The 122,369-nt window shown below is 44.5% G+C and overlaps 8 protein-coding genes across 26 annotated transcripts in view; 5 read left to right on the forward strand and 3 right to left on the reverse strand.

Moving 5' to 3' along the window:
- The window catches only part of MED12L (mediator complex subunit 12L), a gene marked incomplete at its 3' end in the record, with an annotated part of 159,930 nt that extends 123,008 nt beyond the window's left edge, over positions 1–36,922 (reverse strand). Inside the window, exons 1-12 of the mRNA XM_080622527.1 lie at positions 36,706–36,922; positions 29,477–29,581; positions 27,419–27,610; positions 25,350–25,509; positions 21,999–22,168; positions 21,199–21,309; positions 20,513–20,782; positions 18,832–18,981; positions 18,179–18,278; positions 17,868–18,004; positions 1,569–1,700; positions 38–164 (exon numbers count right to left, since the gene is read on the reverse strand). Of these exons, the coding sequence (XP_080478653.1) occupies positions 38–164; positions 1,569–1,700; positions 17,868–18,004; positions 18,179–18,278; positions 18,832–18,981; positions 20,513–20,782; positions 21,199–21,309; positions 21,999–22,168; positions 25,350–25,509; positions 27,419–27,610; positions 29,477–29,581; positions 36,706–36,804 (1,753 nt within the window). The 5' untranslated portion in view covers positions 36,805–36,922. The remainder of the gene's footprint in view (positions 1–37; positions 165–1,568; positions 1,701–17,867; positions 18,005–18,178; positions 18,279–18,831; positions 18,982–20,512; positions 20,783–21,198; positions 21,310–21,998; positions 22,169–25,349; positions 25,510–27,418; positions 27,611–29,476; positions 29,582–36,705) is intronic.
- A 2,933-nt stretch (positions 36,923–39,855) lies between these two features.
- Positions 39,856–101,977, reverse strand: SELENOT (selenoprotein T). 16 transcript variants are annotated; one of them, XR_013957315.1, is made up of 18 exons: positions 101,775–101,977; positions 100,673–100,783; positions 99,386–99,512; positions 97,891–97,978; positions 94,242–94,404; positions 77,418–77,583; positions 74,976–75,038; positions 73,603–73,685; positions 72,176–72,473; positions 71,435–71,572; positions 67,440–67,676; positions 66,960–67,145; positions 65,313–65,414; positions 61,296–61,382; positions 61,006–61,137; positions 58,490–58,644; positions 57,712–57,825; positions 51,254–51,331 (listed from the first exon to the last, which is right to left on the reverse strand). XR_013957315.1 is itself a non-coding variant. In XM_080622537.1 (6 exons), the coding sequence occupies exons 1-5, from the start codon at positions 101,906–101,908 to the stop codon at positions 96,325–96,327; spliced, it is 585 nt and encodes a 194-aa protein (XP_080478663.1). In that variant the 5' UTR covers positions 101,909–101,977; the 3' UTR covers positions 94,265–94,404; positions 96,298–96,324. The 16 variants fall into 16 exon arrangements, 2 of the variants coding, with proteins under 2 accessions (XP_080478664.1, XP_080478663.1); XR_013957316.1 differs by having other exon boundaries at positions 74,933–75,038; XR_013957318.1 differs by having other exon boundaries at positions 74,904–75,038.
- Positions 41,142–48,493, forward strand: CLRN1 (clarin 1; the record flags this gene model as incomplete). Its single annotated transcript, XM_080623392.1, has 3 exons — positions 41,142–41,394; positions 47,048–47,227; positions 48,228–48,493. The coding sequence occupies 3 exons, from the start codon at positions 41,142–41,144 to the stop codon at positions 48,491–48,493; spliced, it is 699 nt and encodes a 232-aa protein (XP_080479518.1).
- Positions 51,198–61,165, forward strand: MINDY4B (MINDY family member 4B; the record flags this gene model as incomplete). Of its 4 annotated transcripts, XM_080622528.1 has the most annotated exons (12): positions 51,198–51,366; positions 51,643–51,670; positions 52,449–52,601; positions 53,415–53,534; positions 54,865–54,956; positions 55,633–55,798; positions 56,257–56,322; positions 56,848–56,918; positions 57,763–57,835; positions 58,981–59,133; positions 59,243–59,423; positions 61,023–61,165. In XM_080622528.1, exons 1-12 carry the CDS (start codon positions 51,260–51,262, stop codon positions 61,163–61,165), a joined length of 1,353 nt encoding a protein of 450 aa, XP_080478654.1. In that variant the 5' UTR covers positions 51,198–51,259. The 4 variants fall into 4 exon arrangements, with proteins under 4 accessions (XP_080478654.1, XP_080478656.1, XP_080478655.1 ...); XM_080622530.1 differs by lacking the exon at positions 58,981–59,133; XM_080622529.1 differs by lacking the exon at positions 56,257–56,322.
- Positions 66,552–76,120, forward strand: SIAH2 (siah E3 ubiquitin protein ligase 2). The gene is made up of 2 exons (XM_080622536.1): positions 66,552–67,152; positions 74,760–76,120. The coding sequence occupies exons 1-2, from the start codon at positions 66,772–66,774 to the stop codon at positions 75,315–75,317; spliced, it is 939 nt and encodes a 312-aa protein (XP_080478662.1). The 5' UTR covers positions 66,552–66,771; the 3' UTR covers positions 75,318–76,120.
- On the forward strand, positions 83,810–90,531 carry ERICH6 (glutamate rich 6). Its single transcript, XM_080623227.1, has 7 exons — positions 83,810–84,652; positions 84,832–85,054; positions 86,665–86,949; positions 87,088–87,173; positions 88,425–88,577; positions 88,841–89,072; positions 89,544–90,531. The coding sequence occupies exons 1-7, from the start codon at positions 84,363–84,365 to the stop codon at positions 89,805–89,807; spliced, it is 1,533 nt and encodes a 510-aa protein (XP_080479353.1). The 5' UTR covers positions 83,810–84,362; the 3' UTR covers positions 89,808–90,531.
- A 573-nt stretch (positions 101,978–102,550) lies between the features above and the next one.
- EIF2A (eukaryotic translation initiation factor 2A) lies at positions 102,551–118,871 on the reverse strand. The gene is made up of 14 exons (XM_080623084.1): positions 118,531–118,871; positions 115,738–115,807; positions 115,339–115,413; positions 113,781–113,899; positions 112,504–112,603; positions 112,059–112,141; positions 110,749–110,822; positions 110,451–110,595; positions 109,419–109,535; positions 106,497–107,068; positions 105,050–105,166; positions 104,061–104,189; positions 103,067–103,132; positions 102,551–102,983 (listed from the first exon to the last, which is right to left on the reverse strand). The coding sequence occupies exons 1-14, from the start codon at positions 118,556–118,558 to the stop codon at positions 102,918–102,920; spliced, it is 1,761 nt and encodes a 586-aa protein (XP_080479210.1). The 5' UTR covers positions 118,559–118,871; the 3' UTR covers positions 102,551–102,917.
- SERP1 (stress associated endoplasmic reticulum protein 1) lies at positions 118,780–119,519 on the forward strand. Its single transcript, XM_080623085.1, has 3 exons — positions 118,780–118,973; positions 119,059–119,134; positions 119,267–119,519. Exons 1-3 carry the CDS (start codon positions 118,890–118,892, stop codon positions 119,305–119,307), a joined length of 201 nt encoding a protein of 66 aa, XP_080479211.1. The 5' UTR covers positions 118,780–118,889; the 3' UTR covers positions 119,308–119,519.
- Positions 119,520–122,369: the final 2,850 nt, after the last annotated feature.

A 122,369-nucleotide genomic window follows, 5' to 3' on the forward strand; every position in this document is an offset into this window, starting at 1 on the left:
CTGACCTACTTTAGAATATAAGTTAGTTAATACTCACATAACGAGGGTGCTTGTGTATCTAAAAACCTTAGCAGGACATTCTGAAAGACAGGAAGACTGGAACCTGTCAAGGAGGCTGAAGACAGAGATTCCTTTTCATCTAGGACTTCAGATTCACCACATCTCTGCACAGTTAAATAAATAAAAAAGCATGTATCTGCACACAAATGCATACAATATTCCCACAATTTGCATCTGAGGCAACTCTGCATGTGACAGTTTCCTACCTCTTCATAAAATCCAGACTTGTTCTAGAACGACAGGTTTTTCCCATTACCTAGTTTGGTTATTTCTAAGGTGTTTTATTTAATCACTTTGGATTACTTATTGAAAAGGAATGTCTGAGACATGTACCATCATCTGCAACGACACGGTTTCATATAAAAGCAAAAATTTAAGATACAGGACTTCCAGGACCAACACGAACACAAAAAGTAACTCTTGTTTCTGTAAGTTATACTAAATATAATAATAACATGCAAAACATTTCTGCTTTGAGTGGATTCCAGTGCAAGGGAGGCAGAAACAATACAGCAAGCTCCCTTCCCCCTAATTAATGGTTGTGGTGAGGAGCAGACAAAGCAGAAAGCCTTTGGAAAGTGAGTCTTTTTTCACCTAATGTTGCCTGTAGGTCTGTCTGTCTGCAGAGATGCACTCCCGAGAGTACTCTCATCTGTACATCCCCACAGCCAGACTGAGCAGACATCACATACTACTGTCCTGGGGACCCTCTTTTCTAAGGAGGGGGGGAAACAACCACACCACTAAACAGAACACCCATCCAGGAAAACCTGCCTGCTGGCACTGCATGGAGGCAGGGGAGGCCGAGGCACCAGTGCTCTGGCTATGGGGGGTACCACTGGTCCAGAAAGCTGCAACAAGGCTGCAGTGAGCACGCTGCCACTGTTTGATCCTCACTGCTGAGCAGATTCAGTATTACTGAAGTTTCAAGAAATGTCAGCTTATGCAAGCTGAAGTACGATCATTTGCCACACAACAGACAACAGTTTACATCAAAGATGTTACTACAGCATCAAGCTTCTCCAGTGGAACATTTCATTTCCCCTCTAGAAACAAAGGAATTCTACAGACAGACTGCAAGATTTAAAGTTACACTTGAATTTTGACTCAAAACAGATCTCAGTTGTGGAACCTTCCCAGAGTCATCAGTGAAACAGCCCTGCCCCATTGGCCAGATCCATACTCACTTTTTAAGGGACTCTAGTTATGGTGGCACTGCTTTATTTGTGAAAAGTAGTTCACAGAAGTAAACCATTTCAGACAGGAATGAATCAGCTAACATAGACAATTCTGAAGTAGGTTGTAATTTCTTTTTACTTTAAATAGAAGGCTTTTTCATTTTATCTAAGTTTTAAAAACTGTAAATTGATGACAAAAATCCCCAGTGCTCCAAATACCATCAAACTTACTTGACTCATAATGGGTAAAGATTAAAGTGTTGCTTCCTTAGAAATATCTCACTTTTAAAGCATACTGTTCACACTGTTCTAGAAGCAGAAATAACTTACTTCTGCTTCAATTTCTGCTTGCCTCTTCTCCAGGAGCTTGGCTACAGCCATGGCCCTGTGCTTACCAGACCTTTTACAGCTCACAGCCCATTCGCAAAGCAGCATTACCACAGCTTCATCGTTTGGGGCTATCTGTTCAGTGCAAAAACAAAGACAGAAAAACATGTCACCCACACAGTCAACAGGCTTATTGCTGAGCAAAGAGCTTGCGGCAACCAGTGTTCAGGGGGATGAAGACAGAAGCTGGTGTTTGTTTTTTAGGACTGACAGATGCACACATCTGCTTTATTTGTAGTGTTTTCAAATGAAATATAATCAGGAAACCAAAGAGGGAAATCTAAGTTTTCAATCTGCTGATACTCAAATCAACATTTTCCTTTATTGTAACACTTCTTCACAAAAGCAAAAAAGGGTTATCTGTTTTATGAGCAAAAGAAACAGGAAAACCATACCACACAGAGCCTCTCAATCCAACTGACCACACAGAACTTAAGATTTTCTTATATTAATTCTTCCAAACCTCCTTCATCTGTTTCCAAAATATGCATCCAACTGCTACATTAAAAAAAAAAAAAAAAAACCAGAAACAAAAACAAAAACCAAGAAAAAAAAACAAAATTCCCCTAACCTCTAAAGGTGTACCTGTCAGATAACCAAGGTCAAATACTCCCCAAAAGCTCGATTTATTTCTGACCTAACATAGACGTTTTTAAGAAACAGCACATGTCTTTGGAAAATCACTACTTGCAAAACCACAGTGGGATACAGTACGCTTTTATCTACCAAGTGTTCATCCAATCTCTGTTTCTACTAACCACCCATAATTTGGGAGTATTTCGTGTGTGTGTGTGAGTGTGTGTGTGCTGTTGAACAGGATCTGCTGAACCTCCTTGCTTCTACCCAGTCTGACTACCATCTCTGAACACTTTAACTTTAGACTGACCTGCAAATTAAGCAGATGTGATTTTTCTTCTTTCCTCAGGATTAGTGGAAACTACACTTACAGGTCAGCATCAGAAAAGCTAGAGTCAAGCATAGCACCCTCAGAAAGTGAATACTTTTTTCAGAGTGATTAGGAATTACAGACCCACAAGCATAAAAGTTACTGCTTCAATGCTATCCCAATTGTCATCCTCAAAAAATACAAAAAACCAATGGTACGATAAGCACATCTGTTTAACAAGGCTGGTGTGTAGGTGCACACACATCACAAACAGAAGTTTCCTGTAAATACACTTCAACAGGCAAGCAAGAGACACTAAATGACATGGGGTGGGTGGAGTGAAGGGAAGAGGGGAAAATGCTTTTCTCTCATCCCGAGAGCAATGAGATGGTAGCATCACCACTCTAGTGATTAGATGCAGCCAGCTAACAACAGAAGTATGGATACTATATATTTTTGAAGACAATGCAGAACACCCAAAAGGCTGATCTTCACACTGACTTTTCTCCCTGTCTGTTAACCAGAGAAACCATACCAACAAAAAAACCCCACACATTTCTATACCTCAAGCAGGAGACACCAACTCCGAGTTCAGACAAAGCGCATCAGGTTCCCCATTCCCTGAAGCTGCGTTCATGCTGCCTCACATCCTGTGGCATCCCAGGGATGCCAGCACTGGACCTCTTTCGCCCTCCTTCTCACAGGGAATGGCATTGCTCACAGAGTGGAAAGGCAGCTTATCTTCTCAAGAAAGGAGCAGGTGATGCCCCTACAATTGAATCTCTTCAGAAAAGTAATGAAGACCTTAAAGAGATAAGGCAATGGGGCACTGATGCCAAAAGTCAGAGCTTATCGTGAAGAGGCAAACACAGAGAGGGAAATCCTGGCAAGAGATTTAAAGGAAGACTTACTTCTGAAGTAAGGTACTTCTGAAAGAAAAAATGGTTATAAAAGTGTTCCTACATGGTTTTGCTCTGGCCTAAAGAAAAGGGCTAAGGTTGTCAAACGTCAAATGTCAAATCATAGAAGCAGCAAGCCAATTTTCTGACTTTCAATGATTTTCCTCTTGAGAGAAATGAGGGTGCTTTTCCTCCAAGGAATACGCACACCGTTCACACACTGCCAGAATGCAGACAGACACCAAGGTATACATATGCATGTGCGCATGTACAAATATTTCTTTCAGGCCAGTTGAGACACTAAGCCAAGAATATCTACCTGTTACTCAACTGTCCTCAGAGTTACATTCAGCTACACTGAGCACTGAAGAGCAAAACCACTGAGGCCTGCAGTCGGTGAGCTAACCTCTTCTACTGTGCTCCTCCTGCTTCTCAAGGGAACAGATGTTTAAGCCTTATGACAAATGCAAAACCAGACCGAAAGTAAAACTCCAGTCACCATGCAGAAGAACACACACAAACAGAATTCAAACCAAATTTTATGTGCCTGTATTTTTGGAGTCCTCGTATGTAGCACTTGCAACTTCACGCCTGTGCCACATACCTCTGACTGTTATCCAAGAAACAGATTTGTGCCCAGAGTGCAGTAAACCAAATCCACACACTCAGGAGAAGTATTGTGTTTATTCAGACCTGGGTACTCAGTGGACTGTTCCACAAATCAAGCACCTAGGCCTGAATAAACACAGTATCTTTCCTGAGTGCGTGGAATTGGTTTTCTGCATGCCAAGCATGAATCCACTTTTCAAACAACATGACCACTACAAACACAAGGCACAGCAGGGCTCAGCTTTTCTCCAAGCCCAAGCCCTCCAGCCCCCAAAACAGCCACCACTCTGTGCAGTGAAACAGAAGCACAGTGCCCCAGAGAGCAAGTCTGTGGAAAAGACGCCTCGGGGGGAGGTAGGTTATACAAGACAGACCTACCTCAAGGTGGGCTCCCACATCCACTCAAGTCTGTGCATCCCCAGGTCACAAAGCCAGGTGCCAGAAGGCCACAACACTTACCAAATACACTGCGTATACTTACGGGTTGTAATTAATAGGATACCTCATTTGAACTGCACACCCAACTGTCTATGATCAAGGGCTAAGGCTTATTTATCCAAGCACTTTTTTGTGGGGTTTTGGGTCGGTTTTTTTTTTAACTAAAGATTGCATAAATTACTTACTTGCTAGCCCAAAGAAAAGAGAAAACCCAGGGCAAGCGGACATTTTTCTGTTCAAGCTGATTGTTACTTCAGTTATTTCAAGAAATGCTGTGAACTCTTACTTTGGAACAGCACTTCTAGATATAGCTCTGTATTAAAATTCTCCTAACAGAAGGGATAAATAAAGGACAGATGTTTGTGCAACACACAAGAAAGTAACATGTAATTATCCTGGTCAGGGCTGCACGGAGGTGTAAATAAGTTCAGTACAGATTAATTCCTCATGTTTTCTACCAGAATTTCAGGAGATTTCACAGAATGGCTGATACGCACCAAGCAGCTTATTTTCAACAGACAATCTGGGGTTTTGGGGTGGAGGTGATGTTAAATTTAAACCCCTAGAAAGAGACAACTTTACGGTTAAGAAAAAGCAGACAGTTTGCTCTGTTTCTAAACAAATCATCTGCTAACACTGTTATATTTATTAGTCCAAAAATGTAAAAACAACTCCCCAATTGTACGCCTATAAAAAGCAGAACTGCATTTTTAAAAATGTACAATCCAACATCACCACAAATCAAACACCCAGAAGTGATCACGCATCGCAAAAATCACAGTGTTGACTCTGCAGTTTCATGTACATGCAGAATGTAACCTCTTTTTTTAAAAACAAAAAAACCACCATAACGGCTAAGAATTCCAACACCGCTACTTAAGTGCTTAAAAACAGTGAGCTTGGTTCTCAGAAGCTGACATGTGCAGCAACTAAAAAGTTAGCTGGGTGCAGGCAATTATTTGAACCCTCTAATGCAGGCTTTTGTTGGACAAGTTAACATCATCAGAGCCATTCCCACACACTGAGCTCTTGGAACACAGGGCCCTGCAGCAGCTGAGAAAAGTTGCAGGGTCTAACCATCAAATACTCTATTTTGCTTTTGACTGAAAATAACAAATACATTTGAAAACTGTATGGAGTCCCGGCAATATAAATAATTACCCCAAACCTTTCCAGTAAGTACGCTTCTACAGCAGCATGTGGGCAGTGGAAGACTGTGCTAACTAACCACCACTCATCTGTAGAGCCACAAACTGGAAAGTCCAGTACTGGAAACTCCAGTGCTGAGTTCTTGCTGCTTTGCTGAGCACGGACAGGAGTGTGCTGCTCCTGGGAGCTGCAGCAGCTGCAGCCCATGACGCTGGTAATGCACATGGGAGAGCTCTAGTTCCCTGCTGCCTGCCTGCAGGACTTCCTTCCTCCTGATGCTGCCTCATCATAGCTGTGCCTCACAGCTTCCTCCCTTCCAACACTGTGTACTTAAACATGCTAAGAATGCAATTAAGTAACACCTCTCAGAATAATCAGGCTCTGGATTTCCCTAATTAGGGATCTTGTATCTGCAGATGGTCTGGCTTGGAGACCACCTTTCAGAGGGGCTCAAATTACAGCCATGAAAGGTAGCATTAAGGTCACATTTGTACCCTTAAAATTTCTGGGGCAGGAAAACAAAAAGCTCAGTTCACACGTTAGCTAATTACTACGTTTTGCAGGGAATGCAAGGCATAAGGTGCTGGAGCAGAGAACAAGTGTGGGTAGGCAGGAACCGCAACTCCCTCAGGCCAGGGGAAGCTCTCTCACTGACAAGACCCTTCCTCGCAACCCTCAAACCTTCTGCAAGTTCTAATGGAAGAAAGCACAGCTCAAAGTGCCATCAAATGGAAGAGATCATCTACACCAGGTAGCACACACACCTTTCAGGAAAGATTTCAAGTTTGGACAACTTAAAACTTTTGCTTTTTAGCCATGACCCAAAACCTTCTGAAAGCCACCCAGCCAGACCCTTTCAGAGAAGGCTTCAATTTATAACTGGAGCAGAAGGTGGGTGAAGAAAAGAATAAAGGCATTAGTTTGTTTTGCCTTTTTAAAAGCACCACAACTAGTAATGCAGGAAAGTATTAAATGTTACTGCTCCTGGTAGGTTTGGAGATAGGAAGCCAAAAGTACAATTACACCTCTGCTTTCCATAACTCTGAGCCCTTTTCCCACTAGTCCTTGCTTTTATCATTCAGTTAAAATTTGATAAGGAACTAGTTTGACTTTGCACTAGCTAAGGCCACCACTGAGGTACCTGGACTGCAGAAGTTATCTTTTTATGGTGGAGGCAGAAGAGCAGGGTATAATGCCCAGGAGTTCAAATCACTGAGCAAAAGGAAACCTCACCTCCTCTCACCTCACCAAAATCTTTCCAGAAAGCAACAAGGTACATGACTCAGTGCTACCAGGGAATGCCTGTGTCATTTGTCACCACCACTGCCCACACACACGACGGAGCTGCCACCCAGCCTAGCTGAGACCAGCATTCTCACCACACTCAGAGCCGTCAACAGGAACTCATGCAGGCAGCCAGGCAAGCCACCGCTCACACCACCATGCCCCAGCACCTTTCAAGGGACAGAGATGAACAGCACCTAGAAAACCATTCCTCCCACCCCGAGACACACTGCTGTTTCTTGGGTAAAAAAGGGAGGGGAAAAAAAATAAAAAGCTTGTAGAAAGTGTGCTCTTATGCCAATCATAGATGCCTGCAGAGGAAATAAATGAGATACTTCATATATACATATCTATATGTACACAGATGCGTGTGTGTACAGATACGTACATATGTATTTATATGGCTAACCCTGTTCCTTTCGAAACAGTAAGATATTGAACAAATGTACTCAATTAAATCATTTAACAAATCTGAGCAGGTGCTTATTGCAAGTCAAGTCGGTGTCACAGGAAGCCATTCTGTCCTTAAATCATGACAGTTAACAAAAAAAAAAACCCAACAAAAAGTCTGATTGCTTCCTAGTATGATAGAGTTCAGTCTCAAAACACAGAGCTGCTTTATTTCTAATGTTGTGGAATTTTTATCTTAAGAACATTCCCTTTAAAAACTAAGCTTTTTTGTTTTCTTTTTTAAGTCAGACTATCTAAATAAATTTGTAATTGCAATTCCAGTTAGCATTTTCAAATTCATTCCTCAGTGAAATAAAATTAACATTTTAACAAAAATCTCCAGTTCAGCTTTCTAAGAAAAGGGATGACAAGAAAGGGATTTCAGAAGCCATGTTTTTATTAAAGGAGACAAAGAAGGGGTACAACACAGCAGTGTTTATTAGTACAACCCATCTTTCTAAAGAGAACGGGGAGGAAAAAAGACAAGAGCCTCTGGGGAGGGACTATTCATCACGGACTGTAGTGACAGGACAAGGGGTAACGGGTTCAAACTTAAACAGGGGAAGTTTAGATTGGATGTAAAGGAAGAAATTCTTTACTGAGAGGGTGGTGAGGCACTGGAATGGGTTGCCCAGGGAGGTTGTGAATGTTCCATCCTTGGCGGTGTTCAAGGCCAGGTTGGATGAGGCCTTGGGTGACATGGTTTAGTGTGGGGTGTCCCTGCCCATGGCAAGGGGGTTGGAACTAGATGATCTGAAGATCCTTTCCAACCCTAACTATTCTATGATTCTATGATTCTAACACAAACACTATCAGGTTTTTGCTGGGAAAATAAAAAAGGGGCCTGGCTCAGAATCCCAGATCTATGCTCTGCTCACAGAAACAGTTAGGACAGCTTGTTCCATCTGAAAATACATCTCAATATCTGTAACAAAAATTATCCTCAAAAGTTTGGGGGTTTTAAATCAAGGGACACTGGCAGTGCAGACTAAAATATGGAATATGAAAAAAGAAGTCTGGAGCACATGAGGGGCGAACAGGGCGGGCAAACAGGGCAGGTCGAGGCAGTTTGCATAGCAGTTCGCGCGGGCAGGCAAGGGGGATGGTGAGTACTCACCGTATGACTAGGGCCCGGTCTGGGAGCTCTGCTCTGGCTGCCCCGGCGGTGGCCAGTGTAGGCACCCAGACAGAGCCGATGAGAGGGGAGGCTGCAGTGCACTGCTCAGAGTGTAGAGAGTGCCTGCACTGGTCTCCTGAGGGAACGGTGCCCAATGGGCAGGGCTGCACTCGGTGCTCCCTGGTGGAGGTCCTCCTGCAGCAGGTGGCTGAGCTGCAGGATGCTGTCAATAGGCTGCAAGATGTCAGGGAAGCTGAGAGGAAGCAGGACTGCCTCCTCCAGGCCCAAACTGTGCAGGGGCCTCAAGCGTCCCCTGAAGCTCACGGAGGAGTGGATGAGGCTGTCAACCCAAGAAGCTGGGAAATAGTAACAACAAAAAAACAACAAAAAAAAGAGGAAGAGGACAATTAAAAACAAGAGGCTTCCTCCTAAAGCTGTTGTCCCCACTCAGAACTGCTTTGCTGTCCTGCAGGGGGCTAAGAAGGAAGGTCACTTGCACCAGAAACAACCGGCAGTTGCGCCGGTAAAGAAGATCACTACTGGTGCTGCCAGGAAAAAGTAGACGGATCATAGTGGTAGGGGACTCTACTTTGAAAGGGACAGAGGCACTCATCTGTCGGCCTGACCCGGTCTCGAGGGAGGTGTGTTGCCTACCTGGGGCATGGATCAGGGATGTTGCAGAGAGGCTGCCTGCTCTAGTGAGTCCCACGGACTATTACCCACTTCTGGTGATCCATGTGAGTGCTAGTGATGTTGATAGAAGTAGCCTGGAGAACATAAAGAAGGACTACAGAGCCCTGGGAGAGGTGGTTAGGGGCTCTGGAGCTCAGGCTGTCTTTTCATCAATTCTCCAGGATACAGGGGAGGACCTTAAAAAAGCTCGGAGGATTGGCCAAGTTAATAAAGGGTGCCATAGTCAGGGGTTTGGGTGTTTTGAATACGGGACCCAAGTTAGTAGGCCAGGTCTACTGGGGGCTAGTAGAGCTGAGCTGACAAAGAAGAGGAAGAGTGGTTTTGGTCGGAGGCTTGCCAGGCTGATCACGGTTTCTTTAAACTAGATGTGTTGGGGGAGGGGGGCATCATTCCATCCCAACACACCCAGTCAGTTGCCAGCACCTACAATAAATGCTCGGAGCGATGCAGAGATATTCCAGCCGCTCCAGCCAATGAGCCGGCTTCATTTGGAGCTCGGCTCAGATGCCTCTATACAAACGCCCATAGCATGGGAAACAAACAAGAGGAATTAGAGATGTGTGAACAACTATGGGAGTATGATATAGTAGGCATCACAGAAACATGGTGGGATGGCTCCTACGACTGGAGTGTTGGAATGGAAGGTTACAGGCTCTTTAGAAAAGACAGGCCTGGCAGGCGGGGAGGGGGAGTTGCTATTTATGTTAGGGATAGGCTGGAGAGTGTGGAACTCTGTCTGGGGACGGGTGAGCAGTCGACAGAGAGTTTGTGGGTCAGGGTTAAAGGGAGAGCAGCGATGGGGGACATTACTGTGGGGATCTGTTACAGACCGCCTGGTCAAGAGGAATCTGTGGATGAAGTGCTCTATAGGCAGATAGGAACAGCCTCACGCTCACAGGCCCGTGTTCTCACGGGGGACTTCAACCACCCTGACATCTGTTGGAGTGCAGGTACGGCCCGGCACAAGCAATCCAGGAGGTTCCTCAATTGTGTGGAAGACAACTTTCTTCTGCAAGTAATAGAGGAGCTGACAAGGAGAGGTGCCATGCTTGACCTTGTGCTCACCAACAGGGAAGGGCTGGTTGGAAATGTGACGCTCCAGGGCAGCCTTGGTTGCAGCGACCACAAGATGGTCGAATTTGAGATCCTCGGGACAGTGAGAAGAGCGTGCAGCAAGCTCCCTGCCCTGGACTTCAAGAGAGCAGACTCTGGCCTCTTCAGGAACCTGCTTAGTAAGGTTCCATGGGATACAGCCCTAGAGGGCAGGGGGGCTCAAGACTCTTGGTTGTTATTCAAGGATCACCTGCTACAAGCTCAGGAGTGTTGCATCCCAACTAGAAGGAAGTGCAGCAGGAGGGCCAGGAAACCTCCTTGGATGGATAAGGAGCTGCTCAGGAAAATTCAAAGGAAAAAAGACGCTTATAGAAGGTGGAAGCAGGGACAGGCAGCCTGGGAAGAATACAGGGATGTTGTCCAGGAAGCTAGGGACCAGGTGAGGAAGGCTAAGGCCCAGTTAGAATTAAACTTGGCTAGGGATGTTAAGGATAACAGGAAGGGATTCTATAGGTACGTAGCGAATAAAAGACAGACTAGGGACAACGTAGGCCCCTTCCGGAAGATATCGGGAGAGCGGGCTACCCAGGATTTGGAGAAGGCTGAGGTTCTTAATGACTTCTTTGCCTCAGTCTTCACTGGCAAAGTCTCTGACCGCACCACCCAAGTCTTGGAAGGCGAACGCAGGGACTGTGAGAATGAAGACCCTAGGCCCACTGTAGGAGAGGATCTGGTTCAAGACCATCTTAAAAACCTAAACATACACAAGTCCATGGGACCTGACGACATCCATCCGCAGGTCCTGAAGGAGCTGGCGAATGAAGTTGCTAAGCCACTGGCCATCATATTTGAAAAATCATGGCAGTCAGGTGAAGTTCCCGATGACTGGAAAAAGGGAAATATAACCCCCATTTTCAAGAAGGGGAAAATGGATGACCCGGCGGAATTCCAGACCAGTCAGTCTCACCTCTGTGCCTGGCAAACTCTTGGAGCAGATTCTCCTGGAAGGCATGCTAAGGCACATGAAAAACAAGGAGGTGGTTGGTGACAGCCAGCATGGCTTCACTAAGGGGAAATCCTGCCTGACCAATTTGGTGGCCTTCTATGATGGGGCTACGAAACTGATGAACAAGGGCAGAGCAGTTGACATCATCTACCTGGACTTGTGCAAAGCCTTCGACACTGTCCCACACGACATCCTTGTCTCTACATTGGAGAGACATCAATTTGATGGGTGGACCACTCGGTGGATAAAAAATTGGCTGGATGGCCGCACGCAAAGAGTTGTGGTCAATGGCTCGATGTCCGGCTGGAGACCGGTAACGAGTGGTGTCCCTCAGGGATTGGTGTTGGGACCGGTCTTGTTCAACATCTTTGTCGGTGACATGGCCAGGGGGATTGAGTGCGCCCTCAGCAAGTTTGCCAATGACACCAAGCTGTGCGGTTTGGTTGATACGCCGGAGGGAAGGGATGCCATCCAGAGGGACCTCGACACGCTTGTGAGGTGGGCTGATGCCAACCTGATGAAGTTTAACCATGGCAAGTGCAAGGTCCTGCACCTGGGTCGGAACAATCCCAGGCACAGTTACAGATTGGGCAGAGAAGAGATTCAGAGCAGCCCTGCAGAGAAGGACTTGGGGGTGTTGGTCGATGAAAAAATGAACATGAGCCAGCTTCAGTGTGAGCTTGCAGCCCAGAAAGCCAACTGTATCCTGGGCTGCATCAAGAGGAGCGTGACCAGCAGGTCGAAGGAGGTGATCCTGCCCCTCTACTCTGCTCTCGTGAGAACTCACTTGGAGTACTGTGTGCAGTTCTGGTGTCCTCAACATAAAAAGGATATGGAACTGTTGGAACAAGTCCAGAGGAGGGCCACGAGGATGATCAGGGGACTGGAGCACCTCCCGTATGAAGATAGGCTGAGAAAGTTGGGGCTGCTCAGCCTGGAGAAGAGAAGGCTGCGTGGAGACCTCATAGCAGCCTTCCAGTATCTGAAGGGGGCCTACAAGGATGCTGGGAATGGACTCTTCATCAGGGACTGTAGTGACAGGACAAGGGGTAATGGGTTAAAACTTAAACAGGGGAAGTTTAGATTGGATATAAGGAAGAAATTCTTTACTGAGAGGGTGGTGAGGCACTGGAATGGGTTGCCCAGGGAGGTTGTGAATGCTCCATCCTTGGTGGTGTTCAAGGCCAGGTTGGATGAGGCCTTGGGTAGCACGGTTTAGTGTGGGGTGTCCCTGCCCATGGCAGGGGGGTTGGAACTGTATGGTCTTAAGATCCTTTCCAACCCTAACTATTCTATGATTCTATGACAAAGCTGTTACAGGATAGTACGCAAGCACTACATACGCACCACAGTGCTAGCAACTGCCCAAGGACAAACCTTTGTATTGGAGCACAGCTTGCATATTTGCTTGAATTTTGAGACCATTTCAACAAAATATTAACCACTACTTTGAAGTTGTCTAATACAAAAAGGAAAACCAAGTCATGTCTTTTTTCTAAGGGCCCCAGCTGTTACTTAAGTCAAATAATAAATTTTTCCCTTCCAGTGAGATTTTGTACTTTAATTCCCTTAGATACTTAGGTGAGCAGAAATAAGGTATTGGATTTGCTGAAATAATAAAGGGTGAAAATACCCATGCAAACAAACTTCAGATAACTAAGCAATTCGAGCAACTGAAGCCATGCTGACTGCATTATTAAAAATACCACAAGAATGCTCAGAACATGCTCCATTTTCTCAGTGCTTGTGGAAACAGACTCTTATTATGCAGATATATGAATCCAGTTTGATTTTGCTTATCTTGTCTCTCTTACCCATCCATTATCCCAATATGCTCAGATTCACCTCCCATATGTAGTTACGAACCACTCAACTGCAGCTTACTAACTGAGAAGGCACAGTTAGCCCTCCTTTCCCACAGGCACAGCAGGGTTGGCTGGGTGTTCTGTTGTTTGTTTAATTTCCAGCAAAGTGATCTCAGAAGGACAAATATTAACTCTCTGCATTTGTGACAAGCCCTATTCGTGAGAACCAAGTTCAAAACAGGACTTTTTCACTCTAGAATGAAAAACATCTCTTGGCATCATAAGAATTCAGCTGGACTTCAAAGACAATATGAGAAGCAAGACCTAACTACAAGTGCAGAGAGCTAAACTTTAAAAGCAATCCAAGCGCACAAATCTATGAAGTTTTCGGAATCTCCATAATGATTTTAAGAAATTCACTATTGGTCCTTAAAAAAAATCAAGCGCTCTCTTCTTTCATCCATTTACCACTGCATACTAGCTAGAAAATACTGGTATGATGCTTTACTTACCAGGTATCCCTCCCACTGCTCAGGTGTATTTCAAGTTATATTTAACGAAATTGAGTTTTTCTACACTGGAGGCGAAGGTAAAAAGTCTCACCAACCATTCAAAAACTAAACAGGTTTAAAGGCAGAGCTGGTGGGGGGAGGGAGGGAGGGACGGGACCTTTCTGAATTCCCTTCCTTAGTTGCACCTGTGAAAGACTATGACAGATAATAAAATACAGGTAGACCGCAAGTTGAGTGGGTTGAAGCCACAGGTGAACTCACAGAGGAGTTTGCACAGGCATTTTTATGAGAAAGTCACTATTGCATTCTCTACCTCACTCTTCTGAGGACTCTGTTCTTGCACAAATTGACTCAGAGGGAGCGATCTTTAAAAGAGGGTGGAGAGGAATCAAAGGTGTTCCAAATCTGCACAAGTGCAACAGAATTTTACTCTAATTTAAAACTGTATGGTAGCAATACAAACTGTTCACTGGAATTATTTATTTAAAGATCACCACCACAGTGGTAATCATTCTGTAGTTAAACACTGATGTTTTGAGGCAAGGAAATGTCAGGGAAATACCTGCGGCTATAAAAAAGCCAGTAGTTTTCTCTTACCATCTCAAATGAAAGTGCATATACTGCCTTTTGCCATGTCATAGATATCTATATTTCAAGTCCTCCTACGCAGCCAAATCTACTGAGAAAGTCTATATGAAGTCAGCAAAGAAGAGTTAAAAATAAAAGGCCTCTTGTATTACTCCCTGTGCACATGGTCTCAATCACAATGTAGCATCATTCTCACCATAGTAATTATGATATTACATTTGCTGTCAAGCCTTCACACCAAAACAATTCAACAACTGTAATTATTATTCGGAGCTTCATGGATAAAAAGCTAAGCTTCTGAGAGACGTAATAAGTGCTACTTTTTGGGTTGCACAAAGAGCCTGATGGATGGAAGGTCCATGCCTGTAAGGAAACCTACCACACAAGACTACCCAGGCTGTGGCAGAATCATAGAATCTTTTAGGCTGGAAAAGACCTTTAAAATCACCCAGTCCACCCGTTAACCCCACACAGCCAAGTCTACCACTAAACCATGTGTGATCCATGATTAAGGCTCAGATGAAGGTATTCCCATGGGATTAGACAGGGACCATCACTCTTAAAACACAGGGACAGTCAGTAAAAAACTGCAACACAATTCTTATCTCCTATTTAAAGTCTGCTTAGTAATGCAGCATTCAATAATACAATCGTTGCTCCTCCACGCCATGTCTTCTTCAAGTCAATGGAGAAGCACTGGATTCTCCTCCCACTTCTGTGGCCTCTCTCAAGGTCAAGGATAGAGCACATCCTTGTGCTCAAAATGAGGGTTTGTTCTGGATCTGGTCAAAATGTGGATTTAACATCACATTTTCTCACACACTTTCAGTGTGCCACCTCTGTCATATGCAATATGGTGCTTAAAATCTGAGCTCAGTTCAGTGCCTGACACCCATCTGCCCTGTTCGTCCTACTCAACCTATGGCCGCAGCTCAGCCCCTCACTCCAGATTTTCCTTCATTTGGCACTCCCACGTTCCATTACCAATGTCATCAGATCCCAGCCTTCACTATCACTCCTTTGTATCTCCCTGTGGGATGAAGAGCAGCTCTGCCCCCTGCAGGGCCCAGGATATCGGGACCTTCGGCAAACCTCCAGCACCCACCTACCCTCTCTCTCACTTCAGTCCCTTTCAAGTCTTACTTTTGCTCTGACACTTGGAAGTCACAAGTTATATATTAAAACAATTCTGAAGAAATCAATAGTGTGTACAAAAGCAGTATCCTGAGCACATTTTTCTGTTTCCAGTCTCTCTCATAACCTAAGTACTTTGTAGCATGAGCCAGCTTCCTTCCATGCCAGCACGTCCAGTGCTTTGAAGCGCTGCTCTCATATATACTTGCACTGCTGTCATTTGCAGCCTTCACAACAACAGTTTGCTATCCAGCAGGAAAAATGGACAGGAAGTAGGTACCAATCATGCTCCAGTCAGGCTCAGATCAAGATAGGGGTAGTAGATGGCTGTCCTCCAAAGCACATTTTCCTTTACATAACTACATCAGTAGGCAGACATACAGGTAATGGACATCTTATTTACAAAACAGAAATCCTTATAGGCTTACACAAGTTTCCAGCTGAAAACAGGGCGTACATAACCTCATAGATTATGGCCTTTTCTGCCAAGGAAAAAAACAACCCAAGTTTATTAAGGAGGAATGAAACAGAGACAGACAGCACTGCCTGCGGCGACATCCCTACAGCGGCTGAGCCTTTGCGCAGTGGGCGCAGGAAAGTGCCGACATCCAGCGGCCGTCGGGCGGCTCCACAGCCCTTCTCCAAGACGCGGTCCTGGGCTTTACCCACCCTGGGCGGTCATGCCAGCCTGCTGGGATGTAAGCAGCTAAACAGTAACACTGGTCACTCGAATAGAACTTTGGAAGTTCAAATGTCAAAATGCATAAGTACCATCAGTCAGGCATCCAGCATCCCAACACAACCTCTTGTCCAGCTGCCAAAAGCTAAGTTTGAGCCAAGAAACAACTGCCTTGAAAACTCCAGAGATAGTTAAGAAGCTGTGGATCATTTGAAAGTTTAGTTTCGAATCAGCTCCAGACCCAGTTTTCAGACGTGGAAACTTTCACAGTTAAGTTTGCTTCCCTCACAAAGAACTCAGCATCTTCTTTGTTTCTGCTCTCCTTACAGTCTCCTGTGACTGCTGTGCATACATAGGCACATAGTCACTTACATATGAGAACGCTTTATTCCTACTCAGCATTCTTCACCTCAGAGTAAAATGTATAGGAGAAAGATAGGCCTGCAAATTAATTAGACAAAACACCATATATGTTTGGTACCCAGAGTGAAGAGCACATCTTTTAGAGAGCTGTTTAGGGGCAAAAACGGGCATGTTTTCAAAGTAACCCAACCTCAAGTCATGAAGTACCATAAGCTGAAGGCACTAATAGAAGACAACCTACAATAAGAACAGTACAATTCTTTGAGAAGTGTCCTTCCTAATACTGCCTTTTAAGACAAAAAAAACCCTGTTTGTTAATACAATTGTAGCTGGAAGTCAGAAAAAAACTTTTAGGAATACAGACAAGGAGGAGGACAAAAAGATACAAATACAGCTGCAGAAGGGGACCAGCACAGAACCGTATCATCAGACTCCAAAAGTGAATGAAAGCAAAAGTCAGCATGCAAGTAATAAAGCATATTACAACCTACCCATTTTAAAAATTTAAAAATCCTTGCAGGTTGAACTCTTGATTTCATCTAAGCACCAGGGTTAAGAACTTTCAGCAACTTCATGTGCCTGCTGTAACAGCTCTCCTTCCTCTATTTCTCTCTCTCAGTACCATAATAGTGTATTTGAAATACAACAACTCCGGCAAGCTTTGCACTCCTACCTACTGGTTCTCAGCTTCACAAACACAGGTTGGCAAGTATATCTCTCTGGATATACTGTTATCTCCAACATTATATTCTGCTGGTTTATTGCAAAGTTATTCAAATGCTGATCGAAAATTATTATAAGGTATTTCTGGGCAATAGGGGGTCTTGTGCTATGGCCACCGATCGCTGAGAACAGTCATGAACAAAACCCAGGTGTACTCAAAAAACAAGACATTCTGCATAACATTTTTTAAAGCATTAACATGAGCAGCTCTGACAGATTCACTAATATTTTCCACTTTAAAATTTTACTTCAACAGTGTATTATCAAAGCTGGCTATTTCTTCTTTTCACCAAACACTTTCCAAGGCACCTCTATGTACTGACATACATAGATCCAATGACATTATCATCTGTGCTGCAGATGTAGGGTGAGAAATGTAAAATGTTAAAGATTTCTGGCAAAGTTTTTCATGATCTCTGAAAATGATTCTGTGAGCACAGGTAAATGTCAATACCAATATCACATCAAAATATAAAAAACATAAGAGTATGTAGTTTTAGAATACTTTTTTATACATAATAACCTATTAATTTACTACTTTCTGCAATAGATGGAGAAGTTGTTATCAAACAATAATCTGGAGTTCCACTTGGCAGCACTCAAAAAACAAACCACAAAACCTTGATAGATCACTTCTCCTAAATGAGGTTTACAGTATGTAGAACTGAAGAATTCAATTCAACAGCAAAGAGCTGTTGTCTTCTAATACAACAAATGTCAATTAGTTAAAAAAAAAATACACAAAGGAGACACAAAGCTTTTGTATCAAATATACACATATATACAATTCTCAGAAGTAAAAACAAAATCCATTGTCTACAGATTATGAAGCGAGAGGAGAATGGAGCCATTACCTCTTGGTTATCTTTATTCTGATTTGCCCAGAAAATCTTATTATAAAGTGTCTCCATTGAATTGCTGGAATCTGATCTGTCAAAACAATGTCGATCCAACACTTCTAAGGTGTGCAGAACACGGCTAATGGTCACCCCTAGAGGTGGAAGTTAGAGAGAAGAGTGGGTTAAGGTAAAATATTTTACACAGGAAGACAACGCATTACAACCATCTCTCAAATCTATTGCTAGCGTTAATTCTGGTGCAACGGGATTACACTCAAAGAAGAACAGATATAACCCATAAAGCTCCAGCATTTGAGTTCTCTAACCTGCAGCTGATTCTTGGCACTTGTCAAAAGACCACCGCACCTCCACAGCACGACCTCTTCGTTTTATCTGCTGTTCTACTTCATATATCTTTGCCCGAACCTGTAAAAAAAAAAAAAAAAAAAAAAAAAGCTGCTAATTAGTTAGTGGTTGGAAGTCTCTATTTTCATTTTAAGCTTATGACAGCTTTCTCGGCAGGAGCAAGGTACCCTATGGTGTTCCACAACACTCCCTACATTTGGCAACAGCAAACTGAAGTACATTCTGTTCAAATGTTTTTTCAACATGTTACAGATCTCCTTGTACAATAAAACATTTTTCTTTATACTGAACCCAGAAAAAGTTAACTTTCAGCATGCGTGAAAAGTGGCACCTCACAATATGGTACACCAAGCTTCCTTTTATTGCCATTTTACATCTTAAAGTAATTTCAGTTTAATAACAGAAAACATCTGAACATAAATAAAATATCTGATATTTTCACAAAATTGGTACCTGAATGAAGTACAAAGTAAGGTCATAAAAAACTAGCACAACGCTAGTCTTGAAACTATACCCACAGAAATATCTAAACTTGGCTGTAGTCCTAATGGTCACAAATCATTATTTGATATATAAAAGAGATCTTAATAATCCAATAATGACAAAAGATTACCTGCTGATTAAATGCTGAATTTCCACCTGGCATAGGCAAACTAGATGGAGCAACATGAAGTAAATCCAGAGGTGAACCTGGATTAACGCTCTTATTTTCATTTGTGGAATAATTCCACACCAAGGCACTTGGACAACAAAGCGTTACAGTCTGCAAGCAACAGTACAAAACAGAAGTAATTTATTTTTCTGAACATGTGTGATAAACAATACCAACAATAAGAGAGTCCATGAGACTAGAATCACTTTCAGTCTAACTACTACAGTAAAAGAAACAAAAAGACAGGCCTATGCACAATTACATTGCAACATCCATTTGAGGAAATTCAACTACTGTATTATTCCCCTTCTTATTAAAAAAATATTTAAATATATATGTGTTCAATTCCCTTTTGTATTGCTTTCACAACACCATCAAAGAACATCACCAAAGGTTAATTTCAGTCAGATCCTTTCTGTGAAACATGAAGGGCTTTAGAAAAAAAGAAGTAATTTTGGTGTTCAGCTTAGAGAAAGAAGCAGAGAGAGAGATGCAAATATTCTCCCACTTTCTTTCCTCAGAGAGCACTGACTGAGCCTTCCCCACATACAATCCAGCCTGCCTCCAGGCTCTGGACTTTGATGACTGTCAGAAAGCAGCAGCCCTCAGAGAGCTGCATATCATGAAAAAGTACTTTTTTCCTGTGGGGTGGTTGAGCACGGAAAGAGATTGCTCAGAATGGTGGTAGTGATGTTAAAAATCCAGCTGGACATGGTCCTGAGGAACCTGCTCTAGCTGATCCTGCCTGGGGAGGGCAAGGTGGACAACATCATCTGAAGAGGTCCCTGCTGATCTCACCCATTTGTGATTTTGTTGTCCCATGAACATCAGCACACTCCTGGTACCACCTCCAGCATATCTCTGTGCAACCCCCAGAGAAAGACAACTGAACAAACAGCAAGAGGGTTGGAGGAAGTCTCACCAGGTCAGTACAGGGAAGGTAAACAACTGCAGCTCTTCATACAAGTCCTTTTTTTAGAAAATAATTACTCTCTCGACAATTCTGCTATTGCCAAGCAACAAGCACAAGTGAACAGTCTCCTCTGTTACACAGTTTAAAAAAACATGGAAGTTGATAAGGCAATATAAACTGCTCATAATTCTGACAAAACCAAAATTAAGCAGCCTGCAGTGGCACCAAACATCAGTAACAGGCTGAAAGAAGCAAGGAAATCCTCGAAGGTTAGAGCTTGCAGGAGTTAGGTGATGCTGTCTTCTGTCCAGCCACACTCAGCAGGCAGATGGGGTCTGGCAGAACTACATGGGTTCACTTGTGATGAGAACACAATGAGATGTGCAGACCATTACTGCAACCAGAAACTTTCCACCACAGAGCAAAGGCTAGCAGCGTCATTCCTGGCAGCAGAGTTGCTCCTTCCCACAGCAGAGGTGTAGCAGGCAATACAAGCTTCTCCAGGTGGCGCCACCGTCATGCCTCAGTCAGTGTGCAGAATCCACCCCCCCCACTCACTCCAGATTCACTCAGTTCTCACCCTTTAATGGACAGAGGTACATTCAAGCCACAACTAGCACAACTTGTCACACCCAAAACCCACTGCTTTCCAATAAACTGAATGGTTATAGCCTTGAAACAAGAAAACAAAGAGCCTTGAAAACAAAGAGCAACAGAACATTGACTTACCTGCAGCATACAACTAAGTCCATATACCAGTGGACGGTGTTGAGGGCAGGAGAGGAAATCTGAGCAGGCCAGCTGTACCGGGCTCACCATGGGACCAGGGGCAGTCGGACTTGGGGCTGCCAGAGGAGGGTTACTTGATCCAATAACCATATGAGGAGAGTGTGCAGCTACAAGGTTAGGACCATCACTTAGCAATAAAGATAGGCGTCTGGCACAAAAATAAGCAAGGCGACGGGATAGGTAAGCTGACTGAACAAACTCTTCTGAATACTGAAATTTAGAAAAAATGCATAGTTCACTACACAGTCTACTCCAGGTATTCATATTCTTCAACAATCTAACATTGGACATGAATAAACTGGAAGGGATCACCTCCAATATTTAAGAGTCCAGAATTTAAAAAAAGAGAAGGGCAGCTCAAACGCAAATCTGTGCTTTTGCCTCTTAAAAATTTCATCTGCCCTCCAGGACCAGTTACAGTAACAGATTCCTGCTACTAATCAAGTTAAAGATCATAAAGCGTGAACCTTTTAAAGGTGTTTATAAATTCCAAACATGCACCATGCAATGTATTTCCATATACATCCTAAGTAAAAATGTTCATCTAAATTTTACCACCACAAATATAAAAATCATTTCATACAAATCATACTTGTATTAATTCTGGCTTTAAAGCATGCAGGTACCTGCAACATTAGCGGCAACAACAGCTTAAGAACATCATCATCAGTGGGTCTGATTTTTTCCAAAACATCCAGTATCCATGTCAAATACTCATGTCTCTCAAGCATTCCTTCCTTAAAGGATTTAAAATAACACATCACATATCAGCTAGGAGCACTAAACAAGCAGGTGTGTAACTACAAGTTTTATTTCATTCCTGGGTTAGCTCTCATTGCCCATGCCAGCACAGAGCCAAAACCCCCAACCACCACCACCACACATGCAGGAACAAGCCATCCTCATGGCAGTCCTATGGATAGGGAAGCAATTGTGTACATCAATGATCTCTGCAGTTCAAATTTAGCAGGCTGCCTGACATACGGCTGACAGCCAGACTTCCTTCCAGCAACCATTCTGCCATTTCCATCCTTGAGTAGAAACAACCAGAGAGTTATTCTGGCCTGGAACGATGTGGGACCAAGCAGCCAGGCCACCACCCTGACACCCATGGCTTGATGTTCCACAGTGGCCTCAGCCTGATCCACAATCATTAAACACACCCTTAAAAGATGAATGATGTAGAAGAGAGAGTAATTTGAGTACATTGCTGCAATAGCAATCAAGCACACTAAGCAAATCAAAGCTTTTTCAGATAGCAAATCATTAAAATGAATTAGCATTTACAATTTATGCAAGTCTTATGACAAAAGGCACCATTAAGTTCTAAAAGTGAACTTTCCGAGAATGGTAACCTAAAAAAATAAAACAAAAAAAAATAATCCACAAACAAAAAAAGAATTCATGCACTTCTTAAAAGTATTACCTGAAACATATAAAATGACAATTTTTCATTATATTCCCACTGCTTCAGTGCTTGTTCCATCTCTTGAGGCATCACTACAGAGCTGTTGCCTTGGCTGGAAGTCACATGATAGAACTCCGCAACCTTTGCCAGTTGCTCTCGAAGGTATTTGGTTATAATTTGAGTCCATTCTATAAAAGAAGTTTACAATTAGACACTTCAGGTGACAAAAGGTTTCCTTCATAATGAGAACTGAAACAAACTTACATTGTCCTCATCACCAAAAACATTCCTCCAAAACATTAACCCTCAGCTGTGTAACGTAGCACCTACTGTGAATTAATGGGCTTCTTACATGCCTCCCCTGTGTGTTGGTCTCAAAACACTGTCAAGTGTGCAAGCAGCATGCCAGCTTAGCATGACATAAAAAGCACTGACACAAGGTGTGCCTTTAGGGAATCACCTGTCTCTTTCATCGGATTTCAGCACTCAGCCACAAAACAGCCTTGAAATAGATAAAATAAATACACTTCATTACTTCCTTCCATCTGGACCTTTACTCCCCTCTTCCTTCCTCCTCCAAATAGAGGCAATATAAAACTTAACAGGACTGTGCACAAGCAAAGGGATATAAAACTGTTATTTCTGTAACCACCCTGAAACAGACAACTCCTCTAGATTTTTACTCTGACAAGAACACAAAAGCTCAGGAGCAATTTATTAGGTCAGAGCAACCAACATGATGGGGAGGTCCGCAAGTAAGACTGATTATCTTTCCTTTGCCCTAGATAAGCCAGTAGGTGCTGTTCAGCAAATACACAAACCTACTAAAAATTATCGGTTTTTCTCTCTGCTTCAGCAGTGATCCTGTATTTATTGTAGACTGGAGAAATTAGTGAACAAAAGTACATAAAGCTCTGGGAAAAAGAGGAATTATTAAGAAGGTATCCCCTTAACAGTAACTGGAACAACCAAGGATATTTGTTGGTATCTCATAGACAAACATTTGACAGAGCTGTATTTAATAAGCATGCAGCACATTTTAGAAGAGCATACTCTTATGAACACATAACGCAGTTGCTTTGACAACGCAAGCCTGTTTATTGTCAGACTTTCAGGAACTATCACTCTCACACACAACTATTTTCACTGTTTACTACTCACCTCAGACATCAGCTAGTGCATTTATTCTTTTTTCCCTTTGCATTTGTAATTGGCAGTTCTGGCATTTCTGTCAACATACACAGACTATAAGTTGAATGTTTTTCTACCCAAATCCACTGAAACTTCTGTGTGAAGCTAGTGGCCTTTAGTGTTTTCATACATTTTGTCTACATTTACTTCAAATGTTTGCTCACTTTTGGAAAAACAATTCCAAATCCACTACCTCAAACTTATTTCACATGACAGCATGAAATAATGATTTCCCCAAAGCAATCACCAGTATCTCTGTGCCACTGAGTTAGAAACAATGCAACTGTCTTTCTGCTACCTGAGGCACAGATACAAAACATTTTGGGAACTGTCAAAGGCTGCCCAGCAACACATGGCAAACTACTTCCCAAACAGCTCTCAGCAACCTTTGCAAAACAGGAGATTTGGACAGAGGACGTAATCTCCAGTAACCTGTCTCAGAACACTTGCTGATAAAAGTCAGGCACCTTAGCCCATAGACACCTACTGGCTTTGTTCACCCTCACTGTACAGTGAGTGTGCACAGCACCAGCCTGGAGCAGGAAGACTTGCCTATACCCAACACAACTGCATTGCAACTTCCCAAAAAGCATAAACGCCTTTTATTTTACAGAGCTACTAATACCAGTCAGAGCAAACTAGGTCTAGATCAATTTATCACAACAGAGTGCACAACCCCTAGCTTTCTTCACCTCCTCACTACCCTTTCTCCCCCACACCCAAGAAAGAGGGTGTTTAACTACACCCTAATGAATGCATGTCCCATGCAAAGAACAGCCCTGGTCTTGGCACACAGCATCACCATTTCACTCCCTTAAAAGAGCCACGAGTGCTCTCTTCTAACTAGCAGAGCTATTTATGACAGATTGGGAAAGCATCAGCCCACTCTCACTAGCCTGCTCTGAGTCTCCTGCTAGGGTCTACTCCAGAAAGTGTTTACGTCATTCAAGAGGAAAGGAAAGACAACCTGAGAGGCTGGAGAGACGGGCTCTTTCAGCATCCCTTGGTGCCAAGGACAGAAGGGGAATTTGAAAGAAGGAAAGAGCAAGCCACCCAGCCCCTCTCAGTAGCACCAAAAATAGCTCAAAGGAGCCTGAATCCATCTGTGTCAGAAGAAGGAGCGGGGAACTGTGCTGGTATCCCATCAAAATAACACTGACCTCACCTCAGAGAACCTAACCCAGCGCAGTAGCCTCCCAGAGCTCATCCACCAACGGAGGAACCAGCCTGACTTGATACCTGGACACATCTCTCTTCTTTCTTGCCACCCCCATATGTGGAATCCCCCTTGCCCTCTGTTTCTAAAAATCAGATTGATTTTAAAAAATACTTTTAAACTATCACCAAAGAACAAACATAGTATGTTTGCCAGAAATCACAAAACATATTTTTGTGGATCTGACTAGGAACTCAGAGTGAAAATGAGTGCTACAAGTCTAAAAAATAAAAGAAAATAAAAAACCAACAAACACCACAAACACAAACACCACAAAGCAAAGTTTGAAAGAAACAACAGAACAACTTGGCAGGAAGAAGCAGACATTTCTCACAGCAGTGCAGAGATGCTGCTAAGCAGCAGTGAAATCATCTGAGCAGTTATTTCAATGACAAAGAAGGAAAAGGTTCATTCCAGACAGTAGAAGAGCTGTAAGAACCATGTGTAAATTGGGAGAGTAAAACTCCAACTTTGACAATAAAGTTGCTTGGCCCACTGGCTTAGTGTCAGACTGTGTCACTGAAGGTCAGTACTTCAAGTAAATACATTGCCACCTGTGTTCTAACAAATAAGCTTTGAAATTCACACTTCATTCCAGGTTCTCTACATTAGCAGTTCTGTCCATTTCCTGGTAACATTTATCCCAGCACTCCTGCGATCCCCACAGAGACTAGTGTCAGTGGTGAAGATGCAGCACAGTCATCTCCTCAAATGCTGCCCCTGGAGACTCAAGGTGGAATCAGCTGGGAGGAGAAGCAGCCAACAGAGGAGTATTTATGCTGCATGGCTCTTTGTACTTTCTGACACACATTTCTAAGTGAAATTGATTTAAAAGACTTTTTGTTCCCCTTCCCACTACAAAGATTGCTCTCTGGATACATAGTAACACTGAAGCTGCGAACAAGAGGAGCAGGCCTCCTCAGTTAATATTATGCATTTAGACATTAGAGATGTTTATTTACCAATATTTGGGTCAGTGGCCTGGCGTTTCTTGATTTTAGCTTCAGAAATAGCAGCGTAGTAGGCACATGTCATTTTGATCAGCCATGCTGCTCGCAGCAGTGGCACAGAATATTTTGCCAAGTAAGCAAAAACATCTTCTTTTTTACTGAGAATAGGAACCTGAAATGAAACAGGAAGCAAGTTATAGCACACAGCCCAGACAGCAGCTGGCACCTCTGCGTTACTCCAGCCTTCTGCTGCCCAATCCCGCGCTACCCAGGTGGTGACCTGGAGAGCTACCTCTTCATCAACCTCAGGACCCACTATGCTGACCTCACCTACTGTCCTGGCACACAGAAACTAAGAGACTTGACAAAAAAAAAAGATACTGCCCCCCACTCCCCCAGGTTTCATCAGGAGCACCCTTCCCCAGCTCAGGGCTGCCTGCAGGTCAGAAGCAAACCTCTCAATGCAGCCAAAGGCATCCAAAGCACAGAGATATCCTGCATGCTGATACTCAGAACCTCTGGAAAATGGAGTTATATCAAGGTTTTTGGGCAACAGTTCAATTACACAGACACTGCCAGTCTCATGGGTGTCCCTGGTACAGAGGAGTCTATGATAACCAGACCGCACCAGGAAACAGCCTGGCCAGCTTAATACTGCCTGCAGTAGCCTCACACATGGCAGAGTAGCTGGTCCCAAAACACCTCCAGGTAAAGTCACCTACTCAGTTACAGCAATCCTTACACCTTTCTGCTTGAAGGAAGAATAATTTTTAAATGCATTTTAAAGTAACATGCATGAGAAAAAGACATTTCAAACCCAGCAGAGACAGAAGGGAGTAGAGGCACAAATGCTACACTTACTGTCCCCTCCCAAAAAGTCCTCATTGCTTTTCCAGGCATATTCAACTTTTCTAACAGTGTGCTTGGAGAACAGAGGGGCATCAATGCTGAAGACAGCAGCAAACAAAGCACTGACCCCTTCCTGTAATGTTCTTCAGTGGTCAGTCTAGGGAATCTACAGAATCAGTTTCAGTATTCTTAACATGCTTTTTTACTGTTATCAACAAGTTTACACATCTGCTTATTAAAAAAAAACCAAACCTTAAATAATGAAAGAAATAACTAGCACTTCTAGTCACAAAGTTAACCTCTCAGAATGTTAGAGGGGAACTTAAGGTGGTGGCATGCTTGCCACAGCAGAGCTCATTTTTGTGGTGTCTCTACTGGTAGCAAAGCAACACAGGTTCCTCTCCAGTTGCATGGCAACAAGTCAAAAACTGGTGAAACTTGCACCTTCTGCTATTTTGATTCACTTAAGCTCAACAGTCTTGGAATAAGGGTTTCCTGTTTCAGTTTAATTTATACTCAGAATAACTCCCAGATACTGTAAGATTAGCTGCTTGTACACAGAGCTTCACGAAAAGAAGGCATGAATAACAGCACCTTTGTTACTGTGTTCTAGACACTACCTTGGATGAGCTTTAACAACCAGTTCAAATTTATCTTGTACTGCTGTTCTGAACAGCTTGCAGGATCCAAAATGATAGCTCAGAATTGCCTTTTCCAGTTATACAAACACTGCTATGAAGCAGCAAGAATTCTTCATAATTGAAAACTTAAACAAGAATGCAACTAAGACTGTTTAACAAAGTTTGTTAAAACAAATACAAATTTAAATGTGAAAAGCATGCAAAGGGGTTGGAGACAGCAGGCAGGTTCTTTTAAGAATGCATGGGCTTCCTAGCCAATCATTTCTTTGCCAGACACAAGCATTTCTGTAAACTATTCCTTTGCTTGAGAAAGAGAATGTATGACGTGAAGCATACAGGCAAAGAATCTGGCTGTCAAAAAGATGAACATGCCTGAGCCAAAATACAGTCATTCAAAGGAACTTTCTAACAGCTAGATCAGAAGTTCCCTTTGCCCAGGCAACCTCCTTGCCGATAGGGAACATGCTGCACAGCAACAGCTGCCTCCAGCACCACTCTGCACACAGCACATTCAGAAATACTGTACCTGCTCTTACAGCGCAATTCAGTACAATCCCACACCCAAGAAATAGAGGAGAAGCATTCTGATACCTTTTTTGCTAAAAGAGTCAGTGGTTTACTTCCTGCTAAATCTGTGAACCAATTGTGAATTGCATTCTGAGACCGAGCAGTAACCAGCCAGTAGTTGTCTTTGGCATTTGCTTGCAGTTTCTTCTTTCCTGTGTCCTGGAAAGTGTTAAGTTTCAGCTTTTCCGCTAGTATGCTGCTAAAGTAAGCACCAATCTGGTCAGGAAAAAAGCAAACAGACATGACAACCCAGTAAAAAAGCATCTTATTATATATTAATGCACGAAGGATTTCCATCTGAATAGATGCAGTCATCACTCTAGTACAGGCTATCACTAATAAGATTGCCCTTTAATACCCCGCAGCTAGGAGATAGGGATTCATGACATTAAGCACCCATGCAACACTTCTGCATTATCACTGTAGAAGCTACAGGTGAGCAAGACCAAGACAGAGACAACCAGGCCTCAGAGACATAAGACATGCAGCTGACACTTAGGACGAGTCACTGTGAATGCCCAGAGCGACATATTCCTCCGGCAGGCGAGTGTCTCAGACTTGGGCCCCGATTCAGCGTATTCTAAGAGTGCCTCAAACATTCCTCCCCTTCTATACTTCACCATACCATAAAGTGCATAAATATACACTTCTCACTTCTGCTTACAATTAACTACGCTGTCACAAGAACTGCATTCATTATCTTTCCACCATCAGTTCCAGCAGCTAAAAGCTCAAAGATATGGGTTAACTGGGTAACATTCTGACTTCTGTTCAAAATACCTCCACCACCACTCCCCATCTCCAGAATGAAAAGCTTCACAAGATTTGCTTCCACAGTACTTTCAATCCCAAAACAGTAGGAAAAAAAAGAAAACAAGAGGTTTTACTTCTCATATAAGCTTACTTACTTTTCAAAATTACTGTAAGAAAATTCAATTTTTAGGCCTGTCAGTAAGAATAAACTGTTTGATTTTCTAATAAATATATTTATAGCTGGGTAATTTTAAAATATATAAAAAACTTTTAGGAGATATTGAACTTATTTTGATAATTCTACACTTAAATATTCCAAGTAACTATAAGTACTTCCTTGCAAATTTCTATTCTACTTTCAGACAGTTCTGTTCAATAGTCAGAACATGAATAATTAAAATATAAGACTGAAAGTGCCTGCAGGTAACAATTCTAGAAAACAAAATCAGAAGAATGTAACAGGAAAACCTTTAACATTTCAGCAATAGCAACCCTGTCATTTACTTGTAACTCTCCTCCTGCTAAAATAAAAGAGCATCACTGTATAAGTAAATTCACATTTTCCAATAAGCTGTAAAGTGTTATTTCTTTTTCTTAAAAAAAAGCAGGAAATTACTTTGTCCGAAAACATTTTTATAAACTTCTTGATAACATTCTCCTTTAAAACTGATCTGGGCAGATCCCTCAAAGAAATACAGAATGGGTTTTTTTTTTTTCTAAGCAGCTATTATCTTCAATTTGGAAGATAGTAACTAATATTTTAGTGATTTTTATTGCTTTTTTGTATCTTACACTTCTTTGACTCTAAAAAAAAATCTAAAAAAAGGCTAGAAACACCGCCCCCCACAAAAAAAAAAAAAAAAAAAAAAAAAAAAAAAACACACAGGAGAGCTAAACTAAATTTTAATAAATAATCCAAAAATATATTTCCAAGAGACCTAGACCACAGCAACCAGTTTCTCCCAGCAGAAAACAGTCTGATGACACAGATACAAGACCAAAGCAAGCTAAAGATGTATAAGTACTAGGGACTTCCAGAGAAAGAGTCATGATTGTAAGTGAAGCAAGTAAAAGAACATGAGAAAAATTAATATCTCTTTTCTGATGAAGTGTGCTAGTTATGTTTTGTCTTGGAATCCATGTTTTCCTCTGAAGACTGATAACAGTAGGTAGCAGAAACACAGCTCAGCATTCTAACATTAGTTCTGTAATTAACTTTAATATGAAGACTTCCAACTAGAAAGCAAAGCAGTCAAGAACCAAGTACAACCACTGCCAGCCAGGTTCCAATTTCAGTGAGTATGCTCAGACTGAAAAGCCCTGTCTTACCTTTGAGGCATTAATTACAATATTTCTAGCAGATCCATGCTCATCTCCAGAGAAGGCAGGCTGATTACTGAAGCCTTGCTTTACATTCACTGCAGTAAGTTCATCCTGCAAAGAGTGTATCAAGGGCAAAAAGTGAGATGACAATTTAAGAAGTCACATCATTCAGAGAAGCATGTTTTCACAGAGACAGTTTATGCATTTGCTAGTATGTTACACTCTGCATTCACCAGAATCCCTCAAAGCACTTTGCACATTCACAGGATTTCAGCAAAGAGGAACACAATGCCACTCCTACACTCCAGTCCCCATTAAGTGTTTGCTGTACTACAGGCTTCAAGGCCATAATTTGATAAAGATAGCACTTGTTTTGCTTACAAAGGGTTGCTACCCATGAGAAGGGCAGAAAGCAAGACCTTGGCAGCCTCTGTAAAACCTGGAGTGCACCCAGTAACCAGCTCTAGATTTCCCTTGTGAAAGTGGTACCAGTGATCAGCCACCATGATCAGCGGAGGGAGAGCAGCACATCCTCCTCGAGATACACTGGGATCACTGGAACCACCTGCATCACTCCACAACAAAACACTGCTGCACACCACCAGTACCCTGTGTATCCCTTTTCCCAGCACAAAAATATTTTTGTATCCTTGTTTTGGGAAAGTTTAAAATGTTACTATTTCAGTTTGTGGCCCCATGCCACCGTCCGAGAATATCTACTGAGGTAAGAAACAGAGCACCTCTAGCAGAAACATTTTGAGTGAACATCTGTCCCTGTTGCAACTAAATCCAATTCTTCCAGAGTTACTTTCACAGTGGAAGTATTACTAGTCTCCTACAACACTATCAACACACCTTCATTTTGTGGTTTAGCTGAATCATATTTGCAGCAAGTACACAGAACAGACAGAAGGGTAATGGGTATAAAACAAGGGGTAATGGGTACAAACTGGAACACAAGAGGTTCCACTTAAACTTGAGAAGAAACTTCTTCTCAGTGAGGGTGACAGAACACTGGAACAGGCTGCCCAGGGAGGTTGTGGAGTCTCCTTCTCTGGAGACATTCAAAACCCGCCTGGACACATTCCTATGTAACCTTATCTAGGTATTCCTGCTCTGGCAGGGGGATTGGACTAGATGATCTTTTGAGGTCCCTTCCAATCTCTAACATACTGTGATACTGTGAGAAGCGGGGTCAGTAGCATTAGGTGTAAACACAGACCCAAGCCTTCATGAACATAGAATATAACTTCCTAATTGAGTCCCATCCTTCCCTCTCTTCACTCTGTATCTTCACCAAAGTTAATATTCTTCCATGAAGGCTGTGCAGTTTATTCACTTACTAAGAATCGCATGCCCATCAGACTGAGGTTTACATACACCAGATGAAGGGGAATTTGGCTTGTTTGTTTTTCATAGATCAACTAGGTTGGAAAAGACCTTTAAGATCATCAAGTCCAACTTTAACCCCAGCACTGCCAAGTGCACCACTAAACCATGGCACTAAGGCCACATTTTTTGAACACTTGAGGGACAGTGACTCCACCACTGCCCTGAGCAGCCTGTTCCAAGGCCTGAGCACCCTCTCTGTGAAGAAATTGTTCCCAATATCCAGTCTAAACCTACCCTGGTGCAGCTTGAGGCCGTGTCTGGGAATTGAGGAATACGAACTGGTTTAATTCAGTTTTTACCTCTTGTTCTATCCCTTGTTACTTTGGAGCAGAGCCCAGCCATGTCCTGGCTCCATCCTCCTTTCAGGTAGTTGGAGAGAGAGATAAGGTCCCCCCTGAGCCTTCTGTCCTCCAGATTAAACTCCCCAGTTCCCTCAGACATTCCTCATCAGACTTGCACTCCAGACCCCTCACCAGCTTCGCTGCCCTTCTCTGGATCCACTCCAGCACCTCAATGCCTCTCTTGTAGTGAGGAGCTCAGAACTGAACACAGGCCCTGCACTGCGCCACCTTGTCCCGCAGACCTTCACTTGCCTTGCCCTGCCCCACCTTGCTTTGCTTTTCTTAATCTCCCTTTGCAAAGAAGGCACAAATCTCCCCCAGGGAATCACTTATGTGCCAACAAAGATACTGTACAGAAGCTCAAGCGGTCCATGGACCACTGGCTGTGGGTGAAGTACTGGAACAACCCCTGAGATGACTCTGCAATGACCTACGGAAACAAAGAGCAACTGCTCTGCAACAAGCAAATAAAACAGGAGAAAATAAAGTTAAGTGTCATAATTTTATTACTAAGTTTTATTACTAGCTTTGGGCAACACACCTCCCCAAAAGCAGCAACCCAGAAGCTTCCATTCAGTTTATTCTCTTATGCTTTGCCACACCTTTTGTTTTTCAGTATTTCTGTGAAGTTGGGGAGTAACACAGAAGACAGTAACGTATTTAGAAGAAATCGAAGCTCTGTAGGGTCTGAGCTCTGAGTCTCATCTGAATTTTAAATGAAATCAACAAGAAGTGCTGGAACACTCCTCCACCTACACCACACGAAAACAGCCTTGAAAACACAGATGAAGGCAGAAATGAAAGTGATCGAAGAGATTATAAGCAAATAAATAAAAGGTAAATTGCAAACAGATGGAGATACAAGTTAATACTAGTGCCATTTCCAAGTATGACCCCAGTTCTGTTATCTTTAAACTTCTTTGACAAAAGCTGTCCAGATACCATTATGCTAAAAATAACTAACCATATGTTGTACTGCTGTATCTACCACTACTGTAGGAACAAGCTGCGGATGGACTGGCAACACAAACACATCAGTGTTTTGGTTTTGTCTGGCTCAGATTATTAGCTCAGATTTCCCCCTGCCTTCAGGAGGAGTTCAGAAATCTTACACAGGGAACATAGCACAGTTGCATAACCAAACACAAACTAGAAATGAAATGACACGTCATCTGTGAACACACTGCACAGAGACACCTTTACCAACAAATTAACAATAAAATGGATGCTCACAGGAGCTCTCATTACATCTCACTTAGGCCAGCTCCATTAACAGCTCAGGGTCATGTTCTGAAAGTACAGCTGTCCCTTGCAGCAGGGAAAGTTTCCTGGACGAATGACCAGCAGTGCTAGCACAGCTACATTGTACAATACTGAACGTACCAGGGTTAAGCCTGCTTTCACTTGCCTTGATTTGCAAGCCCTCTGCTAATGAGAGGCACAGGTACCACACACTGCTGTCACTAAGTGATGCGCTCTGCACCACAACATGCTGGATCCTCTAGGCTCCTGCAGGGATGTCAAGCTTCCTTTCAAAATGTCAAGCAGGCCCCAAGCAAGCCCAATCAAAGCTCAAAATCCTTCTGAGATTTTAAACGGCCAAATGAACAACTGGGCCCAAACCGCTTTAATTTGTTTCAGAGAGAATTTTAATTGTTTTGTGTGGGATATTCAAGATGCACCTGCAGCACTCCATTTCTGAATGCAACACATACAGATTGATACCTTTACAAAAAGAAAGCCCACTAAAGCTCAGGCCCGCAATCACAGGAGCTGAGCAGCACCAGCAATGTGAGAAGGCAGATCCCCAACTTAAGCCTGCATGCACCACCTCACTCTATCATAGCTCTGACCACCATGAAGCCTGTTCTGAGGAGGCCACCTGTAGCACTTACCCAGCCAGCTGCAGCCAGGGCACTCAAACCCAGACTGAGAACAAATGAACTGACCATTAGGATCAAGCATTGGGGCATTATTGTTGGTTGTTCTGCACAGTATAGTTCCACATTAATTAACAGTGATGAGCTCTTTCAACATAACCATTCTCCCGCTTCCTTATTAGTGCAGTAACACTCGCTTTACTGCAGCACCACACCAGTAAGAGAAAAGCACAAATCTAATTCTGACATCTGAGCTGAGCAAACAGACAATGTACAGACTACACAGGCACTATTTGACAATCAAAACCAAGGAATCTTTGAAAGACATTCTTTTTCTCCCTGACCTCAAAAATTTCCATCAATATTAAACTCATGAAAGCAACAAAACAGATCTTTCTAACCAGTCATTACTTTCAGATCCTCTCACATACTCCATCTTTTGCTTTGTGTCTTTTTATTGCAACAGGGCTCTTACTTTCAGCAGCTTGGAGCAACCATAGCGTTGGTGAGGAGACCCAAACCCTCTGCAGTAAGGTCCAGGAGTAGAAGGTCCTGCGGTGTAGCTGCTGCAGCACTAACATTCCACTCCCACTCAGTTTACACCACCAAATGTTAGGCTTGAACAAGCAGATCAAAAAAGTAACTCCCTAAAAGAGACAGTACAAAACCCTGTGCTAGTTACAGATTACTGAACAAGCTGTATTGCATGATGAAGAGAGGAATAACAATACTTAGAGGAGTCTGAATCAGTAGCTCAGAAGTCACAAGCAAGGATTAGCCATACACAAAAGCAAGCTGTACCAAAGACTAGGAAAGACGACATATGACATAAAGAGATACCTAGAGGACCCAGAAAGACTCTGGGTCCTGGCATGAGGGAGGTAATACTGGAGACACCTCTCTGACAGAAATTTCAGCTGTTTTACCCATCCTACCAGTGGTCTGGGCTACCAGTGACTGCAGACATCGGAGAATTGAGCCTTGGAAGGGTCAAACCCTGTACACTGTGTGCAGGGAAGGTGATTAAATTTCTTCTGTCTGAAGGCTGTATCTCAGCATAAAATAATGTTGATTGTGTTTTTTGTGCTTTGAAACTGAATTAAACTGAGCATAAAAGCATTACTCACAAGTAAAGTCATCAGAATCTGGCCCTGATGATATGGTACATTCAATGGTTATATCTTTGGCTTGTAATAAACACAGTTTGCATTAATTTTATCCATCTTAGGGAGATGGTAACAACTCAGAGCACAGGAAGCATTAGATGAAAAACCGATTCTAACACTTGCAGGCTGCTCCTGCAAAGGTTTGATTTCCAGGTCTACCTTTGCTCCACAATCAGCAGCAGCAGGGATTGCTGATTATACAGAGAAACTATATGCAAAGCACTGCCCAAGGTTCAAGGAAAACACTAACTTTTTCCTAATCTTTCTCTTTTAGAGCAGTACAAAGTGTTAAAGGCAGCCCCAGCAGGTAATTGCACTCCAGCAGAAGCTATGTGCTATGCAAGTTGAAGACTTCCCTTCCACCACTCCCTCATTTCTGCAGACATTATTTTGCTCCCAGTAGCAGCGTTCATGGGCTGAGGATTACCCAAAGTTTTTCACAAGGGGACCTTGCAAAGGACACAGATTTCCACCTGGCGCTCAGGTGACCAGGCTTGGGAGCATGAGAGCCCAGGGTTCCCAGAGGTACCAGCTCCTAGCAGGGAGGGCACTTAGAAAGGCACAGGGCAACAGTCAGCAACACCAAAGTTACCAGGCAGCCCACTCCCACCTCAAGCAGGACCTGTAACTCTGCATTTGTCTTCTTCTCCAAATGACAGAGAGATTTCATCAACCCAAAGGCTGAAAGGACACAGGACCGTGTCCTGTAAATGCCCCATGCAACACGCATTAACACTTCACATACACACATGGAATACAGACTTTCCCCAAGCCACATTTCAATCAATTACACTACGGCAAATAACAATGAGCCTCTTGCAGTTATTTTTCTACTTACTAATGCACCCACGAAACATTTTAAATATTAACCATCTGGGCATTTGCCACTTCCATTCTTATTGTAATGGGCTGCATATTTACAAATGTGTCTGCAAGAATCAATCCACCACCTGATTAAAAATCTTCAACAGTCCAGAGCTAAAAATTCATCTCTATATATTGTCATAGTTGAGTTCAGGTGCAGTTCTGGAAGCCTGGTCACAATCACACTTTAAAAATACACGTTAGAGAAATATTTCTAGTTACCATAATCATCAAGTTTGTAAATATGAGTAGCAGCACAAGGTGAAAAGACAGAAAGATGCTAGAGGCCAAAAAAACTGAGATATGCGTCAAAGGCTTAGCAATGGACAAAAAAACAATAGCATCTTTTAGTGCATGTTGTCAAAGCTCCTCTCAACCAGCACTGACCAATAATCAAAATTACTCTTTGTAAGTGCTCTCCAGCCTAAGAGAACCAGATGATAATGCTCAAAGACTAACAAATTACTCTTAATAAGCCTCCTTGCTGGAAGTCTCAACAGGATGACAACAAACTAAAAAGAGAGCAAAGCACAAAGAGCACTTGGCTGCCCTATTGTACTTGCTCCACTTAACTGGAGTTCATCCTCATCATCTGCCTATTGACTTCTACAGGGTCCTAATTCACTGGGACGGCCAGGAACACCAGAAGAATGGGGCATCTCAGGCCAAGCACACAAGAGGTGAAAGTATCTGCCACAGGCAGCTTCATGTACAAGTCACAACATGGTACACTATGCAGACCTCAGAGCGATCCATTAACATTGCCGGGAGACAGCTCAACCACAAAACCCTATCTTCTGGAGGCTTCTTCTCCCCACCTATGGAAGACCAGTGGCCAAGAAACAAGACTGGGAAGCCAGGACAGGGAGAGCCTACAACCAACACTGCTGCTTCACTAGCCATGCCACAGCATCTGCCTGAACCACACTCGCCCCCAGCACCGACTGACAGTGGGTTTCCATGAGTTTGGTTGTGGTACACTGGAGTAGGACAGACACAGCCTGACGCAAGAGTACAAGCTACAGCCCTGCTCACCTTCACCCTGTTTTCAGACACATTTTCCAACCTACAAAACCCTCCAGACCCTTCATTCCTCCAACCACAGGTCTCTGCTGTCAGGTCAGAAACACGGGTGGGCAGCTTAGTGGGCCCATGCTCACCTCAGCCAGCAGCACCTCTCACCCTCTGGGCAGCCCATGCCCCCCACGAGCCAGCGTGCCCCTCAAGGGCTGGGGGTACCCCTCAAAGCCCCTGCCTGTCACGGACTGAGGTGCCCCTCTTGGCAGGTGGGTGTAACCCCTCATGGGCCAGGGTACCCCTCACGGCTGGGCCCGCCCCTCTGCCCTCACAGCCGCCCCACTGGGTGAGCCCGGGCGCTGAGGCCGCTGTGGCGGTGAGCGAGACAGCCGCCCCCACCTCGCCTCAGAAAATGCAAGTCAGCGGGCGGCTCCGCGGCCGCGCAGCGCCGCTCAAAAGTTTCAGGGGAGGCGCCGGGGCCGGCAGGCGCGGGCGGCGGCCCGCCGCGGGCGAGGGGCGGGCGCGGGGCTGGCAACCGGGCCCCGGCGCCGCGGGTGCAGCGCGGCCGATCTCACCTCCTTCTGGCGCGGGTCCTGCGGGTAGACGTCGGGCGGCCCCAGGCGCGGCCGCTTGAGCGGTCTGTGCTCATAGCTGAGGAGCCCGAAGGCGGCCATGATCGCTCATGTTCGCCGGCGCAGCGGGCGGGCGCTGGAGCAGGCTCCGTGCTCCAGGGAGCAGCACTCGGCAGCTCGCCCCCCGCCTCACCCCCGCCGCGCCGGGGGCGGCTGCGCGGCGGCCGACGGCCGCGGGGGTTGGGTGGCTCGGCCCACCCCGCCCCGCTCCCCTTCGCTAGGCAGGTGCCGACAGAGCCGCCCGAGCTCTCACACAGCTGCACAGCGGCAGCCCCCGCACTGCTCACCGCCCTAGGGTGATGACGGGGCCTAACGCCGCACCGTAGCCTGCGGCCGACAACCCCCGAGCTACCCTGGGGAACGGCGAGGAGGGGGTGGGCGCAGAAGGGCAGCACTGCCCGCCTGGCCTGGAGAGGCGAGGCGCCGGGCAGTCCTGCGCGGGGAGCGGAGCGGTTGAACGCTCTCGCTGAAGGCCCCTTTAGCAGCAGGATGCGGCACCAGCATGTCCACCCTGTCTATCGTCTGTTCCCTTTTTTAATACTGTTCATTTTAACGGGTACATAATTCACTAGGTAAGAGAACCCCCGGTGGCGAAGAGGCCATGGCCCAGGAGAGGCGACTTGGTCCGCTCTGCCCCCACCGGCCCTCCCCGCCGCTCTAAGGCACAGCCCGCCACTCAGATTCCCAGAAGGAGCTTCACGTCCCGGGTACTCTGACTTCAGAGGAGAAGGGTTCAGCAGAGCCTCACCAGTTTTCACCCACCCATCTCCCCGGGCACGGCCCCTCACTCTGCTCCAGCGGCGCAGGGCCGAGGAGCAAAGGGCACCCGTTCACTCCTGCTGTACTGCCTGGGGTCTGAGAAATCCCGATCCCACTCCCACTCTCCACCAAAACACTGTGGAGAGGCACTGTGCTGCTCGATCAGCAATGATCATTTTCCTTTGGGATGCAGCCTTGGTGGCCATTGGGAGAGTCACTTGGCCCATCTTCCATAAGCTGCACCTCCCGGCACAGGGCAAAGGAGCCACGCTGCTCCGTGATTCTGAAAGTATGCTCACAGGGGCCAGTCCCTACCACCCAAGAGGACCCACCAATCCCAGTAGATCAGCCAAGCACAGGAAACACGATGTCAACAGAGGCTGCAGTTTCTGATTAATGAGTCTTAAAACTTTAGGGTTCCTTCTTTTTCCACCGTGCAGGTGGATGTCTGTACTTGCCTACCTTCTGCCTGCCCTACTGGGGCATGGCTGCAGTCTCACAGCCTGCAGTTATTGCTCTGCTACAGAGAACACATTTCTCCCTCAGTATAGTTGCCATATCCTTACTTACAGGAGTGGAAGGTGCATTCTGTATTAGCACTACAGCAAGCAACCATGAACACCTTCTTTTTCTCTCCTTTTTACCCCTTATTTGTGCCAGACTCCTTGTGCTACATCTCTGGGACAGTACAAACATGAGCTACTTTGGAAGTACCAGATTAGATGTTTGCAATTAAGTCTAAATAAAATTAACAGCAGCACTCTACAAATGAGTTTATGTTCAAATTTAACATGGACAAGAGCAGGAAATACAGGCAAACCACATTTCTGTTATCTCTAAGCAATTCTCTAATCAAGCCATAAATAACTTAAGCTGAGGCTGAACATCTATTGCAATAGCAATGAAGTATGATAGTAATGCCCTACACTGACTCATATTTGTTACACATCTATTTAAATCTGTGCCACTATTGGTTCCTGAATTGCTTTTCATGCATCCTGCTGTGATGCTCGCCAAAGGCAAGAATCAACAAGCCTGAGATCTCCAAACTTTAAAGTCCAACTCTGAGCTGCCTTCCTCGGCATGTTTATCAGACGTTTGTATATGATCCAAGGGCATGCTCAAAAGACCACCTGTGTTTGTCAGCTGTTTTTCTTCACTCTGCAAGTAGATAAAACTGCTTTAGAGCTTTTCACAAGTTCCACTGGCATGCTAGATCAGCGTTGCAATCCCTGGCTTTGGGAAGATTAATATAAGGTAGTATCACTATATTTTATTCCCAAGTCTTTGTCAACCATATCTGGATTTATTTGAACACACAGATCCCAGTTTAGGGGGGTTTGTTTGGTTTTGGGGGGTTTTTTTGTCATGCAGAATGGTCTGACAATCTTGGACATTATTGGGTTATTTACTAATGGATAATTATTTGCCTCACATGCTTTAGAAGAGGGAAGATGTTACAAAAAGCTGACAAAATTTCATTGAAGGATATCTTATTTCCTAAAACTGCCAGTCTTTAATGTCAGAGAGCATGAGCTTTTTTCCCTATACTTGTTTTATAAACATAGTGGGCTAGATACCAGCAAATATTATTTTAACCACTCAGAAAGCAACATTGTATTACTGTGCAAACACAAAGAGACCCTGTCAGATCCTTCCTTAATGTTCACTGCAGAATTGACAGCTAGAGTTAGAAAGGGACTTGTACCATCTGCCAAGGCATACATACTGAATTGTTTTCAAAGAAATGCAGTCAGAATCCATAGCTAGCAATAACTGTTCCAAATAGAAGTTACTTCGGGGCAAACTCCAGGGCAATTTTTCACTCTAACATCTAGCTTGTCTGTGCATGGCGCTATCTCTAGCCTGATTTCATCTCTGCTTACTTCACACCACCAGCACTGCCTGCCCTACCACAAGATTCAGTGAAGCCCCCTTGGTGCTGACTGCTTCTGCTTCACCATCTTTGCTTTTCCAAGGGATTCTGAAACATTTTAACTCATTCAGAAAACTATGCAATTTTCCATGGCATACTGCTCCATACAAACAAGCTACCAGAAAGCTGACTCTTGAAAAAAGTAGCCACCAAAACAGATAAATGCAATTATCCCCTCCCCCCCATCACATTCGTCCTAGGATATAGTCACTTTTACATGCCTATGTTCAAGTCTGTTCCTTTTGCTGCTGTTGTGCTGGTGATAATCATACTGAAATATTATAGTCCTTCACAGAACAATAAATGCATTCCACTCAAGTATCCAAAATCATCTTTAAAAATTAGCATTTTCCCAAACCTGTATGTATTCAGCACTGTGCACGTGCAAGCTCTGTGGTAATGGACCCCAGTGATACCGCAGTGGGCCATCTTTTGGTTATGTATTATGATCACATCATGAAACACAAAAAAAAAAATTCATTTATCGGTTTTGTCTGTACACAGCCTTGTTCATTTTAATTCCAAGGTCATCTGAAAACCCCTAGTTAAACCAGATTCAGTTTTTAAGCCTAACCAATATAATACTCTTACATCACTTAAAGAGTATTCCTGCAATGGATATGCATCCAGTTAAACCACTTTCTAAATTGATCTGGTTAAGGAAAAAAAAAAACAAAAAAACAAACAACCAAACCTTGTGTTTGCTGAAATCACTGGCAGTCAGTTGATTGATGCAGACACCTGTGCTCCTAACCCTGACTGAGGCCTCGACAGCGCCACACTCCAGGGGATGGGTTATTTTGTGCCCATGACTGGCTTATGTGAAGAGCAAGGCAGGTCCCCCCCAGGGTTGCCCCTCCTGCACGAACCACAGGGAGCCAGCATGCTGCAAGCATGGGGTTACAGTGGAGGTCTTCTGTAAAGAAGTAAGAGAAAACGTGGTTGTGTATATTTGAAACCTGAACTTAAATACTTGTCTGAGCATCCTACACATTACAGCCAAAACAATACAATATATTAACAGACACGCTGCCTTTGCCAGGGAATGCTGTGACAGGGAAAAGCAAGAGCCCAAATGCAACCAAATACTGCAGAGGGGGCCTCCTAGCTTAATGTGTTAACTGTGTCATTGCATTAGGAACAAACATCCACAAAAAAACACCCAAAAAATTAAAAATAGCAGAGCCGCTCAGCATTGCTAGCTTTAGAGGAAAACCCAGGAAAACAAAACCCTCTGAAAACTTCCTTTTCCGAGATAATCAGATGTGGCAGCCAAACCTGTCTCTGAGATCCCCTGTTTACCCTGTTAGGCAGGGGGCTGGAAAGAGCAGAGCACTCGTCAAATTACAGTGATCTGTCATCTTAAACCCTTGTTATCAAGTGACAGAAGGCACTGAAACATTCTACAAACTACTCTGTTTTCCAGCTTGTTTTACAAGATCAGTGCACAAGCTAAAGGCATACAGAAGGGAACAAGGAAGAAGAACCTTTACAGCATCTTCCAGGAAGCGTGTGCATTGTAGAGGTCTGCAGCTGAAGCTCTCCAAGGAGAGAGCTTTGGCCGTGAGCAGGGCTGGCTGGGTGCCTGGTCTCTCATTGGGAAGCTTGGCTGTTTGCTGTGCTGATGAAGAACTTGTCGCTGCCTTGCTGAAAGCTGCATCCCTCAGAGGACTCACACACCACCATGCCAGCCCAGCAGAAAAAAATTATCTTTTGCATAGCTGGGGTGCTGAGCTTTGCTTGTGCACTGGGGACGGCGGCAGCCATCAGCACGCAGCTGTGGGTTAAGGGGACTATACTCTGCAAGACTGGAGCCCTGCTTGTCAACGCCACTGGCCAGGAGCTGGAGAAGTTCATTGGCGAAATCCAGTATGGGCTTCTCTATGGTGAGCGTGTAAGACAGTGTGGGCTCGGAGAAAGACCTTTCCAGTTTTCATGTGAGTAATAATAGCATTTGAATTATTTAGCACCACACTGCTGACAGCTAGGGGAGCAGAGAGATGCTGCCCCAGCGTCCTCTTGCTCACTGAGACTCAAATGACCATGAAATATGCTAAAGCAAATGCTGCTGTTAGTGTTCTGATCTTCAGGTACAAGTAACTTATTTTCTGATACTAGTAAAGTCACACTCAGATTTTCAAACAGTCTAATTTTCAGTTACACAGATGTCTACATTGCAAGATTTATACTAATACTTTAAAGAAGAGTATTCCTGGTTTGCAGTTGATCTCTTTCATCTTCCTGGGTATGTGTGTCAATATTATGTCCTCTGTGCCATCATGAAAGAATGAACTAATCTAGCAGAATCTCATGAAAGAGTTGGGGCATAGATATGCTCAGCTGCTGTTGAGAAACAAAGCAGCTGCATTAACTGCAGGAGCTGCTGGTTGATGCTAGCTGACATGCAGTCAGCAGTTCTGCAAGTCATCAAAGATTGTTAGCAATGGTTTTGCTTTACGTATAATATAATGTATTCATCTTCAAGCATAAGATAAATAACAGAATGATCAAATGAATATAGTTTGTACATAGCAGCACATTAAACAGTTAATAACAGCCATTTGTTCTACATACAGTATACCACCTGAAATTACTACAGAACAGTTTAGAAGCATTCTGCTAAAACAGCACCAATAAATTGCTAATATGAGTCATTTAAGGCAAGCTAATATTACCAGATTAGGTATCAAATTATTTATTATATAATATTTTTCAAAGTAGTAGACCAAATTAATTTGATATTAAAATTTTTCATCTCTAATTAAATTCCACTGCTAGTCTATTTATACAGATGAAGTTCTCTCCATCATTTTGTTTGCCACCACAGTGTGCATGTACTCAGCTATAGACTGGGGTGAATTTTCAGAAGGGCAACTAAACCCCAAGGAATTAGTTTTCTGCTGTAGGTGAAAATGCTGTGAACTACAGCTGACAAAGCCACTATCAATCAACAGCTCTGTGACTGCCATTTGTCTGAGTTCCATACAGCAGCTCTTATTGGCTTGGTGCACAAGGCAGGACTAAACCCAGCCACTCAGATAGCTCCCATACCAGAGCAGCCACAGGTGAGAGCTCACTAGCTTCCCTTTCTAATAATTTTCTTTCCACATATTTGTTATTTGGATATTTTTAAACCATTTCATTGACGTGCCTTGCATTCAGGCTCTCATATGTGCATTTCATCTTGTTATGGCTGAAATATTTTAATATATTGCTAGTGTGATTGTAGCAGTCATTTCAAAAGAATTTTAATTTTGTGGGCAGTGTGAATTAACATTACAGGTACAAGAGAGAATACGAATGCACAGCTTGTTTGTGATGATTTAATAATATCAATCATCATGTATTTTTAAACATCTCACAATGCAACATACAGGTAAGCCCTGGATCTGTGAAACTACTGCCGAGCATTTTCAACCAGAAGTGCCCCAGGGTTACGGAGTTTGCTTTCACTATGGGTATACACTTTCTATCCACACTCACAATAGTCTTGCATAACCAAGTTTTCCCATACTTTCATTCACAAGTATATTTTCAAATGAGCATATAAACACAAACATGTAAATGTTTGTGTTTATAAGAAATAATGTGAAATATTTGATTACAGCTGAGCAGCCCATTTCAGAATGGTAAAAAAAAATGTGCAAACCCTGACTGTTCATACAGGACTGCAGAATCCTACTGCACAGCCCAATGTTAAAAATTAATTTCTTTAATATGAGTGCCAAACATACATATTCGGAGAACTTCAAGGCTTTCAAGAGTTGCGTAAAGGAGATTAAAAGAATAATTCAGTCTAGTAAATAGCAGCGCTCTCATTTTCAGACACAGAAAATGAGGTTTGAAGCACATGCTTTCATGCCTGTTCCCAGGATCTGGGATCAAGGCTGGATTTAACCTCATGCTGGATACCCCTTGAGTCAGAAGTGTAGCTGCTGACAAGCCTGTGATGCAGCAATGTCCTTCCCCAGAGAAAGCACCCTTGCTTCCCACATCCTGGCCCACCAGGCAGCAGCAGATGATCACCTGCAGCAGCAGAACTGGCAAGGCTGAAGCACTGGGCTCAGAAACACAGCCCCAGAGCCTTGGCCCACCTAAAACTGAAGCCAAGCTTATTTATTGGAACATTCTTTTACCTTTTATTCTCCTTCCATACACACCAAGCATTAACTGTGAGATATTTCAGTAAGTCTTACACACAACATTACAAGCCCATCCTATCAGTCTCATTTGCCTGCACTGGTATCCTTTATATAGGACTTTGAAAAGGTAACACAACAAGGTGATCTTCGGCATTGTCTATGCATTCAATGCGACCTCTTACAGCTTAAATAATTTCACAAGCCCAGTTGTACCAATCATGGCGCTCCACTGGGCAGGCTTTGCCTCCACAGGCTTTTGCTGACAGCTGAGGGTGGAAGCATTGCTGTCCTCCTAAGTTGTTCTCAGATCATCTTTTATTTTATTTAGATTAAAAAGCAAACACAACAAATAGGATTTATATTTAGAAACAGTGATTGGGTGGATAGCAAAATATGCCTCTACTAGAAGCATTCACTTCAGAGACCACTTAATGGAAGAGCTGGTTCACATTCCCTGGGGCCACAAGCAGATCTGGCCAGGCCCAGCCAGCATGCTCAGGAACTCCTGGGAGTGTCCCAAAAAGCAGGGCAGTCCAATACAATATACACATGCATAGCGTAATGCACTGAAGTGCACTTTAGTATGTCTAAGAAAAGGCACAGAAAATAGACTAAACAATTTAGTTCTATGTTTGCTCCCATTAAATGCTCCCCTCTGACCACTATATCTCTTTTAATTGTAATATGAATTTGCTCTGCCAGCAAACCGAGTTCAGCTGGGGAAAGCCTTCTGCTTCATTTGCTCTTGCTGATTCTCATCAGTTTCTGGGTCAGCAGTTCATTTTCTAAAGGTCGTTGGCATGCATACCTGACACAATTTCATTCATTATAATGAAGGAACATTTTTCTTTCTAGACAACATAGCTGCTGGAATTAATTTTTCCTGATATGTCACATAAAATTTTAATGACAAACAACTATAAACGCCGGTGCCAAGGGAAAGATTCAGTACAATGCAGCAACATGTTTTTCTTAAAACGAACAAAATTGTTAAATACAGCTTTTTCATGTTCTCCCAAAACATCAGGTGGCATTGCAAGAACTAACACTATTCCTTGTAGAAATTCTGCTCAAGTAGGGACTTTTCAGCCTTTTTGTTAGCTAGCCTAAATGGTACAACTGTAAAATTGTACCTTATACCACATTAATAGTGTAAGTGCTTCTTATGCTTATAAATTCATTAAATATGTAATATAAAGTTCAATAAACACAACATATAGTTTCTAAAGCATGCTTTGTGTTTTATTAGGATGAGATAAGGAATTTAAGTACCAATGGCCAAACTGGACAATAGGTAGTCATCAGTAACCCTGTGCTTGGTGAGGGTCCTTGGGCTGTCGTCCTCCATGAGCACTTGGTGCCTCTCTCTGCTCCCAGCTGCCACCACCAATGCAAAAGGTGATATTTAACATGGCTTAAAGAAGAGTTTGTAAACATTTGCTTCAATTTCCCTTTTGTTTAACCAGGGAGATAAATGGGCTTGACACCACCTTACCTGCTTCACCACGTTTACTGCATGGCAAGCTGCAGAATTGTTTGCTGGTAAACATTTTACAAGGTAGAGTAATTATGTGAGACTTTTTTTAGTCTCTGCACATTACAGCTGCAGTGAGGCAGTGCCAAGGCATTATTACCCCCACTTTAATTGTGATTCTGTGGATCACGAGCAGTTAAGTGTTTTTAATGATTCCTTTTAAATTACCCATTGTTGCCAAACAAAAATAAATGATTAAAAGTTATTCTGTCATACTGAGCCTGATTGACTATCCCCTTGTGCCCAGCTAAGTAGGATCACAATTCGAAAGAGTAGCTAAAAAGATGCATAAAAATGTCTAAAATAAAGCATTCTTAAATCTTCACATAAATAGCTTCACACAGCTGGGACCCAGCATAGCCCTCAGTCCATCAGGCACCAGTTGCTGACTCCAAGAGCAAAGATGCCCATTCCATTTGGATACGGCTCCCCAGTGCTGCAGTCCCTACCCTCTCTGAGGGCTTTCATGGGGCAGCAACTAGGACAAGAGAGGTAGTGACAAACGCAGCTGATGCAAAAGTTTCCAGCTTTTGGAAACTTAAAATCATACAGCATGTGGTAAAAGTGTTGCATTAACTGTGAAACACATGCAGTACTCGCAGCCTCCTTACTCTCAGCTCCACAGAGCAAAGCTTTCCTGCAGACAACTGGCATCTTGCCTGATGGCAGGGCACAGCACTGGCCTTCACATCTGTACCCTCATTTTAGGTGTTCTCTCTTATTTTGTTTCAGTACCCCATTTTTTTATTGTAAGGTTTCTCTATTTCTTCTCATTGATTTATCATCTTACCTGTTTGGCCTTGGGCTTCTAGACACAAAACATTCCACAAGTGTTTTATTTGGGGAAATACAGAGGAGAAAAGTTTGCTTTTATAAAATGTGCTTATTCTTTCAAAATCTCATTCAGATAGTTTATTGCAAATAACTCCTGGGTAAACTTTATTAATTTCTCCGTCTTTAGTATCATATTTCATTTTAAGAATAATTTAAGAGATTAATGTATGTACATTATATATGAAATGTATCTCTTCTATTTTTAAGGATTTTTATCAAAAATACTTTTTCTATTTTCTAAAATTAGAACATTGCCAAAGGCTAGGAGCTAAGAAACCCCTGATCCTTTTAGGTGCCTACATGTCTCTGGCAATAACTGTTGGTGGATTTTCACAGGGAGCCTCTGTACTATAAACAACTTCACATGTTACCTTCCCTGGATAGCAAACATTCCTGGAGCCTTGAGCATCTCCCACCCACATGTAGTACACAACACATTTAACCTTCCAGTATGTTGGCATTGCAGCTCTACTAATGATTTCCTGTTTCTTCATAACAAAACATAGACCATTTAACTTACAGATTGTTTGCTTAAGGTTTTCAGAAAACACCCACATATTCTTTGAGTATAAACATACCGAACCAACACTGAATATTTGTATTAATCAAAGTGGTGGAATCCCTGCTCTGAAATAGGAAGGCAATCAGCATCCCAGCCAGGAGCAACTCTTTGCTTCCCTTGCAGATGAAGGGACAAGCCCTAACATCTGTGCACTTGAGGCACATCAGATGTAAGCAAACGGCACACACTACTCCAAACCAATGTTTGAGGCTGATGGCATCCCACACCAGGTACAGGGGAATAGCATGCACAGGGAATTACCCGTGGGAAGGGGAGAAGAGGCTTTCCCTAAGCTGGTCTCTGTCTCCTGGCCAGTCTACAATTCTGAGCTTCACAAAATTCTTCTGCCTCCACACATCCATGAAAACCTGTTTCTAGTAACTTCATTTTCATCTTCAGTTGTATTTCAAAGAGCACAATTTAAAATAATTACCACAAAGCAGTAAGAAATCCCTGGCCAGACTCTGAAACAACTTTGCTTAATGTGTGTAATAACGTTTTGTTCATTTTGTTTTTAGTTTTTCCAGATTTGCTCAAAATTATCCCTGCAAGTATCCATGTTAGTGTCATTCTCTTCTGTACAGTACTGATCATCTTTGCTCTGGTGGGAGCAGGTTTCTTCATGTTCAATGCTTTTGGCAGTCCATATGAAACTCTGCATGGCCCTGTTGGGTTGTACCTCTGGAGCTTCATTGCATGTAAGTACCACCCCACCTTTGGCCTGCCAGCTGGTGCTGGTCCATGTGTGCCACTTACAATGGCCAATTTATTGGCATACGAGACCAATATTACAAACCATGGCTGCATTGACTTCAAACTGGCAAAATAAAGCTAGGCAGGAAAATGGATGATTTCGCTGTATCAAAACATGTTTTTTCCAAATTGGAGTTAAGAGATAAAATGCTGAAATCCTTAGCAAGGGCAGGCAGCCTGGGCACCTCTGGCCCTTCTGCATAAGCTGGCAGAAAAAGGGAATGGTGCCCACAAGCCCCATGGACTCAGACGTGTGGCCACATCTTGGATCCTCAGCATACAGTCAGAACTGGGAAGAGCACCAGAGGGGGGGAAGAGAGAAAAAAAAAAAAAAAAAGTGAAAAAAAGTCAAAGATGCAACGGCTGACATTCACCTTGATGGGAGGTTTTCAGCTGGGTAAGCAAGATCACCACTTATACCAGCAAGACTTTCTCAAGGAAGGAAGGGACTGAAGAGAGACTGAGAGCAACTTTCTGTAAAAGTAGTGTCTGAAAAACACTGCCAGCAGGGATAACAGACCATCCCAGCCCCTCTGCTACTCAGAGAGGGTAAAGCCCATTCTCTGCATTGCTGGCTTGGCTGACAAAATGACTTACCGTTACTTTACAAGATATTACATATTTCAATCATAATTTAATAAAGGACTTAGGTACATATTTAATTTTAAACATACAGACACTTCAGTTACATTCAATGAGACAATGAGCAGGTTAAAGCTGAAAAAGAGCACAGATGCTTTGCTGGATCAGGACCCTAAAGCAGCCATGCTAAATATTACTGGTCCTAAGCCAAATTCAATTTAAAAAGCTTACCAATTTCAATAGATGTTGACTTGGATTCCCACTAAGTTACAGTGGCCAGAACAACACTATCAATATAGTATTTGGTTGTGACATACAACATGTGACCTTGTCAAGATGATTAACACCTCCCCTCTTTTTCAGGTTCCTGTGGGTGTCTCATTATGATTCTATTCTCCTCGGAAGTGAAAATCCACCACCTTTCAGAGAAAATTGCTAATTTCAAAGAGGGAAATTTTATATTCAAGACTCACACTGAAAAGTTTGCAAATTCATTTTGGATCATCCTGGTTTGCTCCCTATTGCAATTTCTGAATGCCTTGCTAATACGATTTGCTGGATTTGAATTTCCCTTTTCAAAATCAAAAGATTCAGGGACCATCACTGGAGCAGCTGACCTGATGTATTAGAATTACATAATTTAAGAACATTTCAAGCAAAGAGGTCCATCACTACAATATTCAACAGCCACCAGATATAATAACTTCTAAAATATTTCTTTAGAGCTAGCAATTTACAAGTGAAGGATTCAAACGAACATCAATATGGCATATGCAATAACCAAAAGTCATGCTATTTGGTAATATCTAGATCAAAATACCTTCTCTTAAGGCAAGAGGCAAGACCTTATCAAGACATTTGCCTTTTTTACCAGTAAGACATTGGAAAAGTAGTTGGTGTGAAGAAAACTGGGAACACCAATAGCATTGAACTAGATCTGGAAACTAAAATAAATGGATTGCAAATAGAGGCACACCAGCAGCAACACTGCTATCACCAGCAGCAGTTCTGCCCTTTAGCCCTTGTGAAGGTACAGAAACAGTGGTTATCGCGCACTCTCCACGTTGCACTGCATCCTCCCCAAGCCTCACAGTCAGTATAAAGAACCCTGCCCAGAAAATAGCCCTACAATCTCTCCCTCATCAAACAATACAAATAAACATAGCCAAGACCTTTGGCAAAGAGCAGCAATGGAGTAACACAACAGACAGGCTTACAAGGTATGCTACAGCTCAGCAGAGACCAACAAAGAAATAAGTGAGGTTCTCTATTTCAGGGCATGCAGGAAGCCAGACTGGAGGGATGCACTAGCCCTTGCACCCTTAAACTTCTGCAAGTCAGTTGAAGCAACCAGACTGCTCATCCCAGGTACAGCTAAGCCAGCCCAATCACAGACAGATACATTGAAAGAGCATTATACCACCAAACACTACCTCCATGGGACTACATGGGTACTTCGGAGATGAGTCACTCCTTGCAGGACACAGAAACAACATTCAAAGCAGACAGAAGTGGAGGTATCCAGAGTAAGAGCCTCTGTTCGAGCTGCCCATTTATCTGCAGGAGCTGCAGCTCCTGCACAGCTGCAGGTGAGGAGCAATCCCACCCTGCATCTGCCCCGTCACCTGTGGGAATGGTCATCCTCCAGATCATGTTGGGATTCACTTCACAAAACCATATGCTTCAATGACCTTACTGACTTCTATGCCATCTTTTATACCTTTACTATGAATAGCAAAACATTGCTGGGATTTCTCGGTAAAAGGTTTGTCAACTACACCACTACTTTCCAAACCCTTTCAGAAAGAAACTCTGCCTCCTTGTGTGGTACCATATCTCCCTAGATTTTAGCAATGTGTAAGGGCTACTGCAATATTTTAAATCATTTTCTTCTGATGTATATGCATATTCTTCTCAATGTATCTTCTTAACGCATAGTATGTATTACATCTCATAGTATTGTTTACTATACAGCAAATAATGAGGAGTAATGTTTCATCCTTCTTGTTCCTTATGTTTCATGAAGTGCTCTGCTTGGCAGCAGTCAGCAGTGTATGGGATGAGACACACAGGCTGCTCATACGTGTGTGTCTTTCTGAGTGATCCTTGCCAGTCCTTGAAGAAGCTGGTTTGTATGTGTAAAATGTAGAACCACCCAGACCTGTCTCAGCACAGAAGATAAACCTGTTCCCATCCCTTTTGCTATGCAGGAGAGAGCAGCCCCTGACTCAGGGTTCAGGAGTTTTCACAGGGGATCACTTTTCCCAAAGAGCCCGGCTCCACTGCTCCCCCCATGTTCCACCCCACTCACAAACCTGAGGCCAGCTGTTATATTTATCCATATCCATTTCCAAAGGCAAACATGAAAACTTCTTACTAGCAAAATGAAACTGAGGCAATATTTGTGTGTTTGACCTGAAAGTAACATTTAGGGTGAGTATGACCCGCTCAGCTTGTGCTTCTGGGTGAGCACCAGCATGTGCCCTGTGCCTCACTTGTAATCCATGAGCATCAGCTGAAGAAATTTTATCGTTTAATTTCTACTACCATAGTTCATGATTAAATAAATAAATATTTATAGCAAAGGGGAAAATATATAAATCTATTTTGAAGATTCTTGAAAAACCAGATATTTTCATATCCCAATAAAAAGTTAGTATGCACATGCATCTGTATGTGTGCCTGCATGCAGTGTGCATACATATAAACGCAAACATATGTAATATATCTATGGGTGTATGCATACAAGGGTGTGTAGCAGGCTTAGACTACTAGCCCACTATGCTGATGTAGGGGTGAACACCAAACACTGAAACTCAGAGACCCCTAGTTGGTGCCTTCTCCCAGAATGAAAGAACAAATCATGACATTTCCATGACCCTGGCAGCAGGAAACTGGGCCTGACCCATACCCCTGAATGCCAGTCTTGCTACGGGAAGCGACAGAAGTCAAAGGAACATCAGTGCATAGATTTTGCCTTGCCTTGTCTCTCCAGTGAATTTGCTCAACTTTACAGACATCTGCTAAGTCGGATTTTTTTTTCCTTGAGCTACACACTTCACACCCAGCCCTCACAACCCAGATCCCATCCTGCTTCTGGTCAGCCCTCACAGGGGGAGCTGCAACCCTATAGCTGGAAAATCCCTCCCCGCTTCTGCACCAAGACCTTGCAGAGCAGACACATCCCTGTGGTCAGCTTCAGATAGCTTTCCGTCTGCATTAAACATTGACGCTGCTTACACAGCGAGCAGAAAAAAACAGACTGTGACAGGCTTTCATGAAAGTTTAATTGCGGTGTGGCAGTGGAAGCTGGCAGAGGGGATTCGAGTGCCTGGTGAGGAGCCGCTCCCTGAGCAGCCCCAGTGCCCACATCCCTTCGCATCACCCGGAGCACGATGGGTGACCGGAAAGCTGAGCACACTGCGTCACAGACAGAGCTTCAGGAGATCGCCAGCAAAATTTCAGATCTAAACAAATGGAGAAATGTTTTCAGTTTCCATAGGTAAGATTTATATTCTGCTTCATTATCATGTTTCAATTCCAGGTGTTCTCTTAATATCGTATTTTAAATTATGCTTTATTACAACACTTACATGACCACAGAAAAAAGGTCTTAATGTACTCAGCAATGCAAGTACTACAACTTTTCCCCTTCCTTTCTTTGTGGTTTCTTTTCTAGCTGGTCTCCTGTTTCTTCACATGCTAGCAATGCCTCTGTTGTTGGTTTCAGTGTTGGGTTTGGTTTGGTTTTAACTTGTATTTTATTTTCCCTTTTCAGTTCAGAAATCAGCAATTCAACTCATCAGGTAACTGCTTCTCTAAAAGTTAACATCTTGTATTTGTCTAGTAGTTTTTGTGACTGTTCCACCAGATTAGCATAGGAAGGAAATTGTACATCTATATATGCAGTACAGCAGACAGTCCTTATGGATATTTATTTCTTATGCTCCTCCTTTAAGAAACAAGCATTTTCTATTGATATTTTAAAGGAATGTCTTGTATTCCTTATCTAAATCAAAGTGTCAGAGTAGCCCAACATAAATTAACCTTTCTATCTAAAAGTAACAGTTTTCATGGTCGGTTTTAGAACACAGGAAAAAAGGGTAACATTCTGAAATTTCTGAAATAGAAATATTTGGAGAACCTGCTGTGTCTTTAGGTTGAAAAGCACTGAAGTTTATTCCCTGTAATTCAGACAAACACGACATTACTGTGTACTCAAATCATTGGCTTGTAGGGACCTATTTGTAATGTTTGCAAAAAGCTGGAGGTCTGTCCTGGTTTAACCACATCTGGCAACTAAGTATCACTAATAATCAGCATTATTGTCAGACTAAAGCCGAAACACAGCACTGTGCCAGCTAGTAAGAAGAAAATGAATTCTATCCCAGCTGAAACCAGGATAAGGTCAAACATACTGATGCTCCCTGGCAGCACATACTCCCCTTCCCTGCCACTCCACAAGCCTATTCCACTGGGAGTGGGACTGTGCCAATCCCACTGGGAGTACTGAAGGGGGTATCTTTCAGGGCACGGAGGCAGCAGCTGTGGCATGACTCCCTGTCTGCTCCTCTCTCTGTTCAGCAAGGTGATGGCAGCACTGGCAGTGGAGTACCTGGAGCCAGAGAGCCCTCAGGCCTGCAGCCACCAGTGCCTCTGCCCCGTTCCGCCATCCCTGAGCCCCTACTGATCTCTCCAGACACAGGCGGCCGGCCCATCTCCTTGGAAATGGCAATGGTGAGCAGGCCTGCTGAGTCACACATGAGCTGTAATTTAATCTCATTAAAACAAAGAGACACAGGAACCTTATCTGGCATTGCAGGAGGCTCAGCATATTGCTGGGCTGAAGGCTGCAGCCTTCTGTTAGCTGTAACAGAAGTATGTAATCGTAATGACTTATTTATGAAACTTTGAGGGAACATGGTTGCAATACAACCTTCAAACAGATATACTATAATTCTCATTAGATAATAGGTCAAATGACAAAGTGTAATGTTTCCCTGCTCTTTGGTGCTTTCTTATCAAACAGCCTCAGAATGGGAGGCAGGAATTCAGGAGATCAGTGAGAAATTTCCACTCTCACGCAAATACCTGGGTTTTAGAGCACTAATGAGTGCCTGCTGCCTCTGCCCATATGAAAAGCCTTCGCCAGGAGCTCAGGAGTTTTCTGCAGGTAATGGCAGAATGAGCTCTGGTGCTGACCTCACTGCCTGTGACCTTCCACACCAAACTAGTCCCTGGTATTTGAGCACAAACTCAATGAGAAACTGGAGAGTCCAGGTCTTCACCCAGAAGATGTAGTGTATCCAAATGTGAATTATTTACATACTGCAATTGTACTTCCCAGGATTGTTTGAAATGCTGAGAGAAGTAAGGGACTACATTAAGCACAAACATCACCTTTGCTTTGTGGGGCCTGATTCTCGGTAGAAAACTTTACACTGCTCTGGCTGCGAGCATATGCGCTGACCTTGTATCCCAAGGCCTCTCTGATGCTGACAATGCCAGGATATGAAGGGGGCTGAACCCAGCCTTTCTCCTCTTCAACAGGAGCTGCGGAAGCTGTTATTTGGAAACGTGTTCCAGCTCTTCAGCTGTGAATGGGCAAAAGCATGTTTCAGGTTTCGTGAGCCATACTCTGACCTGGCCTATGCTTTGGAGACAGGAAAGGTGAATATTTCAGCACAGCAACCTGCACCATCTCCCCAGTGTCTCAGCCACTAACAGGAGCTGGCAGTCTCAGCAGTGTCCATGCCTCATCTCCATGTCCTGCAACCCTTCACCCTTCACATCTGCACTCCACACTTGCACCCCATGCTCTGCACACCTGCACCCCATGCCTGTACCATGTGCTCTGCACACCTGCACGCCATGCTTGCACCTCACGCTCTGCATGCCCACACCCCACACTTTGCATGCCTGCAACTGCACACTCTCCACATCTGCACCCTGCGCTCTGCATGCCTGCACCTTACGCTCTGCATGTCCTCCCACTGAGCTTTCTCCACAGGCAGGTTGTGGGGGCTTCCAAACACAACCATGGTCCACAGCCATCCTGAGCAAGGCTCCAGCTCCCCTCGCAGTGGCAACTGAAGCGTGTCTGGGAGTGGGATGAACTGTTCTTATTCAGCAGCACAATGCATACACAAACTTTAAATACCATGGTATTAAATGCTTCCAAGGTGAAGGCTCAATAGAGAAGCAATGGGTTGTTGTAGGTAGGCACAAATAAGCAGTATCTGCCTGTTTCTTTTGGGGTAGAGTTATCTACTTCTTTCTACCCCACCTGGAAATCAAATAGGTGAATTTACCTACATTTTCAAGAGGAAGGTTTTCTTCTTCCTTATTTACCATTATAATACTGTCCCCCAAAAAGCAGAAAAGCAAGATACACGCTTAGAATTGGAAACACCTTTAATCAACCAGAAAGTTAATGTGCTTTTTACAAATGCAGGTGAAACTCTGAGTTCAGAGGCTCTGTGACTGCAGAGAGGATGATAGCCCTGATGTGAGGCACCAGCACAATGGGGAGCAGGCATGGCCACCCTCTTGCCTAGCCTCATGTCAGCCCCATGCTGCCTTGAGACCCTGGTCCCTTTGCTGAGAGGCTGGAGGAGACAAAACAAGCCATGGTGCTTCTAGGCACACGTGGTACATGGGGCTGAGAGCCCTTCCCTGCAGCTGCAGCGCTGCAAGGGAAGGACCCCTGCCTAGGACCTGCCCTCCCCGTAAGCACACAGCCAGGGCTGCCCTGGAGTCTTTTCTCATGTAAAGGCTTCTTGGGTTTAGGCACATAAGATGTTTTTCAATTTACTTTTCTATTTATCTCAGGAGCTGTCAGTGGCACTTCTGAATTCCCATGGAGAAAAGAAAAATTACCCTCCTAACAGCGGTATTGGGATGGCTCACCTGACCAGGGATTGCAGTGATTTCCAGATGGACACAGCAGGAGCTAGCTCAGGCCCCTCAGCACTAGGGAGTGTCATCTTTTTGTTTCTAGGGGGGAGCAAGAGCCATTCTGATGGCTGTACAAGCATACATCATCAAATACCTGCTCTTCATAAGAACCACAGAATACTCTCATCTGGAAAGGTAAGAAGCTGAGCCTTCCCCTGGGACATATGGAAACTATTTTCTTGCATTATTTGAACTGAGACAGACTAGCACCAGCCCCTAGGTTTAACTGAACTAGACCCATGTTCAGGTTTGGAGCTACAGGTGGGGATTTGCACCCAGGAGAAAAGCCTCATCTGGCTCCAGGCAAGGCTTTTTCCCCAAAAGACATTTGTTTTCGTAACAATGGTGCTTGCTCCCTTGTCCCACTCCCTGGCACCACGATCACAGCCTATGGCAGTACATGGATAACATTAGTGCTGCACAGCTGCCCCACACGATGGGCAGCATTGGGAGGGAAGGCAAAGCTCAGCTGTTGGTTCTGGGACCCCCAGCCAGGATGAAACCCCTATGGCACGCATGTCACTCCCAGCACATGGGAAGCATATCCTTACAAGCAGCAGTGACAGCACCAAGAGAGAGGTGGAAATTTCAAGGACAATGGGCACTTGTTGTGGCTGCACAGTCCTCACAGACACCAGATAGGCAGGGAAGGGCCTCTGGGGTTAGATCCAGCCCCTGCTGGGAAGGGCCCTATTCACACTCAAGGTCAACCTCAGGACTAAGGGGTCTGTCAAAATCCCCGAGAAGACACTTGGCACAAACCCCCTGGACCCGTCTTCTCTGCCCCATGCCTCTGCCTCCTGCACCGCAGGCTGTGCAGGGTAAGCCGGCAGGAGCAAGGGGAGGCTCTGGCAGCTGCCCTGGCAGACACCCTGTGGGCAGCAGGACAAGGTGGGAGAGCCTCGATCTGCCTCATCACCGCAGCCATCCATGTGGTGCCCAGCAGCGACTACAAAGCCGACAACTTCACAGAAAGAGTGAGTACAAAAATGCTTTCTGCAAACAGGATTTTCTTTAAAGAAATTTTCAATTTTAATTAAATTCTTCTGAAATTTTTAAATCAAGAAACATAAAATCTCATAAACCTGTTCGCTAAGTTATGGTGTGCCACAGACTCTGAACACTTTGGACCCATGTTCCAGCTGCAGCTTGTGAGACACCTCTGCTTCCTTGCAGAGGCTTTAAGTGAGCAGAAGGGCTGCCATTCTCTTTCATTAAAGGCTGAACTGTCTTCTCTCACAAAAAGGGGAAAACAGTTAATGTAAAACTGTTCCTCTAACTCTTTGTATAGAGCTGAACTCCTCGGTTTAGGAGGCAGCAGAGTCCTGCACCATTCTTTCATTTGTCTAAAGGAAACACTGGCTTAGAAAGCTCAGCTGTTTGATATGATTAGTGCCTCCTTTACAACATCTTCACCTACCTTCCTGCCCAATAGATCCATCTGTTTGAGTTCTCTGAGAAAGCAGCAGCTCAGGAGTTTATCCTTGGCCATATAAACTGTGTAAGTATGGGCTGGATATTAGCTTTATTCTGACTTATTTTGTTGCTTGTGTACATTTTATTTCCCATTCAAAAGCAGACCTTATGGAGATCAATAGTGCTGCCTTCAGGCAGTCCATAAATCATTTCTAGCCTTTCCTATGGGAAATGATCCTGCTCCCACTAAAATCCCCACACTTTATCCACCAATTTCAGCTCTTCCAGTCCACAAACACCAGGCAAAAAGGGACATTTTGTACATTACTTAAATATAAAATACGGCTTCTTGCAAATACTTCGGTTTTAGCAAAAAAATGGGGGAAAAGTGTACAAGACCAGTTAAGCCACTAATTGGAAGTTTCATCTTTCCTTTCTTTAACCTGATCCTATTCGTCAAAATTGGTTATAAAATCTTTCTGGAGTAACATTTTATTCATTTCGCTCAACACACTCACTTCAGGTTGTATTGAAGCAGATGAATTGTTTCAATTAAACATCACATACCTGCTGTAATTCACCCCCTGTGATTACTTGTTTCTTTTCCCAGTTCAAAGATGAACAAAGTCATGGAGTGATCCTTTTTTTATACAGTTTACTTTTCTCCAGGACACTTGAAAGGTATATTAAATTTTTTACACATTTTCCTCTAATTTAGTTACATCTTCTGAAGTCTTTTCCTTGTTTTACTTCAATGTACATTCTCAGTCGAATGTGAAGAAGCAGGGGCAGATGCAGACCCTGCTGGCTGTGGTTTGCAGATGCAAATATTGTACACCATGAGTATTTGCACATCCAGGAGGGCAACAGAGAGGAGAGAAACCCTTTGCAAACACAGCAAAACTAATGGTCTGTGTAAACTCGGGCACTGACAGCAACCGTCACCATCACGGTCAATTACACTTAAACAAGAAAATCACAACAAGTTCATTTAAACAGGGAAAAAATCTGCCACGGTGACTATGCTGGCAGAGGTGCCTGCTAGGGTCTTTCTAAACCCAGCACAATTAGATTTGGGTAATAATGCTTTAGAAAGGTACATCCAATGCTTTAGAAAGAGACGTATTTATTCCAATATAAGACATGACTCATATTAATGTGACACTATGATAGCTACTTTAGCAAAAAATTGCACCACTACTTCAAATCGTTGTGTTCAGGCTATGCCTGGGTTGTAACCGAGGCCTTTCAGCAGAAATCACACCAAGGGAGACCCCAGCTCTGTCTGCAGGGGTGTGAATCTGACGCTAGATTTAGATTTTAAGAGGAAAAGATCTGAAGCACAAGAGCTTTGGCTAAACATAGAGCTGCTGTGTCAGGACAGCACTGCTGTGCCCACAGCACAGAGAAATGATGGAGTCCATGGAATTCCTTCCTGTTTCCTGTTAATCAGACAGTGAGGTACAGCACTCACCTCAGGCACTGATCCAGGTGCTACTGTAACACTTCGTGTTTGGTGTTACAGGGTCCAAGAAGACTTAGACAGCACAGCAGCTCCTCTGTTGAAATGCAGTTTTGGAAACATTACCTGTACACAGGTAAGATTAGCCTCATTTCTCCACTTTTTTTTTTTTTATTATTCCTACATTTGATTTAGGAAAAAATTCTCACTTGTTAATCCAAGGGGGGATAAAGGGGAGTGTATGGCAATAGAAAAATACATTTATAATTTTAATCATGACCACCCATTTGTAAAATGGATGTTGATGATGATGACAATAAGAAAGCCACAGGAGACCTGGCATTCCTCTGCTCTTGACAGACATGACAGAGCTGGCAGTGGGACACCAGCTCCCTGTTGTGGAAGAGTCAGGCACTTCACTCATAAGAGAAAAGCAACGATACACCTTATTGACTTGGTGTCCCAGGCTTGGTCAACAGTTTATGTCCAAAGGAATATATATGTGTATGTATATGTATATTTTATATATATATATGTACACACACATAATCCTTTCTATCACTTAGGCAAGATTTCAAAGTTTTGCATGCTATTAGTCACCATCACAGAGGCCCACAAAATTGACTTAGGTAGGTTACAAGCTTGAAAGGAAATTTATTCTAATAAAAAATAATTTAATGCTCCAACATTAGTAAATTACAGGTTCTAGGTGTCAAGTGGAATCAAATATTACATGACTGACTTAAGGTTAAGTTTTGCGGGGAATAAACCAAAAACACATTTCACTCACCAGTCAAGATGAGGGCCTTCAACCTCAAAGAGTTGCCTCAGGCAGTGTCCTGATCGAAAGGGAGAGTCCTCGACTGCAGACCCACTGCTCTGAGGAGAACCGACTCAACTCTTGCACTGCGGCAGGGCCCCATTTATACCCCAGTCGCATCTGATCTGTGGTAAAAATATGGTCTGAGGGCTCTTTGCTTTTGCCTAAAGTGCAGGTCTAACAATGGCCAGTTATACAACAGTCGGCTGTACAACTCTGTTGTGACCAAAATCAGTAGATTTTGTGGTTACTTGAGCCAGACCAAAGCCAGCAGATATCTGTAAGCACTGGCAGATATGGTTTTATATTTCACTGGAGACCAGAGTAAGCAGAGATATTTATTAGAAAGTATTGTGGCTCAATGGTTCACCCCTCAGGCTGAGTGCAGCTGCTACACCACCATTTTGTGAAGGGCATTTGCTCTGCTGCCTCGCAGCATGACACAGGCTGTTTCCTTGCAGGCCATGCTCAGTCTCCTCCTAACGGGACGAGCAAGCCCACTTGAGCTTGATGGCAGCCAGGAGCTGGGGCCCAGAGGGGAGGGCATCGAGGCATGGTGGCAGCGATGCCCGGTGGGCTACCTGCGCTGGAGCAGGGCACAGGCGGAGCGGCAGGTGAGAGCTGGCGCAGCCTGTGGCTGGAATGCCCATACCTGATGTCCACACACCAATGTTTTGGGAACAAAGGCCATGTTCAATGCAAGGCTCTACTCTCTCTCCCCAGGTGTGCCCCAGGCTGAGAACACCCTGTCTGCCCATCTGGCTGTGCAGCATCACTGGGAAGTACAGCGTTCTCTTTGGCACTGACAGCCAAATCCTCTCCGACTGGAAAAGGGAGAGAGTCTTCCACCTGTACTTCTACAATGGGCAGCTGGAGCAGACAAAAACAGCCCACCTAACTATAGGTATGCACCCGAGCTTACCATGAAGGATATGAGGTATGGATGTCACATACAGACCATGCATGGAACTGTATATGTGTAGAGCTAGGTTGATCTACTTACACATACAATTCAATATTCTATATTTAACATACATACACATAAACTGTATATATTATATTAACCTTTCATGGAATGTGAGAAATCTATTCCAAACAACAGTATAAAAAGACACAAGCAAAAACCTGGCTTTGAAAGGACCATGACCATTTCGGAACGGGTAATGCTCCCAAGTAAGTGGCCCATTGCTGGGAAGAGCTATAGAAGTATTTGTTATAGAAATAGTAACTCCCAAGTCCCTGTGTACATTCTGGTTGGCTGACACCCCTCCCTAGCCCACAGCTGGGCACGGTGGATGCTCAGCACTGGGTGAAGCTGAGGTCATGCTCTTCCCCAGTGCCAGGGGCTGAGCAGGGCTCTGGTGGGCAGGCGCTGGGTGAGCTGCCAGCAGAGCAGAGCCCATCCCACCCATGGTGTGTGCAAAGGACAGCCACCAGGCTCCCCTCCCCAGGGCACGGCCTGCACTCTTGTCCTACCGTGGGGCCACTCAGGACTTCACCATTTTCTCCTTTACTCACAGACGTAGCCAAAAAGTTTTTATTGGAGAAATGACAGTTTTTCAGGATACAAGATGCAACTGTTGCTTCTGTGTTAAATATCCAATATGGACATACTGTTTAAAACCATTTCATCTCCTGTAATTATTATGCCCTCATCAGTCCAATACGAATGCCCAGCTGACCAAGTGTCTCAGAACAACTAGTAGGAGTGGGAAAACCCACATACGCTCTCCCCTCCCATGGAACAAATCCCAGGAGAATGTTCCTGTAAGTGCAAAGTTTAAATGCAGCATGAAATTTTATTTAATCATTCAATGATTAAATAAAAATTTTGAATAAAACTATTCCTAAAGGCAGCAGTGCTGCCATGCAGGGTGGGTGAACAGCCTGTTTTCAGTATCTAACTGAGACTTAAGTTTGTATTTTCCTGCCTACCAGCCAGGCGTCATCATGGCCAGCATGTTCCCCTTCAAGTTTTAAATTCATACCCAGAGCAGTGAACTGCTCCTTGTGGCATCAAACGAGTTGTGAACCTGTCTGTATTTAGGATCTAACTTTCTCCATGCCAGTGTGCACCGTTTACCTTTACTTTCTGAATGTCCAGCCTCTTTTCCTCCCTCTCCTTTCACTACAGCATTTAAAGTAAGAAACTTAAAAACATCACAGTAAAGCCTAAATGTGCAGGAAAGAAGGGTGAATCAAGATCACAGTTGTGATATACAGTGTGTCCACAGATAAGGAAGTGTGCACCTGTTCAGAAAAACAATATGTAAACACACCGTGCAATGAGTCGTGAGCTGCATTTATAGTGCCTGAATTTCGCAAGCATGGGAGGCAGTCCCTGGGGAGGCTGTGTCGGTGCTGCCCTGAGCTGCCTCCTGGGGCAAGGGCAGGCAGCACACCTGCAGCAATCCAGCCAGCTCTGCTTTTAACCTGTCCTAAAACTTTTTTTGAGAGGGGTTGGGTTTTTTAGACATTCTTTTTACCTGTGTTTCCTTTTCAGACACTCATTCGCATCACTGGGAAGAGGACCAAAGTGAAGACCCAAGCAGCCCAGGGAAGAGGCATCTCTCCGTGGAGATGGCAATCAGGACCAAGTGGACAGGTGCGACCGTCAGCTGGAATGGGACAGATCCCTTCTTCTGAGAAATCCCAGCATCTCCCACTTGCTGCCAAAGCCACCAAACACTGTGGTCTGGAGGTGAAAAACTTTCACCAATGAAACAACCTTTGGTGCCTTGGGTAAATGTCCTGTTCAGCAAGGCATTGCACTCACTGTGAAAGTCTGCGCTGGCAAGGAACAGTTACTAGCAACACTGCTTTGCTGCACACATTTTCCAGGTTCTTCTGCTTCCCACAACAGCTGGCAGAAAAGGGAAAAAGGGTGGCAATTTGCTTTCCTCCCATGTCAGATATGTTAAAGAAATCGAAGTGTCTCTGAAGAGTGCAGTGGAAGTGAAATCAATATTGAGCATCGAGAATAGTGTGTGCATCTGATTTATTTAATCCAGTGGGTGCAACTGATTTAGCTATTTGCAATGAGTAAGGTTTCCTCCCTGCTCTCCACAGCTGTGACTTCCGCAAGCAGTCTCTCTCCTGCTTCAGTGACAGCTCAAGCATGGTCCCTGGCCAGACTGGCTCACGGAGCTACCCTGCATCCTGCACACCAGCAAGGTAGCACAGCTCTTACATGGGAACCCAGGGAAAAGAGTCTTATGAGGTGCTCCTTGCTGTGAATTTATGACACCAAGCTGGGCAGAAGAGTTGATCTGCTTGAGGGTAGGAAGGCTCTGCAGAGGGATCCGGATAGGCTGGATCAATGGGCCAAGGCCAATTATATTGAGGTTCAACAAGCCAAAGTGCCAGATCCTTCAGCTGGGTCAGAAGAACCCCATGCAGTGCTTCAGGCTTGGAGAAGAGTGTCTGAAAAACTGCCTGACAGAAAAGCACCTGGGGGTGTTGGTCAACAGTGGCTGAGCAAAAGCCAGCAGTGTGCCCAAGTGGGCAAGAAGGCCAAGATCATTCTGGCTTATATCAGAAATAGCATAGCCAGCAGGACTAGGGAAGTGATAATCCCCATATACTTGGCACTGATGAGGCCACAACTTGAACTCTGTGTTCAGTTCCGGGCCCCTCACTACAAGTAAGGCATTGAGGTGCTGGAGCATGTCCAAAGGGCAGTGAAGCTGGTAAAGGGTCTGGAGCACAAGTCTTATGAGGAGTCACTGAGGGAACCAGGGGTGTTCAGTCTGGAGAAAAGGAGGGTCAGGTGAGACCTTATCACTCTCTACAACTACCTGAAAGGAGGTTGTAGCTATGGGGCAGTCTCTTTTCCCAAGTAACAAGTGACAGAATAAGAGGAAATGGCCTCCAGGTTGTGCCTGGAGAGGTTTAGATTTGATCTTGGAAAAATTTCTTCACGAAAGGGTTGTCAAGCACTGGAACAGGCTGCCCAGGGAAGTGGATGAGTCACCATCCCTGGAGGATTTAAAAGGCAGGTAAATGTGGTGCTTAGGGACATGGTTTAGTTGCCTTGGCAGTGCCATGTTAATGGTTGGATTCAATGATCTTAAAGGTCATTTCCAACCTAACCATAATTCTATGTTTCAGCAATTTTACTGACTCAGAGTGTGGCCAAGTTCTCTCACCCTGAAGTGGCCTAGTGCACACAGGCAGGGCACATCACTCCTCACTCACACTAATTCCTTTCTGCTTCCTTTTCTATAGACATCACCTAAAAAAGACCTATGAGTCATACCAAAAGCCGTGTTGCTAATGACAACTGTACTGAGAACAATAAACCTTTCTGCAAGCAAGTGATCTAGAAGTTTGGTTTAAAAAAAAAAAAAAATTTGGAAAGGAAGAAGTGGTCACAACCAGTCTGAGATTCAGTCCGGCTGGGGCACAGAGCCTGCTGGGTAGCAAGCTAATGTGAGGTCTGCAGTTGTCATTGCCCACCTTCTTTAATTTCTGCTCAAGAAAGAGGGTGGAGAAGAGCCCATGGTAAGGCAAGGGCCTTGCAATGAGACACTGCAAGACAGCACTGACTTTAACTTGGGAATACCATCATGCACTTATGCAAATAATAATGAATGAATGAAACTCTGTGGTAAATGCTAATGAAGCTCAGTCACCCAGCACAATGCCATATATTGCAAGGCTATATATGCTGTATAATGGCTAAACAGGTTACTACAGAGATGAAAGACCAGCCTTCCAGAGCTGTTTTCCATGGCAAGGCAGCAGCGCTGCCCTTCCTCTTTCTCCCAACACACTACGGGGACAGTCAGTGCATCTGGCCCTGCTTGCACTGGCTCTTGGCTCATGCTGCAGAGAGAGGCCCCAGGGTTGCTGAGTCTATGTGAGCCCATTGCCCTGCTGTGACTGCACCAGTGACTTGCCACCAGCACTGGCAGGAGCAGAGTACTCCATCCCCTTGGCCATGCCATTGCCCCCAGAAATCTGTCTCCCACCCTGGCCCCTGCTCACTCACACCGTGCTGCTTCCTGTCCTGCTCACAAGACCAGGTTTGGCAAATGCCTGTCTGATTGCTAAAGACAGAAAAAGGAAAAGAAACCATGCTGCACCAGACTGCAAGAACACACACTCTCACCACCTCCCTCAGGCTTTAATACTTCTGCCCCCACATCTTCATGTCTTTTTATAACCTTGCAGTGCAGGGCTAAATTTAAGCTGCTGATTTCCCTCAATGAGAACTACGCCCTTGCTCATTTCTGCGAGGTAACATCATGCTTATGCATGCTTTAAAAATAAGAAGCAATAACAGTATGATTTGGCTATTAAGCAAACTTGTCTGAAAAGCCCCCACAGTTCCAGCACCTCAGAAAACTCTGTCCTCGTGACAGAGACAACAGCTACAGATTTTCACTTCTAGTCTGGAAATTTCTTTGCAGAAGACAAATACAAGTTTCAAAACCCCACACGCATCCCACAAATACTCAGGGGTGCTATCATGCCCTGAAATATAGGAATATTTGGGGGCATCAGGGGCTACCTGACAAGGAATGTGAGCAACAAATACCGACACATGCAAATGAAACTCATGCCACGTCTTGGCACCCTTAATGATTGGACTTGATGATCTTAAAGGTCTTTTCCAACCTAGCTGATTTTGTGATCCTATGAGTCAGTCTCAAGGGGGAAACAAGTATCAGAGCCTCTGGCAACTCGTGAACAAGCTGCAAGATTTTACTCCAGGGAAAAAGCTTCTGAGACCACACATTGCCTCTGGAGATAAACTCTCCGTTAACTTTCCTGGCAGGCAGGGAAAGTGTCAGCTCTTCCCCACGTGGATGTGCCAGCATCTGTAAATCTTGGCTGGGTGCTGCTGCTTCCCTCCCAGTAACTCATCCATCATCCTCCTCTCCATGGAAACATAAATTCAGGAGAAGTGGAAACATCCATCCCTCTCCTACATGGGTCCCTCTCCTACATGGGTCTAGTTGCTGATAATCACTCATCAGTGATCTGAAGAGCTCTGAAACTGCAGAGAAGAAAAGCAGAGCTTATTTCTCTAACACTGGTTGACAAATCATCTTTTATACTGCAGGCAATTATTCCAAGAGTGCAGACATAGTAGCCTATGGCATTAGAGGGAGCCAGGTTACAGTTATCTCCAGAGGCTGGTGTCTTTGTTAGTGAGGATCAGTAGATCGGGAAGCCAGTGCCAGCCTTGTACTGCTGCCATAAAAGTCAGTTGGAGAAACTCTCTAAGACTCAATTTGGAGTTTTAGAAAGCAGGCATTCTTTATCGCAGCACTGGGCACACACGCAAATTGTTTTGCAAAGGTGAGCACACCCGTTTCTTGCTGGCAGCAGCTATATATTTAGCATACCCATGCATATTATAGCATATCCAGGAACTAATTATAATATTTGCATTTTAATTATGTGTGCACTTTCTTGCTGAGTAAGGGTCTCTAATGGTCACCGACAGTCTTCCTCACTGTGTTTACTGAATGACCTCAGTGCTTATGCACACTCGCAAGGTCTCAGTGCTGAGTTAGCAGTTGGTATGTCCTTGCTTCTGTTCTGTTCCAGTCTTGGCCCACAATGGGTGTCGCTGCTATCTTGAAAGCTGGCATCCTTGGTCTTATTTACTGTCTCCTTAGGTGTTATCAGTCCCATGGTGTTCCTTCTCCCGGCAGCCCCATCATCCCTTTCTCTCTACGTGTTAGTAAGTTAAAACAGTCTGGTCTATTCTACTAGGTTAAAGGCACACACACTATTGTTAGTTTAAAATTTAAGCCTACAGTACCTTTTGGGCACTTACTTGACTGGCTCAGTCTGACTGGTACACTCCCATTTATCCCAAGCAGAAGAAATGCACTGTATCCAAAGTACATTATATGTTGAAAAGGAGTCTTTGAGGCTGCTAATAAAAAAAGTGGGGGGGCCACATTCAGACATTAAATATATATATATATTTAAAACATATATACACATTATATACACACATATATAGTTTAAATAATGTATTTTTAAATTACCCCATATTATTGAAAGCACTGAAAATAAGTATATTTCATTTGTATAAACATCCCCACTATTCTAGTCTGTTTGTGAAAAAGCTCTTATTTTTTCTCTTCCCTATTAATATATAATATATATATTATATATACCTTCCCCATTAATATATAATATATATATTACATATACCACAGAATATGTAAAAATCCACAAACCAAGTAAGAAGTCTTCTCCAAGACCACATGATTGTTCTGGCCTTGTTTTCATGCCAGGCAGTGGGATCGGAGTGGGGGGGAAAGGACTTGGCACTCCAGGATGGAGACCAGAATCTCAAGGCCTATGAACATTAATTGTCTCAAAAGACACACTCATATGCCTACGTCAAAGTGTTTCAACAGCTTTACACCCTAAGGAGTCAAGTTGTTCCACATACTAAGAGCCAAGAGCAACCACATACAAGAGGCCAAGTGCAATCCATGTACTAGAATTACAAAATCATCTAGAATGATCAAACTAGGTTGGAAAAGACCTTTAAGATCATCCAGTCCGACTGTTACCCCAGGACTGCCAAGCCCGCCACTAAACCGTGTCACCAAAGGCCTCATCTACATGGTTTTTGAACACTTCCATGGATGGTGATTCTACCACTTCCCTGGGAAACCTGTTCCAATGCCTGGCTACCCTTTCGGTGAAGAAATTGTTCCTAATATCTAGTCTAAAACTCCCCTTGGTACAACTTGAGGCCGTTACCTCTTGTCTATCCCTTGTTACTTGGGAGAAGAGATTAGCCACCTCCTCTTTCCATCCTCCTTTCAGCTAGTTGTAGACAGAGATAAGATCCTCCCTGAGCCTTCTCCACACTAAACACCCCCAGCTTCCTCAGCCGCTCCTCATAAGCCTTGTGCTCCAGACCATTTACCCTAGAGGCCAGTGACCCACGTACCAGGGTCCAAGCGCAACCTCTGCACACGGAGCCGAGTGTGTCCCCGGGGGCCGCTGCCCTCCTCCAGCGGGAAGGCGGGGTACTGAGCGGCACGTGCTTTACGCGCGCGGGCCGAAGGTGGGGCAGCAGCACCGTGGGGGCCCCATCACCTCGGACAGCTCCGTTGCCAGGGTAACGGCCCCTCCCCGTGCGCCCGCCGCCCTGAGCATGCCGGGACCGGGGCGGAGGCCGCGCGCAGCCGCTGCTCGCCTTAGCACCGCCTCCTCCTTCGCTCCCTCTCCCTCCGGCGGCCCGATGGTGGTGGCGGTGGCGCGGCGCGATGAGCCGCCCGTCTTCCGCCGGCCCCGGCGCTAGCAAGCCCTGCAGCAAGCAGCAGCACACCCCGTCCCCCGCCGTGCCCGCCGCCGTCCTGCCGGGACCCGGCGGGGCTTCCTCGCCCCCTCCCCCCCCGCCGCCTCCCCCCCCCCCGCCGCCTCCTCCTCCTCCGCATCAGCACCACGAACTGACCTCGCTCTTCGAGTGCCCGGTCTGCTTCGACTATGTGCTGCCGCCCATCCTGCAGTGTCAGGCCGGGCACCTGGTCTGCAATCAATGCCGGCAGAAGTTGAGCCTCTGCCCCACTTGCCGGGGCTCCCTCACCCCGAGCATCCGGAACCTTGCCATGGAGAAGGTGGCCTCGGCCGTGCTCTTCCCCTGCAAGGTAAGGGGAGGAGTGGGGGATCTGGGGGAAGCGAAAGGTGGCAAGGGGATTGGAATGTGGGGGTGTCCGGCCGGCCAAGCAGGACATCCACACCCCCCCCTCCCCCATCCCCACCTCCCTACCCTCAATCTTCAAGCTTTCTCCACACACCCTTTTCCCTCATTAAAAAAAAAAAAAAAAAAAAAAAAGGGTGGCACAACGGTCAAAAGAAGGGAGAGAAACTTCTCATTGGAAAAGCTGGCTGCTCACAGTCACATTGAGTCCCCACTGCCAGTGGAAAAGCTTACCGGTTTGGGTGTTTCGGTATAAACACGGCTTTGAAACGTGGTTTTCTTTTAAACGGCCCAGAGATATTCTTTCAGGGTGAATAATCTTTCAGTTCCAAAACACTGTAAACGAGCTGCGGTAGGTACAGCGTCACATTTGGGTCTGCGGTGGCCTCGGATTTGTATGCTGAAGGGACCAAGGAGGGGAGAGCACACCAATGGAGAGTTTCCCGGTGGGTTTATATCTTGCCTTTGTTGCTAGAGTGATAGAGAAATATTGCAGCTCATGAGAAGACTTTAAGGAGCTTTCTAAGCTTTATCCAATAAAGGTTTGCTTGGCAGTTTGTAGAAGGCAATGATATCAAAAATGCCTATACCAAAGATACCCTGAGAGTCTCCTACAGCAGCATGTGGGACTCATCCAGATCCACTGCAGACAGCAAAGCTCTCAAAGTCTTAATTTTTGTCTAGTCTGTATCCCCTTCTTTCCTTTATTTCTACCCCACCATAAACACTGAACAGCAAGGGAGGTGCTTGCTGGTCTCCATTACCCAATTTCACAAGTGTGCAGGTTTCTAAAGTGAAACAAGATGATGGGAGTGCCACCAGCCTTTAAAAGCAACACTTCTAATGCTTCTTTCTCATTTACTGAAAATCCTGCTTTAAATGTTGTCCTAGTATTTGGCACAACCAATAGATAAAAAAGTGAAACCTTTTTTTCCCTCTCCACAGTTATTTTAACCTATGCTGATGCTCAGTCATTAACAAGTGGTTTATGGAGGTAACAGAAACTATTCATGTCTCTCTTGTTAGCTCGCTGCAGCTCTCCTTGGGAAGGACAGGGGCTGGTAAGCTGTCGGGTCAGTAACAATACCTGAATTAGTCTTTTTTTTCAAGTCTGTTCTGTTGCAGAGTTGCATAGTTTAATACTGTTCCAAGTATTAAAGATTGAAGCCTCTTCTCTTTAGTGAGTTTGTACTTTGAAAGAACTAAGTGAACTGCTCTAATGTACACTTCCTTCCTAATAGGCATTAACCAGGACAACAGATGTGTACACACAGGCAATACTGAGCAGGTCACTTTTATGTCTTCTTGGAGCCTCTCGATGCTTGTACCTCTGTAGTACCAAAAGCACTTTAAAAACATAAGCTGAAGCGACGGAGGGACAGATACAGGAACTGCTGGAGCTGTTGCTGATGTAGAATATGAGAACAAAGTTTTAGCATACAGAGCTGTGCATGGCAAGGTGAGGAGCTATGGTCAGGCTGCCAGTGGAACCAATGTGGCCAGAGTGGGTGCAGTGGGGGCTGTGAGCAGGCTTACTCCACCTTTACCTGGAAAAACCAGTCCCTTGAGCAGCTGTTCACAGCCTGCCCTCAGGATTACCATTAAGGATGCACAGGGAACAACGGCACCTCCAGCGCAAATTGTCTGTGTGTCAGTTCCTGCAGCACAGTGTGGTGCATGGCAAGAGCCCCGCCTGACCCAGGGCTGGCTGGGTCACAGGATGCGATGGCTGTCAGCGACTTGCAGAGCTTTTGACAGCGTGGGGCTGTTTCACTGTGCACCCTTAACTGGGAGGTGGCAATAGCAGATGGAGCGTGGTGGTGGGACACAGGTCCTCTCTGCTGAGCACAGGTGCAGTGGGTCAGTCTCATCTGTGGTGGCTGGTGTTCCCTGCTTGTCTTAAGTGAAATGGACCAGAGTCCTCACAACCCTTCATTGTCTGAGCCACAGCTCTGCTGCCTACAGGATGCCAGTGTTTCCAGCAGCCAGACCCCTAGGCAGGAGTCCTACCAGCTTATCCCCAAGTGCTGGGGATCAGCATCTTGGTTATGCACTGGGAGAGATTTGGCTCTGACCTGGTAGTGTTTTGGTGGTCTCTACAATAACCCAAGGAGCGGCACGTGCTTTGTGCTGTGCTGGTCAGCACATTGGAAACTGCGACAGGCAGGAGACTGTGGATTCCAAGCTTTGGACTTGGTTTGGTTTCCTGGTACAGTGCCTGAAAGCGAGTTAACAGCTGGTAGAGCTGGAGAGTGACTTTGACCCAGCAGTGGTCAGTGTGCTGCACCTCGCTGCTGCCCAGTGAGATGCCAGTGCAGGCAGGGGTGGCAGCAGTCCCTGGCCCCCGCTGTGTGTGTGGGGCAGCCAGGCAGCACTGCCTGCAGGATGCCAGGTTCCCCCGTGCCATGCTGCGGTGGTCACAGCTGCACCTGTGAGTTGCCTACCTCAGACCATGGCCCCAAAAACATGACACTCCTGAAGCCCCGCATCCCAGACGGGGCTGTGGTACAACCCACACTGGAGCATGCATTCTTCCTGCGTTCCAGCGTCCGCTCCAAGTTCTCCACCCCTCACTCCCTGAGCACCCAGAAGCTCCTCACAGAGGTGTAAATAAGTCTCTCCTCCTCTTTCCTCACACACCCTCTCTTTTATGTGGTTTTTTTCTGCCGTGAGCAATTCCTGCTCTGCTGCTTTCACTGTTCCCAAGAGCTGCAAAGTGAAATTAGCACACATTAATGCTTTTCACTCTCACTTTTTGAGCCCAGAAACAGCAACATGCTGTCAGGGCTGTAATTCTCAGTCAGTATTATGTAGGTCACAGGCAGCCAGCAGGGACGTGACCCATAATGTCCCTCAGCAGTGGGCATCCATCAGGTGCTGCAGCAGCACAAGGGGTTTTGGCAAGAACCATCCTGCTCTGCAGCAGCATGTAGCAGCTCACTGGGGCCTGGCCCTGGTCTGACTCACCTGGGGGTTTCACCACATTAGAGGAACCCAATATAAGCTTCCAGAGAGAGAGAGGGGGGAATGTCAGAGCTTCAGAAAATGTGAAAGAACAAATAGAGGAGCTGGTCTGTCCAGAGGAGGTCCCTGCTCTTCTAGAGACAACTGTGAATTGTTATTGCACCTTTGTGCTTTACAGGGCTTCTGGAAAAAAAAAACCTATAGGAGGATTTATATCTTAAGGTCACAGTAGAGTTACTGAAAATATATAATGCCTGTTAGTGCTGTAAGCAATCTGCAAGATAAAGACTGAAGAAGATGGAAGATAAAATGTACATCAAACACACTCAAACTCCTAATTAATGAGTGCCAAAAGGAATGAACTGTTTTTCTTTCATCTTTTAAATAAGTTCAAGTGGAAAATAATATAGACGTGCTTTCTAATGATGAAGCTGACTTAATTTGGACATAGATCCTTCTGTAACTTTGTGGGGTTTGTCTTATATGAACTACAAAAGAAAATAAATCTTATTAAATGGGAGCTTCTTGAACAGACACCAGAATCCATTTTCACAGCAGTTGTGTGAGGTATGCTGTGATCATTAGCTGCTAAACTTCGAACTATGACCTGGCTAACCAAGCAGTGTGGGGTGGGAGGTGTTTCTCAAGTTAACCACTTCATCAAAAGTCTAGGAAACAAGTAGAGTTGTGAGTGTTCTCCATTGTCACCAGCAGAACTGCAGTCCTCATGTAACCATGAGCATTAAGCTGACATCCCATGCCCTGCCATGTTTTGCTAGCCTGTTACGGTGGGGCTTAACAAACAAAGGTGTTCATGTTTGAATGATCTTGGCATGACATGGGACTAGCACTCCTCATCTGCCCTGTGTAAAACAGCAGGCAGTTACTGGTTGCGTTTCAGGGAACTAGAACTTGCCTCCAACATACAGAGGCAAAAACTAGCCCAGCACTAAGGAAAGAATATCCAATAGCAAATTCAGTGTTTTTTAAGCCCTGAGAGCAGCCTGGCTGCGCAGCTGTATAGATGGCATTTAGCAGTGTATGATGGGGAAATAAATATTAAAAGCAAACAAACAACAAAATACCACCACCACCCCAAAAAACCCCAAACCTCCTTCATAAGTATACCAGTGAATTCTCACTGTTGTGATTAATTCAACCTAACAATAAGTTTTACTTAAAGGAAATTACTTTTCTAGTTATTGCATACATTTAAAAAAATCTCAGTACCTGGGGCTTTTTCTAGTATTGAAACCCATTCTTACCAGCTTTCCTCACAGCGGTGATGCTTTGCATCTTGGAAGCTGAGAGAAATACTTTGCTTGAAGAGAGTCTTCCAAAAATCATAGTCATCTCTAACTGGAGATACTGCCATGTTTCTGAGTTTCCAGGTGATTCTGGTCCTTTTGAAGAAAAGTGATTCCAGTAAATTCATTATACTGTGCTCTTACACTTTGCTTTGTGGAAAAGTTTTTTTGCATCTCATGACCAACACTGTGTTTGAAAGTGGAAGGCACAATAAGACTGTATATAAGCAAGTCTTAAATAATCACTTTTTAAAATTTTGTTTAGACAGGTAGTAGGAGGTAGCCAGAACCACCCTACCTCTTTAGACCACTGCTGCTACACCATTAGTTCAAGAGAAAGCATGATAGGTTTCCCATGTAAGCAAACAACTTCCAAACAGAAATTGCATGTTCATGTTACTGTATCCAGACTTACTCCTGTATATTGTCCAGTGCTGCCTCTATGGCCTAGTAAGAGCTTTAATTAAAAAAAAACTGTGTCATTTTAAAGATTTTAAGTAGATCTACTAAACCTAAGTAAGATCACACTTCCTATTTTCAACACATAGTAGACTCTAGTAAAAGGGAAAGGAGGTTGATAAAAATGCAATTTGTTTTGGTTTTAATTGAACAGATATCCGTTACACACAGGTGTCTGCTTACATCATATTGCCTGCACATACAGAGAGAGCTCACACACTCTATATGAAACAACAGAACCTTCACTGGTCCTATCCCAGGTGAGCAGTAACAGCAGACCCAGCACTGCTGGCAGAGCAGAGTTTGTAAGTGGTTTCTTCCAGGCAGCTGGCTGTGGCATGAGCTGGTTTCTTCACCTGTGTGAGGCTGAGGGCAGCATGGAGGCTCACTGTTGTCTGGGCAGGACCTAACCATGCATCTCTGGGAGAGCTCCGCAGGATTGCTGCTAGACTAGGCTGAGCAGCTGTGCTCAAGCTGCAGTGAATGTTTCGGGAGGCTGGAGGGGTCTTAAAAGCAGGGACAGACGTTTTATGAAGCACTGGAGAAGAGAAAAGCACAAAAGGGTCTCAGTCCTAGCTCGGTCTTTGCTAACATTGCTAACACACATTCAGGAGCAGGCAGACCCCTTCTTTCCAGAAGAATTACTTGTATCTCAAGCTGCTTGTATACTAGAGGAAGAGTCTGCTGGCTAGAGCAGGAGGGGTTTGAACTTGGCAGTCTGTTCCTAGCTCTGCCACTGATTTCCCATGTGGCTTCAGACAAGTTACTTTAATCCTGTGTTCTTGCCTGCCTTCATTTACAGGGTTGATAATACCAGCCTACCTCTGTTGAGCACTTGCAAGCTTAACTGATGTTTTCCAAATGCTTTAGGACACTCAGAAAGCTATCCTGTCAAAGTGAAGCTCAGAGCAGCACACACAGAGTGACATACTTGGCAAAACCAAGGCATGCTAGGTCTTGTATGTAGTGACAAGTTCCAAGCTGATAATTTCCTTTTAGAAAGAGAATACAGTGCTAAACCATGAACTAAAACTAAACTGTGAAAACTTTCCAGCTTGGAATTCTAGAAATGATGAGAAGGGCAATAAAAAAGCAGAAAACAGTCATGCCAGCCTAGGCATTAGTGGCGCGCCTGCACTGTTAGCATTGTGCACAGCCCTGGCTGCCAGTCTCAAGGACACAGTAGGGGTGAAAAAGGTGCACAGGCCAAGTAGCTCAAAGGTATCATATAACTTCTACACAGGGAGAGACGAAGGAGGCTTTTGAGGGGTATAATAAAGATCAGTGACCTTTGCCAAGCAGTATGAAGACAGCATGTCAGTTTTTGCTTGTCATGCTTTTCCACCACTGGTAGGGCTCCTTACCAGATGAAACCCATAGCAATGGGTTAGGAAGCACACAAAAGGAGATCCTTCTTAAAATGAAGGGAAAGTTACCACTATTTGCTCATCGTGTTTTTACACTCTCCCTTCTTTTACACTCTCCCACTGGTCACTTTCCCATAGACATCAGGTTTCACTTAATCAGCAGCTTGTAGATTCTTACTGGTTTTCTTAATGAGGTTAGACTTGGAGCTGCTCTCCAACACCTGGTATGATTGAAGTGTTAACAGGGCTATGAACCCTGAAAATTCCAGCAGGCTAGTGCGACTGGAAGCATACACATACCTGGGTGGCTGCATTATGCAGCAGGGCATCAGGCAAAGCAGACCACACATTTGCAGGAGGATGCCTTGTTCCACCTCAGTGCCCTGCAATAAAGCCATTAGCACAGGATTAAGCAGCAGGGGCAGACACTGTAAGTGAAGGCTCACGTTAACTCTTTATGGCTTATAAACCAAACTCCTTCAGAAGAAGGTCGAGTTTCTATCCCAGTGTTCCTAGCACTCTGTTGCCAGCATGGGTGATTTTTATCTTGGCATTTAGAGCTGAAACTTCCTGCACACATATTATCCCAGAAATAATAATTTATTCCTTGGTTGTATCTGTCCTCAAGGAGGTGTCACAGCATCTGTAAGCAGCCATGTGTGCATGTTGTAACCTGCATGATAGTGGTAGCAGCAGTGTCAGTATCACTACTGATACCTACAGACTGGGAGAATAGGAGAGACCTTTATGTCTCTCTGAAAGTAGCATGAAAGCAGAGTGGTCAATGTGGACAACTGAATTAACTGCAGAAAAAGGAAAAGCGACCCCAGCTGGTTAAGCAAATTAACCCTCTAAGTTGCCCAATGACATTAAAAGAAGTTAGCTGGTACTTATTTATGTGCTAGCTTTATGCTTAGAGAAAAATCATCCTCTTTCCACTTCTCACAATTGCAGTGTTGAAACTGTTCCGGTGTTTAAAAAAAGCTGTGGAGAATCTGCATTTGAATTTAATGGGAGTGGTTTTGCTCTGTGATGGTAATAAGGTACATCTATTAAAAATACTTCACTCTAGTTGCTGTTTGCTGAAACTAGAATCCTTTGTTCTTTTTAAAGAAAAGAAAAATCCAAACCAGGACCACTTCAGCTGATCTGGACCTATCAGATCTAACTACAACAGCAAATCTAACTACAACTCAGCCTTACACTCCATTTTATCTAAGTGCTTGCATTAGAAAAAAAAGCCAACCACACAAAGACAAGAAAAATTCATTTTTAAGTGGAAACAAAAATAAGTAAAGCTCAGCTCTGAATCCAGGGCTAAATAGAAGTACCTAATGTAAAATTTGCAAAGAGAACAAGATTTCTGGTTGAGTACCAGTGCTTCCAGTTGACAGGTGGGAGCAGCAAACACAAGTGCTGGTGCCTTTCCTGACAGCTTGTATTTGGTCTTTTTCCAGTACGCCACAACAGGCTGCTCTCTGACACTCCATCACACAGAAAAGCCAGAACACGAAGACATCTGTGAGTATCGTCCCTACTCCTGCCCGTGCCCTGGTGCCTCCTGTAAATGGCAGGGATCCCTGGAAGCCGTGATGTCCCACCTCATGCATGCCCACAAAAGCATTACCACCCTTCAGGGAGAAGACATCGTTTTTCTTGCCACAGACATTAACCTTCCAGGGGCAGTTGACTGGGTGATGATGCAGTCGTGCTTTGGTCACCACTTCATGCTGGTGCTGGAGAAACAAGAGAAATACGAAGGTCACCAGCAGTTCTTTGCCATTGTGCTGCTTATTGGCACCCGTAAGCAAGCGGAGAACTTTGCCTATAGACTGGAGCTGAATGGCAACCGCCGCCGGCTGACATGGGAGGCAACGCCCCGCTCCATCCACGACGGGGTATCTGCAGCCATTCTGAACAGTGACTGCCTAGTTTTTGATACAGCTATAGCACACCTTTTTGCTGACAATGGGAACCTCGGCATTAATGTGACTATCTCTACATGTTGTCCGTGATGTGTTTGCGTAGCTAGTGAAACCTAGGCTGTCTGGACATAGTGCTTTACATTCACCAAGGGTTTTCTTTTGCTTCCCTTTTTTTTTTTTTTAATGATATTCAACTATGCCATTGTGTATGCTAAGGTTCATAACTAGCCAACATTTTTAACTTTGCAGAGAAGAGCAACAAGAGTGTCCTATAAGTAACATGAGTGAGAAAAGGTCTTTTTAAATTCTTGGGTGCCTTAGAAAGATTCCCCACACACAGTCACCTTTTTTAATTTAATTATATTTTATTTAAGGAGTGCTTCCATTAGACATGTGGCTTAAGAGACTTGAAGGACTGCATTCCTGTTTGGAGCACACCCAAAAGCCCTTTCAGCAGGAACACAGACTTGCTCTCTCACTGGTGAGCTTTAATAACTGTTTTTAGTAGGTGGGAAAGGAAAGAAATCCAAGCAACCTCTCACAAGAGAGGTTGTGACTCAAAGGGGAACAATAGGTACTTCAGTGTTGATACTCTATTTCCTGCTACCTTATTAAAAAGGGATGGGTGTTGGATTATGTGCTGGGGTTTTGAAAGGAAAAAGGGGAGGAGAGGCTAGGGTAAAGCAGGGCAGGTTTCACAGTGTGGGAACTGCTAGCTCCTGTCCATTTTAGGGGAATGAGTGAGCCCAGCACCTCGCACAACCACTCAGCCAGGTACAGGTGAGAGCAGGAGGCACACATCCAATGCATCTAAAACAGCTAGAGCCAAGAATATAGTAATAAGCTGTCCACATGCAGCTTTCCTTGGAGACATACTTGACTATTGATTATTGTAGAAGACTAACAATACAGTGAGAGTATTATGGCCAGTGTTGCATCATTTGCTATTTAAGTTTTGTTGCCATATTTACTGTTATTTTGTAATAAATATTTTGCAAAAACTACACTGCATAGCATGCTGTGCTAACGTGTGTGCGTGACGGTAGCTCTTGCTTCCTGACTACTCTGTGCACTCTGCCTGGTTGGATCTGCTGGGCTTCCCCAGGAAGAGCCAGGTCACCCAGGAGAGCTCCTCCTTTTGCCCCCCAGCTCTGCTACCCGAGAGGGCCACAATGCAGTACAAGCAGGAGAACTGAGTCTGGATCCGAGTCCGGATCCATCCCAGGGGCAACAGTGACAGCCCGGCTCATGCAAACTGAAATCACAGTCTGTCACTGAAGCTGAATCTGCTGCAGCTCTCCCTCTGCAACTAGTGCCTTCTGTCTGAATTGCTCAAGAAAAATACTAGCTTGACATATTGGCTTTGCTGAATATTAAGATGCCTGCCACTTGGAAGAAGCAATGAGTTGTGAGGTGATACAGCCCACTGAGTTATTTAGTGGTAGGAAGCCTCATGGTAGTGGAAAACTACATGTAAAGTGACAGATGAAGCTTTGTGTAAATAATTATAATACACAGTCCTAACTGTATCCCTCCAGGGAATTGCTCCTTGGAATTATGACAATCCTATATGCAAACATCACCCAGTGCCTGGTGGCAGTTCCCAGAAAAGCCAGAAGAGAATGAGGGCTGCATCAGCAAAGGGACACTTGTTCTGGCCTCAAGAATGTGGAAGTGATCACAGAAAAAGACCTCCCAAGGAATTACTCTAACCTCTTTGTGTCCAGTTCATATAGAGATTCTACATTTGATCTCATTATACCATGCCGGCAGAACTCCAGCAGCATCAGCCGAGTGAATTAATTTACTCCTGCTTAAGCAGGATCAAGTCAAGCTTTGTCTCTGACAGGCATTAACACTTGTGCTTTCAGCAGAACTTGTTAAGCAAGAATTCCTAAGGATTTGATTCACTTTCCCATATTTCAGCAACATATATAGCAGAAGATAAGAGCTTTTTTGTGTAAAAAAAACCCTGAAGTGTGTATTTAATTATACCTTAATTAGTTAAGGAAATTAATTACTCCAATGTTGCCTATCATCCACATTAGATAATTTAACAAACATGATTTCATTAGGGCTTTCTACACCATTCAGTTTTGAAGGAATGGCAAACTTCTGTTACATCTCACATTCAAAGAACCCCAACACCCAGTATCTTTTCTGACAGACTGATTTTAGGATAAGGAATACCTCAGCTGGTAATGTGTTTCCTCTTCAGATCAATGAACAAACAGGTGACGTTCATTCCAGCACTCAGTTAAGGTGTTTCAGGGTTTCTTCTTTACACAGCTGGTATAACTTCCCAAGGGTGGTATCCAAGGGCCAGAAGCAGGAGAGACTTGCAGGGCACCAGCACCTTGCCAAGGGAAGCAGCAGCATGTCAGTAAATGTGCTAAAGTTCCTTGAAATATTCAGAAAAAGTTGCTGCAGCCAGCCTGGTTTTCTTAAGAAAACTCCTGATCACCAACAAAGCAACTGGGCCTTGAGGTGGACGGTGAACCATACCCAGAGAAAAACTCTGCCCAGGAGCCAGCAGCAAGGGAGCCCTCCCACTGCCAAGCCAGGCTACAGCTAATAACATGCATAGAACAGCCCCTCTCAGCTGTGCTTCAACACCACCTGGGAGCAGTTAATGGCAGGCAGCAATATGAGTGACCAAGATCTGTGCCTAGGAAGCAGTTTTTCTGTTGACAGTTCTCCTCGAAAACAGTTTTCACTTTAAACACAAAGAAAAATACAGAAACTCTTAGGGACTGATGAATTCATAACAAGAATACAGCACAACTTGAGTAGTTCCACCTGCAGCTGTGCCAGCACCCAAGCCACGTGCTGCTGGGACAGTGCCTCAGCCCATGCCACAACACTGCAAGCAGGAGCAAATGCTGTGGCAATACCAGGATCTGCACCAACCGAGCATAGAAGCAATCTTCCAGGACCTCAGTGCTACAGGGAGCTATCAGCATCAACGGCAGTCAAGCAGCACGTCCAGACACTGCACTAACAAACACCACTGGCTGCACCTCAACATACTCCTTCTAGTTTTAAAAATTACTGATTTGCTTTGTTGTGGAACCCATGTGCTCATAAGACAACTGCATTTTTTTTATACAAAGTCCACATAATGTAGCACATATGTGCTGTCTTAAGGTAACTCTAAAGCCTGCATTTATTTGCAGATGACGTATCTAAAGAAAATTGCTTTTTCTGCTTCTCCAAGCTGAAGTGCAGATTCCTTGGGAGAGTACAACAGCATCTAGCCCTATAGGAGACATCAGCAACGGATGCCTGACAAGCATATAATGCCAATCATAGAATCAACTAGGTTAGAAAAGACCTTTGAGATCATCAAGCCCAACTGTTATTCCAGGACTGTCAGATCCATCACTAAATCCCTTATGCAAGTGCTTTGGGAGCAGTTAGAAGTTTGTGCCCGAACAGGAAACTCACAGCAAGTTCCTTAACCACTGCTTCACCTTCAACCCTGCTCCCATTCCGTGCAGAAGGCTGCAGCGCAGCTCCGGCTGCTCACCAGGGTTACGGCAGCGGCGTGCTGAGAGCTGCTGCCGGGGCAGGGCAAAGGCAGTAGGGCAGCGGCTCTGAGGGCACCATCGCCGGAGGCTTCTGAAGCACCCACGCCACCTTGAACACCTCCGCCTCCCCTGGAGGCCGTTTACGTCCGTTCACACCCGACCGCAGGCTCCCGATCCACCGCGTACAGGGCACGGCAGCAACCGCTCAGACCCACAGCTCACACCTGCCCTGCTGCCCCGGCAGCCCCCGCGCCTGCCGCGTCGCCATGGAGACGGCGCCCTCCAGCGCCGCCGCAGCGGGCTGGGCCGTGCCACGGACGGGGCAGGCCGGGCTAGTACAGCACAGCACGACGCGATTTCTCCCCGCGAGTCCCCTTGCAGCGTAGGAGGCGTGCCCCGCTCTCTAAAGACAGACGGACAGGTCGGTAGCGGGGGTTGCGTGGAGAACCGCGGGGCGATCGGGGAATCCTCGGGCGGCAGGCCGCTCCCCGAGGCACTCTGCTGCAGTGGAGCAGATACTGATCGATCTCCCTAAAACCGCGGGAGGGAAGGTGGAGGGGAAACCGGTCAAGCGACCTTGATCAGCGGCTGGCAGGGCCCGGCTGGCACCTCCCGTCTCGGTAGCTAAACCGCTGCCAGCCCCGCTTACTGCATCCACAGCGTTCGGAGTTCTAATTAGATACATTCGGAAAAGCCTCCTTCATCTGTACAATGGTCCTGGGCAATTGCTTTGAAGTCATTGTGTGGGGTTAACAGGTGGGTTTGTGTCTTACATTAAGGGGAACATAGGGCGGCGTCAAACCCATCGAGACGCAGAAGCTGCCAGGAGCTTCAGTGTCAATGCAGAGAGAAACTGGTTGGCTCCACGAGCACTCCTACAGAAAATCAAGTAAGAAACAGCTTTGTTCAAGGAACAGCTGCTCACTTGTATTGTCTTTCACTCAAGCTGCCTCGGGCTTTCATAGAAGACTAGTGACTTTGCAGTTTCCCAGAGATCTGCTTGCAAAGCGGCGGCAGACCTGGAGCAGCCTCCAGGACCCCCCCACTGCAGCCCTCTCGTTACCCTCTTTGCAGAGCCACTTCTAAATGAACCTGCAGGACCACTCTGCCAGCCAACAGGCATAGGAGTGCTCAGCAGATGGCAGAAAGAGCGTACTGTATTCCTGCAAGAGGTACTTGCAAAGCCCCTTAGGAGAGCCAGAGATGTATCAACCTTTTTTATCCTCCTGCTCAGCTGAGCCATCCCAGCATGTGACTGAGTAACCAGCTCCTTCTCTCACCTGCTGAAGTACAGCACTGTACCTTAGGACACAGCACATTAGTGGTAGTTGCTGCTTGACCCCACCCCTTTTGGTCACCCTATCAAACAGCCTTTGTGCTTTCAAGTGTTTGGGTTTTGTTTGCTTTTTTCTTTCTTTAAAGTGTTCAAAAACCATGTAGATGAGGCCCTCAGTGACATGGTTTAGTAGTGGCCTTGGCAGTCCTGGGGTAATGGTTGGCCTTGATGATCTTAAAGGTCTTTTCCAACCTAATTGATTCTATAATTGTTTTTCAACACCAGGCAGCTCTGCTCTGTTGGAGAATGTCTCCCGCATCTCATGTGCCTCTAAGAGCAGGAATGATCAGGGCCACAAAACAGCACACCAGCTGAAAGTACTGGAGTTAGCTGTGTGCAGATCCATCCCAATAGAAAGGGGACATGCACAGCCCACAACAGATAAACATTGCTCTCTTCTCACTTTGGAAGGATGTTTGTTTAGAAATGCACTGTGAATGTGTTTGCAGGAGAAAACACTGTAGGCTTTGTACCTTAGGTGGCGCTTTACAAGTCCTTGGGGTGACTGTGCCTGTAATACAGAATAACAGTAAATCATCTACTTGGGATTGGAGGCAGCAGTGGTAGATAGAGATGATTCAGAAGCTGCAAAGTCCATTAGAGAGGGCAGAGTAAGAAGTGGAGGGTCCACCTACCCTGAATACTGTGCCCTGGGTGCCAGGCTTCCCTGTGGCCCTCAGTGCCATGGTGCACCCAGAGCTTGTGCCCTGCCTGCACAGTTTCACACCAGTGAAGCACCAGCACCATGCACTTTCTGAAGTTACTTCTTCTCAGGTGGGGTTTATGATCAGCTACACTCTGTGACATAGCTTGATTGCTGTGGTGATAACTAAGTGTCTTTGAACTGCAATTCAAAAGAAGTTCAAGCAAACCAGCATCCACATAATTCAGCCTTCTAAAAGTATAAGCAACTCCCATACCATTGCTTTCACTTTTCCTTCTGTGTTGGTGCATTCATTCATTCACTTCCAGGTGCATTCCTGAGCTGTGGGTCCCACTACAAGCCTAGGAAGCTGGGTGTTGACATGGGGCTGTTGTGATTTTTATCCCATCCTTTTAAATACATGTTCTGATTTTTTCATACTTTCCAAGGAGAAGGACTTTGAAAGATTTTGGTGTTTCAGCCAGCCCAGAGTTTCATCTGGCTATTTTCTGGAAAGCAGAATAAGCTTACTTGGAAGGGCAAGACAAATTGGGTGGCAACAAGGGGAACTGAAATTCAAGGCTGAAAGGACTGAGAATGTGTTTAGTTTGGCTGAAGGGGAGTCTGTAGCAGTTGGCATGCCAGCCATGTTGATGTCCAGACAGGAGATGATATATATGGGACAGCACACAGCTGTGCACGTGAGGTAGCTGGATGTCAGCAGTACTGAGAACAGTGCTAGACACCCAGTCATCTTTGTCGGTGCCATGGACAGTGGGATTGGGTGCGCCCTCAGCAAGTTTGCCAATGACACCAAGCTGTGTGGTTCGGTTGATACGCCGGAGGGAAGGGATGCCATCCAGAGAGAGATCTTGACACGCTTGTGAGGTGGGCTGATGCCAACCTGATAAAGTTTAACCATGCCAAGTGCAAAGTCCTACACCTGGGTTGGAGCAATCCCAGGCACACCTACAGGTTAGGCAGAGAAGAGATTCAGAGCAGCCCTGCAGAGAAGGACTTGGGGGTGTTGGTCAAGGAGAAAATGAACATGAGCCAGCAGTGTGCCCTCGCAGCCCAGAAAGCCAGCCGTATTCTGGGCTGCATCAAAAGGAGCGTGACCAGCAGGTCAAAGGAGGTGATCCTGCCTCTCTACTCTGCTCTCGTGAGAACTCACTTGGAGTACTGTGTGCAGTTCTGGTGTCCTCAACAAAAAAAGGATATGGAACTGTTGGAACAAGTCCAGAGGAGGGCCACGAGGATGATCGGGGGACTGGAGCACCTCCCGTATGGAGACAGGCTGAGAAAGTTGGGGCTGTTCAGCCTGGAGAAGAGAAGGCTGCGTGGAGACCTCATAGCAGCCTTCCAGTATCTGAAGGGGGCCTACAAGGATGCTGGGAATGGACTCTTCATCAGGGACTGTAGTGACAGGACAAGGGGTAACGGGTTCAAACTTAAACAGGGGAAGTTTAGATTGGATATAAGGAAGAAATTCTTTACTGAGAGGGTGGTGAGGCACTGGAATGGGTTGCCCAGGGAGGTTGTGAATGCTCCATCCTTGGTGGTGTTCAAGGCCAGGTTGGATGAGGCCTTGGGCGGCATGGTTTAGTGTGAGGTGTCCCTGCCCATGGTAGGGGGGTTGGAACTAGATGGTCTTAAGGTCCTTTCCAACCCTAACTATTCTATGATTCTATGATTCTATCTCAGATGTTTCCTGTCACTCCAAAGGTCAAAGAACCCTTTGTTGCGTTTATGCAGCATGGACTGTACTTAGAAATGAGAGAAAACCTCAAATGTCTCTACAGCTCTTTCTTCTTAGGACTAGAGAAGCTGGAAATGCTTTAGAGGATAGTGCAGTATTTGCTCAGCGCTACAAGTCACTGACCCTCAGCAATAAGCTGTCTCCATGACTTCAGTGGGACACTTTTGTAAAGCCCTGATCCCATGTAAGTGCCCAGTTACAGTCCCTCAGGCATCTGAGAAGGGTTACATGCAGACCCAGGTTGCCCATCTGAAACTGTAGGAGCAAGTCTGGCAAGAAGGCCTCAGGCAGCTGATGTGGTTGATGAAAAAAGGCTGGCATGATGAAAGAGGAACAAAACAAATATGTCTAGAAGATAAGCTTTCTGAGAGCACAGCATGGCAATTTGGTAATTCTCATTGTTGTTATTACTTGCAGCCCTGCATGAGAAGTCTAGAAGCTTAGATGTTTTGTGTGACATGGAGGTAAGGACTTATACAGGTTGCATATACATGCTTAATGGGTTTACCCCTGAACAAAAATATGACTCCAAATTGCTTTTGTTATTTTCCACTTTGAGTTGGAAGAAGATTTTGTGAAGCTGTTCAAGAAATCACTGTGCACGTTCCCATCCTCTGGCCTGCCTAGCCTTCTGGCCTACAGACCTGAATCATTACGAGAAATCTTACAGGCTGAGGTGAGTCAGTGGTAGATGTTCCCTACTGTGTGGCTTTTGCTGTTTATTTACTATGATTCCCATGTAGAAAAAATAAAAATAATGCCCTTTCCCAAGCCAGTGCAGGAGTTCCTTTACAAAAGAGTTTTTCTTTTGTAAGGCTCTTGAAATTATGCTTATTGTGCACTCCTGAACAGCAAGAGGCTGTGCAACTCCTCTCCCCAACGCTGCATCCTGTGTTGAGAGTTTTCTAGCAGAAGAATGTGCCCTCTGGCTAAAACAGCGGTACAAAGTTTGTATAAATACTAGGTGTACAGTTAAAGAATTACAAGAAGGGCATAGAGTTCCACGTAACTCTTAGCAGAGTAAAGTCATCAAAGACAGCTAATCCTACGCATGAGGTGAGGAAGCAAGGGAATTTCCAAGAATAATGCTCCAGAGAAGCCAAGTATTTCAAATTAATATGTTCTTTTCTGAAATTGAAGGATTTGAATGAAAGTGTTAAACACACAGTACAGTAAATCAAGTGTAAGCGAAGCACACCAGCTAAGTGGCCTGGAGCAGGTACCTACCCTTCACCCCTTGCTGCTGCTAATGGATTGCTCTCAAGCAGCTCTGAGCTGGTGTGCTGCCCTTGGGAATGGAGGCATTAGGCATGAAATTCAGCAGCACACTCTTGGCAACTGCACCTTCTGTAACTCAGTTTCAAAATATGTTTTCAAAAAATAAGATATTTATTTCAGAATATCTAGTACCCACCCTCAAAATATATCCCAGAGCAGCCCTGATTTGCATCTGGTCAAATACGCTCAGCTCTTTTGTCAACAAATCTGCTGGTGGTTCCTCATGAAATTCCCCACAGATTTTCTTATGATCAACAGTGCAACAATCTAAGAGCTTTTTCTCTCCAAAGCCCCAAGCAACATACTTGAAAGGGTTAATGCATCAGAGTACTCAGTTGTAGCATTCTTCGTGCTCTGAAGCTTTCTCTTGGAAGGAATGGGTCTCATAGGTACTACAGTTATTCCATTTATTTGAGGGTTTTTATTTATTTACTTACTACAGAACAGCTTGTCTTTTTGGTGGTTTCCTGAACCTAGTGTTTATAGAGTTAAATTGTCCCAAGATATCACAGATACAGATCTGTTTTAACTGCTCTTACACATTTTATGATGTTGCATTTTGAGCATAGCCCTCTTTCCCTAAGATAAAATGAGGATTTGTATGCTGATACTATTATTTTTGTCCTCCCCATGTTCTCTTTCCCTACCTCCACTTCAGATAGAGGAGGACTTTGCTCCAAGATGTGAGTACTGTGGCAGCCTGCTGAAGCCGTTCCCTTCCTTTGAAGACATTTGCGCACTGTCACAGGATTATGAATCAGTAAGCTGGTGGGAAAGATTAGCAGAGGTTGGCTGTGGAAAGGCCTACTCTTATGGCACCACTCTTCTGCCTTTCAGAAGTTTTGCTGTGAACATAATCGAGACCTCTATGAGTTCATTGTGAATGAGAGGAAGATCTACAGAGGCACCTGGAACATTCTCACCAATGCTGGCCCCCAGAAGACCCGTAAGGGGAAGACCCACAAAGGTGCCTGGAACATTCCCATTGATATTGGCCTCCATAAGTTCCAGGAGAGGAAGACCCATGAAGGCATCTGGAGTGTTCCCATTGATATTAGCACCCAAGAGTCCCATGAGGGGAAGACCGACAAAGATGATGGGAGCATTCCCATTGATGTTGGCTCCCTTGAGGGGAAGACCCATGAACGTGCCAAGAGCATTTCCACTGATGCCATCCCCAATGAGTCCCATGGCACCGAAGTCGACAGGCTGCTGTCAGAGGAGAGGGTGTATGAGAGGTACCGTGAAATGACTACAGGGAGAACTGGGGATCTGGTCTGTGTAAGACACAACAGGTGACTCTAGGGAGAAAAGAAGCATTAAGAAAATGAAACTGCAGCAAGAGGTAATGAGAGGAGAAAAAAATTTGCTTTAGGCAACACAAGTTCACATTCTATCTGCAGCCTCTTGGCTTTTCTGCCATCAGCCTGTATTAGAAGGTGGGGAGGTATGTACTGAGTAAAGCATTCATTCTACTACTTCCAGACATAGTATCTAGAGATAGGTAAAGCCAAAAACATAATTGCAGCTGTGGGTGGGATAACACTCAGGTCTAGTTTTACCCCAGATACTGAAACAAACCTTGAATTTGTGTTTCTCTATTTTGCTGCATAAACTGTGACCAAGCATTTGGATTCTAGTTTCCAGTCACGAGAACTCTGCAAGTTTGACTTCTACTGGGCTGTTTAGTAGGAGGCCCAAAGCTTATACAAATATCCGAGTCTATAGCATAGGCTTAAAGAAAAGTAAATCAGTATACCTGGACGTAAACTGCTAAGCTTGCTTGAACATCCTTTGCGGTATTATGGTGTCAGTACCTCATATTATGTACAGAGCATAAACCAAAGTCATTGTCAGACACTGTCAAATTTACAGAAAGCTAGATAAGAACAGTCAATGTATTCTTGGAGATTAGTTGTTTCCTTGATCTTGGAAAGCTCTGCTCTTTCACAGAAGATCTTGACACACAACCCATTAAAATGTTTAGTCTGTTCATTGAAATCTCTGTAAGGAAACAATTCCTTTTTGGTAATATTCCGTTGACTCTAACTTATATGCAATTGTGTGAATGGAGAGAAAAAAGCAGATTCAGAAACTTGCATTCCTATGGAAAGGATACCCAGTGCCTCTAGTTTTCAAAACAGGATATATGAAACATCTCAGGAACACTTTCATTTCCAGGCAGCTGGAGAGACGATCAACCAGCCAGTTATTTTTGCAGGCAACAAAGGCAGCACTGGCATCTGAATGTGAGTTTGCATTTCCTTACATATTTGTCTATTTATTACAACAATGAATTCAATGGAATTGCTTGTCCCTAATGCTCTCTAATGGAACAGGAAGATTTATACGACGACACATTAGCTCACTGTCAAGTGTGCAATCCCTTTAAATTAGATACTGCCATATTATATGGCATGAAAAAAAACAAACCCAGTTACATTCCCATTGCACTGAAACGATCTCCTTGCTGTGACTTTCAGTATTTAAATCTGATTGTTTCAGCTGAGATGCACAGAAGTTTACTTTAGAGAATAATGAGTTGGCAAAACCAAGCCCTTGGAAGGCATGAACTGCCGGAATTAGGGGGATCAACATTTTGCCTAGTCATGTGAACACTCCACTAGATCCTAGCCCAGTCTGTGAATGACTGAGCAGCCCTTTGGATCTAGCTATAAATTTAAAGGCATTTTGACTAAGAACAGATAAACTAGATTTATAATATGGGCATATTTTCACAGATGGCAGGGTACAGAGGCTTTTGTGGCACCAAGGATTTCAGATCATCAGTTCTGCAGAGCATGGAGCCATGAATGCTATCCAAAGAAAGTCATAATACATCTTTTTCCATATCTCTGAAATAGCTGAACACTTTGGACTGTCCTTGTTAGATAGAAAATACCTTGAAACAAACTCCCAGGATGGAGCATTTCAGCCAGAAATCCCAAGTTACAGCCTCCCTGCCATCGGCACTGCCAGCCCTACCCAATGCACACAAACCTTGCCTTTCTCCTCTAGGTTTAAATGCACCTGGCACAATTTTCTACCAGCTTTCCCTGGAGCCCCCATCACCAAATAGCTGGACGCTGATGCCTGCTGAGAGAGCAGCAGAGCCCAAGGAGGAGCCCATCTCCTACAGCATCACCTGCTGTGATTTTACCTCTGTTGGTGGAAAGGCAAGTAGCTGCTGTGGACATGTCCAACAGGATGTGTCCACGCTCCGGAGCGGCTGGAGCCTGGCACCTGCTTGCCTTTCAAGGGCAGCTGGCGCAGGACTGCTCTCATCCATTTTATCATTTCTCTTCCAATCTTAGGTGGTGAAGAATGAATTGCTGGAAAAATACTACAAACATGGGGGGAAATTCCTTACCATGCTTCCAGATGGAACAGTGCAGTTATTGTATCCTTTACAGGGTTCATTGGCTTGCATTAGTCCAAGGTTATTACTATAATTTTACATGAGTCATAGGCTACTTTATCACCAAATACCCTGGTCCACCATTCACATTTGTTTTCACAGTCTGGAAAAAAGCAGTAGTGAAACCACTTACCTAGGTCTTGATCTGAGGTTCTTCAGATCTGCCAGTAGCTTCCATGAAGGACAGGTACTTGTGCCTTTAATACCCAGCTTAAAAAATGTGCTAGCCCAGTGTTTAGATCCACTCCTGAGCTCTGGCCACTTGTGGACGGGCACTGCTGGCTAAGTGGCCTCCCAAACCATTCAGCCTTATCCTTCCCACAGGGACAAACCAGCACATCGTTTCTCATCGGCACTGGGCTAAGGTCTCTGCCCTGCAGGCAGGAGTACATAAAAGGTGCACTGACAAACTGAAATTAACAGTGTAACTAAGAGTACTGCTTGAAGAAATAAAAACGTGCCAGTTTCACAAAAGGATCCCGTAGCTTTCAGGCTGCCTTTGCCATTATTTAAGCCATAACATTTTAAGCCACCCAAGTTATTTTTCCTTACTGTGCCTGACTTTTTTCTGACCCCGGGGTGTATGAAAGTCTACCTGAGCTCTGCCACAAAAGCAAACAGGCTTGAGACTACTTCTCTGCTCTGCCCTCTAGGCTGCCTTTGTCCCAGGGATGCTGCTAGTCACAGAGACTGGCAACGTGCCATAACCACATGTTCTTCCAGTAGCAAGTCTTGCTGAAAGGAAACCCCAGTGAGACACAAAATACCTCCTGCTCCAGTCAGGTTTCTGCGCCAAGGGCCTTTTTTCTCCACATTTGTTTTCTTTTTAGCTCTGGGAGGATAATACCTGCCCCTGTTTTCTCTGCTGTAATCCAAGTTGAGTATTTTTAACACCTCACTTTGCTAGCCTCATACTTTCAATCATTAGTGTTGTCCAGGAACATGTCTTTAAGATAAAAACTTGCTAAGCAGTTCTGCCTGGGTTATTGGTTAGAAAGCAACAAAAATGTATTCTGTATCTCTTTTGTCAGTGTATACAGAGTACTTCAATGTAGCAGAAGAGCACTGGCAGTGTCCCAGGTTAACACTGGCAGCACACCATCATTCCACCTTTTACACAGTGATCTGGTTAATGGGCCCATTTTTATACTCCAAAGCAGTGCTCTGAAATACTCAGAATGTAATAACAGACCAGACAAAGAAAGGAGTTACTAACACCTTATCTGACGACAGCTATCCATCTGGAAATCTGGCAATCATTGTTGTACAGAAGAAAAAATGTCGTGTTTGCATAGTACAGGAAGACAAGTCAAGTTACGCCAAAATACAAGCAATATTTAAGTCTGATGGCAGAAGTACTTGCTATTATCCAAATGGAACTGTGTGGTATGTTTAAGTTGTTCAGAGCAGTTTTGCTCTCCACTGTGCTTTTTAAATTTCAAAGGTCATAAAGGGTATTTTTAAGGGCATTCAAAAATTAAAAGACAAGTATAACAGCTCGAGGGCCTGCTTCAGGTGCCTCCCAGAGGGGCAGGGCCACCCCAGCTGTGTCTTGAGAGGGAGGCGTTAGACCCCAAACTAGCTGTGCCTCAGTCCTGTCCCTCTGTGGGAGCTGCAAGGTTCAGAGCTTTGATTTTCCTCTCTTTTAGGATATACATGAGCGTTCAGGGAGGGCAGTATTTGGACCAAGCAGGCAGCAGGGTGAGGAGGTGGACATGGCCAAACAGCATCATGCCACTAGGACCCTATGTCCCGCTGAAACCCATCTTCATCTCCCTCAACCGGCATGTGGGGGTCAGGATCCTGGGCCAGGATAAGATCACTGTTTCCTTCCTTGCCATGGGGCAACAAGCAAAATTCAACGTGGGACCCAAAATGCAGGTATTTCTCAAGCGCACAGGTAGCTCCACACAAAGTCACTTTCCACTGCAGAAGCAGGGCAGCCAGGGAAGCTCCCATCCATGGGGAAGCATGCTTATTCCACAGTGGGTTCTCCCTATGTTGCCCCATGGTCCTGCCCCCCAAAACAGCAAACAGTGGAGGTGTACCTGTGCTCAGGCCCATGCAGACGGGGCTCACAAGCCCTTGCAACCCTGACTCTATGTAAGGGGCTGCAAAGTGCAGGAAGCACTCCCAGGTAGGTCCCCACTGTCCCTGCCTGCATCCCTGAGGGTCACCCTGGCTCTGCTATGGTGAGAAGAGCTGTGATCCATGAGGGCAGGCTGCGTGGCAGCTCCCTTCCTCCACAGGTTCCTGCCACAGGGGCAGGTTTGTCTGCTGGGGAAAGACCAAAATCCTGAAGCCATGTCCCATGCTGCTGCGGGGCTGACACCACTCACCTCCGCTCCCCAGGTCAGCAATGTCAGCCAGCTGCCTCCCCCTGCCCCACTGAGTGAAGACGAGCTCCTGCTGCTTGCCTTTAGGGTGAGGATCCTGCAGCTCTTCGACAGACTGCGTGGATGCTTAAACTTTCCTTCTAGTGAGCAATGGGACAAACTGAAGCCTCCAGCATACCTTATCACACAGACTTTGAAGATATTACAGCTTTGCACAAGTTCTGACATAAATGATGAGCTACGCAGCTCAATCAGGGCAATAATAAATGCTGAAGTCTGACCAGCAAGTGTAGCGTGAAGGCAAATCAAGCTGGAGATGCTTTCCGAGGCTAAGGCATCTGCACACACTCAATGAGGTTTTGCCTGCAGTCCTGCCCTGCTGTCACACAGTGCAAAGGGCACCCCACGGCCATTCTGCGTGGCCCCTCTCCTGGGACCTTCCCACCTCAAGGTGGCCTGATTGGTTGTTTCAACCCATGGATGTGGCACAAAGATAAAACCCAATAGAGCACAGGTAAGTTATAGCCCGTGACAGGTATATGGGTAGATGTTTGCTCAGAAGTGACCCACACAGGCACTTCTCTGCACAGTCAGTGCTTCTGCCAAGGACACGGCACCAGTGGAATGTCCAGACTTCCCTGGCACAAGTGCTGGATGGCAGCTCAGCCTGCTGCAGGTACAAGACACAGTGGTGCCCCATGCACAGTGAGGCACAAAAGCACACTTTGTCCAAAGTAATCAAAGGTCATCGTCTTGGCAACGTGTGCGTGGGTGCCAGGGACAGGAAGCTGTTAATGCACACAGCAGAGTGCAAGGACGAGCTGCAGCCTCTTGGCAGCAGCTCGTAAACAACCAAAACAGGGGGAAGGCTCTGCTGCAGTGGGCACCCTGTGCTTCCTTCCCACCATGCGCCCAGTGGCTGTGAGCAGAACGAGCAGAGGTGGTGGGGCATGGACCCCTCATGAAATGGTGACCTCAGGCCCCCCCTGCCACAGCTCCCAGCACTTGGGATGTCTGAGGGAGGTGCAGTGCCATAGGAATACCTGCTGCACCAGGACACTGCCCCGGGTGCCACAGAGCCAACAGCCCAGGCTGCTGTGTACCACAACCGACACGGGGACCCCTCTCATGGAGAGGGGCATGTGGGGAACGGGGAATGTCAAACAACACCTTCTCAGGCCCAGAGCTGCCCTGGCTGGTGCAGAAAACCTTGAAGGCAAATCTGGCAAGGCCATGGGAGATCAGGGCACACTGGAGACACCAGGAGAGCAGGGTGATGCTGGGGGAGGGGTTCCTCACTGTCCTGCCTTTTACAGGTTCTCCAAACACATGTAAAATGAGCTTTTACTCAACCACAACACTAGTAGGAAGTTGCACAGTAAATGAGTAAAAAAAAATTCCAATTTATGTCAAATTAGGCTCTGGATAAACATACTATTCTAAACATACAGATTGGGAATTTAAGTCTACCAGTCCAAGACAGATATTACTTGCTACTTCATGTTCATGACCAGCATACAAGCTGTGTTAATAGCACTACTAACACCATGTGGAAGGGGCTCGCACCATGCCACCATAGCCAGGCAGCCACACGCAGTGCCTGCCAGCCTCCACCACCTTGAGAAACACCCTGTCCCCAGGACAGGAGCAGTGGTGGGACTGCTCCTGTTTGCACACCCGGGCTCACCCTGGTCTCATCCAGGCGTGCCAGGCCTGGGAAAGGGCAGAATCTCAACATTCAGCAAAATAATCAGAGTTTAGATCCACGCCAAAGCCTGTAACACGACCCACTGGCAAAAACTGCCTTCTAGAATTACTGGAGGTGGCATTGGCACACATGCACCCCCAGCTGCCCTTGCCTCCCCACGCCCAGGCAATTCCAGCCTTCCCCAGTAACGGAGCAAGGGACAAACCTCCTGTGCCACAGGGCCCAGCCAGAGCAGCATCCTGTGCCACTCAGCTCATCTCCTGTGGAACTCTGCAGGCTCAGCTGCGGTGGCTTGGGTGACAATCTCTGATTAACTGTCTTCTAGATTCTAAATCAAAGATTTAGAAAGATGAAGATCACACCTAGGAGTTTAATTTAGACCTGCTATGCCATTTTAAGTCCATTTTCTAGCAGGACTGCATCTGATTTACACCAGCATGCGCTGAAACGTGAGCAGAGACCTTTGCCGCGAACGGCTTAGCTGTAACGTCCCGTTTTTCTACACTCGCAGTGAATGGGAAATGAGACCCATTTTTTGTCCTTCTCTAGTCTGCATCCAGACCTGTACCATCTACCCTTGTGTGTAACAAGCCAAGATCAACAAGCTTGATCCTCTCAGATCTACTCTTTAGTACCCAACTTTACACATGGGTGAAAGCAGTTGTGTTTTCACACAAAGCTAATTTAGATAAATGTGTCTTTACACCTTCATTTTAAAATCACAAAGTAGCACTGTACAGGAAGGAAGAGCAAATAGCTGCAATGTCACCACCAGGACAACACGAAGGTGCCTGGGCTCCCCGATGCCCTGCAGCAGTGCTGGCAGTCGGACCCTCCTCCACAAAAGACAGACACGTTTAGGAAGATGATGCAAGGAGGAGGAACCCTTGAAGCATTACTGATCACACGGAACGTGTGGAGAGCCCTGCACTGAGTATTTCTGGAGGCTGGGAGAGCAGTGAACAGAAGCAGTGTACACTCACCCAGGTCTGTCCTCCCAGACACTGCTCGAAGCAGGCTTCCTGGCTGCAGCTGCCTGCCAGCCAAAACTGCCCAGCTGGGCTTAAGCTTGATTTCAGGAAACACCAATTTCACACTGGAACCAGTTCTCCCAGTTGAAACACCAGATACAGAGTCACCAGTTAGTGTCTGGCAACAGGTTTACCATAAGGCTGGCAGGTATTGCTGCCTCCAGCGACTGTCAAGGTTCTGTAAGTCCCATTTTACTGTTCCATTTTTCCTAAGTGCTCTATGAATGGCAATCTTGGGCCTTGGTCCAGCCCATACACCCAAGCCTGCGCTACACACCCTACAGCCCAGAGCAGATACAACCAAAACATTGCCCAGCCTGCAACACCACCCCACGCCAAAAAAAAAGCTTCTGCTGCATTGGAGGGACATCAGCAAAGGTTCTCACACACCAAACACTCATGCAGTGACAAACCACCCGCCTAGGTGGGAGGGTAGGGACAACCGCGGGCAGCAAGCAGAAGGTGAGCAATTATCATCACTAGGGCGACGCTGTGAACAGCTCACAGAAAATCTTAACCTAGCAACACATCCATGCACTCTAATTATTTCCCAGAAGTGCGTAATTAGTGAGAAACTAAAACTCTTTCCACACTAGAAAATTTTGGTTAATCTATTTCAGAAGAGAAAGCACGAATTACCTGAAGGGATGATTTCATTAAAATCAAGCATAGTGGCCTCAAGGCCGCTTCAGCAGCTGCAATGAGCAACACCTCTGTAACAACTGGCACGGACTCCTCCCTCAGCTGGGTGGACAGAGCTTTGGTTACACACAACATCCCCTACATCAGGCCTTAGAGCCTCAGGGAGTGTCAAAAACCATTCCCTACAGACCATGTCAGCTGCCTCCAGGCTCCCTTCTCATCCAATTTACTGTCCCAACGACGAGAATCTCCCTCCCTGTTCAGAGACAATATTTGACATGGTGGGTCTAGGAGGTACTCCCGCTGGTTCTACAAGGGGGGTGAAAACCTGTAGCTCAGACCAGGAAAAAACCAAGGTGGGAGGCAAGGCACTGCCAGGACCCAGCTCCCACATGGGTGCCACTGGAGCAGTGGCTCAGCCATCCAGCCTAGAGCACTGCATGGCCCAAGGTACCCAGTGGTGACCAGTAACTAAGGATCACAGGCTGCAGCCAGCAGCTCACATCCCAGGGAACTCCCAGCCCCTCCAAGAGAACCACACCGGGACTCGGGTCTAACCCAGCAGCTCCCCAGAACAGCAGTACCTGAGCTCCAGTTGCAGCTGGGCTTCAGGAGGAAGAGACAAGCACTGTGCTCCTTCCAGAACACAGAGGCTGTTAGGGGCTGCAACAATACAGACACAAGATTAATGACTTCGGAAAGTAGGCTTTTTATGCTTTTTCTTTCAGTTGCAATTCTAATATCCATCAGTGACTCAAACAAGGTACTTCACACAGTAAATGAGAACTCTTTATTTAAATTAACTTTCCTGGTTTCTATTTAGGACAGTAGAAAGGCTCAGCTGCTCCTCTCTTCAGAATGGTCAAGGAAAAACCTCTTGAACTGGCCGACACAATTTAAAGAGCAGCTGACCTTAATTTTTACTGAAGTCACAAAACAATGTAACTACTCTGCAAATAATTTTGTTTATATAATTTAGTATATAATGCACTGTTCAACTCTGCCATATATTCTGAAAAATATACAAACTTGCTTTAACCACATTAGAGATACCTGCCAGAGAGCTGTCACTTAACAGTTTAGGACAACATCAGACACTCCTATAACTTCATTTTAAACTACAAAAAGAACAAATTCATATAAAATACAACAGATTAAACAAACTTTTTTTTTTCCAAGGAAAAATTAGGTATCAACTCAATCTGCGATCGTGTGAAACATGACTATAAAATAAGTTACAGTTAGTAATGCCTGCATTGCTGAGCTACGAACTGGTTGAATGAAATCTTAAAAAAACTATACAGTATTATTGCACTCCATGACTGTGCAGGACCTGGAAACACGCCAGCACTGAAACAGCTCTTTCATTAAGTTTTTCTCAGGAGGCATAACGCGGCTGCGAGAGAAGCATCCAGTCTGTACTAACAGCGTGCTGTCTTCAGTACAGGCCTTCATGGGTCTGCGCCGCGCTGCCTTTGGAAATTGCCACTTAATGCCTGGAAATGGAGACACAAGCGTTACAGTTGGCATCCACACTGGCCCCACAGAGCAAACTGCCCCTGATGCTGTCGGAACAGAGCAGAGGAAGTTGCTGCATCTTGGGAGAACAGCAGCCAGGCACGCTTCGGGTTAGAAACCTGAACTATCAGCACTGCTGCTTGGGAGGCTGGAACTCATGGCAAGAGTACTGTCAGCATTTAATTCTGGGGGACCTCCCACAGGGATACCATCAGAATGATGCATAGTTAGCTTGAACTGACAAGGAGACACTGAAACACAAAGTCACTGAGCTTCACTATCAACCCCTAGACTTTACTCTAGAGTAAAAACCCCTAGACTAACTCTAGAGTTACTTCCAACATGGAAATACAACCGAAGGCATTTTTTGTTGCCAGTCTTCTAAACTCATCCCATTAAATTCTACATAACAACAATCTTAGCATGTTTTGAAAGCTTTAAAGTGACATCCATCTACTCTAAATGTAGATGATCTAAATGTCTAAAATGACATCCATCTTCATCTAGCAAAGAACACTAAGACCTTCCAAGTCCATACATGCAGGATCCTGGGCTTCAGCAAGCCCATCTAAAAGACAGGACCATCAAACTTTTTAATATTAAATAGTATTTTAAAAATACACACCAACTTACGTCGTATTTAAGATTAATTTTGCTAAATTACTAGGACAAACCAGATTGAGCTAAACAATGTCTGGAGGACACTGTCTGCAGGAAGTAGCAGTCAACTGTTTCTCATATTCCCTGCACAAGGTAGCAATCTCTCCAAATTGCTCCCCCTACTTCAGGAAGCCTCAGGAGTGTCAGCAGAGGAAGAATGGATAGGGCACAAAAACAGGGCTTGAAGCCTGAGCTCTGTAGCAGTGAGGGACAGCAAAGTCAGCCCTGGGTGCACAGTGTGGTTTCCTGCAAGGACCAAGACTGCCTGCAGGGCTCTGATAGAGCTGAGCATCTCTGGACATACATCTCCCTCTGCTACATTCTTGCTCATGCAAATACAAAAAAAGCAAAACCATATTAAGCAGAGCTCCAAAGGAACCTGTGCAGGTGTCTGAACAGAGCCAGGTCATTGCCTGCTACAGCTGGGACCAACTAATCAGTCTGGTCATCATCAATGAGATGAGCTGCAAGATGTCAGCTGACTGAAACGGCAGCACAGGGTTGGTCACTTGGGAGCGGGGCCTCTGTTGGCAAGGCAAGGCCAGGGAACCCATGTCTCATGCCAAAGCATTCTTGTACAGCAAAAACCTGCAACGCAGCCAACCGGCACACTTCCCTTCAGTGGTCTCCTAAGGGTCAACTGTCAGGTTTTGCACCAAGACAGTCTTTTTGTAGCACATCAATGTTCCAGAAGAACTGTAAGCTAAACAGGTGACACAGGAACATGGAATAGGTTTGTCATAAAATATGTGAGCATGGATGTGAACCCTCTGCTCCTAACAGTCAAGGACTGTTTGCAAAAGGTTAAAACAGTACAGCGCATGGCTGGGAGCAAGAAAATATTCTACTTTCTAGGGTCGTGCAATTCAATCAGGTTACAAGCTACACAGAAGTCCTTTGCACACAAGCTATTTTAAGGCACATAATGCAGAGTGTTTTCTAATCTCAGCACAATACTATTCACTAACTTAAGGCCTTCTGCATGCAGCAACCCATCACCTTCTGCCCAAAGGAACACCAGCTTCTGGTTTTTAAACAGGCAAAACCTCCCACCAAAACAGTAAAACCATTCGTGTCAATTTAAAGTCACTAGAGCTGGCTCCCCAGCAAGAGACTTTCAAACGAGCAAATACAGTTTCAACATTCAGTCTGCAACACGTGGTCCCCCGCCCCCGAGCCAACAGACAACTGCTGACTAGAAGAAGACTTACAAGAAGTTTCAGTGCTGATAAATGGGGCTATGATCGATGATGGGGCATTGACTCCATGTGCACATTGAGCTTCATTTCGTTATCAAGAATTTGTACAAGCTGCTGCATGGAAGGAAGGTGGCCAGACTCTAGCTTAGACCACACCGGAACATCTACCACAAAACACACAGAGGGGAGAAAAGCACTGTTATACTGGCAAAGTCAGAGAACATGTAGGGCTAGTTCAAACATAAAATTAAAAAGATCTAGGAAGCTATGCAAGTCTGTACTATGGTATACTGAGGAAAATATCTGGATCAACAGCATTCTAAACCCCTGGCTATACTAAAGGCTGGATCAGCTAGGAGAGTAAGAGTCTAATGCTTCAATTTAGAAGTACACCGTATGGATTTAGAGGTTCAAAGTATGCGTTGATAGAATGCCTAAGAATAGATTAGGGAGTGGCAAAACAGCATACTGAGTTTTTAAACCATCGCTAAATCTCTGTGGGTCTCATTTGTCTTCATCTCACTCTGGCTAACATCTAAGCCTGACCCTCAAAAGTTCTGCTTACCACAATCTGGCTTGGAAGGTTTCACTCAAAACAGCTGCAACCATTACTCCCAACCCCAAATATAAAAGGCAGCAGAATCCATAAACACTTAAGGGTAAGCACAGCATTCATTTCTGCTGTTGACAAACACTTACTCTCTCAAACCTCCATCACTGCTACAGCACTTCATGAACCTGCACTGAAAAATACAACTGTCCTCTTTGACATAAACCAAAAGCCAGACTGGAACCACAGTGTCCCAAAACACAAACCAGAAGCATACAAAAGCCCAGATGTGACTGTTCACCCTGGGAAGACTCTGATGTCAATTCTAAGCTGAGATTTAGGACTAGAAGTGCACTGAGTTCAACTACTTTGATGCAATACAGTCATCTTTAAAAGGTTTTGCAGTATATAATTTAGAAACTACTATATTGAAACACACTCTGCACAACCACAAATTGAGGTTAAAGCACAGAGCTAGATCACATACTTGCACATAGAACTTGAAAAATTCTGTACTCCATCAAGCTTACATAATCTTTACAATTATAAAATTATTTGAAGGCGGAAGGCCCATAAACTCTTAACCTGAAAAATCAGTATGGCTATCCACTGGTACAGAAATCTGGGAATAGCAATGGATTCAATAGGATTCCAAGGCTAAAACACATTACAAAACAGAACAGGGAAAGCACCTGATTAACTGTAGATTATGCTTCCCTAGCTGATCATTTCTTACTTAATGCCCATCACATGTAAAGAAAGAACATAATACCATTATTCCAAGTGACCAAGCAAGTCAATTTTTACATAGGTGTTTAAAATGTATGTAACTGACATCTGTATGAACTGCGTTATGACTTCCATGATTTTCATAATTTGTGATATTGAACACCTGAAGTTTCAAAACAGATGGTAATTTCCACATCCCACCATGCTTTGAAATATACCCCTTTTCATAACACCATTCCTCATTCTCCCCCCAACTCCCAGCTCTCACAGTCTATGTGTATACGTGCAGCACAATGAGATTCCCTTAAACAAAGTTCTCAGCTCACCATTCAAAGTTATTTCAAATGCACCTGTTGACATACACTGGTTCTCAATCATGTTGCTCAGGAAGAAGACCATCATACAAGCATAAACCTAGGAGAGAGCAGAGAGAATCCCAGGTACTTCAGCCGTGTGAGTCACAGCTTATTTCATTTACTCCTAACAAGCACTGGCAGTTTACAGGCAAGTTAACAAATAATCTTCCAATCACAGACACATCTTCCTTTCATCCTCTCTTCAAAAAGATTGTGTGCGTTGCCTTTCCTAGACAGGTATCAGCACTGCTCTGAAACCACTCAACTCAGCTCCGATTCAAACCACGTTACATCTTCTCGCTCCTTCCCTCCACAGATCCACGTCCTTTGTAACAGCCAACGTGCCTAAGTATGTAGCTACAATGGCACTTGTAGGATTACACACAACTGTTCCTACACATTGCCAGTCACTGTCAGAGTTAACACTCAAGATCAAAGAACCACAGGGGGAGACACAAACAGCAGCTCAAGTCAAACTGCATTTGTTCATAAGAACTGTTAAACATTGAGCATTTTATCCAGCTCATCATGTGGAATTTCCATTGGTGCCTCAGGATGATACAATGCAAACTTCAGCAACACAGCACCTCTCTCCAATGCCAGCACCTTTGCAGGCACAAGGGCACATTCACAGGAGTTACTGCAATATTGAAGAATCTAGCACAGGAGATCAGTCATTCCACAGGCAGCCTAGCTGGGTAGTGCATTTGGCCCATTTAATTAAACAGGATACATTGCAGCTTCTCTATGTTCAAACTAATAGGTTACAGAGACTCGTTGCATTGGGTAGCCCAGTTTGAGGATCTGTGCACCAGTAGCATACATAAAGCAATTATAAATCACTTTTGTCTAGTAGAATAAATCTGGAATAAGGTCACTATAGATAAGAGCATAACAACATCATTCTGTTAGCATCATCAGTACTGACTCACAGAGATATTAATCCCACAAGGCACAGCCTGTTATGCCCAAGTATGTTCTGCAAAAACACCCACAAAATTGCAACTTCATTTTCCTAACCACCATCTAATTGCATGCCTAATCTATTATGAAGTTTGATGAAAGCAACAACTGCAAAATAGTTATAAGACAATAGGGAAGCTGCAATTTTAACACCAACAATATAGGCTTGAAACTCTACTCTTGTGACCTAAAAAAATAAGATCTTTTATCATCTTTATCAGCAATGTTAACCTCGGCTGTCCCTATTGCAACACCATCAGCTTGGAAAGAGATGCAGAGAATCAAATGTGGGTCTGTCAAAAATATGAAGCACTATTATTAAGAATAATTATGCTACAGTAAAATTCTCCAGTATATTTTGTTACAGAAGCCTAAAGATTGTTAAGGCTGCAGTGAACAAAAGTTGTCAGTAAGAACTGTGAAGTACTCCCACAGCACTTTAGAATGAAGTCATTTTAAAACTGCTTTTCCAAAAAATCAAAGAAGAAAGAATACCATTTACCTTATTTTCTTGGCCCCACTGCCAGATGCTTGGAGCTTGCATGCCAAAGAAAGCAAACGGATCCTTGCCGACGATTATTAAGCCTATTAATACTAGTTTGAAGACAGACAGGAAGGATGCTATGTGCCTATCAAAAGACAACATATAAAAGTGACTTAGAAGGTTCACAGTTACTACTTCACCACTTCACAGCTGTAATTCACCTAATAGAAGAATTCTGACAGTGTACAATTGGTTTCTAAGAAAATACAAAATTTTTCAAGTAAGGTTATCTCCTGGGGGAGGGGTGTGGATGGAAGACAGTTAAGAAAACATCCCCCCACAAAAAAGCACCACACCTAACCAAACACATGCACGCTCAGAAAGATACCACTGATACCCTTCTGGTACACCAAGCTTGCAGATGTTTTGGGTTTTCTTCCTCCTAGGCAGACCTCAAGCAGAAATTTGCTTTCAACTTATACTTGTCCAAAATGGATAATACATTTAATCTCCTAAAGAAGTTGTCCCATATTAGAGAGACACTAACTTGAGAGTGACATGCACTTCTTCCTCGTATTTTTCCAGCAGATACAGAAAACCCCACAGCTTCTTGAAAGAATCAAACCTCAAGCCAGACAGCAAGCTAACACTCAGGTATTCAATCTTGTAGCATTCTCACCACTGTAATTATTATAGTAATTAGGTCAAGAAGCAGTTCAGGAGCTACCACCGTAACTGTAGCATCACTCCTCTATTACATACGCAGTGGTTTAAAATAACAGGAACAACACTATTTTCATTTTGCCTTTTTCCAAGTTTTTTCGGGCTCCCCCTGTCTCCCAAACTGTACTTAAGGACATCTTGGTAGTCTTTCTGGTGAGGTTAGAACTCCCCTGACTTAGATGTTAAAGTCAAACTCTTCCCTCATCTCAAACCTTAACTTACTACAGGAATTAGTCACCAGGTACATAAACCTGAGCAACAAATGTGAATTTATGTGCAGATACATCACGTGGAAAAGTTGGAAAAATTCACTGTGGAAAAGTTAATGATATGATTTACTTTAGATTAGAACATGACAGACCTCACCATACAGGTGTCCAGATGGTAATATCTGAATGGAAAACTAAGGTGGCTATCTGGAATGTAGAACATAACCAAACTTGTATGCAATCATAATGGGAAAAAACCCCTTAGTTTCTATTTTCAATATTATTCAAGTGTAAGCGCTCATGTTCACCACTCACCACACTGAGCGCACATGTTGGAAAAAAAGACAATTAGGACTGCAGGTCATTAGCTTACCTATATACAGGTTGAGGAAGGTAGTTCTCCCCTTCAATTCGGATGTCAGGGTACCGCTGGCTAATAACCCGCATGTACTCCTCAAACACCCGCCTGTAGCCTCAGGAGACACTAAACACAGACAGGGATTGTCACTGAAACTGAACTGCTGCGTGTTAAAGTCGTTGCTGAACTGGCAACACCAGTACTTGCGCTGTTCATGAACCATTCAGTTTATAACAAAATTAAAACTCTTCACTACAACGAAGAAAACTTATCTGCAGCTGAGTTACACATCCCAAACCCTGGCACCTGGCTGGGCATACAGGTTGGGTTTACACAGGTTTGTTTTCACAGCACAGACACAATGTTTTGACAACACCCACCGGCCAACGAATCGCAGCTTTTCCCTGTGGGAAGCTGACACAACCTGGACTCTGGGAACCACAAGCGAATGTTCCCGTTCCTTCCCGGAGCAGCAGAGGGTCTATTTCGGCCCCCAGCAGCTCTGCCCGTCCTCAAAGGACCATGAGGACACTGTGATAGGCGCTGAGATCTTCAGGGGTTTCCACAAACAGGCTACACACGCTTGAACTACTTCACTCCTCCTGCTCGGTCTGGTTCTGAGCAGCCAACACTATCAGTAACGTTCCTACAATGATGCAAGGGTGTCTGGTCTCCTTGATCGCTGGCAATAATAATGAGAAATCTCCAAAACACCCTTCACTACAATCTTTGCTAAAGTATCAGCTCCTCCTAAACGCAACCCCAAGTCACGGGTTATACGAAAAGGGCCTTAGAAAAAAGGGTTTACCGCGGGCCATGGCTTTCCCGGTCATTTCCCAAGCGCTAACGGTTACCGCCAGCACCCGAGCCCCGCGCAGGACGGAACCGGGAAGAGAAGGCCGGCACCCGCGAGCCGGTGCCTCCGCAGCCTCCTGCTCCCGTCAGCCTGGAATGCAAGGCCGGGCCGACCCCAGGCCCCCCCGCACCCCATTGCTGCGTACGAGCGCGGCCGTCCTGTCAGCCACGTCCCGCTGCCGCATCGCTGAGAGGAAGACGGGGGAAGAGCGAAGGGGAAGCGTAGGCCCGGTCCGCGCCGCCATCTTGCCGGGCGCCTCACCAGATCTGGAACTTGAGCAGCGGCCCGGTGGCGTAGGCCATGCGCAGCTTCTTGGCCGGCAGGCCGCCCTGCTTCTCCGAGCCCCCGCCCGGCCGCGCCGCCAGGGCCAACAGCAGCAGCAGCACCGCCCGCATGTCGCCTCCGCCAGCAGCCACCGTGAAAGCCCGAGAGCCCCCGCACCAAGGTCTCGCGAGCGCCGCCCGGCCCCGCGCAGGCGCCGTCTGTCACGTGACTGCAGCAGGTCCTGCCCCGCCCCCGGGTGCGCAGCGGCGGGACCGAAGGCGACTGCGCCTGGGGTCGTTAGAACGTGGTGGTTTTAAACGCTCCGGTTTAGTTAGGCAAACGTTACGTAGTAGTGAACCCCCACCGGCAACACTGCACCAGCGGCAGACGCACGGCGGCCAGCAAGGACGCAGCCCCCGGAGCTCGCTGCTGCCCAGCAGCGGTGCCCGAGTGAGGGGAGCACTGCGAGAGCTGCGCCCAGCCCGCCCCTGGCCACCCCTCGGGGACGAAGGCTGTCACTGCTGCCCTGCGCACTCAGCGCTTCGGTCTGACTTGTCATGAGTAAAGAAGCAGAGACCGGGGAGTGCGAGTCGGAAGAAAGGCGAATAAAAATCGGAGTAAAAAAGTTGCAACAGCCCCTACAGCAGCTGAAGCCTCGTTATCCTTTAGCAGGGTATTACTTTTGATAATAATAAAAATTGGCTGTGGTAGCACAGACTCTTTGTTTTAAAACTCTGCACTTGTAACAAAACATAAGTACTTTTATTATTAAATGCTCTTTATTTTTATCTACATCTTTTTAAATATAATAAAGCTATCAAATGGGGGTAAACCTCATCACTTTCCATCTTTACACCCAGACAAGGAAAAGAAACTAACAGGCTGCTTCTGGGTTTTTTAGGCTTTGAGAACACAATCACGGTTCTGGTTTGAACAATGGCAGAACTAGCTGATAACGGTATTTGTTACTCATTTACAGTTTCAGCTGTGCACAAAGCTTTAGGAAAGCTTTGTAAAAGGCAAGTGTGCAACAAATCTCTGGACTTTAGCATCCTCTGTCATTTGCTGAAACATGTGTTCAAGTTAATAAAAGTTAAACTTTGCATGAATTTCGTGTTAACACTGAATTTCCATGAAGTTTCAAAGGCCCAGTTCTAGGTCTTCCAGTTCCTGAAGGAGAGCAGTTTCTTTCTGAATCTTCTCCAACTAGAACAAAAAAGCACAAGATGTCATAGATGTATGCAACTTATTCAACTTCCACTGTAAAATAAGCTACATCTTAACAGTACCTGATTCTTCTCTAGCTGTTTGCCAGCAGCTGCTTGTTCTTTCAGCTGCTCAATTGCCTTTAGTTTCTGTAAAACATAACAAAAAACCCCCACATTAACACAAAGATAAGCCAAGAATAGAAAAAACAGTCTTAGAAGTTCCTGCACTTTGCAATTGCCTGATTTACCAGGAGGCAGGTCTCAATCTGGAAGGCACATTTCATTTAAGCATCCCCAGATGCTCAATCCAGAATTTCCCAACAAAAAAAGACATTTCTTTCAAGAACAAAACCTAAAGGACAGAAGCACTTCCTAGTTTCTGAAACATAAACACCATGCATTATCCCCCTGAAGGGCTAGATCCAAATTCAGAAATACCCCTCCACTAATACTATCCCTCTTCACCACACATTTTCCTCAAAAAGCCTGGACTATCAATCCCATCAGAGACCATGAAAAGCTGGAAGCAGACAAGAGAGAAAAACCCTGATGGATTATGCAGAAATGGGAGATTCTCTAGCCTGAACCAAACAACTCCCACTCTGAAATTATTTAGTCCAAGAATTTCAAGGATGGGCAGTGAACTTTGGCCTCATACCATTTAGCAATTAGGGAAGAAACTGAAACCACACAGCATGGTTCCCTTCTCACATCCAAAATCCAGGAAACAGGCAGCCCACACAGCTGCTTTCTAAGCATTAACAGGTTTAAGCTACCCCTGCCCCTCGGCTGTGCGAGCTGCAACATTATTTTTAACAGGAGACTGGAATACTTCTCCATGCATCTGGCTAAGGCTTCTACACTGCCACCTCTGGTAAGGTCTTTAGCAGCCCGGCAAGCATTGACCTCTACTGTTCTACCAGCTGGAAAAACAAAGGAAGCTGGTTTACAAATTCAGGGAATTACCATCTATGTAAATGCCTAGCTCAAGTCACCTTATAATCAGGCTTGATCTTACAGACCACCTTTGTAGGGAAATTTACTGTTTGTTAGAAAAAAAAAGAAATCCCCTTACCTTTTTTAAATTCTTTATCTTCTTGTCAACTTCAGGATCTCCTGATGTAATGGCAGGCACGACACTCCGTGGTGCATTCTGTGATGCTGAGGACTGCGTAGAATCCTGGTCTGCATCAGCTTTGGCCTCCTGCAGACAAACAGACTAAACACATTACCTAGAAAATACTTTTGATGACAAGAGGACTGAGAAATGTCTTTAATAATTTTGAGGGATCCATTTAATATTTATTCTTTCACTAGTTTGCTGCTGTACTCCAAAATTTGTGACTTGCTTTGATGTATTGAATTGCCTATATACACTTTCCACAGAAAAAAGGTTATCTGTAACAGCTCACATGCTGTTTCGTGTTTAATTTCTACTTCCTTAAGACACCAACTATACACTGCATAGGGAAATGTCAGTAAGGATGACAGGACAAACACATAAGCAAATATTTTATAAAGTAGACTGGTAGGTTATTGTCTCTGAAGCAAAAGAAAGGGCTCAAAACCAGTGTAAGAAATTAAAATAGTTTTAAAGAAATTGTTGCTTCCCAAATTTATAGAAATTTTAAGGCTAATACCAAAAGCTGATTTTTATTTACCTAGCCAAAGAACAGCAAGCAAACAGGTGACACAGAACAAGCTGTCTTGGATCTGCCCTGATAACATGCCTCAGTCCTGACCTCCTGAGGGACACATCAAAGCATTTGTTCTTACCTCTCACCAGCACTGAAAAACACTGTGCAAACTAAATGAGGGTAAGAAGTCAGAACTAGTTGGTCTTAACGTTGGTTTCAGCTAACATGCACAGCAACTAACCAAAGCTGTTAATTTTATCCTTTTGTACCTGCTTTAGTTCAATTAAAAAGTCTACCACCCTCTGCACAACTTGCCACATGCAAGATGTTGAGGGCTCTCTGTGCCACTAACAGTCACTAACTACTCTCTGAGACTACCTGTGAAAGCTAATTCATATTATCCTTGAAATAACTACTTCTGCAGTACCTGTTTAGCAGCTTTCTTTGCTTCATGTTTCCTTTGATTTTTGAGAGCTGTTTTAGAGAGGGGCTTATCACTGCTTCCTGGCTGTGGTTTCATGTTCTGAGGTGGCTCATCCTCATGCTGCAAGATATGCAAAATTAACAGTTAACAAAACAAGCACTCCATGTTGGCAAGTGTGTTGGTACAAAAAGCCTAACAGCCAACATGCAAACCTACCTAAGTCAATATTATACACAAAGATGAACCATAAAGGAAGAGGAAGGAAAAACAAAGAAAGAAATAAGAGGGAAAAAAGGTATGAGCCTTTTCAAATAGCAGAAAGCAGTGTGAAAAGGTTTTCAAACTCATCTATTCTCAAGTTTGGATGGGACTACCCTGTATATTCTACAGATTTCATGGATTTCTGATGAAATAACAAAATGAGCACATTTTCTTTTTTTTTTTGGGGGGGGGCGGGGAATAAAAATCAAAGAGGAATAAACTAGCACAAAATGACTGAAGCTTGGCATTTTGATTTTGCTGTCACTAGGAGTTTGAGTTAAAAAGTTGTCAAGTAAGGAAAAACGGGTTGCTGGGAAGGGCATGTGAAAAGAAAGGACTGATTAGCCTTTCCGGATTTTTTTTTTTTAGATAACTCTTAATTTAGGAGCTGAAGTGTTTTAATGCACATGACAAGATTTCTTGCCCATTTGAGAAAACAGAATCATTTAACACCTCTTTTCTCTACTACTTCTGTTTGTTGATCATTTGTGAAATCAGACATTAGCATGACTAATCAATTCTTAACAAGCCAAGTAGCACAGGGCTCAAAACCAAAGCTCACCAAGACTTAAACATCAAGGGTGCAACTGTTAAATGTAATTAGTGGCTACTCAGCCTACTTTGAAAATCTGCAGAAAAGAAGCTAATTAGACAAGTAGGTCATTATGCTGAAAACTATTTAAACTACAGCCTAGCTAACATGTCAATCTCCTTCTGGCAAGTAAATCTACCTTAAAAAAAAAAAAAAAAAAAAAAAGGCACTGTTTTGAGGACAGTCAACCACCTGTCTAGCCGAGTTTAGACTGGTAACGGTAAGCTAGGTCACCCAAATCACAGGCTTCTTCTAATCTTAACTTGAGTGCAGAATTTCACCACAAAACAAATTTGCAGTTTTATTGTTCTCTAAGTTGTAGAGAGTGTTTTTAAAGTTTGCAAATAACTGTGTAAAAGGACAGTATTTGGACCAAAGAAATTTCTGTTTTCTAGCATAGATTCTTGCAAACAGTGAACAAAGTATCAAAGAAGATTATCAAGAAAACCCCCCATAAAACAGGCAACACTGTTGTCAGCCCAACTGTTCTTCTCACATCCTTAATTAAAAATACAGACAAATTTGAGGCCAAGTTTCAAAGACAGGCAAAGCAATGAAGCAGAACAGTTTGGTTCACATATGACACTGTCTACTTACGAGCTTGGAACTTGTTACAGGTTTGTTTCTCAGGGCTGGAGGCCTGTATGCTTGGGCAGGCTTTGGCTCAGCACTGGGCAATTCGCTAGGAACTGCTTGATATTTTACTGCTTTCGCTGGGAACACCCCATCTGGGAAGGGCTGCCAGGAAACTTGCCACATTTCTTCATTTGATGGAACTTCGTAGTTGTGTAATAGAGAGCCAGTGTAGTGCCATATCTTGTACCCATTACTGACACGCAGCCTGGGAGCACACGTTGCTGTTACAATATGTTCCCCGTCAGGACACCAAGCAAAGTATGTGGAATCCGAGGCTACTGGTTTAGAAATGAGTTTGTAGTTTTTAACGTCCCACACTTCCATCTGTCCCCTGAGATTCCCAAATCCTGCTAGCACTAGGATGTGTCCATGGGGGCTGTAGTAGGCAGCATTGCGAGGACCAGTTCCAAAATCAAACACAGGATCACATTTCAGATTAAAAACTGTTGCTTTGGCAGGCATAAAACCATACACAGCACAGAACTCAACAGAATTAGGGTTCCAAACAACATCATAAATAGGACCATTTTTTGCTAAAGGAAAAGGAAAAAAGGCAGCTGTTGTTAGCGGATTGTATCTTTTCAGTGCAAGCAAAAATAAAATCAATAGCAACTCATAACATGCTTTGCTAAAATGCTGTGATCTAATTATTGACAGTGAAAATGAATTCTGCTGATGACAGAGGTAAAACCAACATTTTATCTTCTGATAATTTTACTTAAAGTGCAACAATAACTGCAGCCATTCCAAATTACCTCTGCAGGCTCAGCATCAGCACGTCAACAGTAATCATACTTTTTTCATGTAAAAAAAATCCTGTATTGTTTTCCTTCATTATTCAAGTATGACCTCTCAGGACCTTCTCAAAGTGTCCCACTGGAAACCTGCAAAACCAGGACTTTTATACCAGCTGGATACTAGTTTCTCTTTTTCTTATTCTAAGAAATATTGCATTACTCAGCTTTGTAAACCTAACTAATATTAATATGAGTTATCTTTGGAGCATGTTCATGCATGGCATTTTAAAAGACAGATTTTAAAGTAAGACAGCATACAAAAAATGCTTTTATGCATAATGATAAAACTTGATATTGTTAGAAGCTATTCTGGCATTTAGAACATATGGGGTTACTGAAGAATGAAGAATTAGTGATGGAAACATCTAAAATATATAGGTGTAAATAAAACCCATAAATCGTTAAACTTTTCATAATCTGGATATCTTTATCTATATTTCAGATGTCACGTGCATTACTGACAATTCTCAAATCCAGACACTGACCCAAAATATCAACTGATTTAAATCGTCCATTCCTGTTGTCATTCTGAGGCCTCATTGCAGCCCAGTTTCTAAAGATATAATCACATTGTCTGTAGGGTTTTTAGATGGCATTAATCAAATGAAACTGCAGAGACAGAGGTCTGTCAGAAAACTCTGTTTCTGCACGTTTCATGACAGCAGGCAGCTGAAGAGATGAGGGCAGCTTTATACAGGTTCAACAGTTAAGGCAAAGGCTGCAGCATGAGCATGGATTAGTCAAAACCAAAAAGCCCTCTACAAATGCTGATGTGAAAAAGGCTTCAAAACTGGACTTCAAATGCAAACAGAAGATACAAATCCACAGGAAATGAGGCACCACTCACTCTGAGTGCCTACCACTTGTTTTTGTTGGGGGAAAAAAAAAAAAAAAGCTTTACAAAACAGAATCAGTTTAGATGTTTCCTTGAAAAACTAAATGAAATGGAAATTAGTTACAAACTTCCTGTTAAATAAAGACACATTGGAAATAAATAACTTCAAAGGGCAAAGAAGGTTTTAAGAAGCATATAATTAAACAACTAGTGTTCTAAATCCAGGAAACTGCTCCAGAGATATTCTAGATACTGAGTTGCAATCCTGATTATTTTTTTCCAGTGAAGTTAGCAACACAGGGAAATGGTTCACACTACTTGCTACCACAAGTTTTGCTAAGAAAGGCAAACTGGACATGTTCTTCCAGTTAGCACTATATTCAGGAGAATATGCTCACAATCCCTCTACAGCCACTTAAGCATGGATAGTCTACATCACCCCATCCCCAGTGTTTCACAGCAAACTACCCTCTCCATAATCACAAACAAGCCCAGTGTTTAACATAAACAGCAACAGCTTAAGATAATGAAAAGGTATCACCATACAGCAAATTAATGGATGGACTTCCAGTTCAGACCAGATACTGAAATTAAGTGCATCTACTTGCTTCTCTCTAACATGCCATTTTTGCGTCTTGGAAGACTTTCCAAGACACAAAATAAAGGACTTATATTTGGAACTAAATGGTTTTTAAGGTCCCTTCCAACCCAAACCATTCTATGAGTCTACAATTCTATTTTCCAGTATACTTTAAAAAATTGCTCTCACCCCAGTTCCTTGAATAACAGTATCAGTTGCACATCTAGAAGTGCAGGTAGGATTATTCTGTTCGGTAACATACCTTTGTGCTCATTTTGGATTCTCAGACACTAAGATGCCTCTGTTGTCCAGGGGTTTCCTTAGCAAACATGCAGAATCCCCTTCCTGTGCACATGAAAACCCTCCCAAGCAACTTATTTGTACATACTAACTGAAAGTGTGCTCCTGCCACTGACATTAAGACAAGTATACCAAAGACGACAAGATAATTCAGCTATTAAAAAACAAAACAAAAACCAAACACCCCCATTCCAGAATGGAAAAAAAAAATCTAGTCAAGGATTTCTTGTTAAGAGTAGTTCATTTTTTTTTTTTAAAGATTACTTCATTACACTAATGAGAAAGCCCTCATACATTAAATGAAAGCTGGTAAAGGAATTCTCACTATCAAAAGCTGTAAGACAATACAAAACTGCCCAAGAGATACTTACGCAATTGCACAACTGCACTCTCTCCGTTTGTTGCAATGTAGTGTAGAGTCTGCTCCCCATAGTATGAAGCACCTGTTTTATCAACTTCTGTACTAGCTATTACTAGCACAGCAGTGGCTAACAGCAAAGAGACACAATTACTTCAATACAATTTTTGCGAATTATATAGAATATTTCACAAACTACCATGAACAAAGATTCACTTGTTCTAAGATTGGTTCGATTATGAATTCTAATTAGCTCCTTGCATAACAGTGCTGTTATCATTCTCTTTTGAATTGATTTTTCCTAAATATTAGGGACAGAACAAATATCTTCTTTTCTCAGACACAAAGTGTAAGTCTGTTCATTCGCCATTCACTTATGGGAAAGTGAACATACTTTTGCAGCCATAAAATATATTCATCTGAATAAGGCAGAAACGGAGCATCCAGATTAGCCCTTAAATAAAATGTCTTATTAACAGCTTTTGTACGTATATCTATTTCATCCAAAGCTGTGTAGCCACTTGTGGTCTCTATGTGTATGTAACACCCTCCCTGTATTCCAAAGAACATGAGTTAAAGTGTTTTTTACAAAATTATTCTGAAACAGCTCACTGCTAACAAACAGCAAAGCCCACAGAGTACTGTGCAAGTCACCACAATTGTGATACATCTGCGTACATACTATTATACAGATTAAGAACAGTTTATGCTCTGCTGAAAGCTTATGTTTACAGTCTAAATACAGTCTAATACATCATCACAGAATGCAAAATTAAATTTGAATTTACTATCCAACTGCAAATTTACCAACATGTAAAATATTCTCAATTACAATACAGAAAATCATGGAAGTCAACACAGGAAAGTTATGAGCACCTCAGGGTATTCAGAACTGTAACCTTAACATTGTATTAGCATTAACAGCTATCTTCAATACCAATATACTTCAGCACATGCAAATTAAAAGCAAAAGCCACACAGTAAACAAAGCAATTAAATCCAAAATATGTGGAATATAAAAAGGTTAAATATACAGCTGTTCTACCTTTTTTGTTCCATAGCATTGTCACCTTATCAGCTTTAAAGAAGCTCTTATTGGCTAGTGCAGACTGTGGGCCACCAAAGTTGGGATACTGGTACAGTCTAACAAATGATGGTGCACCTTTACTGCCTGGAACGTACACTGCAACCTAAAACAAAGCCACAAGACTTTATTGCAGATTATATTCTTGGTAGCACAATGTCTATTCACTAGTACTAATAGTGAAATCTATTGCACTAAATTCAAGGTGATTTTTTTTTAAGAAAACCAAGAAAAAATTGTGAAAGAACCTCAGAAGTACCTTGGTTGGCTGCGCTCCTGGAGATAACACGAAATCATTAACCTTTTGCAAATGCAGTTTATTTGCAATAGTGTCTGCAAAAAAAAAGCCACAGGTGTTAATGACAAAACTTGTTAGCCTAGATTACTTCACTATACCTTTTTATGGGTCTGTATCATGGATAATAAAAACCAATATATATAAAGGATTTCTTTTACTGAGCAAACAGCCATTGCTTTCATGTATTTTTACTTACAAATCCAACTTGAACCAAGCCTAGGTCTGAAAACCAGTATTTAGTATTTGGAAGTTCAAGCAGCAAGGAAGCTTCTGAACCCCAGGTGAACACAGCTCATGTCTTAAGCCAGGCACAGAATTCTTCATCTTATCTGTGCTGACTTCAGAGGAAGCAGTATCAGTCACATCCAGGTAACAGGCACCATCACAGAGCCAAGGGTTTTCCCCTTCAGCTTTACTGGATGATTTTTTCTCAAAGGAAGCATTCATAAAGGCCTGCTTTGTGCTGGACATAGCCCCTTTCCACAGACAACTTACGGGAAATGCATCTCTCAAAATTAAATGAACAGCAGCAACCCACAACCTCATTCCAGCACATTCCATGCTTTCTGAGTATAGCTTTGTTAACATCAGTAGGGCTAATTTTCAGGAAATTGTATCTCTCACAGGCAGTAGTTTTAGACAATAATCCTTCTATCAGCTATATATTTAAAAGAAAAAAAAAAACCCCACCAAAAACCAAAACCACACACCACTGCCTCCCCCAGTTTTCTTGTATTCCTTTAAATTTTTGTTAGAATTAATCTTTTATCTTCCTGCTTTTTTCTTCCCTTTCCCTTTTCAACCTCTATTGATGCCAAATATTCTACTGCTGGACATAAACTTTCTTGAAACCAATGCTCTAGCCTCATAACTTTATTTTTGCCATCCATAAATTTTCTAATGAACCATTTTTTAATAGTTCATTGACAGAATACACATAACACAAATAAGTAATCACAGATCACATTCTCTATAGACAACATCCTGGACCTCATTAAATGAGAAACAATCCAGAATCAGGCCTCTCTAATTGAAAATTAAACACATTTCATACTAGAGAAGTCTCTGAAAATATAAACAAGGTGGTGAAAACATACTTCATTAAAACATAATGATTCTGAATGCCAAATTAAAATAGAATGTAGGCAATATTTAAAATAAAAAGCAAGCAAAAGAAGAAATGAGAGGAAAAAAAAAAAAGGAAAAAAAGCAACACCCAAAAGAAGATGCATATATAGAACGCAATAAAATGTATACAAATACTTGCGTACTGAAGTTGTTGTTTTCAAAGAAGTGAACTTCATTGTTTACATTCCTGGCACAAATGCTTTCATCATCTGCCCAGCAAGGACACCTACATTTAATGAAAAAAATTACAAACACTGAATGATGCTCATCTTTACTAGTATATGATTTTTTTTCCTCTGTTTTTACAGTCCAGCAAGTTCAAACATGATCCACGATTCAAAACTACAAATGACATCTGCATAGTAAAAAATATGCAGGCAGACTTAGATATTGTCTCTCCAGCTTTCTCTGTGGTGCAAGAAACAAAGAAACAATTATAACTACATAAAAAGATACCTACAAGCACGAATAAGCTAGTAGCAGATGTATTTTAAAATCCAACAGCACACTAAAAGCTCTATTTATCTGGATCAGACATTGGAAACCACATTTCTTTACAAGCAATTAGTATTTGTAAATGTTACTTACCAGTTCTGCATCTTTTTCTGGATGAAAGATTTTAAACACTTTCCAGTTTTCACATCATGAAGTTGTAGGTTGGGCACTCCTGCTGTGCCATCTTTAGCAGCTGCAACAAAAATATGCATTACAGTACAGTGGTCTCTGGAGATTAAACCCGCTTCACCATGAATACATTCCACCTCACAATTCTACAAGCAACTAAGCATGCATAAACCTTTTACAAGAACCATCCTACCCCCTGAAGGACTAAACCCTAAACTGCTAATTGCTTTACCTACTAACATAAGTCTTTCTACCATCTTTCAGTCTGCAGAAAGAACAACATTTTTAGGTGAAGGGCTTCTACTCCCCATTATAAGACTAGGACAACCAACAGCACAGCTTTTGTAATGCATACTTTTTAATCAAAAGCTATCCCCTTGGCAAACAATTAAGCTGTTCTCCCCTCCTACATTTTGTTTTCATAAGGATGAGATGCATTTTGTTCATCAGGATGAAGTTACAGCTCTATCTGCAAGCCATACAAAGCAGTTCTGCTGGTTTTAAACTCCCTATACCTTCCTACCTATCTGGATACTACATACAGCCTGCCTAGGTCTACCACTGCCCCAAAACAGACCTCCTAACAGTTCTCTAACAGTCCACACAGTTGGCAACAGTTCTGTCACTTGTGCTGCCCTGTCTTATTATACAATCTGTCTCAGATCATGTCCCACATGCTCAGCCTATGGCCAGCTCCTTCTGTCAGAAGAAGCACTTATACCCTTTATTTCAGACACACAACTTGGATGAGCCTGAGGCTATCTAACTTGGGAACATAAACTCCACAGAGAGAGAGAGGAGGGAATAAAGACTTCTGGACAATAGAGAGCACTCAAGTCAGCTATGCCTCGTGGAGAACATGACTACTATGAGTCAGCTTGCAATTCTCCTTGTCTATAAATGACTATAAACCACTTGAACAGCGTATTGTTAAAATGCTCTTTGCACTAAGATCAGCTAGCCGTTTTTAGAAATGTTATTTATTTTAATAGAGTAATTGTTAGTACGTGCACTTAGTTTTAGTGTTTGTAAGAATGGTCGATAGCAGATGCTTTCAGAAGATGGCATCGCTCCCTCCTCCACTATATACTTGATTACCCATATAATTTTCTGTGCACTTCCTGTACTGCTCATTTAGCCAATAAATATACTGCAGTGACAAATCACATAATGGAAAGCCTGCAAACCAAATTAAAACATGAAGTTACCCCATGTACTTGTACATCTGGTAAAATACTCACTTGTATAGGCCTGCCATGTTGCCAGAACATTATTCTTTGGTGAGAATTGAAGGCAAACTGCCTTTGGAAGATCAAAGGAACACAGTAACTCAGCACTGGTGACATTTACAACATTTACTCTGGAACAAAAAGATGTTATTTCAATAAAACATGCTAAATTACTTCATTAATAGCCGAGGTAACTTTCTGCATATGACTTTTCTAGGTCTGTTCCAAATTTGGCCAATGTAATGAAGTTACAAGAGCTTTTTTTCCCCCTCCTGCTTTTACTAAATTTTTGCAAGAATACCTTTTAAAACTAGATACACAACAGGAACTAAGTGAAAGCACTGGTTCAAAATATATCACATATTTTTATCTACAATACTTAAATTCTAAACAAAAGACAAGATATATCCCATCTATACAGTCTATCCACACCTCCACATTGCTGAAGTTGAGCACAACAGAAAGATTGTAATTGAATTAAAACACACATTTATCACGCATTTTAAAAGCCTTCTATCTATAATGATACATCATTTATGATTTGGGCTTTCTGAGACTGGGGATGCTGGGAGACAGGGACAATAAAAAACAAAGGTCAAAGAGCTGAACAAACAAGGTCAAGCAACATCTTTGAATACTGTGTATTAAAGATCCGCCACATATGGAATCCAAAGAAACAAAAAAGATCACATCAAGATACTTCCAAGTCACTGTTGCTCTTAGAAACTGCATTAGGAGCCTGTTTCTACCATCTCCCTAACTGCTCCCTCTCAGAAATTAAGATGGCCAGCCCCCAAAACAAAGAAGCACAACAGAACAAGAAAGATGTGCCATTTGGAATATTCTCATTTAAAATGTGGGTACCTGGATACGCAACCTGGTTGTTTGAAAAACATTTCCCCCCACAAACATTTCCTGGAAATGGATGTTTCCAATTGACAAAAATTAAGTTTCTAATGAAAAAATATTTAGGGTTAGGTTTAAATATTTTGCAGAACCAAAAACAAAAGAGAAAGTAATGAATCCTACATCTATGTTACCTACTTAAAATAGTTACACAAAATTACTAAATACTTTTTTAACCTGTTAGTAAGAATACTGGCATATCAGAAGAAGCCTTATCTTTACAGCAGAGACTCCATGATCCACTCTTACGTAAAGGATTATCTCCAGGGAACTCTCTAATGCCCTGGGTCTATAAAAAAGGAACCTTATGCTGTTCGTATGCAAGATGCAGGAACTCTTCATCTTCTGTGAACTTTACCAACAGATTAACCCCAGAAAACCAGGTACTATTGTACTAGGAAATATGAACACAAAAAGAAAACCTAAATAAAGCATATCCAGATTCCACAGGAATAGGTGCATTATAAATATAAGAAAACAGTAAATATTTCATCAAATATTCAGGAAATAAAGCCACTACGGCAAATAATACAAAAATAAACTGAATTTCAAGCATGTATGCAAACACATAATAGCAATAGTCTTTACACAGACAAGAGTAAACGGGGCAAAACTGATCCAGTTTAATGCAAACCAAACAATTAATATAATAAAATGCACCTACTTTTCTCCATTGCACCAGGCAAAGAGGGAACCGTCCTTGCTAAAAGCAACAGCTTTGCAATTTTTTCCAGAGTCCCTAAAGAAGTAAGAAATGCACATTAGGATTCAGAGATACTGCGTAAGTTAAGGTATTTTTAACAAAATAAAAAGCAACACACCAAGTTCCCTGCTGCACTTCTGAGTAGTGCTTTTTAACAGTGCAGTCTATTCTGCAGTTATTCAGTGACCATGAGAAGTCAGGCAAGTGTAAAGCCTTCAAAACCATCAATTTTCTGAACTACTACCAGTAAGAAAAAAAATCACTTATATTTATACATTTTTCAATTCTACAGTCTACCTTTACTTTTTAGAAAATAATTTCTTTTGTGCGAAAGATAAAATCTAGTGAGAGTAACTGTACCTTTGAAAGGCTGTGTTCTCTGTGAATCTGGGTGGCCCATTCACCATATAAAGCCCTTCTGATCCTCTCACTGAAAGAGTGAAAAAATAACTATCATTTCAAATTCAGAGAATTGCTGAAAGCAAAAGTTTTTTCTAATCTGTGCACCTTGAGACCTGCACACGCTTTTTCCCTGTTTGCATTTCAAAGTGAGAGAGAGAGTTGTAAAGGAAATTCAGAACGTAACACATGCCGAGGCTCCTGGCTCATCCACAGCAGCTGCTGTGGATTAAAACACAGGACAGATGCATGAAGAGACAGAGCTGAGCTATTTCCCCAGCACCAACAACTCCAGCACACAACGCACCGGCAGTGGAGGCACCAGTCTGCTGGACACGTCTGCCGACACAACAGCAACCAGCCAGAACTTTGCCAGAACCAAGGACCGAAGCGGGACAACTGCTGCCAGTCCCAGCTTTCCCGCACCTATAGTCAAATGCAATCAGCTCCCTGCTTCGACCAGCAAAGCCATTTCAAGGCAGCCTTCCCAATGGGGCCAGTCCATGAACCAGTTTGTCCTTCTGCAATGGGAGCACAGGTGTCAGTGCAAAAAAGGGAGCATAAGCACCACCAAGGGCAGCAGGGCAGGGCAGGATAGACCCAAATCAGCTGCATGGTGGAGGGGCCAATGCAGGGGCACCCCTAGGGCTACTCAGCCCACCCCTGCTTCAGGTGGGGGGAGAGTATCTCCAGAGAGGGAGATCCACGGCTTCTCTAGGCAGCCTGCACCCAAGGTCAGTTTCACAGTAAAATAGCTTTTCTTATGTTTAAATGCAATTTCCTGGATGTCAGTTTGAACCCATTGCCTGTTGTCCCATCACTGGATACCACAAACCAAGAGTCTGGCTTCACCTCACAAGATGACCTCAAACTATAAAAGAGCTGCTCCTGCTTAAGGAAGGAGGGTTGGATGACATCTCATCCTGAAATGGCTGATGGTGACAGCTCTCAACCCTGCTGCAGGAAGCAGTTTCCTACAGCCTAACTTGCAAAAGCTGAGAATGCTCCATCACTGCAAGAGCCACTCAAGCATCCTGCACAATGGAGTTTAAAAGAGCTGCCTCAGTACATGTCAAAGCAAGGATTAGCTGTCTGAACACAGGAACAGTATTTGCCAAAGGAAGCTTACATTGGACTGTTTTTTTGCTGACATTAGGCAAGATCTGCCCTGTTGGTAGTCTCAACATTGAACTTCAACTGAGAACAGAGAAAGCATGAAAGAAATATCAGTATAAACTGTGTTTCAGATTTCATTTTTTTCAGAGCCCTTGCCATGCTTATGGCACTAGAAAACAAGAAATGTAGATGGACTCATGCAAAACTGTGCAGGTCGGACAGTTGTATATAGATTGTTATATATGTATTTTTTTTTTCGAGGTAGTTCTATTACAAGCACATTAGAATTCAGAGTTGAACACAGGCATTAGCTGCGCTTTATGTGTTTTCTTGGTGTGCTGAGGTGACAATTTTTACTGTTAAACATGACTCAAGAAGCAGGATCAAGAAGCCCAAGCTTCAGGCTCTGCAGCTGTGTTATCTGAATGAAGCACTGTGGCCAGGAGCAGTGCAGCAGGAGGTCTGGGAGAAGAATGGCAGCACACGCAGGTGCAGCAACACCTGGGACAACCGTAATGTGTGCCACAAAACGTCCCTACATTGCTCTTTGGAGCTGCCCCTTTAACTGCTGAGGGTCCTTACTTCATCTGTCATAGCACTTTAGAAATTAAAAAATGGAAATCATCATAAGCAGCAGTTTATTAGACATAGGAAAACACTGGTTTGATAAGTTTCAAACCTCCACGTGCTCTATAGCCCTTTACATCCCTGGGGGTACAACATAACCCTAACACACCTCAAACATATGTTTTAGCAATGCTTTAAATACTACTCACTAGCTTCACACCCCTGCCTGGCATCTATTTCCCAGGTCTTTGTCAGGCTGCCAAGAAAATTCAATATCTAAATTTCAGATCTAAGTTGCAGACAGCAGCAAGTAGTCCAAAACCCACCCTGAACAGCTGCAGGCCCTGTCACACCCATGCAAAGATAAATATGTTGGCGTTTAAAGCTCAGAAAAACAAGAAAATAAAAACATTAAATCCCTTATGTTACGGACAACTTCAGAAGTGAAACAGAAAGAAAAGTAAGAAGAACTCTCGAAAGGCACTTTCCCACAAAGCGCAGTGAAGGCTCTCCTGTGAGCTACGAGCTCCATCCGGCTGTCGAGCAGTTCAGACCCCGGCAGACCGCACCCCTTGCCACCGCGGCCCACGGCTGAGTCCCGCCCTGCTGCACCCGCCGCCCGGTCCCTCCAGCGCAGCACCTCCGGGAGCACCTCCCATCATAGGCCGCACGAGGCAGGTAACCAAGGCAAAGGAACGAGCACGTTTTAGAAACCCAAGCAGCTCCCCCACGGCAGGGCACAGGGGGACCCGCAGACGGCCCGGCGGCTGCCCAGCCGACGAACGGACCGGGCCAAAAGCGGAGTGTGCCCACGAGGCACAGAGACAGCCCGGCGAAGCACTGCCGGCTCCCGGGAGCGGAGCGGGCCCGGCCTGGCGGGCAGAGCAGGGCCCCCAAGACTCGGGGCCGGGACCAGCCACGCTACAGCAACGCAACCTGGGAAGGGGACCGGCGAGGGGCAGTGGGCGCCCAGCCCGGCGCCCGGCCATGGAGCCCGGCCATGGAGCCCACGTGCCGCCAGCAACCCCGGCCTCGCGCTCGCCCTACCACCACCACCTGGTCCCAACGCACCTGCCAGCAGGGGCGCAGGAGGCGCCATCTTGGCGCGGCAGGTTTGGCTTCGGCTTCCGCTTCCGGGTGAGCAGCGACCCGGCCGCCCCAGAGACGTCCACGTCGCGCGGGGCGGGGGGGTGTGGAGGTGAGGACGCCAGCGCGTGACGCGGAACGAGCTCTTCCGCCCGCCGGGGCGCGCGCTGCCCCGGAAGCGGTGCTGCCGGGCGCGCGGGTTGGCGGCGGGTGGCGGCCCCGCCCACGGCGGCACGTGTTTCCGGCGGGCGGTGCCGCGCGGTGCTGACGCTGGCAGCGGGCGGCGCGAGGAGCTTCGGGAGCGGAGCGGCGGCCGGGCCGTCCGGCGGTCGGTCGGTCGCACCATGGTGGCTAAGCAGCGGATCCGCATGGCCAACGAGAAGCACAGCAAGAACATCACCCAGCGCGGGAACGTCGCCAAGACCTCGGTGCGCGCCGGGACCGGGTGGGGGTTGGGGCTGGGGTGGCAAGCTGGGGTGACGGGCTGGGGTGACGGCGGTGCTGTGCCTGCAGAGGACGGCCCCTGAGGAGAAGGCGTCGGTCGGGCCCTGGCTGTTGGCGCTGTTCATCTTCGTGGTCTGTGGATCAGGTAAGCGGGCGGAGCGGCGAGGGCGGAGCGGCGCGGGCGGACCCCGCGGAGAGCCTGCTGCGGCCTGCCCGCTTCTCCTCCGCGTGAAGCGATGCCGGCAAGCGCTTCCCTCCCCTCCCTGCTCTTTTGCAGCAATCTTCCAGATTATCCAGAGCATCCGAATGGGCATGTGAGGGGCCCGTCGCCGGTCGGGGCCACCCTCCCCCGGCGCTGCCGTGAGCTGCGCGCCCCCGGCCGGCGCCCTCCAGCCCCACTCTGTGCAGCGGCACCGGCCACATCGCATTCCAGGTCCCTTCACAGCCATTCCGAGTTTTCTAGCCCGTGCCACAGTGCCTTGAACAGCACTACATGTACAAAGCAATAAAAATATGTTGTTGATCTACAATCGTGGACCTCCTTATTCAGTGAGGTGCACAGTCACGTTCTCTGTGGATACGCTATGCTGTACACGATGTAGATACTTAGGAGTTGGCACTTGTCATGAGCACCGGTTTGGAGATCTGTTTTAAGTCTCTGTGTAGCTGGAAATGATTTTATTTAACGTCAGAAGCCTGGATTTTTATAGTAGCTGGACTACAAGTTTGAAGCATGCTCCTAACGAAGCAGATGGTTTGTGCCACGTCCTGCAGCGTGCCAGGCACATCATCCTCTGTACATGTAGAGTAGCCTCACTGCAGCATGTGGCAGTGTGCTAGTGCCCAAACGCTTATCACAACGGAAAACTTTATCTTATGGCTCTTGTCCTAATACATATGCAGTGCTTGTTTGTATACAGTTAGTGAGTGTTCCTTGGTTAGGAAGCAGCATGACCAAGCAGCAGCTCTTTCTGGCATAACCTGATGCCGAAGCTCCACAGACTGCTGAAAGGCTCAACTGGAGCTGCCACCACCTGACTGAGCCTCACCAGGCTGTGGGTTGTGACTGTGCTGTAAATACTTCTTGGACAGCATTCAACACGTGGTGATAGTTTTGAATTTTACAATATTGTATGGGAATGTTTCATGCAGGTACAGGGACCCTGTGCCCACAGTTCTGTTTTTATGTGCAGCATTGGCAGCTTGTGCTATGTCTTGCAATATATATTTAATCTTATTTAAGGTAAATCCTGCTTTTAACTCAGTTTCATCTAAAGATGGATCCAGTACTTAACTGCTGCCCTATGGATGATCACAGTTCCTTCTTAGTGATGCTGAAGAAAACAAAAAAAGAAAAAGCTCTCTTTACACTTGTAGATGACTGTAACTCAAGATCACAGTGGGAAATGCTGCTATTGATTGTATTTTGTTGCTGATGGCCCAGGCTTTATGTTGGCCGTTTGCTGTCTGTGGTAACAAAGGCAGTCTGAAATGGGTCTGCTGTTGTACACAGTTTCTAAAGGAAGATGTCTTTTTTTTCAGATTTCTTAGCAGAAAACAAATTTAAGTCTGGTTACGTTAGAGGTAATAGAAAAAAGTTTCTGTAGAGGTTAATTAAATGCTCGTTAGCCATGAAGGAGCAGATCTTTCATATGAGTTGTCATATATACATGTGATATCATTGGGACTGGTGTAAGCTGGCATGGCCAGGAGCATGCCCCATAGCTGTACAAGGTAACATGCATCCCTTGTGCTCGGACGCTCATATTTTGTAAGTGGTATAACCTCTGATTTAAAATAAAGTTCTTTTCAAGTGCGAGATGTGTTTGTTTTGAGGTTGGCAAAATTGTGCCCTACTGGGAGTTGAAACTGGGCCACTTCACAATTAGTGCAGCTTACTGAGCTTCTCCAAGAGGATCCCTTTTGCTGCATGAAACACCCATGTTTGGCTCATCTGGGGTTTGGGTTGTGCTGGTGCTGTGATGCCCTGGAACTGTTGGCTGCTCCCCTTCCCTGTGGGGGTTCAGTGGGTGGCTGTTCTCTGACATGCCTCTTCTCTGGTCCCTGGGAGTATAGTGGAAGCCCGGGGGGGGGTCGGACTGGTTCGTGCTTCCACAGGAGCCATTTACACAGCCTCATGAGAGACTGTGGTGACCTGAAACTTCATGGTGGATTTTACTGAACCTCAAAGAACAAATTTGCACAAGACTTGCTTGCTTTGGTGCAAAGCCAGCATGCATCATTGGTCTTTGCAGTGCTTTGCCCATGTGGTGGCTCAGTGCATGTTTTCAAGCATCACTGGACTGAGAACAGAAGCATGTTGTTAGTCACACGTAAATAAAGGGATGTGCAGCAGCTTTGTATTGTAATTACAGCCCAGAGAGCACTCCTTGTTTGACAGACCAGAGGCCAGTGACAGCCGTTTGGATCGTTGCAGTTTGGTGTATTGTGCTACTTGAAAGCACTGCTGAACTGAAACCCAAGTGCTCTGGGGGTGCTTATGTTGACAAGCAGCAAAAGAGTAGTTACAGCCATGAACAGGCAGTTGCCACATCTCCAGCATTGCACACCCCCAGCATCCTGTCATGCTGCACCAGCTGCAGCTGGAACCACGCTGCAAAGTTTCCCTCATCTCAGTACAGCACAAACAGGAAAATGATCAGCCCATTGCTGACATGAAAAACACCTGGTGATAGAACTGATCTCGCAAGCTGACATGGCCCACATGTATCTGCTCAGCTACAATCACATGGGGCATGCAGACAGCATCATGTTACATACTCTGTTAGAACAGCCATGAGGCAATCAAACAACTTTCAGAAAGAGAATAATAATAACCCTTTGAAGCAGTTATTGCTCAGAAGCCCAAAGGTTGTTACTTTAGAGCAACAGGATAAAACAAGTGGCAGGGGCGCAGGGTGTAGTGCACCCAAAGGGTGGAAGGGCGAGCGCAGCATCTGCTCTGTCAGAGCAGCAGGGCCCGTGCAGCCGATCTGGGCAACGGGGGAATCTTCCTCGGGGCGGGCAAGGCGGCCACGGGAAGAGCGCGGGGCCTGGGGACGCCGCAGAACACAGGGGACGAGGAACAGCGCGTGGCCGGCGCCGAGGGGCCGCAGGACCAGAGCTCCTCAGAGCACCGTCCGGGGAACCGGCCCAGTCTCCCACTCGGCCTCGCCTCCGGTCGCGGACTGGCCGCGGGGCACAGCAGGGCCGCAGCCAACCCGCTGCTCCGCCTCCCACTGCGCCGCCCCGTGGCTGGCGGCCGCCATGGCCGGGGCCCTCGTTGCCACAGCGGCGCCCAGCTCCCGCGTAGCGCGCAAGGGCGAGAGGCCTTGCTGGGGGGCGCCCGCCGTCCCCGCCCCGCAGCAGGCGCAGGCCCC

This window comes from Psittacula echo, assembly GCF_963264785.1.
Source record: "Psittacula echo genome assembly, chromosome: 7".
NCBI classification, from domain to species: domain Eukaryota; kingdom Metazoa; phylum Chordata; class Aves; order Psittaciformes; family Psittacidae; genus Psittacula; species Psittacula echo.

Coding starts and splice junctions, on each gene's coding strand:
- ERICH6 (XM_080623227.1), top strand. CDS start 84,363: ATGAGGATTTGTATGCTGATACTATTATTTTTGTCCTCCCCATGTTCT. Junction 84,653..84,831: donor GAGACCTCTATGAGTTCATT/GTGAATGAGAGG, acceptor CATTGATATTAG/CACCCAAGAGTCCCATGAGG. Junction 85,055..86,664: donor GAACTGGGGATCTGGTCTGT/GTAAGACACAAC, acceptor TGTCCTTGTTAG/ATAGAAAATACCTTGAAACA.
- EIF2A (XM_080623084.1), bottom strand. CDS start 118,558: ATGGCGCCTCCTGCGCCCCTGCTGGCAG. Junction 107,069..109,418: donor GAGTGCAGTTGTGCAATTGC/GTAAGTATCTCT, acceptor CTTTTCCTTTAG/CAAAAAATGGTCCTATTTAT. Junction 102,984..103,066: donor AACAGCTAGAGAAGAATCAG/GTACTGTTAAGA, acceptor TTTTTGTTCTAG/TTGGAGAAGATTCAGAAAGA.
- SERP1 (XM_080623085.1), top strand. CDS start 118,890: ATGGTGGCTAAGCAGCGGATCCGCATGGCCAACGAGAAGCACAGCAAG. Junction 118,974..119,058: donor GGAACGTCGCCAAGACCTCG/GTGCGCGCCGGG, acceptor CTGTGCCTGCAG/AGGACGGCCCCTGAGGAGAA. Junction 119,135..119,266: donor CTTCGTGGTCTGTGGATCAG/GTAAGCGGGCGG, acceptor GCTCTTTTGCAG/CAATCTTCCAGATTATCCAG.
- SIAH2 (XM_080622536.1), top strand. CDS start 66,772: ATGAGCCGCCCGTCTTCCGCCGGCCCCGGCGCTAGCAAGCCCTGCAGC. Junction 67,153..74,759: donor CCGTGCTCTTCCCCTGCAAG/GTAAGGGGAGGA, acceptor GTCTTTTTCCAG/TACGCCACAACAGGCTGCTC.